Source organism: Apium graveolens, chromosome 9 (genome assembly GCF_009905375.1).
Source record: "Apium graveolens cultivar Ventura chromosome 9, ASM990537v1, whole genome shotgun sequence".
NCBI classification, from domain to species: domain Eukaryota; kingdom Viridiplantae; phylum Streptophyta; class Magnoliopsida; order Apiales; family Apiaceae; genus Apium; species Apium graveolens.
This window is the reverse complement of record NC_133655.1, coordinates 1,708,483-1,850,879: the sequence shown is the minus strand read 5'-3', so window position 1 is coordinate 1,850,879 and position 142,397 is coordinate 1,708,483. Positions and strand designations below refer to the sequence as shown.

The window sequence follows — 142,397 nt, the reverse complement described above, 5'->3', positions numbered from 1 at the left end:
CTGTTTAATACCATCAGCAACATTTCTATGCAACCATGAAACAACAAGGTCATTACAGGTGTCCCATTGAGCCGCTTGAACAACATCAGAAGCATATCTGGGAATAGATCCAGTCAAGAACACTAGCTTGCATTTAGCAGAGAGTTGAATTTCAAACGATCGTTTCCAAGATCTATAGTCTGAAACACATTGTAGCTTGGAGACACTTACAGATAATGTCGTGCCATTCACCATTTTGGGTAAATAAACACTCAAGCTTTCTTAGATCTGAAATAAAAACAGATTAAGAGATGATGAAAGAGTATAACACAAATTAGTTGAATTTAAAAACAAAACCAAATAAGCATAAGTAATGGCTCTGATACCATAAAGACTAATAGAGCAATATACAAATTTGGAAATGAGAAACAACCACAAATGTCAAAATGATAATTATTCAATGCCTTCAATCCATACAGCTTCCTTTATATAGCAATCAACAAACTAGAAATAGAGAAAGACAACCATGTCCTTATACTATCAGAGTACTTAAGCTAACAAGAAGGATAAAGGAGACAATTATGAGAATGTGGTCCTAGAGGTGGTTGTTGAGAGAATAGTGATGTGGCATGCAAGGTGGCACAGCAGCAACGTATGTATGATACCTACGGCTTAAGTATGTATGATACATACGGCTTATGAATCAGTGGAACATTCTTGTTCACAGATATTGTCATATGAATTTGACTACTGCAGCAGAGTTATGAATGGTTGAATACTAGATTTCTTCGGTGAACAGTGTGATAACTTTTATGTAATTTTTACATACAACAAACTCTTTTTCAAATGTCTAACAGTCTAAGCATTTAAAGTGTTTCACTATTTTGAGGAACCTAAATTGAAAGTCACACTAATGAATGTTTCCACATTGCACGGGATTGTAAGACATCCTATAGGATGATCATAGCCAAACTCTTGTTCAGCCCGCCTTAACAACTTTTGGAATGAACGATGTTTTAAATATGATAATGGAACAATGAACTCTTCCTTTCAGTTTTTCCGACATAAACAGCAAAGTGGCATTTTGGTAAATTTTTACTTTTAAGTTCAGCAAAGTGAATTCCCATGATATATATGTATCTTTGATAGAAGGAGGTATAGAAAATTAGAGCTACAATTACTCTCCAGAAATAATTTGCAATCTGATAAATTAATTAAATGAGCCGAGCCGAGTTATTTGTATGTTCGGCTCAAACTCGACTTATTTAGCTCGGAGTCGGCTCGAACTCGGTAACTCGACTTGGCTCGTATAAAATTTTTATATATAACAAATAAAATATTTACTAATCACTTGTATAAAGATTTTAAATTTTTTAATTAAAATTTAATACTTATTTTAAAGTAAAATGATTAATTTAATTAAAATTTAATACATATTTTAATAATAAATATATAATTAATTTAATACATATCACAGGAGCTTGATTATTTTAACAAATAATTTCTAATTAAAGTTAACTGTAAATTTCATCTCACACTTTTATTAGAGGAGTCTATGATAAAATCGACCAAAATTACAATTTCAAAAAAATTAAAATAGTGAGTCATTATAATATTTTTAAGAAAAAAATAAAATAGTTTTTAATAATTATATTTCCCGACCCCTTAAAGGGGCTTGCTTTCTTTATTTTATTTTATATGTCTTTTCTAATTTTAACCAATTTATCTTAAATATCAGAAATTACTATATCTTTGACAATCGACATCTACAATTTAAAAGTAATGTACGATTTCTAAAGTTATGAATGTCTAAATAATTTAAAATAAAATTAATTTTATTCTTAAAACTTGACTTGTGAAATATATTGATAAAATTACACCAATGGATTAAGAATCAAGTCTAGGGTGTGAGTGTGGGTATATAATTGTAAGATGAAACTAGTATTTGCGAACTATACCTTAGGTTGGGTCGATTAAAAAATATATGCGAACTTTTAGTGGACAACTAAACTCGACTCGAGTTCGGCTCGGTTGTTCGTGAGCAAACTCGTGTTCGACTTGGCTTTGCTCGGCTCGTTTATGATGCCTACTGCTTATGAATCAGTGGAACATTCTTGTTCACAGATATTGTCATATGAGTTTCACTAGTGCAGCAGAGTTATGAATGGTTGAATAGATTTCTTCGCTGAACAGTATGATAACTTTTATATAATTTTTACATACAACAAACTCTGTTTCAAATGTCTAAGTGTCTAAGCACTTATAAATGTTTCACTATTTCGAGGAACCTAAATTGAAAGTCACACTAATGAATATTTCCACGTTGCACGAGATTGTAAGATATCCCATAGGATGATCATAGCCAAACTCTCTTCAGCCCGCCTGAACAACTTTTGGAATGAACGATGCTTTAAATATGATAATGGAACTATGAATTTCTTCTATTCTATTGAGTAACCAGCTCATCTAAAATCTTAAGGTGTTAGAGGAAGGCCCCAATAGGATCATATATTTAACACTCCCCCTCACTCGAAAGCCCATTTATGGGTCGAAGAGTGGACCACCGGCTCCCATCTTTGGGGAATAATTGCCTTAATGTCCACAATAAATTGTGAGAATATTGGAGGTGGCTAGGAATTGAACCTTAGTCCTCCCGCTAACCTAAGCTCTGATACCATGTTGAGTAACCAGCTCATCTAAAACCTTAAGGTGTTAGAGGAAGGCCCAGATAGGATCATATATTTAACACTTTCAGTTTCTCCGACATAAACAGCAAAGTTGCCTTTTGGTACATTTCTACTTTTAAGTTCAGCAAAGTGGATTCCCTTGAAGTTAGGGTTGACTGTACTTTCATTTCTGTAAGAAATATTTCAATGAAATATTCTGCAGTTTCATGACATTATATTTTGTCACTGTTTGCATTCTTAAACAACTAACTTTTCCAGACATGTTAAACCTTGAATTTAAATGTTGATGCAGTTATAAGTTTTTTCATTGCCACAGGTTAAAAACGATTAAGCAACCAAATATATCTGTATTGGGACATTTTTTAAATTCAATAGTAAGGATTCTTATAGGATTTTTGGTAATTCTTATCGAATTAAATGGTTGGATTCCTCAGATTTTATACAGAACTAACTGCTCAGTACGGGAGTCTGAGTCACGTGGCCCTCGGAAATTATGACCAAAGTTGTGCACTAAGCCTTGATCAGTTTATCTAGTTAGGTAAGCCATTGACAAGTAAAACCAATTAGAGAGTACTTTAGCAGTACCATAAGGTGAGAAACAAGATTGTCAAGACTTGTCACTGTTGCAAAATGAAATAGAAATTTTAGCTATTAGTGCAAACATAGCCAAGTTGTTCCAGTTTTTAGAATTATGTAACCGACTTTGATGACCAACTCATCAAAAGCCAGCTATTGTATCAGACGAGTAGCTATAAATCCCTACGTATCTCCTTAATGTTGAGTTGCAAAACAGAGCCATGTGAATTCCAATGTACTATTGTTTACCACTAACCCCACAAGTAAGGTACTTGCACCACTCATGTTGTTGTCGAAATATAATCCCCTTACAAAGTGCATCTATATATACACTTGCAATTCATCTGATACTCTCATCAAAACTACCAAGCTCAATTATCTGAGATTTCTTCAATTATCAAGTCCTCAAGAGATCATTATTTCATATTCATTCTTCAGATCTATGGCTATCCGTATGCCTCTTATTAACCAAGCTAAACAAATTCTTCGAAGATCTTCCTTAACTGTCAGGCACACAAGTTCTACAATGTCAGATGTACCAAAGGGTTATTTTGCAGTCTATGTTGGAGAACAAGAAAAGAAGCGATTCATGATCCCATTATCATTCTTAAATAAATCTTCTTTTCAGAACTTGTTGAGTCAAGCAGAGGAAGAATACGGCTTTCATCATCAAAATGCTGGACTTACAATACCATGCAGAGAGGATATATTCCTTGATCTCACTTCTCATTTAGGGGGATTATGAGGCAGGATTGATGCTTCAGTTTTTTTACTGACTGCAACATGTACAGAATTGATCATCATACATTTTTGTAGACATTTTTCTTTGCTTTTTTGCCTTAAAGTAATAACTAGGGTTGGCTGTACTTTCTTTTCTGTAAGAAACTTTTTTTGAAATTTTCAGCAACTTGGTCCATAAGAAAGTGTAATTTGCAGACCTTTCTTTACTGGAAGACATTTACTGTATTTTTAAATAAATGTTTATCCAATTTGGTACTTTAGCATTCATCATTTTATCCGTATAGAAGTCAATGGTATTTAAGCTAACAAGAAGGATAAAAGAGACAATTATGAGAATGTGGTCCTAGAGGTGGTTGTTGAGAGAATAGTGATGTGGCATGCAAGGTGGCACAGCAGCAACGTACATAATCTGCATTACTCCCCTTCAGGCTGATCTGGAGACGCAGGGGAAGCTAAGCTCCAATCTTGTCCAGAAGGTGATAGTGTTGTTTCACTGAGAGTGGCTTTGTTAGTATGTCTGCATGTTGAGACCCAGAAGGCACATGAGAAGTTTTAATATCTCCAGCCTTTACTTTGTCGCGTATGAAGTGACAATCCACTTCAATATGTTTGGTTCTAGCATGCATCACTGGGTTGGCTGCAATAGAGAGTGCTGCCATGTTATCACAATGCAGAACTGTATGTGGCAAGGAGGAGAGGCCCATGTCTTTCAGGAGAGTAAATAACCACGTTATTTCACATGTTGTAAGTGCCATGGAGCGATACTGAACGAGTTACAACTTGTTGTTTCTTTGTTTGCCAACTCACAGGAGAGTCACCCAGAAGCAAACAAAAACCAGATGTTGATCGACGAGTTACCGGACAATTCGCCCAATCACTGTCTGAGTATGCTTGTATCGAGGGGCGGGATGCAGATAACAAGAGAACACCCTGAGACGGATTGCCTCCCAAATATCGAAGTAGTTTCATTGCTGCCTGAAGATGGTTGGCTCAAGATGTGCACAGCAAACACAATATCTGGACGTGTCACTGTCAAGTATATAAGTTTTCCAACGAGTCTTTGATAAGGATGAGGATCTGTGAGTGGCGTGCCACTTGTCGGAGTTAATTTCAGATGTGAGTCCATTGGAAATTTGAGGGATGATGCATTTGTCATGCCGAATTCATGTAGCAAATCCAACGTGTATTTCTTCTGTGAAACGAAGAAGCCAGCTGACGAGCGAGCAATTTCAAGGCCCAGAAAATAGCTCACTACACTCAGATCTTTCATATGAAACTGCTTAGCCAACATTGCTTTGAGGTGCTCAATCTCCGTATTAGTGTTGCCAGATATAAGAAGGTCATCAACGTAAACAAGCACCAATGTAATTTTCTCACCCGAGGTTTTTGTAAACAAGCTGTAGTCAGTTTTTGATTGCTCATAGCCAAGGTTCAGCAATGTTTCAGACAGTTGACTGAACCATTGGCGTGGTGCCTGTCTGAGCCCGTACAATGATTTTAAAAGTTGACCCACCCATTCGCCAGTTGACCAATTTGCAGCATGGGCAGACTCAGCAGTAATTCGCGATCTCATGCCACTGTACCCTTAAGGAAATTTCATATAGATAATTTCATCAAGATCTCCGTTCAGGAATGCGTTAGACACGTCCATTTGTACTGTTAATTTCGCGACTTGAGGGAATGTTTCTGCATAATCAATGCCATAAATCTGTTTGCATCCCAGAACCACGAGCCTTGATTTGTACCTTTCAATCATTCCATCAGGATTGTACTTAGTTTTGAAGAGCCACTTGCATCCAATGGCTTTCTTGCCTGGGGAAGTTTAGTAATTTTCCAAGTGTTGTTCTCTTCCAAGGCTGTTAACTCACTATTCATGGCTTCTCTCCAATTCTCGCTTTGCACAACTTGTTTAAAGCTGGTAGGATCATTGTTAATTGTCAAGTTTGCTGAGAAACACTGAAAATGATCATTTATCACCATGTCAACAATGCTTGCAACATTTGCAGATGTGTGCACACTGTTCACATAATCTCCCAACCAAGCAGGCTTATGAGTGACTCGAGAGGATCTCCTATTCAGGTGGTGATGTGTATGAATCATTGTTTTTTGTCTCATCAGTTGGCTGCCCATCCTCAAACACTATGTCATCATGGCAGTAGGCACTAGGCTGAGGCATCTTCACAGGCTTAGGTTGTATATAAGAATCTGAACTTGCACTATTGAGAGGAAAAATTGACTCATGAAAGATCACGTCACGAGAGATAAATGTCTTCTTGTTTGTAAAATCCAAGGTATAGCCCTTTTGAATAAACGGTTATCCAACAAAGACACACGGGACTCCCCTTGGGCCGAATTTATCACCATTTTGAGATGGGTTCGCAGCAAAGGCAAGGCGCCCATAGGCTTTTACACGATCATAATCCGGTGGTTCGTCAAACATGGTCTCGTATGGTGTTTTATTCTCCAAAACTGGTGTTGGAAGTCGGTTAATCAAATAAACAGCATCAAGGACACACTCACCCCAGTGTTCCAATGGCAGACCAGCTTGAAAATAAAGGCATCTAGCAACTTCAAGCACATATCTATGACGTCGTTCCACACGAGCATTTTGCTGTGATCGATTGACACATAAGGTTTGGTGTAATATTCCATTGTCTGCATAGAACTGTCGACAGTTTTAAATCACTAAACTTTGTTGCATTATCAGACCATATAGTTTGTACATTTCGTTTGAATTGCACACCATCATAGTTGCAAAAGGATTTCATGGTGGCAAGATAATTCTGATATCTGATGTAGGAGATATACCCAAGTAACTCTAGAGTAATCATCAACTATGGTGAGAAAATGTTTATATTTTCCTCTTGTAGCCACTCTATTAGGCCCCCACGTGTCAACATGTATCAGTTGAAACTTATCAGAAGCATGTGAATTACTCAAGTCAAATGAGAGTTTAGCAAACTTAGACATTGGACAAGTGACACATATTTTTTCAACTAGCAAGGGATGGTATCTAAGAAAAGGTATATACCTCAATTTGGTGATGGAAGCATGTCCCAATCATGTGTGCCACAATGCATAGTCTGATATTGGCTGCTTCGAGACAGAGTTAGTAGTGATCACAACAAGCTCATCCTTGAGATAATACAATCCATTTTGAAGTGCACCATTTTCCCGTGTTTGCTTTGTTGCTGCATCAATAGTGAATCCTTCTCGGTAAAAATGGACCACATAGTTGTTGACCTCAGACATCCTATGAATAGACATTAAATTATGTTGAAACTGAGGCAACAAAAAGAACCTTTTTCAAGACAAGACCACTTTTCAGTATTAAGTTTCCAATATGAGTAATCTTTGCACTGGCCCCTGTTGGCAACTTAATAATTACATCAGGAGGAGCTGCTCGAACATTGCTCAGTATATCAATGCTAAAGGTCATGTGGTCTCTTGCACCAGAGTCAACAATCCAGGTTGTGTTATCAGTCGTAGACATATGACAAGACACCATTCCAGAAAAACAATTTTCGAGCTCATCATCAGGAATTGACAAGGAAGCACTATTCGATGCAGCTGACTGAGGTAAAATTTTCAAAAGTTGCTGCAGTTGTTGAGTTGTCAAGGTCACATCAGGAGAAGCGCTCTCTTGTACAGCATGGTTAGCACGCCTAGGCTGCTTGGGAGTAGTAACAATAGACTGAGGTTTTGAGGTGAGGGGTTTATACTTTCGATGCCAACGTGGGTAGCCTATCATAGTCTAACACTTATCCCCACTGTGATTCTTTTGCCCACATGCCTGACAAGTTGGTCCTTTATATTCATTCTGAGATCTGCCATACATAGCAGCAGCATCTTGATTTACTGAACCAAACAAGTCCCTTTGTGATTCTTCTTGTTGTAAAGTGGAAAATGCAACATCAACACTAGGGAGGGGATTTTGCATTAAGAGTTGAGAGCGAAGAGCAACATACATATCATCAAGACCATTCAAGAATTAAAGAAGACGTGACTTAGCTTTATATTTATCAATAGCAGAAATAAAGGCTGTAACGTCTGCAGCAACAGTGGTAATCACTGGGAGTGCTTTCATGGACTCAATATCCTCCCAGAGGCTACTCAAGGTAGTGAAATAGTCATTGAGTTTCATATTGTTTTGTCTAAGTGCATATAGATCACTAGTGGGCTTATATTTTTAAGACCCATTACTTAACAAGAAGCGTTTTTCAAGCTGAGACCATACCTCCGATGCAGAGTTTATGAAGAGGATGGACTGTTTAATACCATCAGCAACATTTCTATGCAACCATGACACAACAAGGTCATTACAGGTGTCCCATTGAGCCGCTTGAACAGCATCAGAAGCATATCTGGGAATAGATCCAGTCAAGAACCCTAATTTGCATTTAGCAGAGAGTTGAATTTCAAACGATCGTTTCCAAGATCTATAGTCTGAAGCACATTGTAGCTTGGAGACACTTACAGATAAAGGACCATACGCCATTTTGGGTAAACAGACACTCAAGCTTTCTTAGATCTGAAATAAAAACAGATAGAGAGATGATGAAAGAGTATGACACAGATTAGTTGAATTTAAAAACAAAACCAAATAAGCATATGTAATGGCTCTGATACCATAAAGACTAATAGAGAATATACAAATCTGGAAATGAGAAACAACCATAAATGTCAAAATGATAATCATTCAATAATGCCTTCAATCCATACAGCTTTCTTTACATATAGCAATCAACAAACTAGGAATAGAGAAGGACAACCATGTTCTTATACTATCAGAGTACTTAAGCTAACTAGAAGGATAAAAAAGACAATTATGAGAATGTGGTCCTAGAGGAGCAACGTACATAATCTGCATTAGCCTTAAGTATGTATGATACCTACGGCCTATGAATCAGTGGAACATTCTTGTTCACAGGTATTGTCATATAAATTTGACTAGTACAGCAGAGTTATGAATGGTTGAATACTAGATTTCTTCGGTGAACAGTGTGATAACTTTTATGTAATTTTTACATACAACAAACTCTTTTTCAAATGTCTAACAGTCTAAGCATTTAAAGTGTTTCACTATTTCGAGAAACCTAAATTGAAAGTCACACTAATGAACGTTTCCACATTGCACGGGATTGTAAGACATCTTATAGGATGATCATAGCCAAACTCTTCTCCAGCCCGCTTTAACAACTTTTGGAATGAACGATGTTTTAAATATGATAATGGAACAATGAATCTCTTCCTTTCAGTTTTTCCGACATAAACAGCAAAGTGGCATTTTGGTAAATTTCTACTTTTAAGTTCAGCAAAGTGAATTCCCATGATATATACGTATCTTTGATAGAAGGATGTATAGAAAATTAGAGCTACAATTACTCTCCCCAAACAATTTGCAATCTGATTAATTAATTAAATGAGCCGAGCCGAGTTATTTGTATGTTCGGCTCGGACTCGACTCGTTTAGTTCGGAGTCGGCTCGAACTCGGTAACTCGACTTGGCTCGTATAAAATTTTATATATAACAAATAATAAATATTTACTAATCACTTGTATAAAATTTTAAATTTTTTAATTAAAATTTAATACTTATTTTAAAGTAAAATGATTAATTTAATTAAAATTTAATACATATTTTAATAATAAATAAAATAATTTAATACATATTACAGGAGCTTGATTATTTTAACAAATAATTTCTAATTAAAGTTAACTGTAAATTTCATCTCACACTTTTATTAGAGGAGTCTATGATAAAATCGACCAAAATTACAATTTCAAAAAAATTATAATAATGAGTTGTTAAAATAAATTATAACATTATAATATTTTTAAGAAAAAAAATAAAATAGTTTTTAATAATTATATTTCTCGACCACTTAAAGGGGCTTACTTTCTTTATTTTATTTTATATGTCTTTTCTAATTTTAACCAATTTAACTGAAATATCAGAAATTACTATATATTTGACAATCGACATCTACAATTTAAAAGTAATGTACGATTTCTAAAGTTATGAATGTCTAAATAATTTAAAATAAAATTAATTTTATTCTTAAAACTTGACTTGTGAAATATATTGATAAAATTATACACCAATGGATTAAGAATTAAGTCTAGGGTGTGAGTGTGGGTATATAATTATAAGATGAAACTAGTATTTGCGAACTATACCTTAAGCTGGGTCGATTAAAAAATATATACGAACTGTTAGTGGACAACTCAACTCGGCTCGAGTTTGGCTCGGCTCGGTTGTTCGTGAGCAAATGGCTTTGCTCGGCTCGTTTATAAACGAGTCGATCGTGAACATTTTATTTTGGCTCAGTTTTTAAACTCGGCTCGGCGCGGCTCGGCGAGGCATAAGTGGAATGCTTGTGTGGCCTAGTGCTAGTGGGAACTCTTATATTTTTCTTTTCTAGTACAAGTTTAATTATTTATATTGATTATTTAATTATTAATATAAAATATATTGAGTAAGGATTATTTTAATCATACTCTGAATATATTTTGTAATATTAATATTAATTAATCAGGATATAATATAAATAATAAGGAAAACCCATTTTGTTTACTTTTTCTGTTTTGTTACTTGGTGTACCACATCAAGTAAAATAGAAGAAGAGCAACTTGAGATGCCTATATGAGAGGTATACTTGAGATTAAAAGGACACAAGTCTCGGTGCCTACATCGCAAACATATATGAGTTGCATAGGTTTTTTGGGCAAACTGAGGTGCGAGTCGCCGTTGATCATTGTTGGTTATGTGGCCAGATTGATCTGTTGCTGTTTTATTCTGGAAGCGATATTGCTGCATTCCATCACAGCTTAAGTGGGGGCAATAATCTCTTCAAGAACAGTCAAGTCCTCTTGAAGGGTTTGGCGACTCAGCTGTTGTGTTCTTCTTCTTATCAGAATTTGGAAAGCGATAAGAGATAAGTTTTCTTTACTTTATTTGTCAATTACAGTCTTTATAGTTTGTTATTGCCTTCGTGTTTTATTTCATTAGTTGGTTATTTTCCATGTTCTTGTTATTATATATATAACTGCCCATTGTTGCTGTGTAGTTAGAATTATACCCAACAATCTTGAAGAGATTATCTGTGTTATATATTAATTAGCAAGATGGTTAACGAAACTGGTGATGTTCCTAAAACTGTTGAGACTGGTTTTGGTTCTGGTGGTACTACTACCATTGACTGGACCACGTATCGTTTTCCCCATCCAATTGATTTATCGGGTATGCCTAATAAATTTAGTGGTGGAGCTTCTTTTTCTCTTTGGCAGAAAAAGACGAAGCTCTAGTTAACGGTTGAGGGTCTATTGTTAGTGGTACAGTATGATCCTCCTGGGTTGGATCAAGAGAAAGCTGAATCTGTTAAGGTTTATGCTTTATGGGCTGAGAAGGATGGGGTGGCTAGGGCAGCCAATTTTGGCATCCTTGGAGAACACCTTGTTCGATGTTTATTCATCAGATGCCTATACTGCTAAAGTCTAATGGGATAAGCTGGACCAAACCCATAATACTGATTCTCAAGGATTTGAGAAGTATTCTATGGCTAGGTTTCTTGATTTTAAGCTGGTGGATGGAAAATCCATGACTGAACAGGTTCATGAGTTTGAGATGTTAGTTCATGATTTGGGTGAGTCCGGTATGGTCTTGCTTGAGAAGTTTCGAGTGATGTCTGTGATTGAAAAGCTCCATAAGGCTTGGGAAGAGTTTGCTCTCTCCCTGAAAAGACAGAAAGGAGAGATCACATGGACTAACTTGATGTTGGACATCTCAGTACGGGAGCAGCACAAGTCCAAATAAGGACATGTGTTGCCTGTGGAACATGGGAGCTCGAAGGTGAATGTAGTGATTGTAGGACAGAAAAGAAAGGTAGTCACTAAGAAGGCTAACACTAAACCTGACAAGAACAAGGCTAAGAAACCAAAGGCGAACAAACCATGTTGGTCTTGTGGACAGGTTGGTCATTGGAGCAAGAACTGTCCAAGTAAGAAAGCTAAGAAAGCTGGAGTGGTAGCTCAAGCAAATATTGTGCTTGGACTTGGAACCACGAATGGGCCAGTAGCTAACATGGTCATTGGTGAGGTTGTTGCCTCTGGAACCGATGACGGGTATGTTACTTACAACCCTGTACTACTTTTCACTTATCTGTCATATGAGTGGTTGATTGATACTGGAGCTAATGTACATATTTGTGCTGATATTAGCTTGTTTGTATCTTGTCAACAGAGTCATGGAGTGACAGTGACGATGGGAATGCTAGTGCTGCACAAGTGCTTGGAATAGGAAACGTAGACCTGAAGTTTGCTTCTGGGCGGATTCTATCTCTCACTAGAGTGTATCATGTTCCCTCTATTCGTAGAAATATTATAAGTGGAAGTTGTTTAGTTAAAAACGGCTTTGAACTTTCTTTGAAGTGTAATAAAGTAGTTATTACTCATACTGGTACATTCTTTGGCAAGGGTTACTTGTCTGATGGTTTGTTTTTAATAAATGTTGAACCCGTTTTGGGTGGTTTTATTAATGATAGTGTTGCACCTTCTATTAATTGTGTAGAATCATCTGATTTGTGGCACTTACGACTTGGTCATTTAAATCTTGGTGCTCTAAAGAATATGTTGAATTTAGAGTTGATTCCAAAATACGCCATTGATAAGAAATCTAAGTGTCAAGTGTGTGTAACTGCTAAACAAACAAGGAAACATTTTTATAATGTTTTTAGGGATTCAGACTTGTTAGATTTAGTGCACTCAGACATATGTGAATTTGGTGGTGTGTTGACCAAGGATCACTGTAGATATTTCATTACCTTTACAGATGATTGTAGTAAATATTGTTATGTTTATTTGCTTAAACATAAGAATGAAGCACTAGATAAATTCATTATGTATAAAAATGAAGCTGAAACACAAATTGGCAAAGTACTTAAACGTTTGAGGTCTGATAGAGGTGGTGAGCATACGAGTACCTTGTTTAATGAATTTTGCGCAAACAATGGTATAGTTCATGAGGTTACTCCACCATACACACCTGAGTCTAATGGGTGGCAGAACGAAAGAACAGAACTTTTAAAGACATGATTAACAATATGCTAATTAATTCTGGGTTGCCTAAGTACATGTGGGGAGATGCTCTGAATACGGCTTGCCATATTCTGAATAGAGTCCCTCTGAAACATATGGACAAGACACCATATGAATTATGAAGAAAGCGTAGGACAAGTTTGAGTTATCTTCGTGTGTGGGGGTGCCTTGCTAAGGTGCTTGTCTCTGAACACAAGAGAAAGAAACTGGGTCCGAAACTGTTGATTGTATCTTTTTGGGCTATCTTGAAACCACAACTGCTATGAGATTTTTAGTATTAAAATCTGACATAGATGGTATTGTGGCGAATACGATAGTTGAGTTTCATGATGAAACTTTCTTTGAGGAAGTATTCCCAATGAAGACTGGTATATCTTTGGGTGGTTCTGAGGATGATCCCACTCACACATCAAGTTCTATTCCTGATCATGTGGAAAAGATGACAAATATGGGGGTGGATCCTGGTAGTAGCTCTACTCCTAACAAAGTAGAGGAACCTAGAAGGAGTAAGCGTTCAAGGCTAGTCAAGGACTTTGGAAGTGATTACATCACTTACAATGTCGAGGACGAACCTTTAACTTTCCGTCAGGCCATGGATTCTTTGGAATCAAGGTACTGGAAAGGCGCTGTGAAGAGTGAGATGGACTCTATTGTTTCTAATGGAACATGGGAGTTAGTCGATCTCCCTCCTGGGTGTTCTACTATAGGATGTAAGTGGATTTTCAAGAGGAAGTTAAACCCTGATGGTTCAATAGATAAGTACAAGGCTAGGCTAGTTGCTAAGGGCTTTAGGCAAAGAGAAGGCATTGATTATTTTGATACATATTCTCCAGTTGCCCGAATGACAACAATCTGAATGCTTATTGCATTGGCTTTTGTACATGGTCTTATCATCCATCAAATGGATGTAAAGACGGCTTTTCTTTATGGTGACCTTGAAGAAGAGATTTATATGGATCATCCTGAGGGATTTGTTGTATCTGGTAATGAGAGGAAAGTATGTAGACTAGTCAAGTCCATCTATGGCCTTAAACAAGCACCTATAGACTGGCAAAAAAAAAGTTTGATGAAACTGTTTTAGACTTCGAGTTTTTAGTTAATGAAAGTGACAAGTGTGTCTACTATAAGGTTAGAGGTAATGATTGTGTGATCGTGTGCTTGTATGTAGATGATATCTTGTTGTTTGGAACCAATATTGAGATTATTAACAAGACAAAGAGTTTCTTGAAGATGCACTTTGAGATGAAAGATATGGGTAAAGCTGGTGTGATTCTTGGGATCAAGTTGACTCAGTCAACTGATGGAATAACTTTGTCACGGTCTCATTATATAGAGAAATCTATACTTGAGATGTATGGTTATTCAAATTGTAGAATCGCTAGTACACCATATGATTCAAAAGTTGTCTTAGTTAAGAATAGTTCAGGAGTTCCTGTGTCTCAGTTAAGGTATTCTTAGATTATTGGGAGTTTGCAATATCTTGCTAATGTGACTAGGCCAGATATTTCTTATTCTGTGTCTAAGTTGGCTAGATATACAAGCTATCAAAATAAGACTCATTGGGAGGCACTGGATAGAGTTCTTTGATATCTGAAGGGAACTATGTCCCTTGGCTTGCATTACCGGAGATTTCCGGGGGTACTCGAGGGGTACAGTGATGCAAGTTGGATAGCTAAGAAATTGGTTCCAATGGAGTGACTGGATATGTGTTTACCCTTGCGGGTGGAGCAGTGTCCTGGAAGTCTTCTAGACAGACTTTGATTACTCGGTCTACTTTTGAGGCTGAGTTGTGTGCACTTGATGCCACGGGGACGGAGGCTGAATGGTTACATGGACTCGTGAGTATGTTACTTGTATTAAGTAAGCCGATTCCTGCCATTTCTGTTCATTGTGATAGCCGTACAACTATCGACAAAGTCAGAAGTGTAAAGTATAATGCTAAAATAAAGAGACACATCACAGTTAGACTAAAGTCTATAAGGGGTCTTGTGTCTGATAGGATTATTGCTATAGAGTTCATAGGAACTCAGGATAATATAGCTAATCCGTTGACTAAAGGGATTGAGCATGCTATAGTCCTTAAGTCGAGGTTGGGGATGGGACTGGTAACCCATCATAATTCATCAACAGCGGGAACCCAATACACCTGAGAGGAGATCCCTCGAAGTGTATTCAATGTGGTAATAACAAGTTGTAAGGATAAATTGGTAGTACCTCTACCATATACATTTAGATACTTATATATCTGAGTCTATTCCCTATAAACCTTAAGAGGTACTTGAACTGCTAGTTAGCAAGAGTTATTTGAACTCTGAATGGGGTCAAGTCGTTTGACGAGATGATAGCAGTACATCTCTGGAGATGCCCAGCTAAGCGAATGTAATTGTGTGGTCGCAATTAGAGGAAAGGGTTATTCCTCGAAACATTCGACGAACAGGATCGAGACATGAACATTAACGTCTCAAAGCCGTAGATTGGCACCATAGCCTTTGACTTGTCGTCGTCTATGGAGTGTGGTTACACCCAACGGATAAAGATTCAAGGTGAAACATTCCATCTGTATCCTGTAGCCATCGAAGTAGAGGACTTAGGAGGGTTCAAACCCGGGAGGGTACCGACTCTGAAAAGCAAGTCATGATAAAATCTGGTATGCAATTTAATTATGGATTTGTGGGGGATTGTTAGAAAATGGAAAGTTTAAGGCATATTTTATATATGTTCTTGATATGATTTCCGGAAACTAACACTTGGAGGTTGTTCCTTGACATGAAGACTTAAACCTTCATATTTGGATCTAAGATATTTTCTTAGTGGAATCCATGAATATATTGAGACAAAGTTGCTTGTTTGAAATGGGTTATGGGGATTTTGTCCCACATTGGTATTGTAAAAGAAAGATATTGAGTTTATATAGCATCTTGTGTTAGTGTTGTTTACAACTACTAGCATAAGTGGAATGCTTGTGTGGCCTAGTGCTAGTGGGAACTCAACCCGATTGGGAGTCAGAGGAAATATACTGAGTAAGGATTATTTTAATCATACTCTGAATATATTTTGTAATATTAATATTAATTAATCAGGATATATAAATAATAAGGAAAACCCATTTTGTTTACTTTTTCTGTTTTGTTACTTGGTGTACCACATCAAGTAAAATAGAAGAAGAGCAACTTGAGATGCCTATATATTGAGAGGTATACTTGAGATTAAAAGGACACAAGTCTCGGTGCCTACCTCGCAAACATATATGAGTTGCATAGGTTTTTTGGGCAAACTGAGGTGCGAGTCGCCGTTGATCATTGTTGGTTTTGTGGTCAGATTGATCTGTTGTTGTTTTATCCTGGAAGCGATATTGCTGCATTCCATCACAGCTTAAGTGGGGGGCAATAATCTCTTCAAGAACAGTCAAGTCCTCTTGAAGGGTTTAGCGACTCAGCTGTTGTGTTCTTCTTCTTATCAGAATTTGGAAAGCGATAAGAGATAAGTTTTCTTTACTTTCTTTGTCAATTACAGTCTTTATAGTTTGTTATTGCCTTCGTGTTTTATTTCGTTAATTGGTTATCTGTCATGTTCTTGTTATTATATATATAACTGCTCATTGTTGCTGTGTAGTTAGAATTATACACAACAATGTGGTCCTAGAGGTCGTTGTTGAGAGAATAGTGATGTGGCATGCAAGATGACACAACAGCAACGTACATAATCTGCATTAGCCTTAAGTATGTATGATACCTACGGCTTATGAATCAGTGGAACATTCTTGTTCACATATATTGTCATATGAATTTGACATAACTGGTTGAATACTAGATTTCTTCGGTGAACAGTGTGATAACTTTTATATAATTTTTACATACAACAAACTCTTTTTCAAATGTCTAACAGTCTAAGCATTTAAAAAGTTTCACTATTTCGAGGAACCTAAATTGAAAATCACCCTAATGAACGTTTCCACATTGCACGGGATTGTAAGACATCCCTTAAGATGATCATAGCCAAACTCTTCCTCAGCCCGCCTCAACAACTTTTGGAATGAACGAGGCTTTAAATATGATAATGGAACTATGAATCTCTTCCTTTCAGTTTCTCCGACATAAACAGCAAAGTGGCATTTTGTAACATTTCTACTTTTAAGTTCAGCAAAGTGGATTCCCATGATATATACGTATCTTTGATAGATAGATGTATAGAAATTAGAGCTACAATTACTCGCCAGAAACAATTTGCAATCTGATAAATTGAATGAGTAAGAGATGAGATGAGTCGTGACGAGGATTGCCTTTGTATAAATAGTTGTGTCTGTAATAATATTACAGGTGAAGTTAAAAAACAGCACGGTGAATCCAAAGGAAATGCATATTTGGGGGACAGTTTCTTAACTTAAGGCAACTAACAGAAGTATGCAGTACTTGAACCTAGGATCTCCCCTAAACGGCCATTTTTGTTGTTTATGGAGGTTGTACAGGAACATAAACCTTCAACAAGTTTCCTTTTCCCTAAATTATTAGAAAAACGATAGCAACAAGTTCATTATGATATTTCCTTTTACTGTCAACTTTATGCTGTTATAGATAGATTCCCGCCACTTATAGGTGTTATTAACTTTCATAACGAACATAAAGACGTATTAATTAATTGTAATGTATATTTATAATGCCAGTAACATAGGATTCACCATCTTGTTTTGATTCCCCTGCAGATATAACAGTCCTCGAATCATCACTGGACCTACTTATAGACTGAATCTTAAAACTCCACTCGATTATTAATATTCAAGCTTTTCTAGCCGGTAGCTGTCTTACATTGTATATCAGCATCAGCTTCCTGATATTTCCTAAAAAAAATCAATAAATTGACCTTGAGGACACTTGTTTTTTCTGTTGGAAAGGCAAATAAAATAGATTAGTTTGTACTTGATTTATCATACTTAAAACTCCATTCTGTTAATTATCTTATGCTCCACTCTTGCACAAAATTGAAAATCTGACAAGCTTTATTATCTTGCTTGGATTACAGGTAATTACCTGTTTATGCTCAATAAGAGTAAAGAAAGAGTTCAAAAACTACCTTTATCATACTTAAAGCACAATGCATTTTCTTGAAAGCCAAAAAGAATTTTAAAGAAATCAAGTTACTCTTAAATAGATCGTTAACATGATGATAAAGAAAATTGCATGGAGTTAAGAAGTTTATAATTTTGTTATTTATAACAAATGCCTCATATGTTGTGATAATATTGTACCTTCTTGAATTTTGAACTCGATATCTTGAGGAAAAGCTATAGGTACTTCATGATCATCACACTCTCAGATTAAATCACAAACACATTTTTATGTGGTCTGATGAAAGCTTGACAGAGCGTTAAATGGATGTACTTGGAAGTGTTAGCGAATTTTAAAATATGAACTTGGCAGATTCTTACTGGCCGCTTATTCTGCTTAGACAGATTCTTGTTCATAAAGAGTTCATAAAGCGTTAAATCATGTATTAGGATTTAGGAATAACTTTTATGTAATCTGTTTTGATTTCATTGATATTAATAAAGACTTATTTTGTTTTTATTACGGACTTTATCTATTTAAGCGTTTAAATAAGATATACCATAGTTTGGAGTAAAGCTTTTTATGGATTATGATGAGATCATAATAGTGAGACCTAAAAAGATGATAACTCTAAACTTAAATAGTTCCTGGTCATAGGATTACTAACTGGTAATTAATAATCCGCAAAGATCGGTACATACTATGCTTGCTTCATTATGAAGGATGTCTGTTCTCATAGACATTTGTGTGGTGACACTATAGCTAGTATGTAGGTGCTTATTATAGAATAAGTTCACTGAACATGACTCGCACAGCTGAACAACTGATGGAGTTCACTCACGTGTCAGCAGTTGTTCACATAGTGATAGTTGTACAAGTTTCCTTAGACTTGAGGTCATCATAGTCATCTTGTGTACACTGAACTATGCTTTGGTTTAGTTCTTAGTCTCCAGGGACAATTATTAGGGCTCTTCTGGGTATAGGAATTTGTACACGAAGATAGTGTATGATCAATAAAGGATTCACCCCTTCCAGTGAAGGAAGCGAATGTTCAAGGCTGATCCACTTATGCTAGTTCAGGAATCTCTGGCTAGAGTAAATGAAATTAGAAAGGAGTTTCTAATTTGCATAGAACTACGCATAGTAAATGGTAAGCAAACTGATTGAATTAGATAGGCTTGACACGAGATCCATGCCTTATATTTAATCGGGACATTGTAGGGTAGAAGGAGTTTATTGTACGGTAACTATTCACTGACAGGTTCTTGGTATTCTAAGCAGTGAATTCATATTATCCGGATAGTCCCGATATGTTGAGAAGCATCACTCACGATGTAGAATAAATGTGATTAGTTAATTAATCATATTTAATAAATTAGAGAATTTATATAAATAATGATAAAATAGTTTTATTATTATTTATTTCTACTACCGGCTTAATATTGAACCTACAGGGTCACACCATAAAAAGAGAATGATTTATTGGTGGAGGAATTAATTAATAATGGCTAATAATTATTTATTTGTGAAATAAATAATTAATTGGCAAATTTAATAATTGATTAAATGAGATTTAATTGATTATAAATTAATTAAGAAAAGTTCTTAATATTATTAATTAAAGGATTTAATTTTTGGAAATTAAATCAAGAGAGAGAATTATTTCTAAAGTGTTTAGAAAAATGATTAATAATTAAAAGGTGTTTTAATTATTAATGAGAATAATAAATGGGAAAATAATAATAATATTTATGGGAACTGAAAATTTTGCCTATAAATACACTATTATAGACCCTATTTTATTCTAACACATCGAACCCGAAAACCCAAAAAGTTTGGAAAACCCAATTCTCTCCACCTTCTTCCTCCTCCTTAGCATCATTTTCTTGGTGGATACCGGTGGAGTGCTTCACACTTGAGGAGCAACTGCTAAGGATCTCTGATCGTTGTTTCCGAATTATTTTAAAAGGTTAGATTCGATCCCTCGAATTTTTATTCACGATTTATATGCTTTTATTTGGATTTTGTATGTGTAAAAGTGTTTTACCATGCCCCTGCTGCGTTTAAAATCCAACATTTTCTAGTTTCTACTGACTCCAACATGTACAGAATTGATCATCACACATTTTTGTAGACATTTTTCATTTAGCCTATGCAGCTATGCTAGATTCCAATACCATGTACTTTAACGGTTTTCTTTAAAATGCATAGTATACATAAATGGCATTTAACTTATTCCATTGTACTTCAAATAGCCGATTGTTTTGATGACCAATCAAAGAACTGTAGCAGTGCTTAAATTAGTTATTTTTGCTTTGCAAAGATTTTGCCATTTCAACATCTAAAAATTGGTTAAAATAAAGTTAGCATACTATAACAAGTCCTATAAGACTTCTTCTGCAGTTGATGGGAGACAGAACCAACTGCAACAAAATGCCACTGAGTCATGGATCATGACACTGAGTCATGATCAGTTTGGGAATAACCTTAAATTGTTTCCTAGTAGCAGCCAGTTTATCTAGTTAGGTAAGCCAGTGACAAGTAAAACCATCTATGCAATAAGTTATGCGTAGAGCTTCAAGTAGCCGATCTTCTTTCTCAATCAGAGAGTGCTTTAGCAGTACCATGAACTATGAACATGGAGGATATAAGTTACATTTAGAGTTAGAGATATATGGATCTATGTAAATGGCCTAAACATAATTTTGGATTAACTTATTAGCATGTACATATATATTTTAATCGGATTGGGTTAGATTGGTTTAAAATTATCGAAAACCATATCCAACCCAATTAAATCGGGTTGACATTTTTTCAACCAAACTATATATCGGGTTGAAAGAAATCGGTTTGGTTCGGCCGAAATAGGGTCGATTCGGTTTGGATTGTTCGGGTTGGCCAAACCGTGTACACCCCTAGAAAAGGAGGTTTTGGATGTTCCAATGGACAGTGAAGTGTCTACTTTTCATGGGATTTGTCCCCCTTAACTATAAGTGGTACATGTTTAAATGGAGAAAAACATTGTTGAATTAATATGAGCATAGGTTGTATGCATATAGATCTGTGGTAAAAATTTCATAATTTTATATGCTTGTATGAATTAATTATGATTTTTACAAGTTATATTATGGATTAATTTTGTCTGATGAGAAATCGTTTCTCAGAATAATTTTGAATGTTGATCTGGGTTCTACAAGTGTTGTAGATCGTCTGGGTATTTTTTCATAATTTTATGATGTATAGATTTTTTATTATGAATTTTTGAAGTTGTATCAATTAAAATTGTAATAAAATATAGATATATATATATAATATGTTGTATATATATATAATCTGTACATCTGCAAAAGTTTGTCTGTTGTTTGTGTGTTGCACGGCTGTCAGTAAAGGACAGAGAAGAATCAGAGTTGTCAGGTGCGCAAACCGAGGAAAAGCGGCGGCTGCTGAAAAAACAAACAAAAAAAAGAGGGGTGTAACGCATTCCGGGAATGCGTTACACACCTGTGGCGCATTCAAGGAATGCGTTACACCCTTTAATGGCTTAAATGGGGTGTAACGCATCACCAGAATGCGTTACAGGGCTTGTAACGCGTTCCTGTAATGCGTTACAGCCCGTCTGTTAATTTTAAAATTGATTTTCTGGGAGTTTCGTAACTCCGTTTTGGGTGTGTAATATACCGTTGGATTCGTTTTTCCGAGACCGATCTAATGGAGTGATCAATTTTAGTTTATATAAAAGTTTTGAACTGTTTATATTTCCATGAAGTTTTTAAAGCTATTTTTGACTGTTTTAGTTGCTTTTAAATGCTTCATGTGATACATAGAGATGTATATTGCTTAGACCAATGTGCTAGATGATGTAACATGCCTACCTTGATGTTTATTCATGTTGATATATGTGATATATGCTTATTTTATCATGCGATGATAGATTTAGGTGAACTTAAATGAACATAAGGTGTTTGTTAGACAACCTAGTATAGTGAAATTATTTCATAACCTTAAAAACAATATTATGAATACAATCATGAGATTCTTATGTTTGTGAAACACATAATTGAATATGAATTTTCGATATGAGAGAAAGGATGATTCTGTCAACAACAGATTTATATCTGTAAGAAAGGGTTATTAAGTGACGCCTCTTGACAATGCTCCACCCGATCTGGGAATCGTCTGATTATTGATTATTGATTTGAAATATTTAATTTAAAAGGAAGAATCTCTTTATAATATGATTATGATTGTAACGTAATATAATCCCTCTAAAATTAAATAATATCAAGTAGTAATTGGCCAATGACACAACGGGCTTGTGTCGGTCATAGCCTTCCAACATGATAGAAAGTAGTTCTTATTTTTGAATCATTGTCGTTTCGTGCCACAGCCGAGGGCTTTGATTTTGAAATAAGAAATACTTGTCTATTACATAGAGATGTGTACATTGAATAAGAATCTAAAGGTCGTTACGTGCCACAGCCGTGGGCCTTTGGGGACTGATTCATTTGTACGGAATGTTGGGTTTGACTTGACTTAGAATATTGAGTTTGTCGTGCCACAGCCGTGACTCAATTATTCAAGAGGCTAAAGTTTGATTAGGGAATAACATAAGATGTAATTGACAAGAGTTGTCTGCCTATTGAACATTACATGGCATTTCGTGCCACAGCCGGGGTTGTGTAATGGAATGTAGAATCCCTATTCCCACTAGCATTATGAATGCTTAATTTTTCACGTAGAGGGTTGAATAAATTAGATAAACTAGTGGGAGCCACTTATGAATAAAGACCCGATTCATATAGTGCTTTAAAATGAAATCGAATATTTGCTAAGTGTTGTTATGTATTTCATTTACAGATTTACTTTGTACGTTATGTCTTCTGCACTATCACTCAGGAGCATACTAGATGCTCACAAATTGACTGGTCCTAATTATGCTGACTGGCTTCGAAACTTGAGAATTGTTCTCAGGATTGAGAAGCTGGAATACGTGATTGACTCACCTAAGCCTACTGAACCTGCTAGTGATGCACATAATGATGAACATGTTGTGTATCGTAAGTGGATAGATGATGCAAATGTTGCTCAATGCATCATGCTAGCTTCCATGAACATTGAGCTACAGAAGCAATATGAGCATATGGATGCTCGCACTATCCTCATGCATCAACAAGAGTTGTATGATGTGGCGGGGAGGACAGCTCGATCTGAGATATCGAAGGAGCTGTTCGGTTGTAGGATGTCTGAGGGATCATCTGTGAATGACCATGTACTTAAGATGATCAATTTGATTGAACGTCTTGGACAACTTGGTTTTGCCATGGATGGGGAGCTGAGCCAAGACTTGGTCTTGCAATCGCTTCCGAGTTCGTTCTCGCAGTTTGTTGTGAACTTTCACATGAATAAGTTGGATGTCAGCCTGCCTGAACTCCACAACATGTTGAAGACTGCGGAATCGAATTTTTCCCCTAAGAAGAGTTCTGTTCTTCTAATTGGTGAAGGTTCCAATCCTAAGAAAAGGAAGAGGAACTCTTCCAAGAAGAAGAAAGTAGGTGAGAAAATGCCGGTTCCACCAAAAGCTGAAGACCCCAAGAGCAAAGTTGTTTGCTTTCACTGTAACAAGGTGGGGCACTGGAAGAGGAACTGCAAGGTTTACCTTGCAGAATTGAAAAGAAGAAGGGTAGTGAGACTACCGCTTCTGATTCAGGTATGTTCATGATAGAAGTGAATATGTCATTTCTACTTGGGTATTAGATACCGCCTGTGGTTCTCATATCTGCAATTTGTTGCAGGGACCAAGGAGAAGTAGGACTCTTGAGGAAGAGGAGGTGATTCTACTGATGGGAAATGGAGCAAGAGTTGCTGCTGAAGATGTAGAATCATTTCATTTACATAGGCCTACGGGCAAGACTATTGTTTGAAATAATTGTTATTTTGTTCCCTCGATTGTGAGGAATATTATTCCCATGTTAGACTTGGATGGATTTTCATTTATTATTGAGAATAATGAATGTTCTATTCTTAGAGATAATATTCTTTATGGACGTGGTACTTTAAATAATGGTCTGTATATATGTGACATAATTTACTTCAGATTGAACAAACTAATAAAAGAAAAGGGATGATGAAAATCTCACTTTATAGTGGCATTACAGTCTCCATTTAGTAGACATGGAGAGAGGGCTGCAAATTTGCTAGGAATGGTACACACAGATGTATGTGGACCAATGTCTACGCAAGCCATGGGTGGATTTTCATACTTCATTACTTTCATAGATGATAGATCTGGATTCGGATATGTGTTTGATGAAACATAAGTCTGAGGCCTTTGAAAAGTTCAAAGAATATAGTATGAAGTGGAGAAACAACCAAACATAGTATTATAACTCTTCGATCAGATCGAGGTGGTGAATACTTTAATGGAGTGTTTCTAGATTATCTCAAAATAAATGGTATAGTCTCCCAGTGGACTCCTCCAGATTGGTATCTGAAAGGAGAAATCGAACTTTGTTAGACATAGTTTGGTCCATGATGAGCTATGCAAATCTTCCAGTATTCCTATGGGGTTATGCATTGGAAACCTCAGCATATTTACTGAATAAGGTGCCTTCTAAATCTGTTCCTCAAACTCCGTATGAGATATGGAAAGTAAGGAAACCGGGTCTTAAACACGTTAAGATTTGGGGATGTCTAGCTTATGTCAAGAATGTTGACCCAGATAAGCTGGAATATCGATCCGTAAAATGTAGTTTTGTGGGATATCCTAAAGAGACTTTAGGGTATTACTTTTACACCGATCATCGGGTGTTTGTCTCCAGACATGCTACCTTCTTGGAAAAGGAGTTTATCCTTGAAGGAAACAGTGGGAGCAAAATTGAACTTGATGAAGTTCAAGAAGCACAAACTACTACGGATCAAGTGCAAACACCTGTTCTGACTGAACAACCTTTTGTGGAACAGCCCATTCATAGGTCAGGGAGAGTGTCTCGCCAACCTGAGAGGTAATATGGCCTTGTCATTGAGAATGACAATGAGTTGTCGATCATTGATGATGACGACCCTGTGACCTATAATGAGGCTAAGAGTAGTGTTGACTCAGAGAAATGGCATAGTGCCATGAAATCCAGAATGGAATCTATGTATACGGTATACAAAAGATAGATTATAGCAGATGGTCAGGTGGAGACCTTTAAGGCCAGGCTTGTGGCAAAAGGATTCAAACAAAGGCAATGGATTGACTTTGATGAAACCTTTTACCTATAGCCCTGTTATAATCAGTTCGGATTTTGCTTGCGATTGCTGCTTACTACGACTATGAGATCTGGCAAATAGCCAGATGGTTTTCTTTCCAAGAGAAATGAAAACCTAGTGTGCAAGATACTGCGAACCATATGGTTTAAAGCAAGCTTCTCGAAAGATGGAACATTCGTTTTGATGAGACAATCAAAGAGTTTGATTTTATCAAAAGCGAAGATGAACCATGCGTCTACAAAAGGGTTAGTGGGAGCGCGGTAACATTTCTTGTATTGTATTGAAATAGAGTTGACACACATACACATAGCAGACCCACTCACAAAGCTACTTTATGAAAGTCACTTTGATCGTCATAAAGACAAGATGGGTATTAGATACCAGAGTGATTGGCTTTAGTACAAGTGGGAGATTGAAAGGAATATGTCCTAAGTCCAATCATGTATTAGGGTTTAGGAATAACTTTTATGTAATCTGTTTTGATTTCATTGATATTAATAAAGACTTGTTTTGTTTTTATTACGCGCTTTATCTATTTAAGTGTTTAAATAAGATATACCATAATTTAGAGTAAAGCTTTTTATGGATTATGATGAGATCATAATAGTGAGACCTAAAAAGATGATAACTCTAAACTTAAATAGTTCCTGGTCATAGGATTACTAACTGGTAATTAATAATCCGCAAAGATCGGTACATACTATGCTTGCTTCATTATGAAGGATGTCTGTTCTCATAGACATTGTGTGGTGACACTATAGCTAGTATGTAGGTGCTTATTATAGAATAAGTTCACTGAACATGACTCGCACAGCTGAACAATTGATGGAGTTCACTCACTGTCACAGTTGTTCACATAGTGATAGTTGTACAAGTATCCTTAGACTTGAGGTCATCATAGTCATCTTGTGGACACTGAACTATGCTTTGGTTTAGTTCTTAGTCTCCAGGGACAATTATTAGGGCTCTTCTGGGTATAGGAATTTGTACACGAAGATAGTGTATGATCAATAAAGATCTACCCCTTCCAGTGAAGGAAGCGAATGTTCAAGGCTGAGTCCACTTATGCTAGTTCAGGAATCTCTGGCCAGAGTAAATGAAATTAGAAAGGAGTTTCTAATTTGCATAGAACTACGCATAGTAAATGGTAAGCAAACTGATTGAATTAGATAGGCTTGACACGAGATCCATGCCTTGTATTAATCGGGACATTGTAGGGTAGAAGGAGTTTATTGTACGGAAACTATTCACTGACAGGTTCTTGGTATTCTAAGCAGTGAATTCATATTATCCGGATAGTCCCGATATGGTTGAGAAGCATCACTCACGATGTAGAATAAATGTGATTAATTAATCATATTTAATAATTAGAGAATTTATATAAATAATGATAAAATAGTTTTTATTATATTATTTCTACTATCGGCTTAATATTGAACCTACAGGGTCACACCATAAAAAGAGAATGATTATTGGTGGAGGAATTAATTATAATGGCTAATAATTATTTATTGTGAAATAAATAATTAATTGGCAAATTTAATAATTGATTAAATGAGATTTAATTGATTATAAATTAATTAAGAAAAGTTCTTAATATTATTAATTAAAGGATTTAATTTTTGGAAATTAAATCAAGAGAGAGATTATTTCTAAAGTGTTTAGAAAAAAGATTAATAATTAAAAGGTGTTTTAATTATTAATGAGAATAATAAATGGGAAAATAATAATAATATTTATGGGAACTGAAAATTTTGCATATAAATACACTATTATAGACCCTATTTTATCTAACACACATCGAACCCGAAAACCCAAAAAGTTTTGGAAAACCCAATTCTCTCCACCTTCTTCCTCCTCCTTAGCATCGTTTTCTTGGTGGATACCGGTGGAGTGTTTCACACTTGAGGAGCAACTGCTAAGGATCTCTGATCGTTGTCTCCGAATTATTTTAAAAGGTTAGATTCGATCCCTCAAATTTTATTCACGATTTATATGTTTTTATTTGGATTTGTATGTGTAAAAGTGTTTTACCATTCCCCTGCTGCGTTAAAATCCAACAGTTTCTAGTTTCTACTGACTCCAACATGTACAGAATTGATCATCACACATTTTGTAGACATTTTTTCATTCAGCCTATGCAGCTATGCTAGATTCCAATACCATGTACTTTAACGGTTTTCTTTAAATGCATAGTATACATAAATGGCATTTAACTTATTCCATTGTACTTCAAATAGCCGATTGTTTTGATGACCAATCAAAGAACTGTAGCAGTGCTTAAATTAGTTATTTTTTCTTTGCAAAGATTTTGCCATTTCAACATCTAAAAATTGGTTAAAATAAGTTAGCATACTATAACAAGTTCCTACAAGACTTCTTCTGCAGTTGATGGGAGACAGAACCAACTGCAACAAAATGCCACAGAGTCATGGATCATGACACTGAGTCATGATCAGTTTGGGAATAACCTTAAATTGTTTCCTAGTGGCAGCCAGTTTATCTAGTTAGGTAAGCCAGTGACAAGTAAAACCATCTATGCAATAAGTTCTGCGTAGAGCTTCAAGTAGCCGATCTTCTTTCTCAATCAGAGAGTGCTTAGCAGTACCATAAGTTAAGAGAAACAAGATTGTCAAGACTTGTCACTGTTGCAAAATGAAATAGAAATGTTCAGCTATTAGTGCAAACATAGGCCAAGTTGTTCCAGTTTTGAGAATTATGTAACCGAATTTAATGAGCAACTCATCAAAAGCCCTACATAATTTCTTATGTTGTTGTTAGGAGGCAGAACCATGTGTAACAAAATGCCAATGTACTATTGTTTACCGCTAACCCCACAAGTAAGGTACCTGCACCACTCATGATCTTGTCGAAATATAATCCCCTTACAAAGTGCATCTATATATACACTTGCAATTCACCTGATACTCTCATCAAAACTACCAAGCTCAATTATCTGAGATTTCTTCAATTATCAAGTCCTCAAGAGATCATTATTTCATATTCATTCTTCAGATCTATGGCTATCCGTATGCCTCTTATTAACCAAGCTAAACAAATGCTTCGAAGATCTTCCTTAACTGCCAGGCACACAAGTTCTACAATGTCAGATGTGCCAAAGGGTTATTTTGCAGTCTATGTTGGAGAACAAGAAAAGAAACGATTCGTGATCCCATTATCATTCTTAAACAAATCATCTTTTCAGAACTTGTTAAGTCAAGCCGAGGAAGAATATGGTTTTCATCATCTAAATGGTGGACTTACAATACCATGCAGAGAGGATATTTTTCTTGATCTCACTTCTCGCTTAGGGGGGTTATGAGTCAGGCCTTTTCTAGTTTCTACTGACTCCAACATGTACAGAATTGATCATCACATATTTTTGTAGACATTTTTTCATTGCTTTATTGCCCTAAAGTAATGACTCGGGTAGGCTGTACTTTCTTTTATATAAGAAATTTTTTTATTGAAATTTTCAGCAACTTGATCTCTAAGAAATTTTTTGCCCTGAAGTAATAACTAGGGTTTCTCTGTAAGAATTTTTCCAGTTGAAACATTCAGCAAAATCTATAAGAAAGTCCCATTTGCAGAGATATGAAATGTGGAAAATAAAGTTTTACGCAGTTGTTTAAAGTTCATTAGTGATATAGAGTAGAGGTAACAAAGAACTGAGCAACCAATGTTAGGATTTTGATAAAACTTCAAATTTTCCAACAAGTCCTAAAATATTTTTTACTTGCAAATTTCAAGCAATGTTGATTCTTTTACACATCAGTGAAACGATCATCCCCGCATGGAAATATCTCTTCAAATACGAAAATCCTTGCAATAAAGAAGGCCTTTTCTTCTGCAGTAAGAATTTTCATGCCTAAGATCAAAATGGCTACTGCAGCAGAGATTTTCAGATTTCTGTATGATAACTTTTACATAATTATAATGAATTTTGTTTCAAATGTCTAAGCATTTACTATGTCTATTTTCACGATTTGAAGGAACTTAAACTACAAGTCACACTGACAAATTTTTCCACAGTCCACGGGATTGTAAGACATCCAATAGGATGATCGTAGCCAAACTCTTTTTCAGCCCCCCTTAATAACTCTTGAAATGAACGATGCTTTAAATATGATAATGGAACTATGAATGTCTTCCTTACAGTTTCTCCGACATAAACAGCAAAACTCTTAACTAATTCCAAAATGTGAACAATATTTCTATAAACAAATGTCTTGTCTTGGGAAGAAAGTACAAGTGTACCTAAAACTAATTCCAAAATGTGAACAATATTTCTATGTTATCCACATCGTTAATTTACAGAACAGAAGTTATAAAAACATCTTGATAATCACCGTAAAAAAGGAACTGTTAATTAGTTACATACATAGTTGTTTACAATGCTAAAGTTGATGTTCCGATACTTGATACTGTGAAAAGAACTCTGAACTAGTTAGAATTTAAAACCTAGGTTTCTCAGTCAGGTACTCATGAATTTTGCATAGTTTATAGAGATTTATAGTTTAGATAAAGAACTAAACCAACTGGAATCAGTAATATAGGAGAGTTCTGGTCTTCCATTTCGTAATAGACAAACATTCAAATTGTACTTTGTTTGAAGTAATCTTATACACAAGTTTTAAATAAAAAAATTTAGTTAGGGGTCCTGATCCCCGGCAAGTGTTTGATATAGCAGACTTACCATGTGTATTAAGCGTGGTAAGACATGTTAAGTGTTTTTTTTGTGAATCCAAGATAAGTCACACTTACCGGACAAGGATGTTTAGTGTATTTTGTCTTACTACGCTAAATATTGTCTTACTGCGCTAAATACCACAATAAGTTCGCTACAGAAAACGTTTGTTCTAGATTTTTTGCCTTTAATTATTCACATGTGTTTATCCGCAAATTTAATGTCCTGTTAATAATCAAATATTACTTTTTATGTCTTTGTACCCTCATACTGATGTGAAATATTTGTAATGTTTAAAAACTGCTTTTAAGTTTTATCCGATTTATACAATTTTAGTTTTATCTATGCAATAAGTTTTGCATACAGCAACAAGTAGCCGATCTTCTTTCTCAGTTAAGAGAGTACTTTAGCAATACCATAAGATAAGAGAAACAAGAATTGCTTTGTCAAGACTTGTCACTGTTGCAAAATGAACTAAAAATATTCAGCTATCAACGCGAATATAACCAAGTTGATTACCAGTTGTTAGAATTATATATGTAACCGCCTTTGATGACCAACTCATCAGAAGCCCTACATAATTTCTTATGTTGTTTTTAGGAGGCAGAACCATGTGTAACAAAATTCCAATGTATCTTCTTAAATTGACTGTTTCAATACCCTCTCCACATTAGCAGTTGGATGCATATTGCCCCAGTAATTACATAAATAGATGTCTACGTCGTATATTTTCATATCTTATATGTCTGAAACATGTTCCTGAACAGTCTTAATAAGCAGCAAATCAACCACAGAATACAGATACGGATTTTGAATATAGAGATCCAACAGTATTTTTATTTACATCTGCTTTTTCATTTCAGTCTAATGGCTATAAATCCCCATATTATCTTCTCGATGCTGAGTTGCAAAACAGAGCCATGTGCAGTCCATGAACTATTGTTTATCACTAACCCCACGTAAGGTACCTGCACCACTCATGTTCTTGTCGAGATATATTCCACTTACAAACTGCATCTATATATACACTTGCAATTCTTCAGATACTCATCAAAACAATTAAGCTCAACTATCTAAGGTTCTTCAATTATCAAGTCATCAAGAAATTATTATTTTTCATTCATTCTTGACAGCCATGGCTATTCGTATGCCTCTTATTAATCAAGCTAAACAAATTCTTCGACGATCTTCCTTCAGTGCCAGGCACACAGGTTCTAAATGGTCAGATGTACCAAAAGGTTATTGTGCAGTCTATGTTGGAGAACAAGAGAAAAAGCGATTCGTGATTCCATTATCATTCTTAAACATATCTTCTTTTCAGAACTTGTTAAGTCAAGCCGAGGAAGAATATGGTTTTAATCATCCAAATGGTGGACTTACAATACCATGCAGAGAGGATATATTCCTTGATCTCACTTCTCGTTTACGGGGATTATGAGGCAGGATTGATGCTTCAGCCTTTTTACTGACTGCAACATGTACAGAATTGATCATCATACATTTTTGTAGACATTTTTTCTTTGCTTTTTTGCCTTAAAGTAATAACTAGGGTTGGCTGTACTTTCTTTTCTATAAGAAAGTCCAATTTGCAGACATTTCTTTACTGGAAGACATTTACTGTATTTTTAAATAAATGTTATATCCAATTTGGTACTTTAGCATTCATCATTTTCTCCGTATAGAAGTCAATGGTAGGATTTTTAAAGAACTTAATTTTTTTTGCGGAAATGATCTCCAACCTTTCAATTTAATTTCATTTTAATTAGATTGTGTCAGATAATTGAGGATCAGATAGAATTTCATGTCTGGCATCATCTTTTCATTCATACCTTAATTTTTATGTTTGGGCTTCATTTTTTAATACCTACGGCTTATGAATCAGTGGAACATTCTTTTTCACAGATATTGTCATATGAGTTTGACTAGTGCAGCAGAGTTATGAATGGTTGAATACTAGATTTCTTCGGTGAACAGTGTGTTAACTTTTATATAATTTTTACATACAACAAACTCTGTTTCAAATGTCTAACAGTCTAAGCATTTAAAGTGTTTCACTATTTCGAGGAACCTAAATTGAAAGTCACACTAATGAACGTTTCCACATTGCACGGGATTGTAAGACATCCCATAGGATGATCATAGCCAAACTCTTCTTCAGCCCGCCTTAACAACTTTTGGAATGAACGATGCTTTAAATATGATAATGGGACTATGAATCTCTTCCTTTCAGTTTCTCCGACATAAACAGCAAAGTGGCCTTTTGGTACATTTCTACCTTTAAGTTCAGCAAAGTGGAGTCCCGTGATATATACTTATGCAGAAAGATGTATAGAAATTTAGAGCTGCAATTACTCGCCAGAAACAATTTGCAATCTGATAAATTGAATGAGTAAGAGATGAGATGAGTCGTGACGAGGATTAAAAAACAGAATAGTTGAATGAGATGAGATGAGATGAATAGTAGAACTGGATTATGAGCAATCGAAATGGCAGCTTTATTATCACAGTAGATTTTTATAGGAATTGAAATGGAAATTCTCAACTCATACAGTAACCTTTTTATCCATATTGCTTCACAAATTCCATTTGCAAGAGATCTTAATTCAGCCTCGGCACTACTTCGAGCTACAACACTTTGTTTTTTGCTTCTCCAGGTGACAAGATTTCCTCCAATAAAGGTGCAGTACCCTGATGTTGACCGTGCATCGGCACTTCCTGCCCAATCAGCATCAGTGTATACCTCAATCTGTAAATTACCACGCCTTTTAAACATAAGACCTTTTCCAGGCGTTCCCTTCAAGTATCTTAATATTCGGTAGGCTGCGGTGAAGTGTTCTTGTCCAGGTGAGTGCATAAATTGACTCACCATACTCACAGCAAAAGCTATATCAGGACGAGTATGTGATAGATAGATAAGCCTGCCTACAAGACGCTGATATTGTTCTCTGTTGATTACATCTGCAGGCTTAGCAGGTGTAAGTTTTATATTAGTTTCAACTGGAGTCTCAGCAGCTTTGCAACCTAGTAGTCCTGTCCCCTTGAGTAAATCAAGAATGTATTTTCTTTGATTGACAAAGATGCCTTCCCTCGACCTTGCAAACTCCATGCCAAGGAAATATTTTAGCTCTCCTAGGTCCTTTATCTCAAAGTCTTGTGATAATCGTTTCTTTAAACATGTTATTCCTTCAAGATCATCACCTGTTATAATTATGTCATCCACATAAACAATTAAAATAGAAATTTTACCATCCCTAGACCGTTTATAGAACAGTGTATGGTCAGCTTGGCTTTGAAAGTAACCATAGCCCTTTACGACCTTAGTAAAGCGCTTAAACCATGTACACGATTGTTTAAGGCCATACAAGGACTTTTTTAATCTTAATACCTTATCATGACCCAATACCTGTTCAAATCCAGGAGGTAACCGCATGAACACCTTTTCTTCTAATTCTCCGTTAAGAAAGGTGTTCTTGACGTCTAACTGATGTAAAGGCCAATTGAAATTAGCTGCTAGAGACAATAGTATTCGGATAGAGTTTATTTTAGCGACCGGAGCAAAAGTCTCTTGATAGTCTACTCCATATGTTTGAGTAAACCCTTTTGCAACCAATCTTACCTTGTATCTCTCTATACTTCCGTCTGCTTTACATTTTACCGTAAACACCCATTTACATCCAAATATTTTATGATCTTTAGGTGGATCAACAATTTCCCAAGTCCCACTTTTTCTTAGAGCATTCATTTCTTCCATCACTGCCGGTCTACAATTTGGATCATTAAGTGCTTCCTGAATGTTTCTGGGCACAAACAGATTAGAAATTTTTGATGTAAAAGAACTATGTTTTTTTGAGAGTTTACCGTACGACATATATTTGGACAAAGGATGATTAGTACATGAACGCTTTCCTTTCCTGATTGCTATAGGAATATTATGATCATCAGAAGCAATATTTGGATCAGACAAATTATTAGAAGTTGGAGAAAGGCTAGCTGGACTGTTAACAACACTAGGTAAAGGCATATGTGAAGTACCTGTATTTTCAGATTCAATGTCCGGGATTGTTGAATGGACTAGTGCAGAAGGGATATCTGGTTCTCTACTTTTTTGATAATTTTTCCTCCTTGTATAAACCAGAAGCTCTGTACTCCGTTCCATAGGAACCTTAGATAGTATTTCTCCCCCTGTTAAAGAATCAGTTATACTTGGAATATCAATGCAAGGATTTCCAGTTTTACCAGTAGTGAGAGGCATAACAAGATCCTCTTTATATGATAATATGTCATTATCCACAATTTTAGGTAAAGGAGTGGGCATCATATCCCAAAAATTTTCTTTTGTTTGCTCTTGTTCCTCTCCCTGAAGTAAACCCTTTTTAAAAAACGGTTGATGTTCGAGAAAAATGACATCCATAGATATTGTGGTTTTTCTCGATTTTCGGTTAAAGCACTTATATCCTCTTTTATTTGGGGCATAACCAATAAAAACACATTTTTCAGCCCTAGGATCAAGTTTTGACCTTTCTTTATTGGATATGTAAACATAGACAGTGCACCCGAATGTTTTAAGAGGAATGCCTGACAAAATACGTGACTCGGGAAAATACTTTTTGAAATGTTCAAGAGGAGTAACATAGTTTAAAACACGTGTAGGCATACGATTAATTAAGTAAGATGCAGTTAAAATTGCTTCTCCCCATAGATATTTAGGAACGTGCATAGAAAACATAATTGCACGTGCAACTTCAAGTAAATGCTTATTTTTTCGCTCTGCGATGCCATTTTGTTGAGGCGTATCAACACAAGTAGATTGATGTTGAATGCCTTTTTCTTTCAAAAAACTTGTAAGAACTCTTTTAAAATACTCGGTTCCATTATCAGTACGAAGAATTCCAATTTTAGTTTGAAATTGGGTTTCCACCATTGAGTAAAAATTCGTGAACAAGTCTGCAACTTCAGATTTTTCACTCATCAAATAAATCCAACATAAACGAGTATGATCATCAGTAAATGTGACAAACCACCTCCTACCGGTATAAGTTTTAATTCTAGAGGGACCCCAAACATCACTATGTATTAAGTAGAATGGTTTAGAGGCTTGATAGGGTCTGGAAGGATAAAGAGTTTTATGATTTTTAGATAATATGCAGCTTTCGCAAAAGAACTTAGAGCAATCAAATCTCTTAAACTAGGGTGTCCTGGTCGGTAATGCCAAAGCATAATCTGATCTTTATTAGGGATAGAATTGATACTACTGAAACCTCGAGCTTCTTTATTCTTGAAGGCATCTTCAAAATAGTAGAGACCATCTATCAACTTAGCACTGCCAATCATCTTCCCCGAACTCTGCTCCTGAAATATACAGTGAGTTTCACAAAATATAACACGGCAATTAGAATCTCTGAATAACTTACTAACTGACAAGAGATTACATGCAAGTTTTGGGACATGAAGAACAGATTTAAGGGAAATGGTTTTAGATAGATTAATCAAACCTTTACCAGCTATTGCAGAATATGAGCCATCTGCGATACGAATTTTTCATGACCAGAACAAGGATTATAAGTATGAAATAAGTAAGAAGAACTGGTCATGTGATCTGAAGCCCCCGAGTCAATGATCCAAGGGGTAGAATGATGAGGAAAATAAGAAGATAAGGCTTTTATTTCATTACCTGTTTGCGCAACAGAAGCATTGGGAGCAGTTAATAAGCCTAGATTAGAGTTTAACAGCTTTAAAAGATTAGTGACATGCTCTTCATTAAGTGTAACAGATTTTGCCTCGTGTGCAGCGGGAGAACGGTTGAATCGGCCTTCATGAGAACCCTTCCAATTTGTTGGTTTTCCATGAATCTTCCAACAAGTTTCACGTGTATGACGTGGTTTGTTGCAATGATCACACCAAATACGAGGCTTCTCATCAGTCCTTTTAGAATCAACTCGTCCAATATTAGTATCAAGTGCAAGAGCAGAATTCTCAACTGTACTTATGAGATTCCTTTTTCCAAGCATTACTAGGCGACGACTTTCCTAGCAGTTATCCTGCCTTCATCAAACTCAACATTAAGACCAATGAGAAACTTAAAAATACGATTATCCTCCACCGTTTTCTTATAGTGATTACAATCCTCTGGAGATTTCCACTCATAATTATTGTATAGATCTAAATCTTGCCAAAGACGTTTTAAGGAATTAAAATACTTAGTAACATTATCCTCACCTTGGCGGATTTCTCCAAGCTTCAAAGTCAGCTCATACACTTGAGACTGATTTTCTAAATCAGAGTACATCTGATTGACGTTATCCCAAAGCTCCTTTGCTGTGTGGTAGCACATATAGTTGGAACTTATATCCTCCTCCATTGAATTCACCAGCCAAGTCATAACCATAGAATTCTCTGCATCCCACGTTGAATAGGTGGCATCTTTTGCATCAGGCTCTTTCTTATCCCCTGTCAAGTAACCAATTTTACCCCTGCCACGGATGTACATGCGAACAGACTGAGACCAGCGTAGGAAGTTTTCTCCATTCAGTCGTATAGTAGTGATCTGAATGGAGTGAGATTCTGTTGTAGGGTTTTGAGTTTTAGGGGTCCTTGTGGACTGCTCAATGATACTTGCGGAATCAGAAATATGAGTCAGGCCTTTTCTAGTTTCTATTGACTCCAACATGCACAGAATTGATCATCACACATTTTTGTAGACATTTTTTCATTGCTTTATTGCCCTAAAGTAATGACTAGGGTTGGCTGTACTTTCTTTCATATAAGAAATTTTTTTGGTAAAATTTTCAGCAACTTGATCTATAAGAAATTTTTTGTTGAAATTTTTTGCCCTAAAGTAATAACTAGGGTTTCTCTGTAAGAATTTTTCCAGTTGAAACATTCAGCAAAATCTATAAGAAAGTCCCATTTGCAGAGATGTGAAATCCGGAAAATATAGTTTTACACAGTTGTTAAAAGTTCATTAGTGATAAAGAATAGAGGTAACAAAGAACTGAGCAACCAAATGTTAGGAGTTTGACAAAACTTCAAATTTTCCAACAAGTCGTAAAATATCTTTTACTTGCGAATTTTGAGCAATGTCGATTCTTTTACACATCAGTAAAACGATCATCCCCAAATGAAAATATATCTGCAAATACAAAAATCCTTGCACTAAAGAAGGCCTTTTATTCTGCAGTAAGAATTTTCATGCCCAAGATCAAAAAGGCTAGTGCAGCAGAGATTTTCCGATTTCTATATGATAACTTTTACATAATTACAATGAACTTTGTTTCAAATGTCTAAGCATTTACAAAGTCTATTTTCATTCATTCTTGACAGCCATGGCTATTCGTATGCCTCTTATTAATCAAGCTAAACAAATTATTCGACGATCTTCCTTCAGTGCCAGGCACACAGGTTCTAAAGGGTCAGATGTACCAAAAGGTTATTGTGAAGTCTATGTTGGAGAACAAGAAAAGAAGCGATTCGTGATCCCATTATCATTCTTAAATAAATCTTCTTTTCAGAACTTATTGAGTCAAGCAGAGGAAGAATATGGTTTTCATCATCCAAATGGTGGACTTACAATACCATGCAGAGAGGATATATTCCTTGATCTCACTTCTCGTTTAGGGGGATTATGAGGCAGGATTGATGCTTTAGCCTTTTTACTGACTGCAACATGTACAGAATTGATCATCGTACATTTTTGTAGACATTTTTTCTTTGTTTTTTTGCCTTAAAGTAATAAAGTTTTTTGTTGAAATTTTCAGCAACTTGATCTATAAGAAAGTCCAATTTGCAGACATTTCTTTACTGGAAGACATTTACTGTATTTTTAAATTAATGTTATATCCAATTTTGTACTTTAGCATTCATCGTTTTATCCGTATAGAAGTCAATGATAGGATTTTTAAATAACTTAAATTTTTTTACGGAAATTACTAAAATAATCTCCAACCTTTCAATTTAATTTCATTTTAATTAGATTGTGTTAGATAATTGAGGATCAGATAGAAAATTTCATATCTGGCATCATCTTTTCATTCATGCCTTAATTTTTATGTTTGGGCTTCATTTTTTAATACATGCCTTAACGTCAAAATTATGATCATTCAATAATGCCTTTAATCCATACATCTTCCTTTACATATAGCAACCAACAAACTAGGAATAGAGAAAGACAACCATGTCCTTATACTATCAGAGTACTTAAGCTAACAAGAAGGATAAAAGAGACAATTACGAGAATGTGGTCCTAGAGGTGGTTTTTGAGAGAATAGTGATGTGGCATGCAAGGTGGCACAGCAGCAACGTACATAATCTCCATTACTCCCCTTCAGGCTAAGCTGGAGACGCAGGGGTAGAGGTCACTGAGAGTGGCTTTGTTAGTATGTCTGCATGTTGAGACCCAGAAGGCACATGAGAAGTTTTAATATCGCATGCCTTTACTTTGTCGCGTATGAAGTGACAATCCACTTCAATGTGTTTGTTTCTAGCATGCATCACTGGGTTGGCTGTAATAGTGAGTGCTGCCATGTTATCACAATGTAGAACTGCAGATGGTAAGGAGGAGAGGCCCATGTCTTTCAGGAGAGTAGATAACCACGTTTTTTCAGATGCTGTAAGTGCCATGGAGCGATACCGAACGAGCTACAACTTGTTGTTTCTTTGTTTGCCAAGGCTGGAATATCATAAAGAGAAAGGGGTTGTATCCTTTCTGATGATCTTTTGCATCTTTCACTTCAAAGGAGGGATTCCCCAAAGGCGGGATTGCCCTGAGTCATCCAAAAGCAAACAAAAACCAGATGTTGATCGACGAGTTACCGGACAATCCGCCCAATCACTGTCTGAGTATGCTTGTATTGAGGGGCGAGATGCAGATGACAAGAGAACACCTTCAATGTGTTTGTTTCTAGCATGCATCACTGGGTTGGCTGTAATAGTGAGTGCTGCCATGTTATCACAATGCAGAACTGCAGATGGTAAGGAGGAGAGGCCCATGTCTTTCAGGAGAGTAGATAACCACGTTTTTTCAGATGCTGTAAGTGCCATGGAGCGATACCGAACGAGCTACAACTTGTTGTTTCTTTGTTTGCCAAGGCTGGAATATCATAAAGAGAAAGGGGTTGTATCCTTTCTGATGATCTTTTGCATCTTTCACTTCAAAGGAGGGATTCCCCAAAGGCGGGATTGCCCTGAGTCATCCAAAAGCAAACAAAAACCAGATGTTGATCAACGAGTTACCGGACAATCCGCCCAATCACTGTCTGAGTATGCTTGTATTGAGGGGCGAGATGCAGATGACAAGAGAACACCTTCAATGTGTTTGTTTCTAGCATGCATCACTGGGTTGGCTGTAATAGTGAGTGCTGCCATGTTATCACAATGCAGAACTGCAGATGGTAAGGAGGAGAGGCCCATGTCTTTCAGGAGAGTAGATAACCACGTTTTTTCAGATGCTGTAAGTGCCATGGAGCGATACCGAACGAGCTACAACTTGTTGTTTCTTTGTTTGCCAAGGCTGGAATATCATAAAGAGAAAGGGGTTGTATCCTTTCTGATGATCTTTTGCATCTTTCACTTCAAAGGAGGGATTCCCCAAAGGCGGGATTGCCCTGAGTCATCCAAAAGCAAACAAAAACCAGATGTTGATCGACGAGTTACCGGACAATCCGCCCAATCACTGTCTGAGTATGCTTGTATTGAGGGGCGAGATGCAGATGACAAGAGAACACCTTGAGACGGATTGTCTCCCAAATATCGAAGTAATTTCATTGTTGCCTGAAGATGGTTGGCTCAAGATGTGCACAGCAAACACAATATCTGGACGTGTCACTGTCAAGTATATAAGTTTTCCAACGAGTCTTTGATAAGGATGAGGATTTGTGAGTGGCGTGCCACTTGTCTGACTCACCCATTCGCCAGTTGACACACCCATTCGCCAGTTGACCAATTTGCAGTATGGACAGACTCAGCAATAATTCGCAATCCCATGCCACTGTACCCTTAGGGAAATTTCATATAGAAAATTTCATTAAGATCTCCGTTCAGGAATGCGTTAGACACGTCCATTTGCACTGTTGCCTAGCCTTGTATTGCAGCCATAGCTAAGAGAGCATGAACTGTTGTTAATTTCGCCACTGGTGTGCGAATGTCTCTGCATAATCAATGCCACAAATCAGTTTACATCCCAGAACCACGAGCCTTGATTTGTATCTTTCAATCGTTCCATCAGGATTGTACTTAGTTTTGAAGAGCCACTTGCATCCAATGGCTTTCCTGCCTGGGGGATGTTTAGTAATTTTCCAAGTGTTGTTCTCTTCCAAGGCTGTTAACTCACTATTCATGGTTCTCTCCAATTCTCGCTTTGCACAGCTTGTTTAAAACTGGTAGGATCATTGTTAATTGTCAAGTTTGCTGAGAAACACTGGAAATGATCATTTATCACCATGTCAACAACGCTTACAGCATTTGCAGTTGTGTGCACACTGTTCACATAATCTCCCAACCAAGCAGGCTTATGAAAGACTCGAGAGGATCTCCTATTCGGGTGGTGATGTGTATGAATCATTGTTTTTTGTCTCATCAGTTGGCTGCACATCCTCAAACACTATATCATCATGGCAGTAGGCACTAGGCTGAGGCATCTTCACAGGCGTAGGTTGTATATAAGAATCTGAACTTGCACTATTGAGAGGAAAAATCGACTCATGAAAGATCACGTCACGAGAGACAAATGTCTTCTTGGTTGTCAAATCCAACAGAGTATAGCCCTTTTGATTAAACGGGTATCCAACAAAGACACACAGGACTCCCCTTGGGCCGAATTTATCACCATTTTGAGATGGGTTCGCAGCAAAGAAAAGGCACCCATAGGCTTTTACACGATCATAATCCGGTGGTTCGTCAAACAAGGTCTCTTATGGTGTTTTATTCTCCAAAACTGGTGTTGGAAGTCGATTAATCAAATAAACAGCAGCAAGGACACACTCACCCCAGTGTTCCAATGGCAGACCAGCTTGAAAACGAAGGCATCTAGCAACTTCAAGCACATATCTATGACGTCGTTCCACACGAGCATTTTGCTATGGTTGATTGACACATGAGGTTTGGTGTATTATTCCATTGTCTGCATAGAACTGTCGACAGTTGACATTACCAAACTTTGCTACATTATAAAACCGTATGGTTTGTACATTCCGTTTGAAGTGCATACCAACATAGTTGCAAAAGGATTTCATGGTGGCAAGATAATCTGATTTCTGATGTAGGAGATATACCCAAGTAACTCTAGAGTAATCATCAACTATGGTGAGAAAATGTTTATATTTTCCTCTTGTAGCCACTCTATAAGGCCCCCACGTGTCAACATGTATCAGTTGAAACTTATCAGAAGCATGTGAATTACTCAAGTCAAATGAGAGTTTAGCAAACTTAGACATTAGACAAGTGACACATATTTTATCAACTGGCAAGGGATGGTGTCTAAGAAAAGGTATATACCTCAATTTGGTGATGGAAGCATGTCCCAATCATGTGTGCCACAATGCATAGTCTGATATTGGCTTCTTCGAGACAGAGTTAGCAGTGATCACAACAAGCTCATCCTTGAGATAATACAATCCATTTCGAAATGCACCATTTGCCCGTGTTCGCTTTGTTGCTGCATCAATAATGGAGCATCCTTCTGGGTGAAAATGGACCACACAGTTGTCCTTAGACAGCCTGTGAATAGACATTAAATTATGTTGAAACTGAGGCACATAAAGAACCTTTTTCAAGACAAGACCACTTTTCAATATTAAGTTGCCAATATGAGTAATCTTTGCACTGGCCCCTGTTGGCAACTTAATAATTATAGACAAAGGACCATCTGAGGGATAAATCAATAGTGAATCTCATGCCATTCGCCATTTTGGGTAAACAGACACTCAAGCTTTCTTAGATCTGAAATAAAAACTGATTGAGAGATGATGAAAGAGTATGATACAGATTAGTTGAATTTAAAAACAAAACCAAATAAGCATATGTAACGGCTCTGATACCATAAAGACTAATAGGGCAATATACAAATCTGAAAATGAGAAACAACCACAAATGTCAAAATGATAATCATTCAATAATGCCTTTGAATCCATACAGCTTCCTTTACATATAGCAAGCAACAAACTAGGAATAGAGAAAGACAACCATGTCCATATACTATCAGAGTACTTAAGCTAACAAGAAGGATAAAAGAGACAATTACGAGAATGTGGTCCTAGAGGTCGTTGTTGAGAGAATAGTGATGTGGCATGCAAGATGGCATAGCAGCAACGTACATAATCTGCATTAGCCTTAAGTATGTATGATACCTACGGCTTATGAATCAGTGGAACATTCTTGTCCACAGATATTGTCATATGAATTTGACTAGTGCAGAAGAGTTATGAATGGTTGAATACTAGATTTCTTCGGTGAATGGTGTGATAACTTTTATGTAATTTTTACATACAACAAACTATTTTTCAAATGTCTAACAGTCTAAGCATTTAAAGTGTTTCACTATTTCGAGGAACCTAAATTGAAAGTCACACTAATGAACGTTTCCACGTTGCACGGGATTGTAAGACATCCTATAGGATAATCATAGCCAAACTCTTCATCAGCCCGCCTTAACAACTTTTGGAATGAACGATGTTTTAAATATGATAATGGAACAATGAATCTCTTCCTTTCAGTTTTTCCGACATAAACAGCAAAGTGGCATTTTGGTAAATTTCTACTTTTAAGTTCAGCAAAGTAATCCCATGATGTATACTATCTTTGATAGAAGGATGTATAGAAAATTTGAGCTACAATTACTCTCCAGAAACAATTTACAATCTGATAAATTAATTAAATGAGCTGAGCCGAGTTATTTGTATGTTCGGCTCGGACTCGACTCGTTCAGCTCGGAGTCGGCTCGAACTCGGTAACTCGACTTGGCTCGTATGAAATTTTTATATATAACAAATAATAAATATTTACTATTCACTTGTATAAAGATTTTAAATTTTTTAATTAAAATTTAATACTTATTTTAAAGTAAAATGATTAATTTAATTAAAATTTAATACATGTTTTAATAATAAATAAAATAATTAATTTAATACATATTACAGGAGCTTGATTATTTTAACAAATAATTTCTAATTAAAGTTAACTCTAAATTTCATCTCACACTTTTATTAGAGGAGTCTATGATAAAATCGACCAAAATTACAATTTCAAAAAAATTAAAATAATGAGTTGTTAAAATAAATTATAACATTATAATATTTTTAAGAAAAAAAATAAAATAGTTTTTAATAATTATATTTCTCGACCACTTAAAGGGGCTTGCTTTCTTTATTTTATTTTATATGTCTAGTCTAATTTTAACCAATTTAACTGAAATATCAGAAATTACTATATCTTTGACAATCGACATCTACAATTTAAAAGTAATGTACGATTTCTAAAGTTATGAATGTCTAAATAATTTAAAATAAAATTAATTTTATTCTTAAAACTTGACTTGTGAAATATATTGATAAAATTATACACCAATGGATTAAGAATCAAGTCTAGGGTGTGAGTGTGGGTATATAATTGTAAGATGAAACTAGTATTTGCGAACTATACCTTAAGCTGGTCGATTAAAAAATATATGCGAACTGTTAGTGTACAACTCAACTCGGCTCGAGTTCGGCTCGGCTCGGTTGTTCGTGAGCAAACTCGTGTTCGGCTTGGCTTTGCTCAGCTCGTTTATAAACGAGTCGATCGTGAACATTTTGTTTCGGCTCAGTTTTTAAACTCGGCTCGGCGCGGCTCGGCTCGGCTAGTTTAAAAAAAAATTATGCTCGGCTCGGCTCGGTTCTGTTTGTTTGCAGCTTTAGCTTTAACTGACAGCTTTCTTCGGGCAGGAGGAAATTATTGGGGAAATAACTCAATTGGTAGAGCAAAATGCATTTATATATCCTTAGTGAAAATGTAGTTTCTCGATGAAACAAGGTTCGAGGTTCAATTTTTCCCATTTTTCATTCCTACTTGTTCGATATTAAAGAGTTCGAGATGATGGTGTTAAAAGTGATAGAAGTGCCAGAAAAGTAATTAAAAATTATTGGGGAAGTAGCTGAATTGGTAGAGCAAAATGCATTTTATTATATCCTTGGTGATGGCGAAAATTAGGGCTGTAATTCGAGCCGAGCGAGCCGAGTTTCGAGCCGGGCATAATTCGAACTCGACTCGAGCCTAAACCCTAAACCATTACCCGAACTCGACTCGTTTAATTTCACGAGTCGAGTCGAGTCGGCTCGTTTAGCTAAACGAGCCGGTATTAACGAGTCGGGCGAGCCGGCTCGTTTAATTTTACACTTAATCGAGCCAAAAACTCCACCCGAACTCGGCTCGTTTAATTTCACGAGTCGAGTCGAGCCGGCTCGGGTAATTAAACGAGTCGCAACTTCTGTCCGAACTCGGCTCGTTTAACTAAACGAGCCGAGTCGAGCCCACTTAAACGAGTTCGAGCCGGGCAAGCTCGCGAGCCGCCCGACTCGAATTACAGCCCTAGCGAAAATGTCGTTTCTTGATGAAACAAGGTTCGAGATTCAATTCCTCGCTTCTTCATTATATTTTTCCCATTTTTCAGTCCTGCTTTTTCGATGCTAAAGAGTTCGAGAGGATGGTGTTAAAAGTGATAGAAGAGCCAGAAAAGTAAGACTTGTCATATAGCCAAGTAGATATAGAAACATCCAGCTATCATTGCAAAACTGCAAATACAGCCAAGTTGATTGCCAGTGTTAGAAATATGTAACAGACTTCGATGACCAACTCATAAGAAGCCCTACATAGTGTGCCTAAGTGCCAATGTGTTGTTATTCTGTTGTTTCTTATGTTGTCGTTAGGAGGCAGAACCATGTGTGCCTAAATGCCAATGCATTTATTGTCTACTAACCACACAAGTAAGGTACTTGCACCACTCATGTTCTTGTCGAAATGTAATCCACTTACAAAGTGCATCTATATATACACTTGCAATTCATCTGATACTCATCAAAACTACTAAGCTCAACTATCTGAGATTTCTTCAATCATCAAGTCCTCAAGAGATCATTATTTCATATTCATTCTTCAGATCTATGGCTATCCGTATGCCTCTTATTAACCAAGCTAAACAAATTCTTCGAAGATCTTCCTTAACTGCCAGGCACACAAGTTCTACAATGTCAGATGTACCAAAGGGTTATTTTGCAGTCTATGTTGGAGAACAAGAAAAGAAGCGATTCGTGATCCCTTTATCATTCTTAAATAAATCTTCTTTTCAGAACTTGTTGAGTCAAGCAGAGGAAAAATATGGCTTTCATCATCCAAATGGTGGGCTTACAATACCATGCAGAGAGGATATTTTTCTTGATCTCACTTCTCGCCTAGGGGGATTATGAGTCAGGCCTTTTCTAGTTTCTACTGACTCCAACATGTACAGAATTGATCATCACACATTTTTGTAGACATTTTTTCATTGCTTTATTTCCCTAAAGTAATTACTAGGGTTGGCTATACTTTCTTTTATATAAGAAATTTTTTTGTTGAAATTTTCAGCAACTTGATCTATAAGAAATTTTTTGTTGAAATTATTGCCTGAAGTAATAACTAGGGTTTCTCTGTAAGAATTTTTCCAGTTGAAACATTAGCAAAATCTATAAGAAAGTCCCATTTGCAGAGATGTGAAATCTGGAAAATATAGTTTTACGCAGTTGTTAAAAGTTCATTAGTGATATAGAGTAGAGGTAACAAAGAACTGAGCAACCAAATGTTAGGATTTTGACAAAACTTCAAATTTTCCAACAAGTCGTAAAATATCTTTTACTTGTGAATTTCAAGCAATGTCGATTCTTTTACACATCAGTAAAATGATCATCCCCACATGAAAATCTCTGTGCAAATACGAAAATCCTTGCACTAAAGAAGGCCTTTTATTCTGCAGCAAGAATTTTCATGCCCAAGATCAAAATGGCTACTGCAGCAGAGATTTTCAGAGTTCTATATGATAACTTTTACATAATTACAATGAACTTTGTTTCAAATGTCTAAGCATTTACAAAGTGTATTTTTACGATTTGAAGGAACTTAAACTGCAAGTCACACTGACGAATTTTTCCACAATAAGTCACACTTACCGCACAAGGATTTTCAGTGTTGCAGACACTCTAACTTTGTGAGTTAATAAGTTTTGCCTACAGCAACAAATAGATGATCTTCTTTTTCAGCAAAGAGAGTACTTTAGCAGTACCATAAGATAAGAGAAACAAGAATTGCTGATTTCTTATGTTGTTTTTAGGAGGCAGAACCATGTGTAACAAAATTCCAATGTATCTTCCTAAATTGACGGTTTCATTCTCCACATTAGCAGTTCAATGCATATTGCCACAATAATTACATAAATAGATGTCTGAAACATGTTCCTGAACAGTCTTAATAAGCAGCTAATCAACCACAGAATTAAGATACTGATTTTGAATATAGAGATCCAACTGAGTAGTATTTTTATTTACAACTGCTTTTTCATTTCAGACTAATGGCTATAAATCCCCATATTATCTTCTCGATGCTGAGTTGCAAAACAGAGCCATGTGCAGTCCATGAACTATTGTTTATCACTAACCCCACGTAAGGTACCTGCACCACTCATGTTCTTGTCGAGATATATTCCACTTACAAACTGCATCTATATATACACTTGCAATTCTTCAGATACTCATCAAAACAATTAAGCTCAACTATCTAAGGTTCTTCAATTATCAAGTCATCAAGAAATTATTATTTTTCATTCATTTTTGACAGCCATGGCTATTCGTATGCCTCTTATTAATCAAGCTAAACAAATTCTTCGACGATCTTCCTTCAGTGCCAGGCACACAGATTCTAAAGGGTCAGATGTGCCAAAAGGTTATTGTGCAGTCTATGTTGGAGAACAAGAAAAAAAGCGATTTGTGATTCCATTATCATTCTTAAACATTTCTTCTTTTCAGAACTTGTTAAGTCAAGCCGAGGAAGAATATGGTTTTCATCATCCAAATGGTGGACTTACAATACCATGCAGAGAGGATATATTCCTTGATCTCACTTCTCGTTTAGGGGGATTATGAGGCAGGATTGATGCTTCAGCCTTTTTACTGACTGCAACATGTACAGAATTGATCATCACACATTTTTGTAGACATTTTCTTTAAGAAAGTTTTTTGTTGAAATTTTCAGCAACTTGATCTATAAGAAAGTCCAATTTGCAGACATTTCTTTACTGGAAGACATTTACTGTATTTTTAAATAAATGTTATATCCAATTTGGTACTTTAGCATTCATAGTTTTCTCCGTATGGAAGTCAATGGTAGGATTTTTAAAGAAGTTAAATTTTTTTGCGGAAATTACCAAAATGATCTCCAACCTTTCAATTTAATTTCATTTTAATTAGATTGTGTCAGATAATTGAGGATCAGATAGAATTTCATGTCTGGCATCATCTTTTCATTCATACCTAAATTTTTATGATTGGGCTTCATTTTTCAATACATGCCTTAAGTATGTATGATACCTACTGCTGATGAATCAGTGGAACAATCTTGTTCACAGATATTTGCAATCTGATAAATAATAAATTGAATGAGTACGAGATGAGATGAGTCGTGACGAGGATTGCCTTTCTGTATAAATAGTTTTGTCTGGAAAAATATTACAGGTGAAGTTAAAAAACAGCACGGTGAATCCAAAGGAAATGCATATTCGGGGGACAGTTTCTTAACTTAAGGCAACTAACAGAACCTAGGATCTCCCGGTTACTAAATGGCCATTTTTGTTGTTTATGGAGGTTATACAGGAACATAAATTATTAGAAAAACGACAGCAAAAGTTAATTATGATATTTCCTTTTACTGTCAACTTTATGCTGTTATAGAATCCCGCCACTCATAGGTATTATTAACATTCATAACGAACATAAAGACGTATTAATAAATTGTAATGTATATTTATAATGCCAGTAACATAGGATTTACCATCTTGTTTTGATTCCCCTGCAGATATAACAGTCCTCGAATCATCACTGGACCTACTTATAGACTGAATCTTAAAACTCCACTTGATTATTAATTGTATTAATATTCAAGCTTTTCTAGCCGGTAGCTGTCTTACATTGTATATCAGCATCAGCTTCCTGATATTTCCTAAAAAAAATCAATAAATTGATTAGTTTGTTCCTGATTTATCATACTTAAAACTCCATTCTGTTAATTATCTTATGCTCCTCTCTTGCACAAAATTGAAAATCTGACAAGCTTCCAAGAGAATCTGAAATCATAAACCATAGAAATTTCATTAGCCTAACCTTGCAATCTGCAACCCATAGAAAGAAATGTGTATAATGCAGCAAGTTCATCTTGTTAGAAAACCCATCTGAATAAATTGATATTTTTAGGAATCAATTTACTGAATAATAAGGAAAGAAGGAAGCTTTTCTAGCCGGTAGATACCCTAGTTTATACCCCATTATCACGCTTGGACGTCATGTTCTTAAGATTTCTCCAAATTATTTACTAGAACTCGATGTACCTTCCGTAGTTTGTACCCCATTATCTTGCTTGGATTACAGGTAATCACCTGTTTATGCTCCATAAGAGTAAAGAAAGAGTTCAAAAATTACCTTTTTCATACTTAAAGCACACTGCATTTTCTTGAAAGCCAAAAAGAAGTTTAAAAAAATCAAGTTACTCTTATATTGATCATTAACATGATGGTAAAGAAAATTGCATGGTGTTAAGAAGTTTATAATATTGTTATTTATAACAAATGCCTCATTTGTTGTAATAATATTGTGCCTTTTTGAATTTTGAAATCGATATCTTAAGGAAAAGCAATAGATACTTCATGATCATCACACTCTCAGATTAAATCACAAACACATATGTATGTGCTTTGATGAAAGCTTGACAGAGCGTTAAATGGATGTACTTGGAAGTGTTAGCGAATTTTAAAATATGAACTTGGCTCAATCATTTTCGTTCTTAACAAATGCACTGAAAGATGACTTACTGGCCGCTCATTCTGCTTAGACAGATTCTTGTTCATTAAGAGTTGCATATATAGTAACGTAGTGACTAAACAGCTGATTTAGCAGTTATATAACATGAATAAAGATCTGATTTATTTACCAATTTTACAGTAACTTTAAACGTTTAACAAAATTGATTTTTAAAGGCTGAATCTAAGGATTTACACTATAATCTATAGCCTCGTGATTTGTGGGATCTCAAACTGCAGGTCACATTGATGAAAGTCTCCTCATTGCAAGGAATTGTAAGGCACCCCATTGGATGATCATAGCCAAACTCTTCTTCCGCTCGCCCTAACAATTTCTGGAACGCATGATGCCTCAGATATGATAATGGGACTATAAATTTCTTCCTTTCATTTTCTCCCACGTAAACAGCAAAGTGGCCTTTTGGTACATCTCTACTTTTAAACCCTGGAAGGCGGATTGCCATGATATATGTATCTTACTTAGGTATGTAAATAAACGGAAGCTAGGCACGTACTTTCCGATAACTACTCTTCAATATGATGTAGGGATCAACTTAGACTGAGTAAATGAGTTATTGGAGGTGTATCTGCTTGTGTGTGCAAATATATACAGTTGAGTGGCCATCAAGTCTAGACAATTAATCTGAAGGAATGCAAATGAGTATTTACAAAAAAGAATGATGGATCCAAGGAAAATGTAAGAAAAAACAAATGTCTTGTCTTGGGAAGAAAGTACAAGAGTACCTAAAACTAATTCCAGAAAGTGACCTATATATCTATGTTATCCACATCGTTAATTTACAAAACAGAATTTATAAAAACATCTTGATAATCACCGTAAAAAGAAACTGTTAATCAGTTATATACATAGTTGTTTAAAATGCCAAAGTTGAAGTTTCAGTGCTTGATACTGTGAAAGGAATTCTGAACTATTTAGAATTTAAAACCTAGGTTTCTCTGTTAGGTACAGCGTGAATTTTGCATAGTTTGTAGAGATATATAGTTTAGATCAAGAATTAAACTGTATTGTCACTAGATTACAACTTTTATCGTTATAAACCAACCAACCATGTATTCGTCACCTATGAAAAATTCAAATTGCAGTGTGTTGGCAGGCGCAAAAACAAACAGCCTATGCAGCTATGCTAGATTCCAATACCATGTGCTTTAACAGTTTCCTTTAAAATGCATAGTATACATAACTGGCGTTTAACTTATTCCATTGTACTTCAAATAGCCAATTTTTTTGATGATCATTCAAAGAACTGTAGCAGTGCTTAAATTAGTTATTTTTGCTTCGCAAAGATTCTGCCATGTCCACATCTAAAGATTGGTATAACAAGCCCTACAAGACTTCTTCTGCAGTTGATAGGAGACAGAACCAAGTGCAGAAAGATGCCTTTGTTTCTTCTCAAATTGAAAACTTCATGAATCATGACATTGAGTCATGCAGGGATCCGGTCCTGTCAGCTCACAGTTGCCCAGTTCTTAATATTATCTTCTTGATGTTGTACATTCCATATGGTATTGCTTACCACTGGGCCCTTGAAAAAGACACTCTAACCACTTCTACTTTTGTTCAAAAAACTTAACTGACAAAGTGCATCTATATATTCAATCGCAGAGTTGCAGTTCATTTAAAAGTATCCGCAAATATCAAGCTCTACTGTCTGCGGTTTCTTCAATCCTCAAGTCTTAAGTGCCATCCTCCAGGTCCATGGCCATCCGTATGCCTCTTATCAATCATGCTAAACAAATACTTCGAAGATCATCCTATACTGCCAAGAATGCACCTAGAGAAGTCTTAGATGTACCAAAGGGTCACATTGCAGTATATGTGGGAATAAAAGAGAAGAAGAGGTTCATGATTCCAGTTTCATTCTTAAGCAAATCGTTTTTTCAAGACTTGTTAAGTCAAGCTGAGGAAGAATACGGCTATAATCATCCTACAGGTGGACTTACAATACCTTGCAGTGAAGATATGTTCTTGGACCTCACTTCGCGCTTATGGACATTATGAATAGGATTGACGCTCCAAAATTTAATGCTAACTACAATTAGTACAGAAGCTATGGTCGCACATTTTTTCTTATACTATTTTTCCCCTTATAGTTAGGGTTGACTGTACTTTCATTTCTGTAAGAAATATTTCAATGAAATATTCTGCAGTTTCATGACATTATATTTTGTCACTGTTTGCATTCTTAAACAACAAACTTTTTCAGATATGTTAAACATTGAATTTAAATGTTGATGCAGTTAATAAGTTTTATCATTGCCACAGGTTAAAAACGACTAAGCAACCAAATATATCTGTATTGGGACATTTTTAAAATTCAATGGTTGAAGCTTATTTGGTAATTCTTATCGAATCCAATGGTTGGATTCCTCAGATTTTAATACAGAACTAAATGCTCAGTACGGGAGTCTGAGTCACATGACCCTCGAAAATTTTGACCAAAGTTGTGCACTAAGCCTTGATCAGTTTGGGAATAACCTTAAGTTGTTTCCTAGTGGCAGCCAGTTTATCTAGTTAGGTAAGCCAGTGACAAGTAAAACCATCTATGCAATAAGTTCTGCATACAGCTTCAAGTAGCCGATCTTCTTTTTCAATCAGAGTTTAGCAGTAAGAGAAACAAGAAGACTTGTAACAAAAACCCTACATAATTTCTTATGACCAGTTTTTAGAATTATGTAACCGAATTTAATGACCAACTCATCAAAAACCCTACATAATTTATTATGTTGTTGTTAGGAGGCAGAACCATGTGTAACAAAATGCCAATGTATCTTCTTAAATTGACTGTTTCAATACCCTCTCCACATTAGCAGTTGGATGCATATTGCCCCAGTAACTACATTAATTGATAGCTGTCTACGCCAACTACATCTATCGGATATATTCATATCTTAAATGTCTGAAACATGTTCTTGAACAGTCCTAATAAGCCATCTAATGAACCACAGAATCAGACTAATGGCTATAAATCCCTACGTAATGTCCTTAATGTTGAGTTGCAAAACAGAGTCATGTGTGCCATGTACTATTGTTTATCACTAACCCCATAAGTAAGGTACTTGCACCACTCATGTTCTTGTCGAAATGTAATCAACTTACAAAGTGCATCTATATATACACTTGCAATTCATCTGATACTCATCAAAACTACTAAGCTCAACTATCTGAGATTTCTTCAATTATCAGGTCCTCAAGAGATCATAATTTCATATTCATTCTTCAGATCTATGGCTATCCGTATGCCTCTTATTAACCAAGCTAAACAAATTCTACGAAGATCTTCCTTAACTGCCAGGTACACAAGTTCTACAATGTCAAATGTACCAAAGGGTTATTTTTCAGTCTATGTTGGAGAACAAGAAAAGAAGCGATTCGTGATCCCATTATCATTCTTAAATAAATCTTCTTTTCAGAACTTATTGAGTCAAGCAGAGGAAGAATATGGCTTTCATCATCCAAATGGTGGACTTACAATACCATGCAGAGAGGATATTTTTCTTGATCTCACTTCTCGCTTAGGGGGGTTATGAGTCAGGCCTTTTCTAGTTTCTACTGACTCCAACATGTACAGAATTGATCATCACATATTTTTGTAGACATTTTTTCATTGCTTTATTGCCCTAAAGTAATGACTCGGGTTGGCTGTACTTTCTTTTATATAAGAAATTTTTTTATTGAAATTTTCAGCAACTTGATCTCTAAGAAATTTTTTGCCCTGAAGTAATAACTAGGGTTTCTCTGTAAGAATTTTTCCAGTTGAAACATTCAGCAAAATCTATAAGAAAGTCCCATTTGCAGAGATATGAAATGTGGAAAATAAAGTTTTACGCAGTTGTTAAAAGTTCATTAGTGATATAGAGTAGAGGTAACAAAGAACTGAGCAACCAATGTTAGGATTTTGATAAAACTTCAAATTTTCCAACAAGTCCTAAAATATTTTTTACTTGCAAATTTCAAGCAATGTTGATTCTTTTACACATCAGTGAAACGATCATCCCCGCATGGAAATATCTCTTCAAATACGAAAATCCTTGCAATAAAGAAGGCCTTTTCTTCTGCAGTAAGAATTTTCATGCCTAAGATCAAAATGGCTACTGCAGCAGAGATTTTCAGATTTCTGTATGATAACTTTTACATAATTACAATGAATTTTGTTTCAAATGTCTAAGCATTTACTATGTCTATTTTCACGATTTGAAGGAACTTAAACTACAAGTCACACTGACAAATTTTTCCACAGTCCACGGGATTGTAAGACATCCAATAGGATGATCGTAGCCAAACTCTTTTTCAGCCCCCCTTAATAACTCTTGAAATGAACGATGCTTTAAATATGATAATGGAACTATGAATGTCTTCCTTACAGTTTCTCCGACATAAACAGCAAAACTCTTAACTAATTCCAAAATGTGAACAATATTTCTATAAACAAATGTCTTGTCTTGGGAAGAAAGTACAAGTGTACCTAAAACTAATTCCAAAATGTGAACAATATTTCTATGTTATCCACATCGTTAATTTACAGAACAGAAGTTATAAAAACATCTTGATAATCACCGTAAAAAAGGAACTGTTAATTAGTTACATACATAGTTGTTTACAATGCTAAAGTTGATGTTCCGATACTTGATACTGTGAAAAGAACTCTGAACTAGTTAGAATTTAAAACCTAGGTTTCTCAGTCAGGTACTCATGAATTTTGCATAGTTTATAGAGATTTATAGTTTAGATAAAGAACTAAACCAACTGGAATCAGTAACATAGGAGAGTTCTGGTCTTCCATTTCGTAATAGACAAACATTCAAATTGTACTTTGTTTGAAGTAATCTTATACACAAGTTTTAAATAAAAAAATTTAGTTAGGGGTCCTGATCCCCGGCAAGTGTTTGATATAGCAGACTTACCATGTGTATTAAGCGTGGTAAGACATGTTAAGTGTTTTTTTTGTGAATCCAAGATAAGTCACACTTACCGGACAAGGATGTTTAGTGTATTTTGTCTTACTACGCTAAATATTGTCTTACTGCGCTAAATACCACAATAAGTTCGCTACAGAAAACGTTTGTTCTAGATTTTTTGCCTTTAATTATTCACATGTGTTTATCCGCAAATTTAATGTCCTGTTAATAATCAAATATTACTTTTTATGTCTTTGTACCCTCATACTGATGTGAAATATTTGTAATGTTTAAAAACTGCTTTTAAGTTTTATCCGATTTATACAATTTTAGTTTTATCTATGCAATAAGTTTTGCATACAGCAACAAGTAGCCGATCTTCTTTCTCAGTTAAGAGAGTACTTTAGCAATACCATAAGATAAGAGAAACAAGAATTGCTTTGTCAAGACTTGTCACTGTTGCAAAATGAACTAAAAATATTCAGCTATCAACGCGAATATAACCAAGTTGATTACCAGTTGTTAGAATTATATATGTAACCGCCTTTGATGACCAACTCATCAGAAGCCCTACATAATTTCTTATGTTGTTTTTAGGAGGCAGAACCATGTGTAACAAAATTCCAATGTATCTTCTTAAATTGACTGTTTCAATACCCTCTCCACATTAGCAGTTGGATGCATATTGCCCCAGTAATTACATAAATAGATGTCTACGTCGTATATTTTCATATCTTATATGTCTGAAACATGTTCCTGAACAGTCTTAATAAGCAGCAAATCAACCACAGAATACAGATACGGATTTTGAATATAGAGATCCAACAGTATTTTTATCCACATCGTTAATTTACAAAACAGAATTTATAAAAACATCTTGATAATCACCGTAAAAAGAAACTGTTAATCAGTTATTACAACTTGTATCGTTATAAACCAACCAACCATGTATTCATCATCTATGGAATGAGCATCTTAGGAGAGTTCCAGTCTTCCATTTCGTAATAGACAAAAATTCAAATTGCAGTGTGTTGGCAGGCGCAAAAACAAACAGCCTATGCAGCTATGCTAGGTTCCAATACCATGTGCTTTAACAGTTTCCTTTAAAATGCATAGTATACATAACTGGCGTTTAACTTATTCCATTGTACTTCAAATAGCCGATTTTTTTGATGATCATTCAAAGAACTGTAGCAGTGCTTAAATTAGTTATTTTTGCTTCGCAAAGATTTTGCCATGTCCACATCTAAAGATTGGTATAACAAGCCCTACAAGACTTCTTCTGCAGTTGATAGGAGACAGAACCAAGTGCAGCAAGATGCCTTTGTTTCTTCTCAAATTGAAAACTTCATGAATCATGACATTGAGTCATGCAGGGATCCGGTCCTGTCAGCTCACAGTTGCCCAGTTCTTAATATTATCTTCTTGATGTTGTACATTCCATATGATATTGCTTACCACTGGGCCCTTGAAAAAGACACTCTAACCACTTCTACTTTTGTTCAAAAAACTTAACTGACAAAGTGCATCTATATATTCAATCGCAGAGTTGCAGTTCATTTAAAAGTATGCGCAAATATCAAGCTCTACTGTCTGCGGTTTCTTCAATCCTCAAGTCTTAAGTGCCATCCTCCAGGTCCATGGCCATCCGTATGCCTCTTATCAATCATGCTAAACAAATACTTCGAAGATCATCCTATTCTGCCAAGAATGCACCTAGAGATGTCTTAGATGTACCAAAGGGTCACATTGCAGTATATGTGGGAATAAAAGAGAAGAAGAGGTTCATGATTCCAGTTTCATTCTTAAGCAAATCATTTTTTCAAGACTTGTTAAGTCAAGCTGAGGAAGAATACGGCTATAATCATCCTACAGGTGGACTTACAATACCTTGCAGTGAAGATATGTTCTTGGACCTCACTTCGCGCTTATGGACATTATGAATTAGGATTGACGCTCCAAAATTTAATGCTAACTACAATTAGTACAGAAGCGATGGTCGCACATTTTTTCTTATACTATTTTTCCCCTTGTAGTTAGGGTTGACTGTACTTTCATTTCTGTAAGAAATATTTCAATGAAATATTCTGCAGTTTCATGACATTATATCTTGTCACTGTTTGCATTCTTAAACAACAAACTTTTTCAGATATGTTAAACCTTGAATTTAAATGTTGATGCAGTTAATAAGTTTTATCATTGCCACAGGTTAAAAACGACAAAGCAACCAAATATATCTGTATTGGGACATTTTTAAAATTCAATGGTTGAATCTTATTTGGTAATTCTTATCGAATCCAATGGTTGGATTCCTCAGATTTGAATACAGAACTAAATGCTCAGTACGGGAGTCTGAGTCACATGACCCTCGAAAATTTTGACCAAAGTTGTGCACTAAGCCTTGATCAGTTTGGGAATAACCTTAAGTTGTTTCCTAGTGGCAGCCAGTTTATCTAGTTAGGTAAGCCAGTGACAAGTAAAACCATCTATGCAATAAGTTCTGCATACAGCTTCAAGTAGCCGATCTTCTTTTTCAATCAGAGTTTAGCAGTAAGAGAAACAAGAAGACTTGTAACAAAAGCCCTACATAATTTCTTATGTTGTTGTTAGGAGGCAGAACCATGTGTAACAAAATGCCAATGTATCTTCTTAAATTGACTGTTTCAATACCCTCTCCACATTAGCAGTTGGATGCCTATTGCCACAGTTATTACATGTAGTCTACGCCAACTACATCTGTCAGATATATTCATATCTTAAACGTCTGAAACATGTTCTTGAACAGTCCTAATAAGCCATCTAATGAACCACAGAATAAGACTAATGGCTATAAATCCCTACGTAATCTCCTTAAGGTTGAGTTGCAAAACAGAGTCATGTGTGCCATGTACTATAGTTTATCACTAACCCCACAAGTAAGGTACTTGCACCACTCATGTTCTTGTCGAAATTTAATCAACTTACAAAGTGCATCTATATATACACTTGCAATTCATCTGATACTCATCAAAACTACTAAGCTCAACTATCTGAGATTTCTTCAATTATCAAGTCCTCAAGAGATCATTATTTCATATTCATTCTTCAGATCTATGGCTATCCGTATGCCTCTTATTAACCAAGCTAAACAAATTCTTCGACGGTCTTCCTTCACTGCCAGGCACACAAGTTCTACAATGTCAGATGTACCAAAGGGTTATTTTGCAGTCTATGTTGGAGAACAAGAAAGGAAGCGATTTGTGATCCCCTTATCATTCTTAAATAAATCTTCTTTTCAGAACTTGTTGAGTCAAGCAGAAGAAGAATACGGATTTCATCATCCAAATGGCGGACTTACAATACCATGCAGAGAGGATATTTTTCTTGATCTCACTTCTCGCCTAGGGGGATTCTGAGTCAGGCCTTTTCTAGTTTCTACTGACTCCAACATGTACAGAATTGATCATCACACATTTTTGTAGACATTTTTTCATTGCTTTATTGCCCTAAAGTAATGACTAGGGTTGGCTGTACTTTCTTTTATATAAGAAATTTTTTGTTGAAATTTTTTGCCCTGAAGTAATAACTAGGGTTTCTCTGTAAGAATTTTTCCAGTTGAAACATTCAGCAAAATCTATAAGAAAGTCCCATTTGCAGAGATGTGAAATCTGGAAAATATAGTTTTACGCAGTTGTTAAAAGTTCATTAGTGATATATAGAGGTAACAAAGAACTGAGCAACCAAATGTTAGGATTTTGACAAAACATCAAATTTTCCAACAAGTCGTAAAATATCTTTTACTTGCGAAATTCAAGCAATGTCGATTCTTTTACACATCAGTAAAACGATCATCCCCGCATGAAAATCTCTCTGCAAATACGAAAATCCTTGCACTGAAGAAGGCCTTTTATTCTGCAGTAAGAATTTTCATGCCCAAGATCAAAATGGCTACTGCAGCAGAGATTTTCAGATTTCTATATGATAACTTTTACATAATTACAATGAACTTTGTTTCAAATGTCTAAGCATTTACAAAGTCTATTTTCACGATTGAAAGAACTTAAACTGCAAGTCACACTGACGATTTTTTCAATCAGAGTTTAGCAGTACCATAAGGTAAGAGAAACAAGATTGTCAAGACTTGTCACTGTTGCAAAATGAAATAGAAACAAAAACCCTACATAATTTATTGTGTTGTTGTTAGGAGGCAGAACCATGTGTAACAAAATGCCAATGTATCTTCTTAAATTGACTGTTTCAATACCCTCTCCACATTAGCAGTTGGATGCATATTGCCCCAGTAATTACATAAATAGCTGTCTACGCCAACTACATCTGTTGGATATATTCATATCTTAAATGTCTGAAACATGTTCTTCAACAGTCCTAATAAGCCAGCTAATCAACCACTGAATCAGACTAATGGCTATAAATCCCTACGTAATCGCTTTAATGTTGAGTTGTAAAACAGAGCCATGTGCTTCATGTACTATTGTTCATCACTAACCCCACAAGTAAGGTACTTGCACCACTCATGTTCATTATCAAAACTATATATACACTTGCAATTCATCTGATACTCATCAAAACTACTAAGCTCAACTATCTGAGATTTCTTCAATCATCAAGTCCTCAAGAGATCATTATTTCATATTCATTCTTCAGATCTATGGCTATCCGTATGCCTCTTATTAACCAAGCTAAACAAATTCTTCGAAGATCGTCCTTAACTGCCAGTCACACAAGTTCTACAATGTCAGATGTGCCAAAGGGTTATTTTGCAGTCTATGTTGGAGAACAAGAAAAGAAGCGATTCGTGATCCCATTATCATTCTTAAATAAATCTTCTTTTCAGAACTTGTTGAGTCAAGCAGAGGAAGAATATGGCTTTCATCATCCAAATGATGGACTTACAATACCATGCAGAGAGGATATTTTTCTTGATCTCACTTCTCGTTTAGGGGGATTATGAGTCAGGCCTTTTCTAGTTTCTACTGACTCCAACATGTACAGAATTGATCATCACACATTTTTGTAGACAATTTTTCATTGTTTTATTGCCCTAAAGTAATGACTAGGGTTGGCTGTACTTTCTTTTATATAAGAAATTTTTTGTTGAAATTTTTTGCCCTGAAGTAATAACTAGGGTTTCTCTGTAAGAATTTTTCCAGTTGAAACATTCAGCAAAATCTATAAGAAAGTCCCATTTGCAGAGATGTGAAATCTGGAAAATATAGTTTTACGCAGTTGTTAAAAGTTCATTAGTGATATATAGAGGTAACAAAGAACTGAGCAACCAAATGTTAGGATTTTGACAAAACATCAAATTTTCCTTCAAGTCGTAAAATATCTTTTACTTGCGAAATTCAAGCAATGTCGATTCTTTTACACATCAGTAAAACGATCATCCCCACATGAAAATCTCTCTGCAAATACGAAAATCCTTGCACTAAAGAAGGCCTTTTATTCTGCAGTAAGAATTTTCATGCCCAAGATCAAAATGGCTACTGCAGCAGAGATTTTCAGATTTCTATATGATAACTTTTACATAATTACAATGAACTTTGTTTCAAATGTCTAAGCATTTACAAAGTCTATTTTCACGATTGAAAGAACTTAAACTGCAAGTCACACTGACGATTTTTTCAATCAGAGTTTAGCAGTACCATAAGGTAAGAGAAACAAGATTGTCAAGACTTGTCACTGTTGCAAAATGAAATAGAAACAAAAACCCTACATAATTTATTGTGTTGTTGTTAGGAGGCAGAACCATGTGTAACAAAATGCCAATGTATCTTCTTAAATTGACTGTTTCAATACCCTCTCCACATTAGCAGTTGGATGCATATTGCCCCAGTAATTACATAAATAGCTGTCTACGCCAACTACATCTGTTGGATATATTCATATCTTAAATGTCTGAAACATTTTCTTGAACAGTCCTAATAAGCCATCTAATGAACCACGGAATCAGACTAATGGCTATAAATCCCTACGTAATCTCCTAAATGTTGAGTTGCAAAACAGAGTCATGTATGCCATGTACTATTGTTTATCACTAACCCCACAAGTAAGGTACTTGCACCACTCATGTTCTTGTCGAAATGTAATCAACTTACAAAGTGCATCTATATATACACTTGCAATTCATCTGATACTCATCAAAACTACTAAGCTCAACTATCTGAGATTTCTTCAATTATCAGGTCCTCAAGAGATCATAATTTCATATTCATTCTTCAGATCTATGGCTATCCGTATGCCTCTTATTAACCAAGCTAAACAAATTCTACGAAGATCTTCCTTAACTGCCAGGTACACAAGTTCTACAATGTCAGATGTACCAAAGGGTTATTTTGCAGTCTATGTTGGAGAACAAGAAAAGAAGCGATTCGTGATCCCATTATCATTCTTAAATAAATCTTCTTTTCAGAACTTATTGAGTCAAGCAGAGGAAGAATATGGCTTTCATCATCCAAATGGTGGACTTACAATACCATGCAGAGAGGATATTTTTCTTGATCTCACTTCTCGCTTAGGGGGGTTATGAGTCAGGCCTTTTCTAGTTTCTACTGACTCCAACATGTACAGAATTGATCATCACACATTTTTGTAGACATTTTTTCATTGCTTTATTGCCCTAAAGTAATGACTCGGGTTGGCTGTACTTTCTTTTATATAAGAAATTTTTTTATTGAAATTTTCAGCAACTTGATCTCTAAGAAATTTTTTGCCCTGAAGTAATAACTAGGGTTTCTCTGTAAGAATTTTTCCAGTTGAAACATTCAGCAAAATCTATAAGAAAGTCCCATTTGCAGAGATATGAAATGTGGAAAATAAAGTTTTACGCAGTTGTTAAAAGTTCATTAGTGATATAGAGTAGAGGTAACAAAGAACTGAGCAACCAATGTTAGGATTTTGATAAAACTTCAAATTTTCCAACAAGTCCTAAAATATTTTTTACTTGCAAATTTCAAGCAATGTTGATTCTTTTACACATCAGTGAAACGATCATCCCCGCATGGAAATCTCTCTTCAAATACGAAAATCCTTGCAATAAAGAAGGCCTTTTCTTCTGCAGTAAGAATTTTCATGCCTAAGATCAAAATGGCTACTGCAGCAGAGATTTTCAGATTTCTGTATGATAACTTTTACATAATTACAATGAATTTTGTTTCAAATGTCTAAGCATTTACTATGTCTATTTTCACGATTTGAAGGAACTTAAACTACAAGTCACACTGACAAATTTTTCCACAGTCCACGGGATTGTAAGACATCCAATAGGATGATCGTAGCCAAACTCTTTTTCAGCCCCCCTTAATAACTCTTGAAATGAACGATGCTTTAAATATGATAATGGAACTATGAATGTCTTCCTTACAGTTTCTCGACATAAACAGCAAAACTCTTAACTAATTCCAAAATGTGAACAATATTTCTATAAACAAATGTCTTGTCTTGGGAAGAAAGTACAAGTGTACCTAAAACTAATTCCAAAATGTGAACAATATTTCTATGTTATCCACATCGTTAATTTACAGAACAGAAGTTATAAAAACATCTTGATAATCACCGTAAAAAAGGAACTGTTAATTAGTTACATACATAGTTGTTTACAATGCTAAAGTTGATGTTCCGATACTTGATACTGTGAAAAGAACTCTGAACTAGTTAGAATTTAAAACCTAGGTTTCTCAGTCAGGTACTCATGAATTTTGCATAGTTTATAGAGATTTATAGTTTAGATAAAGAACTAAACCAACTGGAATCAGTAACATAGGAGAGTTCTGGTCCCCGGCAAGTGTTTGATATAGCAGACTTACCATGTGTATTAAGCGTGGTAAGACATGTTAAGTGTTTTTTTTGTGAATCCAAGATAAGTCACACTTACCGGACAAGGATGTTTAGTGTATTTTGTCTTATTGCGCTAAATATTGTCTTACTGCGCTAAATACCACAATAAGTTCGCTACAGAAAACGTTTGTTCTAGATTTTTTGCCTTTAATTATTCACATGTGTTTATCCGCAAATTTAATGTCCTGTTAATAATCAAATATTACTTTTTATGTCTTTGTACCCTCATACTGATGTGAAATATTTGTAATGTTTAAAAACTGCTTTTAAGTTTTATCCGATTTATACAATTTTAGTTTTATCTATGCAATAAGTTTTGCATACAGCAACAAGTAGCCGATCTTCTTTCTCAGTTAAGAGAGTACTTTAGCAATACCATAAGATAAGAGAAACAAGAATTGCTTTGTCAAGACTTGTCACTGTTGCAAAATGAACTAAAAATATTCAGCTATCAACGCGAATATAACCAAGTTGATTACCAGTTGTTAGAATTATATATGTAACCGCCTTTGATGACCAACTCATCAGAAGCCCTACATAATTTCTTATGTTGTTTTTAGGAGGCAGAACCATGTGTAACAAAATTCCAATGTATCTTCTTAAATTGACTGTTTCAATACCCTCTCCACATTAGCAGTTGGATGCATATTGCCCCAGTAATTACATAAATAGATGTCTACGTCGTATATTTTCATATCTTATATGTCTGAAACATGTTCCTGAACAGTCTTAATAAGCAGCAAATCAACCACAGAATACAGATACGGATTTTGAATATAGAGATCCAACAGTATTTTTATTTACATCTGCTTTTTCATTTCAGTCTAATGGCTATAAATCCCCATGTTATCTTCTTGATGCTGAGTTGCAAAACAGAGCCATGTGCAGTCCATGAACTATTGTTTATCACTAACCCCACGTAAGGTACCTGCACCACTCATGTTCTTGTCGAGATATATTCCACTTACAAACTGCATCTATATATACACTTGCAATTCTTCGGATACTCATCAAAACAATTAAGCTCAACTATCTAAGGTTCTTCAATTATCAAGTCATCAAGAAATTATTATTTTTCATTCATTCTTGACAGCCATGGCTATTCGTATGCCTCTTATTAATCAAGCTAAACAAATTCTTCGACGATCTTCCTTCAGTGCCAGGCACACAGGTTCTAAAGGGTCAGATGTACCAAAAGGTTATTGTGCAGTCTATGTTGGAGAACAAGAGAAAAAGCGATTCGTGATTCCATTATCATTCTTAAACATATCTTCTTTTCAGAACTTGTTAAGTCAAGCGAGGAAGAATATGGTTTTAATCATCCAAATGGTGGACTTACAATACCATGCAGAGAGGATATATTCCTTGATCTCACTTCTCGTTTACGGGGATTATGAGGCAGGATTGATGCTTCAGCCTTTTTACTGACTGCAACATGTACAGAATTGATCATCATACATTTTTGTAGACATTTTTTCTTTGCTTTTTTGCCTTAAAGTAATAACTAGGGTTGGCTGTACTCTCTTTTCTGTAAGAAATTTTTTTGTTGAAATTTTCAGCAACTTGATCTATAAGAAAGTCCAATTTTGCAGACATTTCTTTACTGGAAGACATTTACTGTATTTTTAAATAAATGTTATATCCAATTTGGTACTTTAGCAGTCATCATTTTATCTGTATAGAAGTCAATGGTAGAATTTTGTCTAACAGTCTAAGCATTTAAAGTGTTTCACTATTTCGAGGAACCTAAATTGAAAGTCACACTAATGAATGTTTCCACATTGCACGGGATTGTAAGACATCCCATAGGATGATCATAGCCAAACTCTTCTTCAGCCCGCCTTAACAACTTTTGGAATGAACGATGCTTTAAATATGATAATGGGACTATGAATCTCTTCCTTTCAGTTTCTCCGACATAAACAGCAAAGTGGCATTTTGGTACATTTCTACCTTTAAGTTCAGCAAAGTGGAGTCCCGTGATATATACTTATGCAGAAAGATGTATAGAAATTTAGAGCTGCAATTACTCGCCAGAAACAATTTGCAATCTGATAAATTAAATGAGTAAGAGATGAGATGAGTCGTGACGAGGATTAAAAAACAGAATAGTTGAATGAGATGAGATGAGATGAATAGTAGAACTGGATTATGAGCAATCGAAATGGCAGCTTTATTATCACAGTAGATTTTTATAGGAATTGAAATGGAAATTCTCAACTCATACAGTAACCTTTTTATCCATATTGCTTCACAAATTCCATTTGCAAGAGATCTTAATTCAGCCTCGGCACTACTTCGAGCTACAACACTTTGTTTTTTGCTTCTCCAGGTGACAAGATTTCCTCCAATAAAGGTGCAGTACCCTGATGTTGACCGTGCATCGGCACTTCCTGCCCAATCAGCATCAGTGTATACCTCAATCTGTAAATTACCACGCCTTTTAAACATAAGACCTTTTCCAGGCGTTCCCTTCAAGTATCTTAATATTCGGTAGGCTGCGGTGAAGTGTTCTTGTCCAGGTGAGTGCATAAATTGATTCACCATACTCACAGCAAAAGCTATATCAGGACGAGTATGTGATAGATAGATAAGCCTGCCTACAAGACGCTGATATTGTTCTCTGTTGATTATATCTTCAGGCTTAGCAGGTGTAAGTTTTATATTAGTTTCAACTGGAGTCTCAGCAGCTTTGCAACCTAGTAGTCCTGTCTCCTTGAGTAAATCAAGAATGTATTTTCTTTGATTGACAAAGATGCCTTCCCTCGACCTTGCAAACTCCATGCCAAGGAAATATTTTAGCTCTCCTAGGTCCTTTATCTCAAAGTCTTGTGATAATCATTTCTTTAAACATGTTATTCCTTCAAGATCATCACCTGTTATAATTATGTCATCCACATAAACAATTAAAATAGAAATTTTACCATCCCTAGACCGTTTATAGAACAGTGTATGGTCAGCTTGGCTTTGAAAGTAGCCATAGCCCTTTACGACCTTAGTAAAGCGCTTAAACCATGTACACGATTGTTTAAGGCCATACAAGGACTTTTTTAATCTTAATACCTTATCATGACCCAATACCTGTTCAAATCCAGGAGGTAACCGCATGAACACCTTTTCTTCTAATTCTCCTTTAAGAAAGGTGTTCTTGACGTCTAACTGATGTAAAGGCCAATTGAAATTAGCTGCTAGAGACAATAATATTCGGATAGAGTTTATTTTAGCGACCGGAGCAAAAGTCTCTTGATAGTCTACTCCATATATTTGAGTAAACCCTTTTGCAACCAATCTTACCTTGTATCTCTCTATACTTCCGTCTGCTTTACATTTTACCGTAAACACCCATTTACATCCAAATATTTTATGATCTTTAGGTGGATCAACAATTTCCCAAGTCCCACTTTTTCTTAGAGCATTCATTTCTTCCATCACTGCCGGTCTACAATTTGGATCATTAAGTGCTTCCTGAATGTTTCTGGGCACAAACAGATTAGAAATTTTTGATGTAAAAGAACTATGTTTTTTTGAGAGTTTACCGTATGACATATATTTGGACAAAGGATGATTAGTACATGAACGCTTTCCTTTCCTGATTGCTATAGGAATATTATGATCATCAGAAGCAATATTTGGATCAGACAAATTATTAGAAGTTGGAGAAAGGCTAGCTGGACTGTTAACAACACTAGGTAAAGGCATATGTGAAGTACCTGTATTTTCAGATTCAATGTCCGGGATTGTTGAATGGACTTGTGCAGAAGGGATATCTGGTTCTCTACTTTTTTGATAATTTTTCCTCCTTGTATAAACCAGAAGCTCTGTACTCCGTTCCATAGGAACCTTAGATAGTATTTCTCCCCCTGTTAAAGAATCAGTTATACTTGGAATATCAATGCAAGGATTTCCAGTTTTACCAGTAGTGAGAGGCATAACAACATCCTCTTTATATGATAATATGTCATTATCCACAATTTTAGGTAAAGGAGTGGGCATCATATCCCAAAAATTTTCTTTTGTTTGCTCTTGTTCCTCTCCCTGAAGTAAACCCTTTTTAAAAAACGGTTGATGTTCGAGAAAAATGACATCCATAGATATTGTGGTTTTTCTCGATTTTCGGTTAAAGCACTTATATCCTCTTTTATTTGGGGCATAACCAATAAAAACACATTTTTCAGCCCTAGGATCAAGTTTTGACCTTTCTTTATTGGATAAGTAAACATAGACAGTGCACCCGAATGTTTTAAGAGGAATGCCTGACAAAATACGTGACTCGGGAAAATACTTTTTGAAATGTTCAAGAGGAGTAACATAGTTTAAAACACGTGTAGGCATACGATTAATTAAGTAAGATGCAGTTAAAATTGCTTCTCCCCATAGATATTTAGGAACGTGCATAGAAAACATAATTGCACGTGCAACTTCAAGTAAATGCTTATTTTTTCGCTCTGCGATGCCATTTTGTTGAGGCATATCAACACAAGTAGATTGATGTTGAATGCCTTTTTCTTTCAAAAAACTTGTAAGAACTCTTTTAAAATACTCGGTTCCATTATCAGTACGAAGAATTCCAATTTTAGTTTGAAATTGGGTTTCCACCATTGAGTAAAAATTCGTGAACAAGTCTGCAACTTCAGATTTTTCACTCATCAAATAAATCCAACATAAACGAGTATGATCATCAGTAAATGTGACAAACCACCTCCTACCGGTATAAGTTTTAATTCTAGAGGGACCCCAAACATCACTATGTATTAAGTAGAATGGTTTAGAGGCTTGATAGGGTCTGGAAGGATAAAGAGTTTTATGATTTTTAGATAATATGCAGCTTTCGCAAAAGAACTTAGAGCAATCAAATCTCTTAAACTAGGGTGTCCTAGTCGGTAATGCCAAAGCATAATCTGATCTTTATTAGGGATAGAATTGATACTACTGAAACCTCGAGCTTCTTTATTCTTGAAGGCATCTTCAAAATAGTAGAGACCATCTATCAACTTAGCACTGCCAATCATCTTCCCCGAACTCTGCTCCTGAAATATACAGTGAGTTTCACAAAATATAACACGGCAATTAGAATCTCTGGATAACTTACTAACTGACAAGAGATTACATGCAAGTTTTGGGACATGAAGAACAGATTTAAGGGAAATGGTTTTAGATAGATTAATCAAACCTTTACCAGCTATTGCAGAATATGAGCCATCTGCGATACGAATTTTTCATGACCAGAACAAGGATTATAAGTATGAAATAAGTAAGAAGAACTGGTCATGTGATCTGAAACCCCCGAGTCAATGATCCAAGGGGTAGAATGATGAGGAAAATAAGAAGATAAGGCTTTTATTTCATTACCTGTTTGCGCAACAGAAGCATTGGGAGCAGTTAATAAGCCTGGATTAGAGTTTAACAGCTTTAAAAGATTAGTGACATGCTCTTCATTAAGTGTAACAGATTTTGCCTCGTGTGCAGCGGGAGAACGGTTGAATCGGCCTTCATGAGAACCCTTCCAATTTGTTGGTTTTCCATGAATCTTCCAACAAGTTTCACGTGTATGACGTGGTTTGTTGCAATGATCACACCAAATACGAGGCTTCTCATCAGTCCTTTTAGAATCAACTCGTCCAATATTAGTACCAAGTGCAAGAGCAGAATTCTCAACTGTACTTATGAGATTCCTTTTTCCAAGCATTACTAGGCGACGACTTTCCTAGCAGTTATCCTGCCTTCATCAAACTCAACATTAAGACCAATGAGAAATTTAAAAATACGATTATCCTCCACCGTTTTCTTATAGTGATTACAATACTCTGGAGATTTCCACTCATAATTATTGTATAGATCTAAATCTTGCCAAAGACGTTTTAAGGAATTAAAATACTTAGTAACATTATCCTCACCTTGGCGGATTTCTCCAAGCTTCAAAGTCAGCTCATACACTTGAGACTGATTTTCTAAATCAGAGTACATCTGATTGACGTTATCCCAAAGCTCCTTTGCTGTGTGGTAGCACATATGGTTGGAACTTATATCATCCTCCATTGAATTCACCAGCCAAGTCATAACCATAGAATTCTCTGCATCCCACGTTGAATAGGTGGCATCTTTTGCATCAGGCTCTTTCTTATCCCCTGTCAAGTAACCAATTTTACCCCTGCCACGGATGTACATGCGAACAGACTGAGACCAGCGTAGGAAGTTTTCTCCATTCAGTCGTATAGTAGTGATCTGAATGGAGTGAGATTCTGTTGTAGGGTTTTGAGTTTTAGGGGTCCTTGTGGACTGCTCAATGATACTTGGGGATTATGAGTCAGGCCTTTTCTAGTTTCTATTGACTCCAACATGTACAGAATTGATCATCACACATTTTTGTAGACATTTTTTCATTGCTTTATTGCCCTAAAGTAATGACTAGGGTTGGCTTTACTTTCTTTCATATAAGAAATTTTTTTGGTAAAATTTTCAGCAACTTGATCTATAAAAAATTTTTTGTTGAAATTTTTTGCCCTAAAGTAATAACTAGGGTTTCTCTGTAAGAATTTTTCCAGTTGAAACATTCAGCAAAATCTATAAGAAAGTCCCATTTGCAGAGATGTGAAATCCGGAAAATATAGTTTTACACAGTTGTTAAAAGTTCATTAGTGATAAAGAATAGAGGTAACAAAGAACTGAGCAACCAAATGTTAGGAGTTTGACAAAACTTCAAATTTTCCAACAAGTCGTAAAATATCTTTTACTTGCGAATTTCGAGCAATGTCGATTCTTTTACACATCAGTAAAACGATCATCCCCAAATGAAAATATATCTGCAAATACGAAAATCCTTGCACTAAAGAAGGCCTTTTATTCTGCAGTAAGAATTTTCATGCCCAAGATCAAAAAGGCTAGTGCAGCAGAGATTTTCCGATTTCTATATGATAACTTTTACATAATTACAATGAACTTTGTTTCAAATGTCTAAGCATTTACAAAGCCTATTTTCATTCATTCTTGACAGCCATGGCTATTCGTATGCCTCTTATTAATCAAGCTAAACAAATTATTCGACGATCTTCCTTCAGTGCCAGGCACACAGGTTCTAAAGGGTCAGATGTACCAAAAGGTTATTGTGAAGTCTATGTTGGAGAACAAGAAAAGAAGCGATTCGTGATCCCATTATCATTCTTAAATAAATCTTCTTTTCAGAACTTGTTGAGTCAAGCAGAGGAAGAATATGGTTTTCATCATCCAAATGGTGGACTTACAATACCATGCAGAGAGGATATATTCCTTGATCTCACTTCTCGTTTAGGGGGATTATGAGGCAGGATTGATGCTTCAGCCTTTTTACTGACTGCAACATGTACAGAATTGATCATCGTACATTTTTGTAGACATTTTTTCTTTGTTTTTTTGCCTTAAAGTAATAAAGTTTTTTGTTTAAATTTTCAGCAACTTGATCTATAAGAAAGTCCAATTTGCAGACATTTCTTTACTGGAAGACATTTACTGTATTTTTAAATTAATGTTATATCCAATTTTGTACTTTAGCATTCATCGTTTTATCCGTATAGAAGTCAATGATAGGATTTTTAAATAACTTAAATTTTTTTGCGGAAATTACCAAAATAATCTCCAACCTTTCAATTTAATTTCATTTTAATTAGATTGTGTCAGATAATTGAGGATCAGATAGCAAATTTAATATCTGGCATCATCTTTTTATTCATGCCTTAATTTTTATGTTTGGGCTTCATTTTTTAATACATGCCTTAACGTCAAAATTATGATCATTCAATAATGCCTTTAATCCATACATCTTCCTTTACATATAGCAACCAACAAATTATGAATAGAGAAAGACAACCATGTCCTTATACTATCAGAGTACTTAAGCTAACAAGAAGGATAAAAGAGACAATTACGAGAATGTGGTCCTAGAGGTGGTTTTTGAGAGAATAGTGATGTGGCATGCAAGGTGGCACAGCAGCAACGTACATAATCTCCATTACTCCCCTTCAGGCTAAGCTGGAGACGCAGGGGTAGAGGTCACTGAGAGTGGCTTTGTTAGTATGTCTGCATGTTGAGACCCAGAAGGCACATGAGAAGTTTTAATATCGCCAGCCTTTACTTTGTCGCGTATGAAGTGACAATCCACTTCAATGTGTTTGTTTCTAGCATGCATCACTGGGTTGGCTGTAATAGTGAGTGCTGCCATGTTATCACAATGCAGAACTGCAGGTGGTAAGGAGAAGAGGCTCATGTCTTTCAGGAGAGTAGATAACCATGTTTTTTCACATGCTGTAAGTGCCATGGAGCGATACCGAACGAGCTACAACTTGTTGTTTCTTTGTTTGCCAAGGCTGGAATATCATAAAGAGAAAGGGGTTGTATCCTTTCTGATGATCTTTTGCATCTTTCACTTCAAAGGAGGGATTCCCCAAAGGCGGGATTGCCCTGAGTCATCCAAAAGCAAACAAAAACCAGATGTTGATCGACGAGTTACCGGACAATCCGCCCAATCACTGTCTGAGTATGCTTGTATTGAGGGGCGAGATGCAGATGACAAGAGAACACCTTGAGACGGATTGTCTCCCAAATATCGAAGTAATTTCATTGTTGCCTGAAGATGGTTGGCTCAAGATGTGCACAGCAAACACAATATCTGGACGTGTCACTGTCAAGTATATAAGTTTTCCAACGAGTCTTTGATAAGGATGAGGATTTGTGAGTGGCGTGCCACTTGTCTCACTCACCCATTCGCCAGTTGACACACCTATTCGCCAGTTGACCAATTTGCAGCATGGACAGACTCAGCAATAATTCGCGATCCCATGCCACTGTACCCTTAGGGAAATTTCATATAGAAAATTTCATTAAGATCTCCGTTCAGGAATGCGTTAGACACGTCCATTTGCACTGTTGCCCAGCCTTGTATTGCAGCCATAGCTAAGAGAGCACGAACTGTTATTAATTTCGCCACTGGTGTGCGAATGTTTCTGCATAATCAATGCCACAAATCAGTTTGCATCCCAGAACCACGAGCCTTGATTTGTATCTTTCAATCGTTCCATCAGGATTGTACTTAGTTTTGAAGAGCCACTTGCATCCAATGGCTTTCCTGCCTGGGGGAAGTTTAGTAATTTTCCAAGTGTTGTTCTCTTCCAAGGCTGTTAACTCACTATTCATGGTTCTCTCCAATTCTCGCTTTGCACAGCTTGTTTAAAACTGGTAGGATCATTGTTAATTGTCAAGTTTGCTGAGAAACACTGGAAATGATCATTTATCACCATGTCAACAACGCTTACAGCATTTGCAGTTGTGTGCACACTGTTCACATAATCTCCCAACCAAGCAGGCTTATGAAAGACTCGAGAGGATCTCCTATTCGGGTGGTGATGTGTATGAATCATTGTTTTTTGTCTCATCAGTTGGCTGCACATCCTCAAACACTATATCATCATGGCAGTAGGCACTAGGCTGAGGCATCTTCACAGGCGTAGGTTGTATATAAGAATCTGAACTTGCACTATTGAGAGGAAAAATCGACTCATGAAAGATCACGTCACGAGAGACAAATGTCTTCTTGGTTGTCAAATCCAACAGAGTATAGCCCTTTTGATTAAACGGGTATCCAACAAAGACACACGGGACTCCCCTTGGGCCGAATTTATCACCATTTTGAGATGGGTTCGCAGCAAAGAAAAGGCACCCATAGGCTTTTACACGATCATAATCCGGTGGTTCGTCAAACAAGGTCTCTTATGGTGTTTTATTCTCCAAAACTGGTGTTGGAAGTCGATTAATCAAATAAACAGCAGCAAGGACACACTCACCCCAGTGTTCCAATGGCAGACCAGCTTGAAAACGAAGGCATCTAGCAACTTCAAGCACATATCTATGACGTCGTTCCACACGAGCATTTTGCTATGGTTGATTGACACATGAGGTTTGGTGTATTATTCCATTGTCTGCATAGAACTGTCGACAGTTGACATTACCAAACTTTGCTACATTATCAAACCATATGGTTTGTACATTCCGTTTGAAGTGCACACCAACATAGTTGCAAAAGGATTTCATGGTGGCAAGATAATCTGATTTCTGATGTAGGAGATATACCCAAGTAACTTTAGAGTAATCATCAACTATGGTGAGAAAATGTTTATATTTTCCTCTTGTAGCCACTCTATAAGGCCCCCACGTGTCAACATGTATCAGTTGAAACTTATCAGAAGCATGTGAATTACTCAAGTCAAATGAGAGTTTAGCAAACTTAGACATTAGACAAGTGACACATATTTTATCAACTGGCAAGGGATGGTGTCTAAGAAAAGGTATATACCTCAATTTGGTGATGGAAGCATGTCCCAATCGTGTGTGCCACAATGCATAGTCTGATATTGGCTTCTTCGAGACAGAGTTAGCAGTGATCACAACAAGCTCACCCTTGAGATAATACAATCCATTTCGAAATGCACCATTTGCCCGTGTTCGCTTTGTTGCTGCATCAATAATGGAGCATCCTTCTGGGTGAAAATGGACCACACAGTTGTCCTTAGACAGCCTGTGAATAGACATTAAATTATGTTGAAACTGAGGCACATAAAGAACCTTTTTCAAGACAAGACCACTTTTCAATATTAAGTTGCCAATATGAGTAATCTTTGCACTGGCCCCTGTTGGCAACTTAATAATTACAGACAAAGGACCATCTGAGGGATAAATCAATAGTGAATCTCGTGCCATTCGCCATTTTGGGTAAACAGACACTCAAGCTTTCTTAGATCTGAAATAAAAACAGATTGAGAGATGATGAAAGAGTATGATACAGATTAGTTGAATTTAAAAACAAAACCAAATAAGCATATGTAACGGCTCTGATACCATAAAGACTAATAGGGCAATATACAAATCTGAAAATGAGAAACAACCACAAATGTCAAAATGATAATCATTCAATAATGCCTTTGAATCCATACAGCTTCCTTTACATATAGCAAGCAACAAACTAGGAATAGAGAAAAACAACCATGTCCATATACTATCAGAGTACTTAAGCTAACAAGAAGGATAAAAGAGACAATTACGAGAATGTGGTCCTAGAGGTCGTTGTTGAGAGAATAGTGATGTGGCAGGCAAGATGGCATAGCAGCAACGTACATAATCTGCATTAGCCTTAAGTATGTATGATACCTACGGCTTATGAATCAGTGGAACATTCTTGTCCACAGATATTGTCATATGAATTTGACTAGTGCAGAAGAGTTATGAATGGTTGAATACTAGATTTCTTCGGTGAATGGTGTGATAACTTTTATGTAATTTTTACATACAATAAACTATTTTTCAAATGTCTAACAGTCTAAGCATTTAAAGTGTTTCACTATTTCGAGGAACCTAAATTGAAAGTCACACTAATGAACGTTTCCACGTTGCACGGGATTGTAAGACATCCTATAGGATGATCATAGCCAAACTCTTCATCAGCCCGCCTTAACAACTTTTGGAATGAACGATGTTTTAAATATGATAATGGAACAATGAATCTCTTCCTTTCAGTTTTTCCGACATAAACAGCAAAATGGCATTTTGGTAAATTTCTACTTTTAAGTTCAGCAAAGTAATCCCATGATGTATACTATCTTTGATAGAAGGATTTATAGAAAATTAGAGCTACAATTACTCTCCAGAAACAATTTGCAATTTGATAAATTAATTAAATGAGCTGAGCCGAGTTATTTGTATGTTCGGCTCGGACTCGACTCGTTCAGCTCGGAGTCGGCTCGAACTCGGTAACTCGACTTGGCTCGTATGAAATTTTTATATATAACAAATAATAAATATTTACTATTCACTTGTATAAAGATTTTAAATTTTTTAATTAAAATTTAATACTTATTTTAAAGTAAAATGATTAATTTAATTAAAATTTAATACATGTTTTAATAATAAATAAAATAATTAATTTAATACATATTACAGGAGCTTGATTATTTTAACAAATAATTTCTAATTAAAGTTAACTGTAAATTTCATCTCACACTTTTATTAGAGGAGTCTATGATAAAATCGACCAAAATTACAATTTCAAAAAATTAAAATAATGAGTTGTTAAAATAAATTATAACATTATAATATTTTTAAGAAAAAAAATAAAATAGTTTTTAATAATTATATTTCTCGACCACTTAAAGGGGCTTGCTTTCTTTATTTTATTTTATATGTCTAGTCTAATTTTAACCAATTTAACTGAAATATCAGAAATTACTATATCTTTGACAATCGACATCTACAATTTAAAAGTAATGTACGATTTCTAAAGTTATGAATGTCTAAATAATTTAAAATAAAATTAATTTTATTCTTAAAACTTGACTTGTGAAATATATTGATAAAATTATACACCAATGGATTAAGAATCAAGTCTAGGGTGTGAGTGTGGGTATATAATTGTAAGATGAAACTAGTATTTGCGAACTATACCTTAAGCTGGTCGATTAAAAAATATATGCGAACTGTTAGTGCACAACTCAACTCGGCTCGAGTTCGGCTCGGCTCGGTTGTTCGTGAGCAAACTCGTGTTCGGCTTGGCTTTGCTCAGCTCGTTTATAAACGAGTCGATCGTGAACATTTTGTTTCGGCTCAGTTTTCAAACTCGGCGCGGCTCGGCTCGGCTAGTTTAAAAAAAAATTATGCTCGGCTCGGCTCGGTTCTGTTTGTTTGCAGCTTTAGCTTTAACTGACAGCTTTCTTCGGGCAGGAGGAAATTATTGGGGAAATAACTCAATTGGTAGAGCAAAATGCATTTATATATCCTTAGTGAAAATGTAGTTTCTCGATGAAACAAGGTTCGAGGTTCAATTTTTCCCATTTTTCATTCCTACTTGTTCGATATTAAAGAGTTCGAGATGATGGTGTTAAAAGTGATAGAAGTGCCAGAAAAGTAATTAAAAATTATTGGGGAAGTAGCTGAATTGGTAGAGCAAAATGCATTTTATTATATCCTTGGTGATGGCGAAAATTAGGGCTGTAATTCGAGCCGAGCGAGCCGAGTTTCGAGCCGGGCATAATTCGAACTCGACTCGAGCCTAAACCCTAAACCATTACCCGAACTCGACTCGTTTAATTTCACGAGTCGAGTCGAGCCGGCTCGTTTAGCTAAACGAGCCGGTATTAACGAGTCGGGCGAGCCGGCTCGTTTAATTATACACTTAATCGAGCCAAAAACTCCACCCGAACTCGGCTCGTTTAATTTCACGAGTCGAGTCGAGCCGGCTCGGGTAATTAAACGAGTCGCAACTTCTGTCCGAACTCGGCTCGTTTAACTAAACGAGCCGAGTCGAGCCCACTTAAACGAGTTCGAGCCGGGCAAGCTCGCGAGCCGCCCGACTCGAATTACAGCCCTAGCGAAAATGTCGTTTCTTGATGAAACAAGGTTCGAGATTCAATTCCTCGCTTCTTCATTATATTTTTCCCATTTTTCAGTCCTGCTTTTTCGATGCTAAAGAGTTCGAGAGGATGGTGTTAAAAGTGATAGAAGAGCCAGAAAAGTAAAACCTTTCATATAGCCAAGTAGATATAGAAACATCCAGCTATCATTGCAAAACTGCAAATACAGCCAAGTTGATTGCCAGTGTTAGAAATATGTAACAGACTTTGATGACCAACTCATAAGAAGCCCTACATAGTGTGCCTAAGTGCCAATGTGTTGTTATTCTGTTGTTTCTTATGTTGTCGTTAGGAGGCAGAACCATGTGTGCCTAAATGCCAATGCATTTACTGTCTACTAACCACACAAGTAAGGTACTTGCACCGCTCATGTTCTTGTCGAAATGTAATCCACTTACAAAGTGCATCTATATATACACTTGCAATTCATCTGATACTCATCAAAACTACTAAGCTCAACTATCTGAGATTTCTTCAATTATCAAGTCCTCAAGAGATCATTATTTTATATTCATTCTTCAGATCTATGGCTATCCGTATGCCTCTTATTAACCAAGCTAAACAAATTCTTCGAAGATCTTCCTTAACTGCCAGGCACACAAGTTCTACAATGTCAGATGTACCAAAGGGTTATTTTGCAGTCTATGTTGGAGAACAAGAAAAGAAGCGATTCGTGATCCCTTTATCATTCTTAAATAAATCTTCTTTTCAGAACTTGTTGAGTCAAGCAGAGGAAGAATATGGCTTTCATCATCCAAATGGTGGACTTACAATACCATGCAGAGAGGATATTTTTCTTGATCTGACGTCTCGCTTGGGGGAATTATGAGTCTGGCCTTTTCTAGTTTCTACTGACTCCAACATGTACAGAATTGATCATCACACATTTTTGTAGACATTTTTTCATTGTTTTATTACCCTAAAGTAATGACTAGGGTTGGCTGTACTTTCTTTTGTATAAGAAATTTTTTTGGTAAAATTTTCAGCAACTTGATCTATAAGAAATTTTTTGTTGAAATTTTTGCCTGAAGTAATAACTAGGGTTTCCCTGTAAGAATTTTTCCAGTTGAAACATTCAGCAAAATCTATAAGAAATGCCCATTTGCAGAGATGTGAAATCTGGAAAATATAGTTTTACGCAGTTATTAAAAAGTTCATTAGTGATATAGAGTAGAGGTAACAAAGAACTGAGCAACCAAATGTTAGGATTTTTACAAAACTTCAAATTTTCCAACAAGTCGTAAAATATATTTTACTTGTGAATTTCAAGCAATGTCGATTCTTTTACACATCAGTAAAACGATCATCCCCACATGAAAATCTCTGTGCAAATACGAAAATCCTTGCACTAAAGAAGGCCTTTTATTCTGCAGCAAGAATTTTCATGCCCGAGATCAAAATGGCTACTGCAGCAGAGATTTTCAGATTTCTATATGATAACTTTTACATAATTACAATGAACTTTGTTTCAAATGTCTAAGCATTTACAAAGTCTAATATTACGATTTGAAGGAACTTAAACTGCAAGTCACACTGACGAATTTTTCCACAATAAGTCACACTTACCGCACAAGAATTTTCAGTGTTGCAGACACTCTAACTTTGTGAGTTAATAAGTTTTGCCTACAGCAACAAGTAGATGATCTTCTTTTTCAGCAAAGAGAGTACTTTAGCAGTACCATAAGATAAGAGAAACAAGAATCGCTGTGTCAAGACTTGCCACTGTTGCAAAATGAACTAAAAATATTCAGCTATCAACGCGAATATAACCAAGTTAATTACCAGTTGTTAGAATTATGTAACCGACTTTGATGACCAACTCATCAGAAGCCCTACATAATTTCTTATGTTGTTTTTAGGAGGCAGAACCATGTGTAACAAAATTCCAATGTATCTTCCTAAATTGACGGTTTCATTCTCCACATTAGCAGTTCAATATATATTGCCACAATAATTACATAAATAGATGTCTACATCGTATATTTTCATATCTTATATGTCTGAAACATGTTCCTGAACAGTCTTAATAAGCAGCTTTATTATCACAGTAGATTTTTATAGGAATTGAAATGGAAATTCTCAACTCATACAGTAACCTTTTTATCCATATTGCTTCACAAATTCCATTTGCAAGAGATCTTAATTCAGCCTCGGCACTACTTCGAGCTACAACACTTTGTTTTTTGCTTCTCCAGGTGACAAGATTTCCTCCAATAAAGGTGCAGTACCCTGATGTTGACCGTGCATCGGCACTTCCTGCCCAATCAGCATCAGTGTATACCTCAATCTGTAAATTACCACGCCTTTTAAACATAAGACCTTTTCCAGGCGTTCCCTTCAAGTATCTTAATATTCGGTAGGCTGCGGTGAAGTGTTCTTGTCCAGGTGAGTGCATAAATTGACTCACCATACTCACAGCAAAAGCTATATCAGGACGAGTATGTGATAGATAGATAAGCCTGCCTACAAGATGCTGATATTGTTCTCTGTTGATTATATCTTCAGGCTTAGCAGGTGTAAGTTTTATATTAGTTTCAACTGGAGTCTCAGCAGCTTTGCAACCTAGTAGTCCTGTCTCCTTGAGTAAATCAAGAATGTATTTTCTTTGATTGACAAAGATGCCTTCCCTCGACCTTGCAAACTCCATGCCAAGGAAATATTTTAGCTCTCCTAGGTCCTTTATCTCAAAGTCTTGTGATAATCATTTCTTTAAACATGTTATTCCTTCAAGATCATCACCTGTTATAATTATGTCATCCACATAAACAATTAAAATAGAAATTTTACCATCCCTAGACCGTTTATAGAACAGTGTATGGTCAGCTTGGCTTTGAAAGTAACCATAGCCCTTTACGACCTTAGTAAAGCGCTTAAACCATGTACACGATTGTTTAAGGCCATACAAGGACTTTTTTAATCTTAATACCTTATCATGACCCAATACCTGTTCAAATCCAGGAGGTAACCGCATGAACACCTTTTCTTCTAATTCTCCTTTAAGAAAGGTGTTCTTGACGTCTAACTGATGTAAAGGCCAATTGAAATTAGCTGCTAGAGACAATAATATTCGGATAGAGTTTATTTTAGCGACCGGAGCAAAAGTCTCTTGATAGTCTACTCCATATATTTGAGTAAACCCTTTTGCAACCAATCTTACCTTGTATCTCTCTATACTTCCGTCTGCTTTACATTTTACCGTAAACACCCATTTACATCCAAATATTTTATGATCTTTAGGTGGATCAACAATTTCCCAAGTCTCACTTTTTCTTAGAGCATTCATTTCTTCCATCACTGCCGGTCTACAATTTGGATCATTAAGTGCTTCCTGAATGTTTCTGGGCACAAACAGATTAGAAATTTTTGATGTAAAAGAACTATGTTTTTTTGAGAGTTTACCGTAGGACATATATTTGGACAAAGGATGATTAGTACATGAACGCTTTCCTTTCCTGATTGCTATAGGAATATTATGATCATCAGAAGCAATATTTGGATCAGACAAATTATTAGAAGTTGGAGAAAGGCTAGCTGGACTGTTAACAACACTAGGTAAAGGCATATGTGAAGTACCTGTATTTTCAGATTCAATGTCCGGGATTGTTGAATGGACTTGTGCAGAAGGGATATCTGGTTCTCTACTTTTTTGATAATTTTTCCTCCTTGTATAAACCAGAAGCTCTGTACTCCGTTCCATAGGAACCTTAGATAGTATTTCTCCCCCTGTTAAAGAATCAGTTATACTTGGAATATCAATGCAAGGATTTCCAGTTTTACCAGTAGTGAGAGGCATAACAACATCCTCTTTATATGATAATATGTCATTATCCACAATTTTAGGTAAAGGAGTGGGCATCATATCCCAAAAATTTTCTTTTGTTTGCTCTTGTTCCTCTCCCTGAAGTAAACCCTTTTTAAAAAACGGTTGATGTTCGAGAAAAATGACATCCATAGATATTGTGGTTTTTCTCAATTTTCGGTTAAAGCACTTATATCCTCTTTTATTTGGGGCATAACCAATAAAAACACATTTTTCAGCCCTAGGATCAAGTTTTGACCTTTCTTTATTGGATAAGTAAACATAGACAGTGCACCCGAATGTTTTAAGAGGAATGCCTGACAAAATACGTGACTCGGGAAAATACTTTTTGAAATGTTCAAGAGGAGTAACATAGTTTAAAACACGTGTAGGCATACGATTAATTAAGTAAGATGCAGTTAAAATTGCTTCTCCCCATAGATATTTAGGAACGTGCATAGAAAACATAATTGCACGTGCAACTTCAAGTAAATGCTTATTTTTTCGCTCTGCGATGCCATTTTGTTGAGGCATATCAACACAAGTAGATTGATGTTGAATGCCTTTTTCTTTCAAAAAACTTGTAAGAACTCTTTTAAAATACTCGGTTCCATTATCAGTACGAAGAATTCCAATTTTAGTTTGAAATTGGGTTTCCACCATTGAGTAAAAATTCGTGAACAAGTCTGCAACTTCAGATTTTTCACTCATCAAATAAATCCAACATAAACGAGTATGATCATCAGTAAATGTGACAAACCACCTCCTACCGGTATAAGTTTTAATTCTAGAGGGACCCCAAACATCACTATGTATTAAGTAGAATGGTTTAGAGGCTTGATAGGGTCTGGAAGGATAAAGAGTTTTATGATTTTTAGATAATATGCAGCTTTCGCAAAAGAACTTAGAGCAATCAAATCTCTTAAACTAGGGTGTCCTAGTCGGTAATGCCAAAGCATAATCTGATCTTTATTAGGGATAGAATTGATACTACTGAAACCTCGAGCTTCTTTATTCTTGAAGGCATCTTCAAAATAGTAGAGACCATCTATCAACTTAGCACTGCCAATCATCTTCCCCGAACTCTGCTCCTGAAATATACAGTGAGTTTCACAAAATATAACACGGCAATTAGAATCTCTGGATAACTTACTAACTGACAAGAGATTACATGCAAGTTTTGGGACATGAAGAACAGATTTAAGGGAAATGGTTTTAGATAGATTAATCAAACCTTTACCAGCTATTGCAGAATATGAGCCATCTGCGATACGAATTTTTCATGACCAGAACAAGGATTATAAGTATGAAATAAGTAAGAAGAACTGGTCATGTGATCTGAAACCCCCGAGTCAATGATCCAAGGGGTAGAATGATGAGGAAAATAAGAAGATAAGGCTTTTATTTCATTACCTGTTTGCGCAACAGAAGCATTGGGAGCAGTTAATAAGCCTGGATTAGAGTTTAACAGCTTTAAAAGATTAGTGACATGCTCTTCATTAAGTGTAACAGATTTTGCCTCGTGTGCAGCGGGAGAACGGTTGAATCGGCCTTCATGAGAACCCTTCCAATTTGTTGGTTTTCCATGAATCTTCCAACAAGTTTCACGTGTATGACGTGGTTTGTTGCAATGATCACACCAAATACGAGGCTTCTCATCAGTCCTTTTAGAATCAACTCGTCCAATATTAGTACCAAGTGCAAGAGCAGAATTCTCAACTGTACTTATGAGATTCCTTTTTCCAAGCATTACTAGGTGACGACTTTCCTAGCAGTTATCCTGCCTTCATCAAACTCAACATTAAGACCAATGAGAAATTTAAAAATACGATTATCCTCCACCGTTTTCTTATAGTGATTACAATACTCTGGAGATTTCCACTCATAATTATTGTATAGATCTAAATCTTGCCAAAGACGTTTTAAGGAATTAAAATACTTAGTAACATTATCCTCACCTTGGCGGATTTCTCCAAGCTTCAAAGTCAGCTCATACACTTGAGACTGATTTTCTAAATCAGAGTACATCTGATTGACGTTATCCCAAAGCTCCTTTGCTGTGTGGTAGCACATATAGTTGGAACTTATATCCTCCTCCATTGAATTCACCAGCCAAGTCATAACCATAGAATTCTCTGCATCCCACATTGAATAGGTGGCATCTTTTGCATCAGGCTCTTTCTTATCCCCTGTCAAGTAACCAATTTTACCCCTGCCATGGATGTACATGCGAACAGACTGAGACCAGCGTAGAAAGTTTTCTCCATTCAGTCGTATAGTAGTGATCTGAATGGAGTGAGATTCTGTTGTAGGGTTTTGAGTTTTAGGGGTCCTTGTGGACTGCTCAATGATACTTGGGGATTATGAGTCAAGCCTTTTCTAGTTTCTATTGACTCCAACATGTACAGAATTGATCATCACACATTTTTGTAGACATTTTTTCATTGCTTTATTGCCCTAAAGTAATGACTAGGGTTGGCTTTACTTTCTTTCATATAAGAAATTTTTTTGGTAAAATTTTCAGCAACTTGATCTATAAAAAATTTTTTGTTGAAATTTTTTGCCCTAAAGTAATAACTAGGGTTTCTCTGTAAGAATTTTTCCAGTTGAAACATTCAGCAAAATCTATAAGAAAGTCCCATTTGCAGAGATGTGAAATCCGGAAAATATAGTTTTACACAGTTGTTAAAAGTTCATTAGTGATAAAGAATAGAGGTAACAAAGAACTGAGCAACCAAATGTTAGGAGTTTGACAAAACTTCAAATTTTCCAACAAGTCGTAAAATATCTTTTACTTGCGAATTTCGAGCAATGTCGATTCTTTTACACATCAGTAAAACGATCATCCCCAAATGAAAATATATCTGCAAATACGAAAATCCTTGCACTAAAGAAGGCCTTTTATTCTGCAGTAAGAATTTTCATGCCCAAGATCAAAAAGGCTAGTGCAGCAGAGATTTTCCGATTTCTATATGATAACTTTTACATAATTACAATGAACTTTGTTTCAAATGTCTAAGCATTTACAAAGCCTATTTTCATTCATTCTTGACAGCCATGGCTATTCGTATGCCTCTTATTAATCAAGCTAAACAAATTATTCGACGATCTTCCTTCAGTGCCAGGCACACAGGTTCTAAAGGGTCAGATGTACCAAAAGGTTATTGTGAAGTCTATGTTGGAGAACAAGAAAAGAAGCGATTCGTGATCCCATTATCATTCTTAAATAAATCTTCTTTTCAGAACTTGTTGAGTCAAGCAGAGGAAGAATATGGTTTTCATCATCCAAATGGTGGACTTACAATACCATGCAGAGAGGATATATTCCTTGATCTCACTTCTCGTTTAGGGGGATTATGAGGCAGGATTGATGCTTCAGCCTTTTTACTGACTGCAACATGTACAGAATTGATCATCGTACATTTTTGTAGACATTTTTTCTTTGCTTTTTTGCCTTAAAGTAATAAAGTTTTTTGTTTAAATTTTCAGCAACTTGATCTATAAGAAAGTCCAATTTGCAGACATTTCTTTACTGGAAGACATTTACTGTATTTTTAAATTAATGTTATATCCAATTTTGTACTTTAGCATTCATCGTTTTATCCGTATAGAAGTCAATGATAGGATTTTTAAATAACTTAAATTTTTTTGCGGAAATTACCAAAATAATCTCCAACCTTTCAATTTAATTTCATTTTAATTAGATTGTGTCAGATAATTGAGGATCAGATAGCAAATTTAATATCTGGCATCATCTTTTTATTCATGCCTTAATTTTTATGTTTGGGCTTCATTTTTTAATACATGCCTTAACGTCAAAATTATGATCATTCAATAATGCCTTTAATCCATACATCTTCCTTTACATATAGCAACCAACAAATTAGGAATAGAGAAAGACAACCATGTCCTTATACTATCAGAGTACTTAAGCTAACAAGAAGGATAAAAGAGACAATTACGAGAATGTGGTCCTAGAGGTGGTTTTTGAGAGAATAGTGATGTGGCATGCAAGGTGGCACAGCAGCAACGTACATAATCTCCATTACTCCCCTTCAGGCTAAGCTGGAGACGCAGGGGTAGAGGTCACTGATAGTGGCTTTGTTAGTATGTCTGCATGTTGAGACCCAGAAGGCACATGAGAAGTTTTAATATCGCCAGCCTTTACTTTGTCGCATATGAAGTGACAATCCACTTCAATGTGTTTGTTTCTAGCATGCATCACTGGGTTGGCAGCAATAGTGAGTGCTGCCATGTTATCACAATGCAGAACTGCAGGTGGTAAGGAGAAGAGGCCCATGTCTTTCAGGAGAGTAGATAACCACGTTTTTTCACATGCTGTAAGTGCCATGGAGCGATACCGAACGAGCTACAACTTGTTGTTTCTTTGTTTGCCAAGGCTGGAATATCATAAAGAGAAAGGGGTTGTATCCTTTCTGATGATCTTTTGCATCTTTCACTTCAAAGGAGGGATTCCCCAAAGGCGGGATTGCCCTGAGTCATCCAAAAGCAAACAAAAACCAGATGTTGATCGACGAGTTACCGGACAATCCGCCCAATCACTGTCTGAGTATGCTTGTATTGAGGGGCGAGATGCAGATGATAAGAGAACACCTTGAGACGGATTGTCTCCCAAATATCGAAGTAATTTCATTGTTGCCTGAAGATGGTTGGCTCAAGATGTGCACAGCAAACACAATATCTGGACGTGTCACTGTCAAGTATATAAGTTTTCCAACGAGTCTTTGATAAGGATGAGGATTTGTGAGTGGTGTGCCACTTGTCTCACTCACCCATTCGCCAGTTGACACACCTATTCGCCAGTTGACCAATTTGCAGCATGGACAGACTCAGCAATAATTTGCGATCCCATGCCACTGTACCCTTAGGGAAATTTCATATAGAAAATTTCATTAAGATCTCCGTTCAGGAATGCGTTAGACACGTCCATTTGCACTGTTGCCCAGCCTTGTATTGCAGCCATAGCTAAGAGAGCACGAACTGTTATTAATTTCGCCACTGGTGTGCGAATGTTTCTGCATAATCAATGCCACAAATCAGTTTGCATCCCAGAACCACGAGCCTTGATTTGTATCTTTCAATCGTTCCATCAGGATTGTACTTAGTTTTGAAGAGCCACTTGCATCCAATGGCTTTCCTGCCTGGGGGAAGTTTAGTAATTTTCCAAGTGTTGTTCTCTTCCAAGGCTGTTAACTCACTATTCATGGTTCTCTCCAATTCTCGCTTTGCACAGCTTGTTTAAAACTGGTAGGATCATTGTTAATTGTCAAGTTTGCTGAGAAACACTGGAAATGATCATTTATCACCATGTCAACAACGCTTACAGCATTTGCAGTTGTGTGCACACTGTTCACATAATCTCCCAACCAAGCAGGCTTATGAAAGACTCGAGAGGATCTCCTATTCGGGTGGTGATGTGTATGAATCATTGTTTTTTGTCTCATCAGTTGGCTGCACATCCTCAAACACTATATCATCATGGCAGTAGGCACTAGGCTGAGGCATCTTCACAGGCGTAGGTTGTATATAAGAATCTGAACTTGCACTATTGAGAGGAAAAATCGACTCATGAAAGATCACGTCACGAGAGACAAATGTCTTCTTGGTTGTCAAATCCAACAGAGTATAGCCCTTTTGATTAAACGGGTATCCAACAAAGACACACGGGACTCCCCTTGGGCCGAATTTATCACCATTTTGAGATGGGTTCGCAGCAAAGAAAAGGCACCCATAGGCTTTTACACGATCATAATCCGGTGGTTCGTCAAACAAGGTCTCTTATGGTGTTTTATTCTCCAAAACTGGTGTTGGAAGTCGATTAATCAAATAAACAGCAGCAAGGACACACTCACCCCAGTGTTCCAATGGCAGACCAGCTTGAAAATGAAGGCATCTAGCAACTTCAAGCACATATCTATGACGTCGTTCCACACGAGCATTTTGCTATGGTTGATTGACACATGAGGTTTGGTGTATTATTCCATTGTCTGCATAGAACTGTCGACAGTTGACATTACCAAACTTTGCTACATTATCAAACCATATGGTTTGTACATTCCGTTTGAAGTGCACACCAACATAGTTGCAAAAGGATTTCATGGTGGCAAGATAATCTGATTTCTGATGTAGGAGATATACCCAAGTAACTCTAGAGTAATCATCAACTATGGTGAGAAAATGTTTATATTTTCCTCTTGTAGCCACTCTATAAGGCCCCCACGTGTCAACATGTATCAGTTGAAACTTATCAGAAGCATGTGAATTACTCAAGTCAAATGAGAGTTTAGCAAACTTAGACATTAGACAAGTGACACATATTTTATCAACTGGCAAGGGATGGTGTCTAAGAAAAGGTATATACCTCAATTTGGTGATGGAAGCATGTCCCAATCGTGTGTGCCACAATGCATAGTCTGATATTGGCTTCTTCGAGACAGAGTTAGCAGTGATCACAACAAGCTCATCCTTGAGATAATACAATCCATTTCGAAATGCACCATTTGCCCGTGTTCGCTTTGTTGCTGCATCAATAATGGAGCATCCTTCTGGGTGAAAATGGACCACACAGTTGTCCTTAGACAGCCTGTGAATAGACATTAAATTATGTTGAAACTGAGGCACATAAAGAACCTTTTTCAAGACAAGACCACTTTTCAATATTAAGTTGCCAATATGAGTAATCTTTGCACTGGCCCCTGTTGGCAACTTAATAATTACAGACAAAGGACCATCTAAGGGATAAATCAATAGTGAATCTCGTGCCATTCGCCATTTTGGGTAAACAGACACTCAAGCTTTCTTAGATCTGAAATAAAAACAGATTGAGAGATGATGAAAGAGTATGATACAGATTAGTTGAATTTAAAAACAAAACCAAATAAGCATATGTAACGGCTCTGATACCATAAAGACTAATAGGGCAATATACAAATCTGAAAATGAGAAACAACCACAAATGTCAAAATGATAATCATTCAATAATACCTTTGAATCCATACAGCTTCCTTTACATATAGCAAGCAACAAACTAGGAATAGAGAAAAACAACCATGTCCATATACTATCAGAGTACTTAAGCTAACAAGAAGGATAAAAGAGACAATTATGAGAATGTGGTCCTAGAGGTCGTTGTTGAGAGAATAGTGATGTGGCAGGCAAGATGGCATAGCAGCAACGTACATAATCTGCATTAGCCTTAAGTATGTATGATACCTACGGCTTATGAATCAGTGGAACATTCTTGTCCACAGATATTGTCATATGAATTTGACTAGTGCAGAAGAGTTATGAATGGTTGAATACTAGATTTCTTCGGTGAATGGTGTGATAACTTTTATGTAATTTTTACATACAATAAACTATTTTTCAAATGTCTAACAGTCTAAGCATTTAAAGTGTTTCACTATTTCGAGGAACCTAAATTGAAAGTCACACTAATGAACGTTTCCACGTTGCACGGGATTGTAAGACATCCTATAGGATGATCATAGCCAAACTCTTCATCAGCCCGCCTTAACAACTTTTGGAATGAACGATGTTTTAAATATGATAATGGAACAATGAATCTCTTCCTTTCAGTTTTTCCGACATAAACAGCAAAGTGGCATTTTGGTAAATTTCTACTTTTAAGTTCAGCAAAGTAATCCCATGATGTATACTATCTTTGATAGAAGGATTTATAGAAAATTAGAGCTACAATTACTCTCCAGAAACAATTTGCAATCTGATAAATTAATTAAATGAGCTGAGCCGAGTTATTTGTATGTTCGGCTCGGACTCGGCTCGTTCAGCTCGGAGTCGGCTCGAACTCGGTAACTCGACTTGGCTCGTATGAAATTTTTATATATAACAAATAATAAATATTTACTATTCACTTGTATAAAGATTTTAAATTTTTTAATTAAAATTTAATACTTATTTTAAAGTAAAATGATTAATTTAATTAAAATTTAATACATGTTTTAATAATAAATAAAATAATTAATTTAATACATATTACAGGAGCTTGATTATTTTAACAAATAATTTCTAATTAAAGTTAACTGTAAATTTCATCTCACACTTTTATTAGAGGAGTCTATGATAAAATCGACCAAAATTACAATTTCAAAAAAATTAAAATAATGAGTTGTTAAAATAAATTATAACATTATAATATTTTTAAGAAAAAAAATAAAATAGTTTTTAATAATTATATTTCTCGACCACTTAAAGGGGCTTGCTTTCTTTATTTTATTTTATATGTTTAGTCTAATTTTAACCAATTTAACTGAAATATCAGAAATTACTATATCTTTGACAATCGACATCTACAATTTAAAAGTAATGTACGATTTCTAAAGTTATGAATGTCTAAATAATTTAAAATAAAATTAATTTTATTCTTAAAACTTGACTTGTGAAATATATTGATAAAATTATACACCAATGGATTAAGAATCAAGTCTAGGGTGTGAGTGTGGGTATATAATTGTAAGATGAAACTAGTATTTGCGAACTATACCTTAAGCTGGTCGATTAAAAAATATATGCGAACTGTTAGTGCACAACTCAACTCGGCTCGAGTTCGGCTCGGCTCGGTTGTTCGTGAGCAAACTCGTGTTCGGCTTGGCTTTGCTCAGCTCGTTTATAAACGAGTCGATCGTGAACATTTTGTTTCGGCTCAGTTTTCAAACTCGGCGCGGCTCGGCTCGGCTAGTTTAAAAAAAAATTATGCTCGGCTCGGCTCGGTTCTGTTTGTTTGCAGCTTTAGCTTTAACTGACAGCTTTCTTCGGGCAGGAGGAAATTATTGGGGAAATAACTCAATTGGTAGAGCAAAATGCATTTATATATCCTTAGTGAAAATGTAGTTTCTCGATGAAACAAGGTTCGAGGTTCAATTTTTCCCATTTTTCATTCCTACTTGTTCGATATTAAAGAGTTCGAGATGATGGTGTTAAAAGTGATAGAAGTGCCAGAAAAGTAATTAAAAATTATTGGGGAAGTAGCTGAATTGGTAGAGCAAAATGCATTTTATTATATCCTTGGTGATGGCGAAAATTAGGGCTGTAATTCGAGCCGAGCGAGCCGAGTTTCGAGCCGGGCATAATTCGAACTCGACTCGAGCCTAAACCCTAAACCATTACCCGAACTCGACTCGTTTAATTTCACGAGTCGAGTCGAGCCGGCTCGTTTAGCTAAACGAGCCGGTATTAACGAGTCGGGCGAGCCGGCTCGTTTAATTATACACTTAATCGAGCCAAAAACTCCACCCGAACTCGGCTCGTTTAATTTCACGAGTCGAGTCGAGCCGGCTCGGGTAATTAAACGAGTCGCAACTTCTGTCCGAACTCGGCTCGTTTAACTAAACGAGCCGAGTCGAGCCCACTTAAACGAGTTCGAGCCGGGCAAGCTCGCGAGCCGCCCGACTCGAATTACAGCCCTAGCGAAAATGTCGTTTCTTGATGAAACAAGGTTCGAGATTCAATTCCTCGCTTCTTCATTATATTTTTCCCATTTTTCAGTCCTGCTTTTTCGATGCTAAAGAGTTCGAGAGGATGGTGTTAAAAGTGATAGAAGAGCCAGAAAAGTAAAACCTTTCATATAGCCAAGTAGATATAGAAACATCCAGCTATCATTGCAAAACTGCAAATACAGCCAAGTTGATTGCCAGTGTTAGAAATATGTAACAGACTTTGATGACCAACTCATAAGAAGCCCTACATAGTGTGCCTAAGTGCCAATGTGTTGTTATTCTGTTGTTTCTTATGTTGTCGTTAGGAGGCAGAACCATGTGTGCCTAAATGCCAATGCATTTATTGTCTACTAACCACACAAGTAAGGTACTTGCACCGCTCATGTTCTTGTCGAAATGTAATCCACTTACAAAGTGCATCTATATATACACTTGCAATTCATCTGATACTCATCAAAACTACTAAGCTCAACTATCTGAGATTTCTTCAATTATCAAGTCCTCAAGAGATCATTATTTCATATTCATTCTTCAGATCTATGGCTATCCGTATGCCTCTTATTAACCAAGCTAAACAAATTCTTCGAAGATCTTCCTTAACTGCCAGGCACACAAGTTCTACAATGTCAGATGTACCAAAGGGTTATTTTGCAGTCTATGTTGGAGAACAAGAAAAGAAGCGATTCGTGATCCCTTTATCATTCTTAAATAAATCTTCTTTTCAGAACTTGTTGAGTCAAGCAGAGGAAGAATATGGCTTTCATCATCCAAATGGTGGACTTACAATACCATGCAGAGAGGATATTTTTCTTGATCTGACGTCTCGCTTGGGGGAATTATGAGTCTGGCCTTTTCTAGTTTCTACTGACTCCAACATGTACAGAATTGATCATCACACATTTTTGTAGACATTTTTTCATTGTTTTATTACCCTAAAGTAATGACTAGGGTTGGCTGTACTTTCTTTTGTATAAGAAATTTTTTTGGTAAAATTTTCAGCAACTTGATCTATAAGAAATTTTTTGTTGAAATTTTTGCCTGAAGTAATAACTAGGGTTTCCCTGTAAGAATTTTTCCAGTTGAAACATTCAGCAAAATCTATAAGAAATTCCCATTTGCAGAGATGTGAAATCTGGAAAATATAGTTTTACGCAGTTATTAAAAAGTTCATTAGTGATATAGAGTAGAGGTAACAAAGAACTGAGCAACCAAATGTTAGGATTTTTACAAAACTTCAAATTTTCCAACAAGTCGTAAAATATATTTTACTTGTGAATTTCAAGCAATGTCGATTCTTTTACACATCAGTAAAACGATCATCCCCACATGAAAATCTCTGTGCAAATACGAAAATCCTTGCACTAAAGAAGGCCTTTTATTCTGCAGCAAGAATTTTCATTCCCGAGATCAAAATGGCTACTGCAGCAGAGATTTTCAGATTTCTATATGATAACTTTTACATAATTACAATGAACTTTGTTTCAAATGTCTAAGCATTTACAAAGTCTAATATTACGATTTGAAGGAACTTAAACTGCAAGTCACACTGACGAATTTTTCCACAATAAGTCACACTTACCGCACAAGAATTTTCAGTGTTGCAGACACTCTAACTTTGTGAGTTAATAAGTTTTGCCTACAGCAACAAGTAGATGATCTTCTTTTTCAGCAAAGAGAGTACTTTAGCAGTACCATAAGATAAGAGAAACAAGAATTGCTGTGTCAAGACTTGCCACTGTTGCAAAATGAACTAAAAATATTCAGCTATCAACGCGAATATAACCAAGTTGATTACCAGTTGTTAGAATTATGTAACCGACTTTGATGACCAACTCATCAGAAGCCCTACATAATTTCTTATGTTGTTTTTAGGAGGCAGAACCATGTGTAACAAAATTCCAATGTATCTTCCTAAGTTGACGGTTTCATTCTCCACATTAGCAGTTCAATATATATTGCCACAATAATTACATAAATAGATGTCTACATCGTATATTTTCATATCTTATATGTCTGAAACATGTTCCTGAACAGTCTTAATAAGCAGCTAATCAACCACAGAATTAAGATACTGATTTTGAATATAGAGATCCAACTGAGTAGTATTTTTATTTACAACTGTTTTTTCATTTCAGACTAATGGCTATAAATCCCCATGTTATCTTCTTGATGCTGAGTTGCAAAACAGAGCCATGTGCAGTCCATGAACTATTGTTTATCACTAACCCCACGTAAGGTACCTGCACCACTCATGTTCTTGTCGAGATATATTCCACTTACAAACTGCATCTATATATACACTTGCAATTCTTCAGATACTCATCAAAACAATTAAGCTCAACTATCTAAGGTTCTTCAATTATCAAGTCATCAAGAAATTATTATTTTTCATTCATTCTTGACAGCCATGGCTATTCGTATGCCTCTTATTAATCAAGCTAAACAAATTCTTCGACGATCTTCCTTCAGTGCCAGGCACACAGATTCTAAAGGGTCAGATGTGCCAAAAGGTTATTGTGCAGTCTATGTTGGAGAACAAGAAAAAAAGCGATTTGTGATTCCATTATCATTCTTAAACATTTCTTCTTTTCAGAACTTGTTAAGTCAAGCCGAGGAAGAATATGGTTTTCATCATCCAAATGGTGGACTTACAATACCATGCAGAGAGGATATATTCCTTGATCTCACTTCTCGTTTAGGGGGATTATGAGGCAGGATTGATGCTTCAGCCTTTTTACTGACTGCAACATGTACAGAATTGATCATCACACATTTTTGTAGACATTTTCTTTAAGAAAGTTTTTTGTTGAAATTTTCAGCAACTTGATCTATAAGAAAGTCCAATTTGCAGACATTTCTTTACTGGAAGACATTTACTGTATTTTTAAATAAATGTTATATCCAATTTGGTACTTTAGCATTCATAGTTTTCTCCGTATGGAAGTCAATGGTAGGATTTTTAAAGAAGTTAAATTTTTTTGCGGAAATTACCAAAATGATCTCCAACCTTTCAATTTAATTTCATTTTAATTAGATTGTGTCAGATAATTGAGGATCAGATAGAATTTCATGTCTGGCATCATCTTTTCATTCATACCTAAATTTTTATGATTGGGCTTCATTTTTCAATACATGCCTTAAGTATGTATGATACCTACTGCTGATGAATTAGTGGAACAATCTTGTTCACAGATATTTGCAATCTGATAAATAATAAATTGAATGAGTACGAGATGAGATGAGTCGTGACGAGGATTGCCTTTCTGTATAAATAGTTTTGTCTGGAAAAATATTACAGGTGAAGTTAAAAAACAGCACGGTGAATCCAAAGGAAATGCATATTCGGGGGACAGTTTCTTAACTTAAGGCAACTAACAGAACCTAGGATCTCCCGGTTACTAAACGGCCATTTTTGTTGTTTATGGAGGTTATACAGGAACATAAATTATTAGAAAAACGACAGCAAAAGTTAATTATGATATTTCCTTTTACTGTCAACTTTATGCTGTTATAGAATCCCGCCACTCATAGGTATTATTAACATTCATAACGAACATAAAGACGTATTAATAAATTGTAATGTATATTTATAATGCCAGTAACATAGGATTTACCATCTTGTTTTGATTCCCCTGCAGATATAACAGTCCTCGAATCATCACTGGACCTACTTATAGACTGAATCTTAAAACTCCACTTGATTATTAATTGTATTAATATTCAAGCTTTTCTAGCCGGTAGCTGTCTTACATTGTATATCAGCATCAGCTTCCTGATATTTCCTAAAAAAAATCAATAAATTGATTAGTTTGTTCCTGATTTATCATACTTAAAACTCCATTCTGTTAATTATCTTATGCTCCTCTCTTGCACAAAATTGAAAATCTGACAAGCTTCCAAGAGAATCTGAAATCATAAACCATAGAAATTTCATTAGCCTAACCTTGCAATCTGCAACCCATAGAAAGAAATGTGTATAATGCAGCAAGTTCATCTTGTTAGAAAACCCATCTGAATAAATTGATATTTTTAGGAATCAATTTACTGAATAATAAGGAAAGAAGGAAGCTTTTCTAGCCGGTAGATACCCTAGTTTATACCCCATTATCACGCTTGGACGTCATGTTCTTAAGATTTCTCCAAATTATTTACTAGAACTCGATGTACCTTCCGTAGTTTGTACCCCATTATCTTGCTTGGATTACAGGTAATCACCTGTTTATGCTCCATAAGAGTAAAGAAAGAGTTCAAAAATTACCTTTTTCATACTTAAAGCACACTGCATTTTCTTGAAAGCCAAAAAGAAGTTTAAAAAAATCAAGTTACTCTTATATTGATCATTAACATGATGGTAAAGAAAATTGCATGGTGTTAAGAAGTTTATAATATTGTTATTTATAACAAATGCCTCATTTGTTGTAATAATATTGTGCCTTTTTGAATTTTGAAATCGATATCTTAAGGAAAAGCAATAGATACTTCATGATCATCACACTCTCAGATTAAATCACAAACACATATGTATGTGCTTTGATGAAAGCTTGACAGAGCGTTAAATGGATGTACTTGGAAGTGTTAGCGAATTTTAAAATATGAACTTGGCTCAATCATTTTCGTTCTTAACAAATGCACTGAAAGATGACTTACTGGCCGCTCATTCTGCTTAGACAGATTCTTGTTCATTAAGAGTTGCATATATAGTAACGTAGTGACTAAACAGCTGATTTAGCAGTTATATAACATGAATAAAGATCTGATTTATTTACCAATTTTACAGTAACTTTAAACGTTTAACAAAATTGATTTTTAAAGGCTGAATCTAAGGATTTACACTATAATCTATAGCCTCGTGATTTGTGGGATCTCAAACTGCAGGTCACATTGATGAAAGTCTCCTCATTGCAAGGAATTGTAAGGCACCCCATTGGATGATCATAGCCAAACTCTTCTTCCGCTCGCCCTAACAATTTCTGGAACGCATGATGCCTCAGATATGATAATGGGACTATAAATTTCTTCCTTTCATTTTCTCCCACGTAAACAGCAAAGTGGCCTTTTGGTACATCTCTACTTTTAAACCCTGGAAGGCGGATTGCCATGATATATGTATCTTACTTAGGTATGTAAATAAACGGAAGCTAGGCACGTACTTTCCGATAACTACTCTTCAATATGATGTAGGGATCAACTTAGACTGAGTAAATGAGTTATTGGAGGTGTATCTGCTTGTGTGTGCAAATATATACAGTTGAGTGGCCATCAAGTCTAGACAATTAATCTGAAGGAATGCAAATGAGTATTTACAAAAAAGAATGATGGATCCAAGGAAAATGTAAGAAAAAACAAATGTCTTGTCTTGGGAAGAAAGTACAAGAGTACCTAAAACTAATTCCAGAAAGTGACCTATATATCTATGTTATCCACATCGTTAATTTACAAAACAGAATTTATAAAAACATCTTGATAATCACCGTAAAAAGAAACTGTTAATCAGTTATATACATAGTTGTTTAAAATGCCAAAGTTGAAGTTTCAGTGCTTGATACTGTGAAAGGAATTCTGAACTATTTAGAATTTAAAACCTAGGTTTCTCTGTTAGGTACAGCGTGAATTTTGCATAGTTTGTAGAGATATATAGTTTAGATCAAGAATTAAACTGTATTGTCACTAGATTACAACTTTTATCGTTATAAACCAACCAACCATGTATTCGTCACCTATGAAAAATTCAAATTGCAGTGTGTTGGCAGGCGCAAAAACAAACAGCCTATGCAGCTATGCTAGATTCCAATACCATGTGCTTTAACAGTTTCCTTTAAAATGCATAGTATACATAACTGGCGTTTAACTTATTCCATTGTACTTCAAATAGCCAATTTTTTTGATGATCATTCAAAGAACTGTAGCAGTGCTTAAATTAGTTATTTTTGCTTCGCAAAGATTCTGCCATGTCCACATCTAAAGATTGGTATAACAAGCCCTACAAGACTTCTTCTGCAGTTGATAGGAGACAGAACCAAGTGCAGAAAGATGCCTTTGTTTCTTCTCAAATTGAAAACTTCATGAATCATGACATTGAGTCATGCAGGGATCCGGTCCTGTCAGCTCACAGTTGCCCAGTTCTTAATATTATCTTCTTGATGTTGTACATTCCATATGGTATTGCTTACCACTGGGCCCTTGAAAAAGACACTCTAACCACTTCTACTTTTGTTCAAAAAACTTAACTGACAAAGTGCATCTATATATTCAATCGCAGAGTTGCAGTTCATTTAAAAGTATCCGCAAATATCAAGCTCTACTGTCTGCGGTTTCTTCAATCCTCAAGTCTTAAGTGCCATCCTCCAGGTCCATGGCCATCCGTATGCCTCTTATCAATCATGCTAAACAAATACTTCGAAGATCATCCTATTCTGCCAAGAATGCACCTAGAGATGTCTTAGATGTACCAAAGGGTCACATTGCAGTATATGTGGGAATAAAAGAGAAGAAGAGGTTCATGATTCCAGTTTCATTCTTAAGCAAATCATTTTTTCAAGACTTGTTAAGTCAAGCTGAGGAAGAATACGGCTATAATCATCCTACAGGTGGACTTACAATACCTTGCAGTGAAGATATGTTCTTGGACCTCACTTCGCGCTTATGGACATTATGAATTAGGATTGACGCTCCAAAATTTAATGCTAACTACAATTAGTACAGAAGCGATGGTCGCACATTTTTTCTTATACTATTTTTCCCCTTGTAGTTAGGGTTGACTGTACTTTCATTTCTGTAAGAAATATTTCAATGAAATATTCTGCAGTTTCATGACATTATATCTTGTCACTGTTTGCATTCTTAAACAACAAACTTTTTCAGATATGTTAAACCTTGAATTTAAATGTTGATGCAGTTAATAAGTTTTATCATTGCCACAGGTTAAAAACGACAAAGCAACCAAATATATCTGTATTGGGACATTTTTAAAATTCAATGGTTGAATCTTATTTGGTAATTCTTATCGAATCCAATGGTTGGATTCCTCAGATTTGAATACAGAACTAAATGCTCAGTACGGGAGTCTGAGTCACATGACCCTCGAAAATTTTGACCAAAGTTGTGCACTAAGCCTTGATCAGTTTGGGAATAACCTTAAGTTGTTTCCTAGTGGCAGCCAGTTTATCTAGTTAGGTAAGCCAGTGACAAGTAAAACCATCTATGCAATAAGTTCTGCATACAGCTTCAAGTAGCCGATCTTCTTTTTCAATCAGAGTTTAGCAGTAAGAGAAACAAGAAGACTTGTAACAAAAGCCCTACATAATTTCTTATGTTGTTGTTAGGAGGCAGAACCATGTGTAACAAAATGCCAATGTATCTTCTTAAATTGACTGTTTCAATACCCTCTCCACATTAGCAGTTGGATGCCTATTGCCACAGTTATTACATGTAGTCTACGCCAACTACATCTGTCAGATATATTCATATCTTAAATGTCTGAAACATTTTCTTGAACAGTCCTAATAAGCCATCTAATGAACCACAGAATAAGACTAATGGCTATAAATCCCTACGTAATCTCCTTAAGGTTGAGTTGCAAAACAGAGTCATGTGTGCCATGTACTATTGTTTATCACTAACCCCACAAGTAAGGTACTTGCACCACTCATGTTCTTGTCGAAATTTAATCAACTTACAAAGTGCATCTATATATACACTTGCAATTCATCTGATACTCATCAAAACTACTAAGCTCAACTATCTGAGATTTCTTCAATTATCAAGTCCTCAAGAGATCATTATTTCATATTCATTCTTCAGATCTATGGCTATCCGTATGCCTCTTATTAACCAAGCTAAACAAATTCTTCGACGGTCTTCCTTCACTGCCAGGTACACAAGTTCTACAATGTCAGATGTACCAAAGGGTTATTTTGCAGTCTATGTTGGAGAACAAGAAAGGAAGCGATTTGTGATCCCCTTATCATTCTTAAATAAATCTTCTTTTCAGAACTTGTTGAGTCAAGCAGAAGAAGAATACGGATTTCATCATCCAAATGGCGGACTTACAATACCATGCAGAGAGGATATTTTTCTTGATCTCACTTCTCGCCTAGGGGGATTCTGAGTCAGGCCTTTTCTAGTTTCTACTGACTCCAACATGTACAGAATTGATCATCACACATTTTTGTAGACATTTTTTCATTGCTTTATTGCCCTAAAGTAATGACTAGGGTTGGCTGTACTTTCTTTTATATAAGAAATTTTTTGTTGAAATTTTTTGCCCTGAAGTAATAACTAGGGTTTCTCTGTAAGAATTTTTCCAGTTGAAACATTCAGCAAAATCTATAAGAAAGTCCCATTTGCAGAGATGTGAAATCTGGAAAATATAGTTTTACGCAGTTGTTAAAAGTTCATTAGTGATATATAGAGGTAACAAAGAACTGAGCAACCAAATGTTAGGATTTTGACAAAACATCAAATTTTCCAACAAGTCGTAAAATATCTTTTACTTGCGAAATTCAAGCAATGTCGATTCTTTTACACATCAGTAAAACGATCATCCCCGCATGAAAATCTCTCTGCAAATACGAAAATCCTTGCACTGAAGAAGGCCTTTTATTCTGCAGTAAGAATTTTCATGCCCAAGATCAAAATGGCTACTGCAGCAGAGATTTTCAGATTTCTATATGATAACTTTTACATAATTACAATGAACTTTGTTTCAAATGTCTAAGCATTTACAAAGTCTATTTTCACGATTGAAAGAACTTAAACTGCAAGTCACACTGACGATTTTTTCAATCAGCGTTTAGCAGTACCATAAGGTAAGAGAAACAAGATTGTCAAGACTTGTCACTGTTGCAAAATGAAATAGAAACAAAAACCCTACATAATTTATTGTGTTGTTGTTAGGAGGCAGAACCATGTGTAACAAAATGCCAATGTATCTTCTTAAATTGACTGTTTCAATACCCTCTCCACATTAGCAGTTGGATGCATATTGCCCCAGTAATTACATAAATAGCTGTCTACGCCAACTACATCTGTTGGATATATTCATATCTTAAATGTCTGAAACATGTTCTTCAACAGTCCTAATAAGCCAGCTAATCAACCACTGAATCAGACTAATGGCTATAAATCCCTACGTAATCGCTTTAATGTTGAGTTGTAAAACAGAGCCATGTGCTTCATGTACTATTGTTCATCACTAACCCCACAAGTAAGGTACTTGCACCACTCATGTTCATTATCAAAACTATATATACACTTGCAATTCATCTGATACTCATCAAAACTACTAAGCTCAACTATCTGAGATTTCTTCAATCATCAAGTCCTCAAGAGATCATTATTTCATATTCATTCTTCAGATCTATGGCTATCCGTATGCCTCTTATTAACCAAGCTAAACAAATTCTTCGAAGATCGTCCTTAACTGCCAGTCACACAAGTTCTACAATGTCAGATGTGCCAAAGGGTTATTTTGCAGTCTATGTTGGAGAACAAGAAAAGAAGCGATTCGTGATCCCATTATCATTCTTAAATAAATCTTCTTTTCAGAACTTGTTGAGTCAAGCAGAGGAAGAATATGGCTTTCATCATCCAAATGATGGACTTACAATACCATGCAGAGAGGATATTTTTCTTGATCTCACTTCTCGTTTAGGGGGATTATGAGTCAGGCCTTTTCTAGTTTCTACTGACTCCAACATGTACAGAATTGATCATCACACATTTTTGTAGACAATTTTTCATTGTTTTATTGCCCTAAAGTAATGACTAGGGTTGGCTGTACTTTCTTTTATATAAAAAATTTTTTGTTGAAATTTTTTGCCCTAAAGTAATAACTAGGGTTTCTCTGTAAGAATTTTTCCAGTTGAAACATTCAGCAAAATCTATAAGAAAGTCCCATTTGCAGAGATGTGAAATCCGGAAAATATAGTTTTACACAGTTGTTAAAAGTTCATTAGTGATAAAGAATAGAGGTAACAAAGAACTGAGCAACCAAATGTTAGGAGTTTGACAAAACTTCAAATTTTCCAACAAGTCGTAAAATATCTTTTACTTGCGAATTTCGAGCAATGTCGATTCTTTTACACATCAGTAAAACGATCATCCCCAAATGAAAATATATCTGCAAATACGAAAATCCTTGCACTAAAGAAGGCCTTTTATTCTGCAGTAAGAATTTTCATGCCCAAGATCAAAAAGGCTAGTGCAGCAGAGATTTTCCGATTTCTATATGATAACTTTTACATAATTACAATGAACTTTGTTTCAAATGTCTAAGCATTTACAAAGCCTATTTTCATTCATTCTTGACAGCCATGGCTATTCGTATGCCTCTTATTAATCAAGCTAAACAAATTATTCGACGATCTTCCTTCAGTGCCAGGCACACAGGTTCTAAAGGGTCAGATGTACCAAAAGGTTATTGTGAAGTCTATGTTGGAGAACAAGAAAAGAAGTGATTCGTGATCCCATTATCATTCTTAAATAAATCTTCTTTTCAGAACTTGTTGAGTCAAGCAGATGAAGAATATGGTTTTCATCATCCAAATGGTGGACTTACAATACCATGCAGAGAGGATATATTCCTTGATCTCACTTCTCGTTTAGGGGGATTATGAGGCAGGATTGATGCTTCAGCCTTTTTACTGACTGCAACATGTACAGAATTGATCATCGTACATTTTTGTAGACATTTTTTCTTTGCTTTTTTGCCTTAAAGTAATAAAGTTTTTTGTTTAAATTTTCAGCAACTTGATCTATAAGAAAGTCCAATTTGCAGACATTTCTTTACTGGAAGACATTTACTGTATTTTTAAATTAATGTTATATCCAATTTTGTACTTTAACATTCATCGTTTTATCCGTATAGAAGTCAATGATAGGATTTTTAAATAACTTAAATTTTTTTACGGAAATTACCAAAATAATCTCCAACCTTTCAATTTAATTTCATTTTAATTAGATTGTGTCAGATAATTGAGGATCAGATAGCAAATTTAATATCTGGCATCATCTTTTTATTCATGCCTTAATTTTTATGTTTGGGCTTCATTTTTTAATACATGCCTTAACGTCAAAATTATGATCATTCAATAATGCCTTTAATCCATACATCTTCCTTTACATATAGCAACCAACAAATTAGGAATAGAGAAAGACAACCATGTCCTTATACTATCAGAGTACTTAAGCTAACAAGAAGGATAAAAGAGACAATTACGAGAATGTGGTCCTAGAGGTGGTTTTTGAGAGAATAGTGATGTGGCATGCAAGGTGGCACAGCAGCAACGTACATAATCTCCATTACTCCCCTTCAGGCTAAGCTGGAGACGCAGGGGTAGAGGTCACTGAGAGTGGCTTTGTTAGTATGTCTGCATGTTGAGACCCAGAAGGCACATGAGAAGTTTTAATATCGCCAGCCTTTACTTTGTCGCGTATGAAGTGACAATCCACTTCAATGTGTTTGTTTCTAGCATGCATCACTGGGTTGGCTGTAATAGTGAGTGCTGCCATGTTATCACAATGCAGAACTGCAGGTGGTAAGGAGAAGAGGCCCATGTCTTTCAGGAGAGTAGATAACCACGTTTTTTCACATGCTGTAAGTGCCATGGAGTGATACCGAACGAGCTACAACTTGTTGTTTCTTTGTTTGCCAAGGCTGGAATATTATAAAGAGAAAGGGGTTGTATCCTTTCTGATGATCTTTTGCATCTTTCACTTCAAAGGAGGGATTCCCCAAAGGCGGGATTGCCCTGAGTCATCCAAAAGCAAACAAAAACCAGATGTTGATCGACGAGTTACCGGACAATCCGCCCAATCACTGTCTGAGTATGCTTGTATTGAGGGGCGAGATGCAGATGATAAGAGAACACCTTGAGACGGATTGTCTCCCAAATATCGAAGTAATTTCATTGTTGCCTGAAGATGGTTGGCTCAAGATGTGCACAGCAAACACAATATCTGGACGTGTCACTGTCAAGTATATAAGTTTTCCAACGAGTCTTTGATAAGGATGAGGATTTGTGAGTGGCGTGCCACTTGTCTCACTCACCCATTCGCCAGTTGACACACCTATTCGCCAGTTGACCAATTTGCAGCATGGACAGACTCAGCAATAATTCGCGATCCCATGCCACTGTACCCTTAGGGAAATTTCATATAGAAAATTTCATTAAGATCTCCGTTCAGGAATGCGTTAGACACGTCCATTTGCACTGTTGCCCAGCCTTGTATTGCAGCCATAGCTAAGAGAGCACGAACTGTTATTAATTTCGCCACTGGTGTGCGAATGTTTCTGCATAATCAATGCCACAAATCAGTTTGCATCCCAGAACCACGAGCCTTGATTTGTATCTTTCAATCGTTCCATCAGGATTGTACTTAGTTTTGAAGAGCCACTTGCATCCAATGGCTTTCCTGCCTGGGGGAAGTTTAGTAATTTTCCAAGTGTTGTTCTCTTCCAAGGCTGTTAACTCACTATTCATGGTTCTCTCCAATTCTCGCTTTGCACAGCTTGTTTAAAACTGGTAGGATCATTGTTAATTGTCAAGTTTGCTGAGAAACACTGGAAATGATCATTTATCACCATGTCAACAACGCTTACAGCATTTGCAGTTGTGTGCACACTGTTCACATAATCTCCCAACCAAGCAGGCTTATGAAAGACTCGAGAGGATCTCCTATTCGGGTGGTGATGTGTATGAATCATTGTTTTTTGTCTCATCAGTTGGCTGCACATCCTCAAACACTATATCATCATGGCAGTAGGCACTAGGCTGAGGCATCTTCACAGGCGTAGGTTGTATATAAGAATCTGAACTTGCACTATTGAGAGGAAAAATCGACTCATGAAAGATCACGTCATGAGAGACAAATGTCTTCTTGGTTGTCAAATCCAACAGAGTATAGCCCTTTTGATTAAACGGGTATCCAACAAAGACACACGGGACTCCCCTTGGGCCGAATTTATCACCATTTTGAGATGGGTTCGCAGCAAAGAAAAGGCACCCATAGGCTTTTACACGATCATAATCCGGTGGTTCGTCAAACAAGGTCTCTTATGGTGTTTTATTCTCCAAAACTGGTGTTGGAAGTCGATTAATCAAATAAACAGCAGCAAGGACACACTCACCCCAGTGTTCCAATGGCAGACCAGCTTGAAAACGAAGGCATCCAGCAACTTCAAGCACATATCTATGACGTCGTTCCACACGAGCATTTTGCTATGGTTGATTGACACATGAGGTTTGGTGTATTATTCCATTGTCTGCATAGAACTGTCGACAGTTGACATTACCAAACTTTGCTACATTATCAAACCATATGGTTTGTACATTCCGTTTGAAGTGCACACCAACATAGTTGCAAAAGGATTTCATGGTGGCAAGATAATCTGATTTCTGATGTAGGAGATATACCCAAGTAACTCTAGAGTAATCATCAACTATGGTGAGAAAATGTTTATATTTTCCTCTTGTAGCCACTCTATAAGGCCCCCACGTGTCAACATGTATCAGTTGAAACTTATCAGAAGCATGTGAATTACTCAAGTCAAATGAGAGTTTAGCAAACTTAGACATTAGACAAGTGACACATATTTTATCAACTGGCAAGGGATGGTGTCTAAGAAAAGGTATATACCTCAATTTGGTGATGGAAGCATGTCCCAATCGTGTGTGCCACAATGCATAGTCTGATATTGGCTTCTTCGAGACAGAGTTAGCAGTGATCACAACAAGCTCATCCTTGAGATAATACAATCCATTTCGAAATGCACCATTTGCCCGTGTTCGCTTTGTTGCTGCATCAATAATGGAGCATCCTTCTGGGTGAAAATGGACCACACAGTTGTCCTTAGACAGCCTGTGAATAGACATTAAATTATGTTGAAACTGAGGCACATAAAGAACCTTTTTCAAGACAAGACCACTTTTCAATATTAAGTTGCCAATATGAGTAATCTTTGCACTGGCCCCTGTTGGCAACTTAATAATTACAGACAAAGGACCATCTGAGGGATAAATCAATAGTGAATCTCGTGCCATTCGCCATTTTGGGTAAACAGACACTCAAGCTTTCTTAGATCTGAAATAAAAACAGATTGAGAGATGATGAAAGAGTATGATACAGATTAGTTGAATTTAAAAACAAAACCAAATAAGCATATGTAACGGCTCTGATACCATAAAGACTAATAGGGCAATATACAAATCTGAAAATGAGAAACAACCACAAATGTCAAAATGATAATCATTCAATAATGCCTTTGAATCCATACAGCTTCCTTTACATATAGCAAGCAACAAACTAGGAATAGAGAAAAACAACCATGTCCATATACTATCAGAGTACTTAAGCTAACAAGAAGGATAAAAGAGACAATTATGAGAATGTGGTCCTAGAGGTCGTTGTTGAGAGAATAGTGATGTGGCAGGCAAGATGGCATAGCAGCAACGTACATAATCTGCATTAGCCTTAAGTATGTATGATACCTACGGCTTATGAATCAGTGGAACATTCTTGTCCACAGATATTGTCATATGAATTTGACTAGTGCAGAAGAGTTATGAATGGTTGAATACTAGATTTCTTCGGTGAATGGTGTGATAACTTTTATGTAATTTTTACATACAATAAACTATTTTTCAAATGTCTAACAGTCTAAGCATTTAAAGTGTTTCACTATTTCGAGGAACCTAAATTGAAAGTCACACTAATGAACGTTTCCACGTTGCACGGGATTGTAAGACATCCTATAGGATGATCATAGCCAAACTCTTCATCAGCCCGCCTTAACAACTTTTGGAATGAACGATGTTTTAAATATGATAATGGAACAATGAATCTCTTCCTTTCAGTTTTTCCGACATAAACAGCAAAGTGGCATTTTGGTAAATTTCTACTTTTAAGTTCAGCAAAGTAATCCCATGATGTATAATATCTTTGATAGAAGGATTTATAGAAAATTAGAGCTACAATTACTCTCCAGAAACAATTTGCAATCTGATAAATTAATTAAATGAGCTGAGCCGAGTTATTTGTATGTTCGGCTCGGACTCGACTCCTTCAGCTCGGAGTCGGCTCGAACTCGGTAACTCGACTTGGCTCGTATGAAATTTTTATATATAACAAATAATAAATATTTACTATTCACTTGTATAAAGATTTTAAATTTTTTAATTAAAATTTAATACTTATTTTAAAGTAAAATGATTAATTTAATTAAAATTTAATACATGTTTTAATAATAAATAAAATAATTAATTTAATACATATTACAGGAGCTTGATTATTTTAACAAATAATTTCTAATTAAAGTTAACTGTAAATTTCATCTCACACTTTTATTAGAGGAGTCTATGATAAAATCGACCAAAATTACAATTTCAAAAAAATTAAAATAATGAGTTGTTAAAATAAATTATAACATTATAATATTTTTAAGAAAAAAAATAAAATAGTTTTTAATAATTATATTTCTCGACCACTTAAAGGGGCTTGCTTTCTTTATTTTATTTTATATGTCTAGTCTAATTTTAACCAATTTAACTGAAATATCAGAAATTACTATATCTTTGACAATCGACATCTACAATTTAAAAGTAATGTACGATTTCTAAAGTTATGAATGTCTAAATAATTTAAAATAAAATTAATTTTATTCTTAAAACTTGACTTGTGAAATATATTGATAAAATTATACACCAATGGATTAAGAATCAAGTCTAGGGTGTGAGTGTGGGTATATAATTGTAAGATGAAACTAGTATTTGCGAACTATACCTTAAGCTGGTCGATTAAAAAATATATGCGAACTGTTAGTGCACAACTCAACTCGGCTCGAGTTCGGCTCGGCTCGGTTGTTCGTGAGCAAACTCGTGTTCGGCTTGGCTTTGCAGCTCGTTTATAAACGAGTCGATCGTGAACATTTTGTTTCGGCTCAGTTTTCAAACTCGGCTCGGCACGGCTCGGCTCGGCTAGTTTAAAAAAAATTATGCTCGGCTCGGCTCGGTTCTGTTTGTTTGCAGCTTTAGCTTTAACTGACAGCTTTCTTCGGGCAGGAGGAAATTATTGGGGAAATAACTCAATTGGTAGAGCAAAATGCATTTATATATCCTTAGTGAAAATGTAGTTTCTCGATGAAACAAGGTTCGAGGTTCAATTTTTCCCATTTTTCATTCCTACTTGTTCGATATTAAAGAGTTCGAGATGATGGTGTTAAAAGTGATAGAAGTGCCAGAAAAGTAATTAAAAATTATTGGGGAAGTAGCTGAATTGGTAGAGCAAAATGCATTTTATTATATCCTTGGTGATGGCGAAAATTAGGGCTGTAATTCGAGCCGAGCGAGCCGAGTTTCGAGCCGGGCATAATTCGAACTCGACTCGAGCCTAAACCCTAAACCATTACCCGAACTCGACTCGTTTAATTTCACGAGTCGAGTCGAACCGGCTCAAACGAGCCGGTATTAACGAGTCGGGCGAGCCGGCTCGTTTAATTATACACTTAATCGAGCCAAAAACTCCACCCGAACTCGGCTCGTTTAATTTCACGAGTCGAGTCGAGCCGGCTCGGGTAATTAAACGAGTCGCAACTTCTGTCCGAACTCGGCTCGTTTAACTAAACGAGCCGAGTCGAGCCCACTTAAACGAGTTCGAGCCGGGCAAGCTCGCGAGCCGCCCGACTCGAATTACAGCCCTAGCGAAAATGTCGTTTCTTGATGAAACAAGGTTCGAGATTCAATTCCTCGCTTCTTCATTATATTTTTCCCATTTTTCAGTCCTGCTTTTTCGATGCTAAAGAGTTCGAGAGGATGGTGTTAAAAGTGATAGAAGAGCCAGAAAAGTAAAACCTTTCATATAGCCAAGTAGATATAGAAACATCCAGCTATCATTGCAAAACTGCAAATACAGCCAAGTTGATTGCCAGTGTTAGAAATATGTAACAGACTTTGATGACCAACTCATAAGAAGCCCTACATAGTGTGCCTAAGTGCCAATGTGTTGTTATTCTGTTGTTTCTTATGTTGTCGTTAGGAGGCAGAACCATGTGTGCCTAAATGCCAATGCATTTATTGTCTACTAACCACACAAGTAAGGTACTTGCACCGCTCATGTTCTTGTCGAAATGTAATCCACTTACAAAGTGCATCTATATATACACTTGCAATTCATCTGATACTCATCAAAACTACTAAGCTCAACTATCTGAGATTTCTTCAATTATCAAGTCCTCAAGAGATCATTATTTCATATTCATTCTTCAGATCTATGGCTATCCGTATGCCTCTTATTAACCAAGCTAAACAAATTCTTCGAAGATCTTCCTTAACTGTCAGGCACACAAGTTCTACAATGTCAGATGTACCAAAGGGTTATTTTGCAGTCTATGTTGGAGAACAAGAAAAGAAGCGATTCGTGATCCCTTTATCATTCTTAAATAAATCTTCTTTTCAGAACTTGTTGAGTCAAGCAGAGGAAGAATATGGCTTTCATCATCCAAATGGTGGACTTACAATACCATGCAGAGAGGATATTTTTCTTGATCTGACGTCTCGCTTGGGGGAATTATGAGTCTGGCCTTTTCTAGTTTCTACTGACTCCAACATGTACAGAATTGATCATCACACATTTTTGTAGACATTTTTTCATTGTTTTATTACCCTAAAGTAATGACTAGGGTTGGCTGTACTTTCTTTTGTATAAGAAATTTTTTTGGTAAAATTTTCAGCAACTTGATCTATAAGAAATTTTTTGTTGAAATTTTTGCCTGAAGTAATAACTAGGGTTTCCCTGTAAGAATTTTTCCAGTTGAAACATTCAGCAAAATCTATAAGAAATTCCCATTTGCAGAGATGTGAAATCTGGAAAATATAGTTTTACGCAGTTATTAAAAAGTTCATTAGTGATATAGAGTAGAGGTAACAAAGAACTGAGCAACCAAATGTTAGGATTTTTACAAAACTTCAAATTTTCCAACAAGTCGTAAAATATATTTTACTTGTGAATTTCAAGCAATGTCGATTCTTTTACACATCAGTAAAACGATCATCCCCACATGAAAATCTCTGTGCAAATACGAAAATCCTTGCACTAAAGAAGGCCTTTTATTCTGCAGCAAGAATTTTCATGCCCGAGATCAAAATGGCTACTGCAGCAGAGATTTTCAGATTTCTATATGATAACTTTTACATAATTACAATGAACTTTGTTTCAAATGTCTAAGCATTTACAAAGTCTAATATTACGATTTGAAGGAACTTAAACTGCAAGTCACACTAACGAATTTTTCCACAATAAGTCACACTTACCGCACAAGAATTTTCAGTGTTGCAGACACTCTAACTTTGTGAGTTAATAAGTTTTGCCTACAGCAACAAGTAGATGATCTTCTTTTTCAGCAAAGAGAGTACTTTAGCAGTACCATAAGATAAGAGAAACAAGAATTGCTGTGTCAAGACTTGCCACTGTTGCAAAATGAACTAAAAATATTCAGCTATCAACGCGAATATAACCAAGTTGATTACCAGTTGTTAGAATTATGTAACCGACTTTGATGACCAACTCATCAGAAGCCCTACATAATTTCTTATGTTGTTTTTAGGAGGCAGAACCATGTGTAACAAAATTCCAATGTATCTTCCTAAATTGACGGTTTCATTCTCCACATTAGCAGTTCAATATATATTGCCACAATAATTACATAAATAGATGTCTACATCGTATATTTTCATATCTTATATGTCTGAAACATGTTCCTGAACAGTCTTAATAAGCAGCTAATCAACCACAGATGTAAGATACTGATTTTGAATATAGAGATCCAACTGAGTAGTATTTTTATTTACAACTGTTTTTTCATTTCAGACTAATGGCTATAAATCCCCATGTTATCTTCTTGATGCTGAGTTGCAAAACAGAGCCATGTGCAGTCCATGAACTATTGTTTATCACTAACCCCACGTAAGGTACCTGCACCACTCATGTTCTTGTCGAGATATATTCCACTTACAAACTGCATCTATATATACACTTGCAATTCTTCAGATACTCATCAAAACAATTAAGCTCAACTATCTAAGGTTCTTCAATTATCAAGTCATCAAGAAATTATTATTTTTCATTCATTCTTGACAGCCATGGCTATTCGTATGCCTCTTATTAATCAAGCTAAACAAATTCTTCGACGATCTTCCTTCAGTGCCAGGCACACAGGTTCTAAAGGGTCAGATGTACCAAAAGGTTATTGTGCAGTCTATGTTGGAGAACAAGAGAAAAAGCGATTCGTGATTCCATTATCATTCTTAAACATATCTTCTTTTCAGAACTTGTTAAGTCAAGCGAGGAAGAATATGGTTTTAATCATCCAAATGGTGGACTTACAATACCATGCAGAGAGGATATATTCCTTGATCTCACTTCTCGTTTACGGGGATTATGAGGCAGGATTGATGCTTCAGCCTTTTTACTGACTGCAACATGTACAGAATTGATCATCATACATTTTTGTAGACATTTTTTCTTTGATTTTTTGCCTTAAAGTAATAACTAGGGTTGGCTGTACTCTCTTTTCTGTAAGAAATTTTTTTGTTGAAATTTTCAGCAACTTGATCTATAAGAAAGTCCAATTTTGCAGACATTTCTTTACTGGAAGACATTTACTGTATTTTTAAATAAATGTTATATCCAATTTGGTACTTTAGCAGTCATCATTTTATCTGTATAGAAGTCAATGGTAGAATTTTGTCTAACAGTCTAAGCATTTAAAGTGTTTCACTATTTCGAGGAACCTAAATTGAAAGTCACACTAATGAATGTTTCCACATTGCACGGGATTGTAAGACATCCCATAGGATGATCATAGCCAAACTCTTCTTCAGCCCGCCTTAACAACTTTTGGAATGAACGATGCTTTAAATATGATAATGGGACTATGAATCTCTTCCTTTCAGTTTCTCCGACATAAACAGCAAAGTGGCCTTTTGGTACATTTCTACTTTTAAGTTCAGCAAAGTGGAGTCCCGTGATATATACTTATGCAGAAAGATGTATAGAAAATTAGAGCTGCAATTACTCGCCAGAAACAATTTGCAATCTGATAAATTGAATGAGTAAGAGATGAGATGAGTCGTGACGAGGATTAAAAAACAGAATAGTTGAATGAGATGAGATGAGATGAATAGTAGAACTGGATTATGAGCAATCGAAATGGCAGCTTTATTATCACAGTAGATTTTTATAGGAATTGAAATGGAAATTCTCAACTCATACAGTAACCTTTTTATCCATATTGCTTCACAAATTCCATTTGCAAGAGATCTTAATTCAGCCTCGGCACTACTTCGAGCTACAACACTTTGTTTTTTGCTTCTCCAGGTGACAAGATTTCCTCCAATAAAGGTGCAGTACCCTGATGTTGACCGTGCATCGGCACTTCCTGCCCAATCAGCATCAGTGTATACCTCAATCTGTAAATTACCACGCCTTTTAAACATAAGACCTTTTCCAGGCGTTCCCTTCAAGTATCTTAATATTCGGTAGGCTGCGGTGAAGTGTTCTTGTCCAGGTGAGTGCATAAATTGACTCACCATACTCACAGCAAAAGCTATATCAGGACGAGTATGTGATAGATAGATAAGCCTGCCTACAAGACGCTGATATTGTTCTCTGTTGATTACATATTCAGGCTTAGCAGGTGTAAGTTTTATATTAGTTTCAACTGGAGTCTCAGCAGCTTTGCAACCTAGTAGTCCTGTCTCCTTGAGTAAATCAAGAATGTATTTTCTTTGATTGACAAAGATGCCTTCCCTCGACCTTGCAAACTTCATGCCAAGGAAATATTTTAGCTCTCCTAGGTCCTTTATCTCAAAGTCTTGTGATAATCGTTTCTTTAAACATGTTATTCCTTCAAGATCATCACCTGTTATAATTATGTCATCCACATAAACAATTAAAATAGAAATTTTACCATCCCTAGACCGTTTATAGAACAGTGTATGGTCAGCTTGGCTTTGAAAGTAACCATAGCCCTTTACGACCTTAGTAAAGCGCTTAAACCATGTACACGATTGTTTAAGGCCATACAAGGACTTTTTTAATCTTAATACCTTATCATGACCCAATACCTGTTCAAATCCAGGAGGTAACCGCATGAACACCTTTTCTTCTAATTCTCCTTTAAGAAAGGTGTTCTTGACGTCTAACTGATGTAAAGGCCAATTGAAATTAGCTGCTAGAGACAATAGTATTCGGATAGAGTTTATTTTAGCGACCGGAGCAAAAGTCTCTTGATAGTCTACTCCATATGTTTGAGTAAACCCTTTTGCAACCAATCTTACCTTGTATCTCTCTATACTTCCGTCTGCTTTACATTTTACCGTAAACACCCATTTACATCCAAATATTTTATGATCTTTAGGTGGATCAACAATTTCCCAAGTCCCACTTTTTCTTAGAGCATTCATTTCTTCCATCACTGCCGGTCTACAATTTGGATCATTAAGTGCTTCCTGAATGTTTCTGGGCACAAACAGATTAGAAATTTTTGATGTAAAAGAACTATGTTTTTTTGAGAGTTTACCGTAGGACATATATTTGGACAAAGGATGATTAGTACATGAACGCTTTCCTTTCCTGATTGCTATAGGAATATTATGATCATCAGAAGCAATATTTGGATCAGACAAATTATTAGAAGTTGGAGAAAGGCTAGCTGGACTGTTAACAACACTAGGTAAAGGCATATGTGAAGTACCTGTATTTTCAGATTCAATGTCCGGGATTGTTGAATGGACTTGTGCAGAAGGGATATCTGGTTCTCTACTTTTTTGATAATTTTTCCTCCTTGTATAAACCAGAAGCTCTGTACTCCGTTCCATAGGAACCTTAGATAGTATTTCTCCCCCTGTTAAAGAATCAGTTATACTTGGAATATCAATGCAAGGATTTCCAGTTTTACCAGTAGTGAGAGGCATAACAACATCCTCTTTATATGATAATATGTCATTATCCACAATTTTAGGTAAAGGAGTGGGCATCATATCCCAAAAAATTTCTTTTGTTTGCTCTTGTTCCTCTCCCTGAAGTAAACCCTTTTTAAAAAACGGTTGATGTTCGAGAAAAATGACATCCATAGATATTGTGGTTTTTCTCGATTTTCGGTTAAAGCACTTATATCCTCTTTTATTTGGGGCATAACCAATAAAAACACATTTTTCAGCCCTAGGATCAAGTTTTGACCTTTCTTTATTGGATAAGTAAACATAGACAGTGCACCCGAATGTTTTAAGAGGAATGCCTGACAAAATACGTGACTCGGGAAAATACTTTTTGAAATGTTCAAGAGGAGTAACATAGTTTAAAACACGTGTAGGCATACGATTAATTAAGTAAGATGCAGTTAAAATTGCTTCTCCCCATAGATATTTAGGAACGTGCATAGAAAACATAATTGCACGTGCAACTTCAAGTAAATGCTTATTTTTTCGCTCTGTGATGCCATTTTGTTGAGGCATATCAACACAAGTAGATTGATGTTGAATGCCTTTTTCTTTCAAAAAACTTGTAAGAACTCTTTTAAAATACTCGGTTCCATTATCAGTACGAAGAATTCCAATTTTAGTTTGAAATTGGGTTTCCACCATTGAGTAAAAATTCGTGAACAAGTCTGCAACTTCAGATTTTTCACTCATCAAATAAATCCAACATAAACGAGTATGATCATCAGTAAATGTGACAAACCACCTCCTACCGGTATAAGTTTTAATTCTAGAGGGACCCCAAACATCACTATGTATTAAGTAGAATGGTTTAGAGGCTTGATAGGGTCTGGAAGGATAAAGAGTTTTATGATTTTTAGATAATATGCAGCTTTCGCAAAAGAACTTAGAGCAATCAAATCTCTTAAACTAGGGTGTCCTAGTCGGTAATGCCAAAGCATAATCTGATCTTTATTAGGGATAGAATTGATACTACTGAAACCTCGAGCTTCTTTATTCTTGAAGGCATCTTCAAAATAGTAGAGACCATCTATCAACTTAGCACTGCCAATCATCTTCCCCGAACTCTGCTCCTGAAATATACAGTGAGTTTCACAAAATATAACACGGCAATTAGAATCTCTGGATAACTTACTAACTGACAAGAGATTACATGCAAGTTTTGGGACATGAAGAACAGATTTAAGGGAAATGGTTTTAGATAGATTAATCAAACCTTTACCAGCTATTGCAGAATATGAGCCATCTGCGATACGAATTTTTCATGACCAGAACAAGGATTATAAGTATGAAATAAGTAAGAAGAACTGGTCATGTGATTTGAAACCCCCGAGTCAATGATCCAAGGGGTAGAATGATGAGGAAAATAAGAAGATAAGGCTTTTATTTCATTACCTGTTTGCGCAACAGAAGCATTGGGAGCAGTTAATAAGCCTGGATTAGAGTTTAACAGCTTTAAAAGATTAGTGACATGCTCTTCATTAAGTGTAACAGATTTTGCCTCGTGTGCAGCGGGAGAACGGTTGAATCGGCCTTCATGAGAACCCTTCCAATTTGTTGGTTTTCCATGAATCTTCCAACAAGTTTCACGTGTATGACGTGGTTTGTTGCAATGATCACACCAAATACGAGGCTTCTCATCAGTCCTTTTAGAATCAACTCGTCCAATATTAGTACCAAGTGCAAGAGCAGAATTCTCAACTGTACTTATGAGATTCCTTTTTCCAAGCATTACTAGGCGACGACTTTCCTAGCAGTTATCCTGCCTTCATCAAACTCAACATTAAGACCAATGAGAAATTTAAAAATACGATTATCCTCCACCGTTTTCTTATAGTGATTACAATACTCTGGAGATTTCCACTCATAATTATTGTATAGATCTAAATCTTGCCAAAGACGTTTTAAGGAATTAAAATACTTAGTAACATTATCCTCACCTTGGCGGATTTCTCCAAGCTTCAAAGTCAGCTCATACACTTGAGACTGATTTTCTAAATCAGAGTACATCTGATTGACGTTATCCCAAAGCTCCTTTGCTGTGTGGTAGCACATATAGTTGGAACTTATATCCTCCTCCATTGAATTCACCAGCCAAGTCATAACCATAGAATTCTCTGCATCCCACGTTGAATAGGTGGCATCTTTTGCATCAGGCTCTTTCTTATCCCCTGTCAAGTAACCAATTTTACCCCTGCCACGGATGTACATGCGAACAGACTGAGACCAGCGTAGGAAGTTTTCTCCATTCAGTCGTATAGTAGTGATCTGAATGGAGTGAGATTCTGTTGTAGGGTTTTGAGTTTTATGGGTCCTTGTGGACTGCTCAATGATACTTGGGGATTATGAGTCAGGCCTTTTCTAGTTTCTATTGACTCCAACATGTACAGAATTGATCATCACACATTTTTGTAGACATTTTTTCATTGCTTTATTGCCCTAAAGTAATGACTAGGGTTGGCTTTACTTTCTTTCATATAAGAAATTTTTTTGGTAAAATTTTCAGCAACTTGATCTATAAAAAAATTTTTGTTGAAATTTTTTGCCCTAAAGTAATAACTAGGGTTTCTCTGTAAGAATTTTTCCAGTTGAAACATTCAGCAAAATCTATAAGAAAGTCCCATTTGCAGAGATGTGAAATCCGGAAAATATAGTTTTACACAGTTGTTAAAAGTTCATTAGTGATAAAGAATAGAGGTAACAAAGAACTGAGCAACCAAATGTTAGGAGTTTGACAAAACTTCAAATTTTCCAACAAGTCGTAAAATATCTTTTACTTGCGAATTTCGAGCAATGTCGATTCTTTTACACATCAGTAAAACGATCATCCCCAAATGAAAATATATCTGCAAATACGAAAATCCTTGCACTAAAGAAGGCCTTTTATTCTGCAGTAAGAATTTTCATGCCCAAGATCAAAAAGGCTAGTGCAGCAGAGATTTTCCGATTTCTATATGATAACTTTTACATAATTACAATGAACTTTGTTTCAAATGTCTAAGCATTTACAAAGCCTATTTTCATTCATTCTTGACAGCCATGGCTATTCGTATGCCTCTTATTAATCAAGCTAAACAAATTATTCGACGATCTTCCTTCAGTGCCAGGCACACAGGTTCTAAAGGGTCAGATGTACCAAAAGGTTATTGTGAAGTCTATGTTGGAGAACAAGAAAAGAAGCGATTCGTGATCCCATTATCATTCTTAAATAAATCTTCTTTTCAGAACTTGTTGAGTCAAGCAGAGGAAGAATATGGTTTTCATCATCCAAATGGTGGACTTACAATACCATGCAGAGAGGATATATTCCTTGATCTCACTTCTCGTTTAGGGGGATTATGAGGCAGGATTGATGCTTCAGCCTTTTTACTGACTGCAACATGTACAGAATTGATCATCGTACATTTTTGTAGACATTTTTTCTTTGCTTTTTTGCCTTAAAGTAATAAAGTTTTTTGTTTAAATTTTCAGCAACTTGATCTATAAGAAAGTCCAATTTGCAGACATTTCTTTACTGGAAGACATTTACTGTATTTTTAAATTAATGTTATATCCAATTTTGTACTTTAGCATTCATCGTTTTATCCGTATAGAAGTCAATGATAGGATTTTTAAATAACTTAAATTTTTTTGCGGAAATTACCAAAATAATCTCCAACCTTTCAATTTAATTTCATTTTAATTAGATTGTGTCAGATAATTGAGGATCAGATAGCAAATTTAATATCTGGCATCATCTTTTTATTCATGCCTTAATTTTTATGTTTGGGCTTCATTTTTTAATACATGCCTTAACGTCAAAATTATGATCATTCAATAATGCCTTTAATCCATACATCTTCCTTTACATATAGCAACCAACAAATTAGGAATAGAGAAAGACAACCATGTCCTTATACTATCAGAGTACTTAAGCTAACAAGAAGGATAAAAGAGACAATTACGAGAATGTGGTCCTAGAGGTGGTTTTTGAGAGAATAGTGATGTGGCATGCAAGGTGGCACAGCAGCAACGTACATAATCTCCATTACTCCCCTTCAGGCTAAGCTGGAGACGCAGGGGTAGAGGTCACTGAGAGTGGCTTTGTTAGTATGTCTGCATGTTGAGACCCAGAAGGCACATGAGAAGTTTTAATATCGCCAGCCTTTACTTTGTCGCGTATGAAGTGACAATCCACTTCAATGTGTTTGTTTCTAGCATGCATCACTGGGTTGGCTGTAATAGTGAGTGCTGCCATGTTATCACAATGCAGAACTGCAGGTGGTAAGGAGAAGAGGCCCATGTCTTTCAGGAGAGTAGATAACCACGTTTTTTCACATGCTGTAAGTGCCATGGAGCGATACCGAACGAGCTATAACTTGTTGTTTCTTTGTTTGCCAAGGCTGGAATATCATAAAGAGAAAGGGGTTGTATCCTTTCTGATGATCTTTTGCATCTTTCACTTCAAAGGAGGGATTCCCCAAAGGTGGGATTGCCCTGAGTCATCCAAAAGCAAACAAAAACCAGATGTTGATCGACGAGTTACCGGACAATCCGCCCAATCACTGTCTGAGTATGCTTGTATTGAGGGGCGAGATGCAGATGATAAGAGAACACCTTGAGACGGATTGTCTCCCAAATATCGAAGTAATTTCATTGTTGCCTGAAGATGGTTGGCTCAAGATGTGCACAGCAAACACAATATCTGGACGTGTCACTGTCAAGTATATAAGTTTTCCAACGAGTCTTTGATAAGGATGAGGATTTGTGAGTGGCGTGCCACTTGTCTCACTCACCCATTCGCCAGTTGACACACCTATTCGCCAGTTGACCAATTTGCAGCATGGACAGACTCAGCAATAATTCGCGATCCCATGCCACTGTACCCTTAGGGAAATTTCATATAGAAAATTTCATTAAGATCTCCGTTCAGGAATGCGTTAGACACGTCCATTTGCACTGTTGCCCAGCCTTGTATTGCAGCCATAGCTAAGAGAGCACGAACTGTTATTAATTTCGCCACTGGTGTGCGAATGTTTCTGCATAATCAATGCCACAAATCAGTTTGCATCCCAGAACCACGAGCCTTGATTTGTATCTTTCAATCGTTCCATCAGGATTGTACTTAGTTTTGAAGAGCCACTTGCATCCAATGGCTTTCCTGCCTGGGGGAAGTTTAGTAATTTTCCAAGTGTTGTTCTCTTCCAAGGCTGTTAACTCACTATTCATGGTTCTCTCCAATTCTCGCTTTGCACAGCTTGTTTAAAACTGGTAGGATCATTGTTAATTGTCAAGTTTGCTGAGAAACACTGGAAATGATCATTTATCACCATGTCAACAACGCTTACAGCATTTGCAGTTGTGTGCACACTGTTCACATAATCTCCCAACCAAGCAGGCTTATGAAAGACTCGAGAGGATCTCCTATTCGGGTGGTGATGTGTATGAATCATTGTTTTTTATCTCATCAGTTGGCTGCACATCCTCAAACACTATATCATCATGGCAGTAGGCACTAGGCTGAGGCATCTTCACAGGCGTAGGTTGTATATAAGAATCTGAACTTGCACTATTGAGAGGAAAAATCGACTCATGAAAGATCACGTCACGAGAGACAAATGTCTTCTTGGTTGTCAAATCCAACAGAGTATAGCCCTTTTGATTAAACGGGTATCCAACAAAGACACACGGGACTCCCCTTGGGCCGAATTTATCACCATTTTGAGATGGGTTCGCAGCAAAGAAAAGGCACCCATAGGCTTTTACACGAACATAATCCGGTGGTTCGTCAAACAAGGTCTCTTATGGTGTTTTATTCTCCAAAACTGGTGTTGGAAGTCGATTAATCAAATAAACAGCAGCAAGGACACACTCACCCCAGTGTTCCAATGGCAGACCAGCTTGAAAACGAAGGCATCTAGCAACTTCAAGCACATATCTATGACGTCGTTCCACACGAGCATTTTGCTATGGTTGATTGACACATGAGGTTTGGTGTATTATTCCATTGTCTGCATAGAACTGTCGACAGTTGACATTACCAAACTTTGCTACATTATCAAACCATATGGTTTGTACATTCCGTTTGAAGTGCACACCAACATAGTTGCAAAAGGATTTCATGGTGGCAAGATAATCTGATTTCTGATGTAGGAGATATACCCAAGTAACTCTAGAGTAATCATCAACTATGGTGAGAAAATGTTTATATTTTCCTCTTGTAGCCACTCTATAAGGCCCCCACGTGTCAACATGTATCAGTTGAAACTTATCAGAAGCATGTGAATTACTCAAGTCAAATGAGAGTTTAGCAAACTTAGACATTAGACAAGTGACACATATTTTATCAACTGGCAAGGGATGGTGTCTAAGAAAAGGTATATACCTCAATTTGGTGATGGAAGCATGTCCCAATCGTGTGTGCCACAATGCATAGTCTGATATTGGCTTCTTCGAGACAGAGTTAGCAGTGATCACAACAAGCTCATCCTTGAGATAATACAATCCATTTCGAAATGCACCATTTGCCCGTGTTCGCTTTGTTGCTGCATCAATAATGGAGCATCCTTCTGGGTGAAAATGGACCACACAGTTGTCCTTAGACAGCCTATGAATAGACATTAAATTATGTTGAAACTGAGGCACATAAAGAACCTTTTTCAAGACAAGACCACTTTTCAATATTAAGTTGCCAATATGAGTAATCTTTGCACTGGCCCCTGTTGGCAACTTAATAATTACAGACAAAGGACCATCTGAGGGATAAATCAATAGTGAATCTCGTGCCATTCGCCATTTTGGGTAAACAGACACTCAAGCTTTCTTAGATCTGAAATAAAAACAGATTGAGAGATGATGAAAGAGTATGATACAGATTAGTTGAATTTAAAAACAAAACCAAATAAGCATATGTAACGGCTCTGATACCATAAAGACTAATAGGGCAATATACAAATCTGAAAATGAGAAACAACCACAAATGTCAAAATGATAATCATTCAATAATACCTTTGAATCCATACAGCTTCCTTTACATATAGCAAGCAACAAACTAGGAATAGAGAAAAACAACCATGTCCATATACTATCAGAGTACTTAAGCTAACAAGAAGGATAAAAGAGACAATTATGAGAATGTGGTCCTAGAGGTCGTTGTTGAGAGAATAGTGATATGGCAGGCAAGATGGCATAGCAGCAACGTACATAATCTGCATTAGCCTTAAGTATGTATGATACCTACGGCTTATGAATCAGTGGAACATTCTTGTCCACAGATATTGTCATATGAATTTGACTAGTGCAGAAGAGTTATGAATGGTTGAATACTAGATTTCTTCGGTGAATGGTGTGATAACTTTTATGTAATTTTTACATACAATAAACTATTTTTCAAATGTCTAACAGTCTAAGCATTTAAAGTGTTTCACTATTTCGAGGAACCTAAATTGAAAGTCACACTAATGAACGTTTCCACGTTGCACGGGATTGTAAGACATCCTATAGGATGATCATAGCCAAACTCTTCATCAGCCCGCCTTAACAACTTTTGGAATGAACGATGTTTTAAATATGATAATGGAACAATGAATCTCTTCCTTTCAGTTTTTCCGACATAAACAGCAAAGTGGCATTTTGGTAAATTTCTACTTTTAAGTTCAGCAAAGTAATCCCATGATGTATACTATCTTTGATAGAAGGATTTATAGAAAATTAGAGCTACAATTACTCTCCAGAAACAATTTGCAATCTGATAAATTAATTAAATGAGTTGAGCCGAGTTATTTGTATGTTCGGCTCGGACTCGACTCGTTCAGCTCGGAGTCGGCTCGAACTCGGTAACTCGACTTGGCTCGTATGAAATTTTTATATATAACAAATAATAAATATTTACTATTCACTTGTATAAAGATTTTAAATTTTTTAATTAAAATTTAATACTTATTTTAAAGTAAAATGATTAATTTAATTAAAATTTAATACATGTTTTAATAATAAATAAAATAATTAATTTAATACATATTACAGGAGCTTGATTATTTTAACAAATAATTTCTAATTAAAGTTAACTGTAAATTTCATCTCACACTTTTATTAGAGGAGTCTATGATAAAATCGACCAAAATTACAATTTCAAAAAAATTAAAATAATGAGTTGTTAAAATAAATTATAACATTATAATATTTTTAAGAAAAAAAATAAAATAGTTTTTAATAATTATATTTCTCGACCACTTAAAGGGGCTTGCTTTCTTTATTTTATTTTATATGTCTAGTCTAATTTTAACCAATTTAACTGAAATATCAGAAATTACTATATCTTTGACAATCGACATCTACAATTTAAAAGTAATGTACGATTTCTAAAGTTATGAATGTCTAAATAATTTAAAATAAAATTAATTTTATTCTTAAAACTTGACTTGTGAAATATATTGATAAAATTATACACCAATGGATTAAGAATCAAGTCTAGGGTGTGAGTGTGGGTATATAATTGTAAGATGAAACTAGTATTTGCGAACTATACCTTAAGCTGGTCGATTAAAAAATATATGCGAACTGTTAGTGCACAACTCAACTCGGCTCGAGTTCGGCTCGGCTCGGTTGTTCGTGAGCAAACTCGTGTTCGGCTTGGCTTTGCTCAGCTCGTTTATAAACGAGTCGATCGTGAACATTTTGTTTCGGCTCAGTTTTCAAACTCGGCTCGGCGCGGCTCGGCTCGGCTAGTTTAAAAAAAAATTATGCTCGGCTCGGCTCGGTTCTGTTTGTTTGCAGCTTTAGCTTTAACTGACAGCTTTCTTCGGGCAGGAGGAAATTATTGGGGAAATAACTCAATTGGTAGAGCAAAATGCATTTATATATCCTTAGTGAAAATGTAGTTTCTCGATGAAACAAGGTTCGAGGTTCAATTTTTCCCATTTTTCATTCCTACTTGTTCGATATTAAAGAGTTCGAGATGATGGTGTTAAAAGTGATAGAAGTGCCAGAAAAGTAATTAAAAATTATTGGGGAAGTAGCTGAATTGGTAGAGCAAAATGCATTTTATTATATCCTTGGTGATGGCGAAAATTAGGGCTGTAATTCGAGCCGAGCGAGCCGAGTTTCGAGCCGGGCATAATTCGAACTCGACTCGAGCCTAAACCCTAAACCATTACCCGAACTCGACTCGTTTAATTTCACGAGTCGAGTCGAACCGGCTCAAACGAGCCGGTATTAACGAGTCGGGCGAGCCGGCTCGTTTAATTATACACTTAATCGAGCCAAAAACTCCACCCGAACTCGGCTCGTTTAATTTCACGAGTCGAGTCGAGCCGGCTCGGGTAATTAAACGAGTCGCAACTTCTGTCCGAACTCGGCTCGTTTAACTAAACGAGCCGAGTCGAGCCCACTTAAACGAGTTCGAGCCGGGCAAGCTCGCGAGCCGCCCGACTCGAATTACAGCCCTAGCGAAAATGTCGTTTCTTGATGAAACAAGGTTCGAGATTCAATTCCTCGCTTCTTCATTATATTTTTCCCATTTTTCAGTCCTGCTTTTTCGATGCTAAAGAGTTCGAGAGGATGGTGTTAAAAGTGATAGAAGAGCCAGAAAAGTAAAACCTTTCATATAGCCAAGTAGATATAGAAACATCCAGCTATCATTGCAAAACTGCAAATACAGCCAAGTTGATTGCCAGTGTTAGAAATATGTAACAGACTTTGATGACCAACTCATAAGAAGCCCTACATAGTGTGCCTAAGTGCCAATGTGTTGTTATTCTGTTGTTTCTTATGTTGTCGTTAGGAGGCAGAACCATGTGTGCCTAAATGCCAATGCATTTATTGTCTACTAACCACACAAGTAAGGTACTTGCACCGCTCATGTTCTTGTCGAAATGTAATCCACTTACAAAGTGCATCTATATATACACTTGCAATTCATCTGATACTCATCAAAACTACTAAGCTCAACTATCTGAGATTTCTTCAATTATCAAGTCCTCAAGAGATCATTATTTCATATTCATTCTTCAGATCTATGGCTATCCGTATGCCTCTTATTAACCAAGCTAAACAAATTCTTCGAAGATCTTCCTTAACTGCCAGGCACACAAGTTCTACAATGTCAGATGTACCAAAGGGTTATTTTGCAGTCTATGTTGGAGAACAAGAAAAGAAGCGATTCGTGATCCCTTTATCATTCTTAAATAAATCTTCTTTTCAGAACTTGTTGAGTCAAGCAGAGGAAGAATATGGCTTTCATCATCCAAATGGTGGACTTACAATACCATGCAGAGAGGATATTTTTCTTGATCTGACGTCTCGCTTGGGGGAATTATGAGTCTGGCCTTTTCTAGTTTCTACTGACTCCAACATGTACAGAATTGATCATCACACATTTTTGTAGACATTTTTTCATTGTTTTATTACCCTAAAGTAATGACTAGGGTTGGCTGTACTTTCTTTTGTATAAGAAATTTTTTTGGTAAAATTTTCAGCAACTTGATCTATAAGAAATTTTTTGTTGAAATTTTTGCCTGAAGTAATAACTAGGGTTTCCCTGTAAGAATTTTTCCAGTTGAAACATTCAGCAAAATCTATAAGAAATTCCCATTTGCAGAGATGTGAAATCTGGAAAATATAGTTTTACGCAGTTATTAAAAAGTTCATTAGTGATATAGAGTAGAGGTAACAAAGAACTGAGCAACCAAATGTTAGGATTTTTACAAAACTTCAAATTTTCCAACAAGTCGTAAAATATATTTTACTTGTGAATTTCAAGCAATGTCGATTCTTTTACACATCAGTAAAACGATCATCCCCACATGAAAATCTCTGTGCAAATACGAAAATCCTTGCACTAAAGAAGGCCTTTTATTCTGCAGCAAGAATTTTCATTCCCGAGATCAAAATGGCTACTGCAGCAGAGATTTTCAGATTTCTATATGATAACTTTTACATAATTACAATGAACTTTGTTTCAAATGTCTAAGCATTTACAAAGTCTAATATTACGATTTGAAGGAACTTAAACTGCAAGTCACACTGACGAATTTTTCCACAATAAGTCACACTTACCGCACAAGAATTTTCAGTGTTGCAGACACTCTAACTTTGTGAGTTAATAAGTTTTGCCTGCAGCAACAAGTAGATGATCTTCTTTTTCAGCAAAGAGAGTACTTTAGCAGTACCATAAGATAAGAGAAACAAGAATTGCTGTGTCAAGACTTGCCACTGTTGCAAAATGAACTAAAAATATTCAGCTATCAACGCGAATATAACCAAGTTGATTACCAGTTGTTAGAATTATATATGTAACCGCCTTTGATGACCAACTCATCAGAAGCCCTACATAATTTCTTATGTTGTTTTTAGGAGGCAGAACCATGTGTAACAAAATTCCAATGTATCTTCTTAAATTGACTGTTTCAATACCCTCTCCACATTAGCAGTTGGATGCATATTGCCCCAGTAATTACATAAATAGATGTCTACGTCGTATATTTTCATATCTTATATGTCTGAAACATGTTCCTGAACAGTCTTAATAAGCAGCAAATCAACCACAGAATACAGATACGGATTTTGAATATAGAGATCCAACAGTATTTTTATTTACATCTGCTTTTTCATTTCAGTCTAATGGCTATAAATCCCCATGTTATCTTCTTGATGCTGAGTTGCAAAACAGAGCCATGTGCAGTCCATGAACTATTGTTTATCACTAACCCCACGTAAGGTACCTGCACCACTCATGTTCTTGTCGAGATATATTCCACTTACAAACTGCATCTATATATACACTTGCAATTCTTCAGATACTCATCAAAACAATTAAGCTCAACTATCTAAGGTTCTTCAATTATCAAGTCATCAAGAAATTATTATTTTTCATTCATTCTTGACAGCCATGGCTATTCGTATGCCTCTTATTAATCAAGCTAAACAAATTCTTCGACGATCTTCCTTCAGTGCCAGGCACACAGGTTCTACAATGTCAGATGTACCAAAGGGTTATTTTGCAGTCTATGTTGGAGAACAAGAAAAGAAGCGATTCGTGATCCCATTATCATTCTTAAATAAATCTTCTTTTCAGAACTTGTTGAGTCAAGCAGAGGAAGAATATGGCTTTCATCATCCAAATGGCGGACTTACAATACCATGCAGAGAGGATATTTTTCTTGATCTCACATCTCGCCTAGGGGGATTATAAGTTAGGATTGATGCTTCAGCTTTTCTACTGACTCCAACATGTACAGAAGTGAAAATCACACATTTTTTCATTTATTTTTTGCCCTAAAGTATTAACTAGGGTTGGCTGCGCTAGTTTCTTTTCTGTAAGAAAAATTCTGTTGAAATTTTCAGCAGTTTTCTTGCATGTAACATTTTTGTAATCATTCATATTTAACTTGATCTAAATCAATCAAAATCCAATATGCTGCTAGTTTGATGCAGTTGTTAAAATTTTGTTTGTGCTATAGATAACAAATAACTGAGCAACCAAATTATTAACGATGAGCGTTTCCTGTATATTTTGTTTGATCCAATTTGGTACGTTTAGCGTTCATCTAAATATTATTCCTAAAAAAACATCAATGTTAGAATTTTGACAAATACTTTTAATTTATTCAACAAAGACTAAATGATCTTCAGCTTGCGAATTTCATGCAATGTTATTCTTTTACTCATCAGTAAGAAAATTACTCCAACATTAAAAATCTTTCTGCAAAAAAAAAAATTCCTGCACACTCTTTAAGAAAAGACCTATCTTCTGCAGCGACAATTTTTATGCCCAAGATCAATATTACAATTCAAAACACCAAGAAACGTGCCTACTTATTTGCTGTAGTTTTAATGTATGGAATCTGTGGACTAAGTAGAGAAGTCTAGGCAAGTTTTTTTGGTATGGTAAGATATCAGACCAGATGAAGCCGCACTCTTTACTGTTCAATGAACTCGCGGTTGCTCATTAGTAGCTCTGGTTTAGCCATCAGAATGTTGGAAATTTTAGTTCTGTTCACGAAAATGTATGCTAGGCATCATATGCGGAAAGAAATTGATGCACGAAGGGACTTGCTCAAGTTTGGTATTTTATTTTTTTGATAATATTCTTCTAGGCATTGAACTGTGGGATTTCAAATTTATTGTCACGTCAACAAAAACAGCTGATTACATGCCATAATGCAGATGGAATTGATGTGCAAGTAATAACATAACAAGTTGAGGTAGAACCAACTTTGTTGTAGATAATCAAGTTGCAATGGAATGTCATCTGGAGCATGGAATTTTAGGATCGATGTTAGTCACAGCTTGTTTATGTTATTACTGGATTCTTGGAGCAGTGAGACTTGAAATGGACAACAAAGTAGTCTATTTAAGTACTTCTGGATTTCAGAATGGTATGATCATTTAGTGCTTAATGCATTTTTAACTTATAAGTCACGGAACTGTCATCATGATTAACCTGGACTCGCCTCTGGTATAATCGAACTATCCCACCTAGAACAAAAACGACACACTTGATCAGAATATTTTTAACAAGCTGATATGTGGTTTACAATTGTTCCTCCTGATGACATCATAGAGAATTGCATGGTTTCTTATGTCATATGAAATATTAATACAAGAGAAGTATATTGTCAAAGAACTGAACCAGTTGCTTACTGTTCTTGTTTAGAAAGGCTAATTAGCTATTATTAATTCCGCTGCATCCTCTAAATTTTTTCAATAACAACAAGTTTTGCATCTGATATGAATACACATTCAGTATCATGTGCTTGTCATACAATAATTACTGTGTTGTTCAGTACAATGTGATATGGCATGTATACTGATTCTTACTACATACAAATCATTATACGAGAGTTCCAGAAGTTGGAGATCTGCAAGTTGCAAGTGTTGTATAGTAAAAATTAAGCAGATCAAGCTGCTTATATCTTAACTCTTAACTAGTGCAGTTGCTTAAATGTCTTTTATCGAAGAGTGAGTTGTTTTCCCTCGTCATTTTCTTAAAGTTTCGAAACCTTTTCTCTCTCAGAATGTAAAACACTATCGTATCTGAGCACTTGTAAACCAGTATTCCAACGCCAGACCCTTGTAAATTAGTAACCGGGCCTCAGAACATGCATTTACATGTTTCTAGTACAATGTGATGCTCCTTTGAAGCCCCTTCTTAGTAAGATTATAACTTTAAAATAAAATAAAAATGTTTCGTTTCTATTAAACAGATCAAAACACAAAAAATGTCTTCATCTAATAACTTAGCTTTGAACTACATATAGTAACTATTTCCATCTAGTCCTAATGCAAAACCGCAAATGCCAAGTAGCTAAGATGTTGATGCATCATGCATATATGGACCAAAATCCATGAATATCTAGATAGATTTAAGTGTATCTGCCTGTTTGTGTTTGTCTTGGAAGTATGAATATGTAAGAGTGCAGTAGGAAAATCAGTTTAAAGGTGCATATGGAGTCAAACCAGTGCTACTCAAGAATCAGTATTTAATAGATATGCACATGGCCTCTAATTCACTGTAAAAAAAGTGCCTCTCTTATTTAACTCCACCATCTCATCAGACACTAGAATCTCAGAATCACAAGCCTAGCAGCTAAGCAAACTCACAATCACAACCATCACAACTACCAATATATATAGGCAGCACATTAACAGCTCCCCCTGCCACTCACTCTTTCATATGTATATAGTTACTCTACTACCAATAAATTATAGGTTTTCCTAAACTTGTATAAAATATATTTAAATATACTTTTAATAAATACATTGTTGAAAAAAATTGGTATATACAATTGTATATGTTGTTGTGGTGTCACATTGTCAGTTAAGTAGCATTTCATCTAGGTAGCATCTCAAAGTAGTAATTACTATAATTTTTCAGTTGTGACAGAATGTTGGGAATTGACATTGTTGGAGTATGTGGGAAAGTGTGGTGTTGATACCTAACAAAAATATACATCCATTACTAACAATTCACATTTTAAAGTGATGATTATATATGAGAAAAAATGGATAGTAATATTTTGCACAAAACTCTTATGACCCTTGTGTTTCTAGTTGTTTTAATTGTAAGATGTGTTGTTTAGTCTTAATATGTTCACTTATCCAAAAAAAGGGTTTAAAATATACTAGTAAAATTAACAAGAAAGTAGATTAGTTGTGTAGTGAGTACATAATTTTAATTCTATTACTATATGAAGAGGTTTACTAACACAAAGCCTATTGAGTTGCCCACATTCTACCACACATGCCCCCAGAATGCTTGTCCTTCATTTTTCACACTCCTCCCCCTCATGACATTGTTTCTTGATCATCTTATTGTTATTACTAGCCTTCAAAATATTTACTATCTTTCTTCATAAATGTTATTCACAACCTTCTCAAGTTCTCATCACCACCTCCAACCTCTACTACCATTTTCTCTATATATTCCTTGATTCGTTTGGTTGAAGATATAAACCCTCTATTTTCATCCCATAAACAAACTTGACAAGCTAAATGGCCATAAGAAAAGCACACTCGCAAGCTACTGTTATCAAACAGATTTTGAAAAGATGTTCTAGCTTAGGAAGAAAACGTAGTGTATATGACACCGAACCTCAACTCCCCCTTGATGTACCAAGAGGTCACTTTGTTGTTTATGTGGGCGAAAAAAGAATCAGACATGTAGTTCCTCTTGCATTCTTGAGCTGTCCTGAGTTCCAAGGTCTCCTTCAACGCGCAGAAGAAGAGTTTGGATTCGATCATAATATGGGACTCACTATTCCATGTAATGAGGAAGTTTTCCGGTCACTTATTTCCATGTTAAGAAAATAATACATATGTGAGTTTTATGAGATTAACAATGTTCTAAAGTTTAGGACAAAGTTCCAACCAAAGTCATGAAGCTTTGGATCAGGTGGTTCTATGTATAAATAATGTAAGTTAATATTAATGCAGTTTTCATGAATATGAGCTCCATAATATGCACTCATCATTATTATATTACTCGAGACATATTCTTATCAAAAAATATTTACAGGATATGTTGTATTTGATAAAAAGTTTTAATATAACACAAATGTTAATTTTGTGTTAAATAATATGTGGACATCAAATCATACATACATGAGAGTGTAAATACAAATTTCCCTATCAATCACTTTTTTTGCTCTCCCTTTTACTTATCACTTTTCCCATGCAATCTTAACTACAAACAACTACACTAATTACAAAAGGACATCCCTAAGCTTCCCCACCAAGATTGAGCAAATTTTGATTAATTACAATAATCTTCTTAATCACTATTCTAAATCTTCATAACCAATCTAAAATAGTGTGTTAAAGTCAGATCACAGACAAAGACAAGTGAATGATAGAATTATTCACTTAAGATAATAGTACCTTCTCTTTTGTTGTTTAGTAGGTTGTAATCTTTTGTTTTTCGTCAGAAAGAAAATGGTCGTGTGACAATGAAAACTTAACGAAGGTTGAGAGTTAGGAGTTGCGATAGTTCCAGTAAGATTCAAAACCGTGAAAGCTATGTTGCACTTGGTAGAGCAGAGCTTTAAAACCGTAAGTAAGATTCTGTTACTGTTAGATCGGTATGTGATAAAATGCTTAAAAACAATCTGCATGTCTTTCAATAAAAGATCGTTAATGTCTGCTCAAAAATTGCATAGAATTGCATACGTTGCATTTCATTTCAAAGGGAGGAAGACCAAGCCCAAGCGATCAGTGGCGAAGCTACTGAAAAATGAATTTATTTGGAAAACCTGCAGGTTAATTAAACCAATAGTTTATTATAATGATTGTAAATTGATACCGCTAAACAGTTTCTGTTAATGATTGTTAAAGTGATAGCCCCCTCCTTGATTATGCCAATTATTACTAAAAGCTTCTGATTAACGATCTCAAATCTTTCTACATATCTTCACTGTAGTTTTAAGGTGTCATGATCAAGGAAATCATTGTTACCATTGCTATTTGTGATACGAAAACCAAAATCAGAATGAGGTTAGATGTTGAGTTGTATCTAATAATCGCAGAAAATTGGCAAAAGACTAAAATAATTGCAATAGTAAAATATTTTATGAGTTCGGGTTCGATTACCAATAAAAACAACACTTGTGCGGAACTAGTCCCTCTAAGACGCCCAACTTCACCCAAAAATATGCGATAAAACCGTAAATGTAGCACTTGCTTATTCCGCGAGGGTGAAGGTTTTATAAACCCTCCCAAAGTGAGTGGCACAAGGACGTACCCCTCACATAGGAGGCGTTAGTACAGATGTTCATCATGACTTTGGAATTGTTGGAGGTTGTTCGGTGGTGTTAAACCTCAATCCGCCCCTGCTTATACTTGTGCATGTACCAAGGATCAAATATAGCGTCAACTATGGCGAAGAAAGGTGCAAGTGCATTGGTTTTGTCACATAGATGCTCCGTGTTCGTCTGTAAGAACAATGCTAGATTTCGGGGCCTCAGAGTCTTAGACTAATTCTTGAACGGGGAACGGTTTGTTGTAGACCAGTTCATAACAAACAGTTTCTGAGCCGTGGGATGGGGATTGGGCGGCTGGGATTAGGGGCGGACTGCGGAAAATTTTCGCGGTTGAATGGGACGGGCCGCTGAAATTTTCCACGATTGGGAGGGTTGCTCCCTTATTCCCAGCAATCCAACATCCTCCCATTCACCACACAAACCAACAAAAATCCCCAACAAAATTTCTACTTGGAGAGTGATCAATTTAGGCGAATTTTGGGCATTTTCATCAAGAATATCAAGTACTTTTATCAATTCAAGGTATATTTCTTGTCTTCAATTTCACATTTTCATGGTGGATAAATTATTTGCTTGTATGTTTAGTCGTAAACGTCAAAATTAAAAAAAAAAAAAACTATTGATCATAGTTTACATCTTGATGATTTAAATACTAGTGAATAACCTAAAACCCTTGTATATGTTGAAGATGATGATTTTGTAGATAGAAATGAGGAATGTATTAATTTAGATGACGATTTGGTTGATGTTGAAGATGAAAATGAGGTTGAAAATGATAGTGATAATGTTGAGGGTGAGGATGAAAATGATAGTGTAGAGGATGCAAATATGTATGAAAATGTTGATAGGGGGAGTTCCATATTTAAATCAAATTTTTCAAAGTGTGGATGAGGCCGGTCATTTTTTTAGGGCTTATTGTTTACGAAATGGATTTGCTATTAAAATTCAAGCGAGCCGTCGTAATAAAGATAACGAGATATATGGTCGTTTATATGTTTGTAGGCTTTATGAAAAAAGTGTCGTCGCGAGAGTAGTCAAAATAAACGGCGTAGAGAGGTTCTTCCTAAAAGTGAGTGCAAGGTGAGGATGTATGTCAATTATCAAAAGAAAAAACGTCTTTGGGAGGTAACTAGCTGAATTGATACACAACCACGGTCTTGTTTCCCCTAGTAGGATGAATTTGGTACAACGCGAAAGACATGTCAACACCGCGACCCGTAGTTTGATTAAAACGCTTTATGGTTCGGGGGTTCGTAATTGTCAAGTGATGAATGTGATTGGTAACATTCATGGAGGTAATGATAAAGTTGGTTTCAATGTTCAACATGTTACGAATGTGTTAAGAGACGAGAGGAAGAAAAGGTTTGAGATTAGTGGCGCCCAAGCGGGGTTGGACTTGTTGCATAGGTTGAATGAAGAAAGTGGTTCTAAATATTTTATTAGGACCGAAGTTGATGAAGAGAATCGTTTGAAATGTCTAGTATGTATTGATCTGAGATGTATAATGGCCTACCAAAATTTTGGCGATGTTGTGGCTTTTGATACCACTTATCAGACAAATAGGTATGCAATGTCATTTGAAATGTTATTGATTTTGATGATGATGGTAATAGCATCAAGTTTTTAGCTTGACATTAGTTATCTAAGCATTTTACTTTGTACTTGATGAAATAGATTTGGTAATACTCCCTCCGTCCCAAATTGTTTTTCCCATTTTGACTTTTTATACTATTCATGGTAAGGAATTGGCTACTAATTTACGTCTAATCTATAACATCAAACATAGTCATTAATGATTTTGTTGGATTTGTATTTATGATTATTTTAATACAATGAAGTTTTTATATTTAATACTAATACAAAAATAAAGATATTAACAATCAAAAGTATGCATTAGTAAACATGTCCAACACAAAGAGGAAACGTTTTTAGAGACAGAGGGAAAATTAAAAATTTACATTAATTAGTTAAATCTACTTTTTACGAACTTTTTTTGTCAGGGTTTACATACTCTCCATTGTAGACGAGGTGGAGGTCATCGTGTCCCAACCTAAGCTAATTGTGTGATACGAACGGAGACTAAACATGGATAACAAACTCAAGGAATGTTGTGCTCTAGAACTTCTGCATTTTGTGGCGGGGTTACAGGGTTTAATATCAAAGTGGTCACTCAACTGAAGGTCATATATCAGTTTAATTATCAAAGTTAACGGGGTATCATTTGAATCACTAAAGTCGTAATAAATATCATAAATATACCTCAAAATATGTGCTCGAGAATTAAAATTTATTTTATGGAGTTCTATATATTTTTCTTGAATCCTATTACAACCAAATGAAAATGTATGAATTCTAGTATTTTCTATAATATAATAAGATTTTTTAAAATTTATCTACTATTTATTTTTAATTTTGTAGTCATTTGCTTTATTTAAATAAAAATAATTAGTAGATAAATTTTTAAAAATCTCAAAAAAGCATCTAAAGTACTATGAATTCATAACTTTTCATTTGGTTGTAATAAGATTTAAAAAAATGTTTGGAACCTCATAAAATAAATTTTAATTCTCGAGCACATATTTTGAGGTATCTATTTGATATTTATTAATACTTTAGTGATCCAAATGATATCCCGTTAGGTGTAATGATTAAACTGATATATGGCCTTGAGTTGAGTGAGCCCTCAATATTTAACCCTTTTGGCGTCCGTGTTTGCGGTTGTAACAAATTTGAATTATTTTGAATTCATTCTGGCCACACACAGATGGTAGATGATAGCCTTTACTTCCTCAGTTCCTCCAAGTACAATAAGAAAAAAAATTGAATGTGCAGGATACTCCATACCAGCCCGCATAACACGCTTGGTCACTATACTGCTCCCTCGGTCCCTAAAAACGTTTCTTATTTATATTGGACACGTTTATCAATGCACACTTTTGATTGTTAATGTCTTTAATTTTGTATTAGTATTAAATATAAAAACTTCATTATATTAAAGTACTCATAAATACGAATGTAACAAAATCACTCATAACTATGTTTGATATTATAGATTAAATGTAAATTAGTAGTCAATCACTTATCCTGAACAGTAAAAAAATCAAAATGGGAAACGTTTAACGGAACGGATGGAGTATTATGATAGCTAGAAGGTATAAATTATAAGGACAGTGTGTCGGGGTAATCGATTGTTACATCATATCGTAGTGTGATGAAAATAATGACCGGGCTTTTAGGTTTTGCTCTCGATTTTTTTAATAAATAAGTGATTGGTGGGTAAAATACTTCTATCAATTTTTTGAAGTGAAAGTTTTAGAGTTAAAATATATCAAATTTGCATTTATCATCATCATCTACTTTCATTACTTTTTAAAACTCGAGAACACAAATATGAATGAAAGTGAAAGTGAAAGTATTTCAATTAACTTAAACTTGCTTTCCTTCAATTCGGTGAACACGAATATCACGGCCGACTAATCCTTCCTGTTAATTCCCGATTCTCCGACTAATCCTAACTCAGTGTACCTTAACTGATCTCTTCCTATTACCGATTTTTATAATATTGTGAAATACTCATATTGAAATGTAGAAGTAAAAAATGAGAAAAGGGAATGTAGAGTACAAGTACAAGTGAGCAACATGAAACATGATGAGAAACATGCAACTTTAAGTCTTTAACACACACACTGACACAGAGCAATGGAAAACAGGGGGGCACCGGGGAAGGTAATATGCAGAATAAGGAGGAGCATAGGTCTACACAAATTGATTGAAAATGTCCTTTGCTTTTTCCACATGCCTCCCTAATCTCTCCTGCTCCTCCTTTCACCCCAAACCCAGAATATACACACTGTAGGAGCAAATTTAATAGTGCTTTAAATTGTTGTCCTAAACTATAATTTGAGACATTTTAATTAATTAGATACTGCAACAATATCCTAGTGGTGGCTTAAAACACTAGGATATCCATCGCATGCCTCATTTTTAAGGCACTCTAATAGTGATGCCTTATTTCAATTTTTTCAATAAAAAATTTGTTTTCCTCTTTTTCTTACACATATCTTCTCTGTCATCTTTTCTATTCCTTCCAAATATAATTCAAATATAATATTATTTTAATGATAAGACACAATTATAAGTCACTATTTTAGGAGTACATACATGAATATTGTCCTAAATTACTAGGACATCATATTTTATAATATTTTTAAGTACTTGCTCTAAGGACATACTGTAGCAGTTTTTTAAAGAGAAAGAAATACTAATACGAGTTAATTTCACTTTACATTTCTTTAGTTTCAGCATAATTTAGATTGGGTCAAGAACTTTAATTATATGCAATATGCATCACTTAGGTTTTCATACCATTACAATACCCACCTTTCTACTGATTTTCATTAATTTTGACCGTTAAATAACAGTTAATTAGGGGTAAAATGGAGATATTAAGTATAAAATATATTAAAAATTCGAAAAACTACAAAATAAAATGTAAAAAATATAGTTAATTTTTTTATAGTGCGACTATGTATATAAAAAAAATTATAATGTGCGTAATAATTATAAATATATAAAAAAATATTATTTAACTTGAATATTTTAAAGATGAAATAAGAAAAATAAGAAAAAATATTTTTTTAAAAGGCTTAAATCGGTTTAACACCTGATTAAAATTTTTTTAATCATTATATTTTTTACTAATTTTTCCAATATTTTAAATTTATTAATGTTTTATTCAAATATTTTATATGTGTTATCTCTGTTTTACCCCTACTCAACCGAAATTAATTGTCAAAATTGACAGAAAATTTGCTAAAGGGTGATTATTGTAAGAGTATAGAAACCTAAGGAATGCATATTGCATATAATTAAAGTTCTTAATCCAATTTGCATTAAGCTGAAATCGAAGGGATGCAAAATAAAACTAACTCTACTAACATATGGTTACTTCTTCCTTAATTTCCAATATTTTAATTCTTGTTAAAACATATCCAACTGTGTTAATTAGAATGGTTGACTAAAATAATATAAAATAATAATTATATAAAATTTGTTGAATCTGTAAGGTGGTGTACTCCGCTGCAGGTTGGCTATAATGCTAAATTTGTATTTAGAGTTTTGTTATATTTTTGAAAAGTTTTGACAAATTTAGCCAACATTACTAGATTGGTTAGAATTTTAGCTAAGGGGTTTTGCATGGTTGGAGTTTTTAAAAATATACAAATTATGAATTTTTGCTAAGGTTTTATTCCATCAGAGATACTCTTAATATACAAATAAGAGTTAATCCCAGACAACACTCATGTGTTCCCCGAGTTTAAATTTGGAGAGAAAGGAAAAGATTTGAATTTGTTTATTTTCTCTATTGTGTTCCCGGATTTAAATTTGGAGAGAAAGGAAAAAATTTGTTCATAATTTCCTGAATTTCAGAAATGAAAACTAATTATTGAATTACTGGTTCACAAATTCATGATTTATCAAATCCATCATTTATCCGCGGCTTCTAAAAAATCGGCCGATCTTTACTTCCGCACTTGAATTTGAATGTGTTGATTATAGAAAGAAAACTAGTCCCTCCCTCCCTCACGGCCAATTCTTTAAATTTGATTTGGGCCCGAAAATTGAAAAATATGTATAAAATATTGAAAAAGAAAAAAAAAAGTAAAGTAAGTGATGAGACACATTAATTTTTAATGTATAAAAAGTTTCACTTTCACTGTTTTACCGTCCTATCCGACCAACCGTACTCATTGTACAACCAAAAGAGCACCACACATGACTGTACGAGCCGAACATATTATTTTTAATGTTATTAAATTTAATCACCTCGAACATTTATTCAATAAAGAATATACACAACGGAACAGAAAATATAATATTTTTTTAAATTTATATATAATATTAAATCCGGTTGTTACAACTCTAACTCGGGATGACTCAGTGGAGCTAAAAACTTACAACTCCATCTTCGCCGTTCTCCAAAGCAAAAATACAAGAAAATAAAACTTCACTCGCTCACTGACTCACTTCACTCCCATACATTTACCCTAGAAAAACAAAGGGTTACATGTCATTATGTCAATGTAGTAAAATTCTAGTTAGTCTAAAAAAATTCGTAACTCGCCCGAGTCAACTCACCAACTCGCCGACTAATCACATTATTTACCCAAGAAGCAACGGCCGAGATTCACACCAAATGTCCCTACTCTTCCTGACGCCGAGTCGGACCGAGTTAGTCGACTCAGTTCGAGTCACAACTCGGAGAAGCTCCAAGAAAACAGACTCTTCACAAGGAATGGATAATGGGCCTTGATTAACAAACCCGTACTCTTCTTCAGCTTGGGCCAGGAGGGTTTTGAACACGGGGTGGTTCAGGTACGTAGCCCTCATAATAAATCTGGTGTGCCCGCTTCCTACACTGATGGCCACGTGTCCTGCTGGTACATCGGACGGTGTGAAACGAGTGTGGGAGGATGATGTGGCGGTCTTGCGCCAGCGCCGGAGCATTTGTCGGATTCTCACGATTTGACGGATTTGGTTGCATTTTCCCATTGTTGCCGGGGAGAGAGAGAGAATGCGAGAGAGAGAGAGAGATTTGAAAATTAAAATGTGGAGAGAGTGGAGAGAGAGAGAGGGAGAGAGAGAGATTTGAAAATTGAAATGCGGAGAGAGTGGAGAGTGAGAGTGGGAGAGAGAGTACTGGTAATGTATGTGAAATGAACTTGTACTTTATAGAAGTAGAGGAGGTAAAGGACTAAAGTACCGATACGGTTTCAAAGCGTTACACGAATTTCCATGCCCTAAATTTTTATTTTTATTTTTTTTCTCATATATCTAAAAAAGAAATTTCACTTTATTAAGCACTAAGTTTTATTAATTTAGAGTGTTTTTGTCCATCAACATTTATAATTGAAAGGATAATCAAAATTTAACCCATGAATTCTTATTGTATGTCATGGCTATACCACAAAAAATCCGTTCTTTAAATTACTAATAAATGGATAAAGAAAGTATATAAAAGTGTACGAGATAAGCGGGTAATAAACTGTGCATCAATATTTATTTTTTATGCTCAATTTAATAACAAGAATTCCTTTTTTTAAGAAATAAAAGGTGACGGTATAGATCAGCCGGAAACTAATCTCGTAAATATCATAAGAGCTGAACAACAATGACTAATCAGTCGATATAATTATTATCATTTAAATTATATGTAAGAGAGTGTCACCTACATTTTTGACAATTCGGATAATCGGTTTGATTTATTTTATTTTTATAAAATTTAAGGGGTAAAAACAAAGAAGTAGCTTCATAATTCATAGATGCCCAAGTGCCAACTAAAGACACTTAAAGATTTCATGCACAAATGATAACATTGTCTCCGAAGTATCTCTAAAACTAAAACATTGCAATATTTGATTAACTTAACTAATATGATTTGGGGAATATATTGTTGGCTCATGTTTTTTTGGAACTAATCACTTGAGATTAGTTACACTAAAATGGATCCAGTTGCGATATTATACTTAAAAATACTTGGATTAAGAATCTTTCTAAGTGATTAGGTAGTCAACAATAATTCATATTTTTTCACCTTGCAAAATTTTATATTGCATTTCTTCTCCATTTAACTATATATTAGTATATATTAGTTCCGAGCAGATGTCCGATTTTCTGGAAAATTATTTTAAAATAGCTTAATTTGAATATATAATAATACAATATTTTTAATACATAATAATGATAATAGAATTAAAAATTAATGATAAAAAATGTAAAATTTAATTTTGTGGAGACACGCGTCCCCGGTGTTTTTTACTAGATTCTCCCCAAAGATATCGAATTTCATGATATTTAGGTTTTAATTAAAAAAATGAAAAGTAAACTATAAACCAAACTCACCAAAGTACACCGTATGTGATTTGAGTCTTGAGTCATTGAGTGCATAATAATGGCTACATGATAGGAAAGTAATATATTACATGATTAAAATAATCAAAACATGATTAAAATATATTTACTAAATAAAACAAAAATAGAGACATGGCCTAATGGTCAAAATAGTAAAGAAGTTGAGAGGGGGAGCTGTTGTTGGTAGTGTCGTCGGAGAGGGGCAGGGGTGTAATCAGAGCCCTGCCGAGTCGAATACTGTCCGGCTCGGATCGAGCTCGATTAAAATAGTTCGGCCTCGAACTCGAGCTCGATTTTGACCGAGTTTTTAATTATAAATTCGAAACTCAGCTTGTAAAAGGCTCGGTAGGCTCGAGTTCGGCTCGAAAACTCAAATTAATTCACTAAATATTAACAAAAAAATGAAATATGATTGGTTTGACTCAAGTTCGGTTCAAGTTCAGCTAAAGTTCGACTCGATAATAAATAAATAATGTATAATAAATATTAAATATTTACATAAAAATATATTTATAATAAAAAAAAATTAAAAATAATAGAGGCTCGATAAATAGAGGCTCGATAAGGCTCGCGAACCTTATGAGCCGAATAATTTGAAGCTCGAGCTCGGCTCGGTTAAAAATTCGAAAAGCTCGAGCTTGAGTTCGGCTCGATTATTTTCGAGCCAAATTCGAATTTTTTACGAACTGAACTCGACTAGTTCACGAACAGTTTGGCTCGTTTACACCCTAGTTAAGGTTTTTATTATGTAACATGGTGTCCTATTAACTCTTCGAATGTACACATGATAATGTAAGCACCCCATTAAATCGGTCGATTTTTAGAATGTTTTCGATAATTTATTGATAAATCGTTCCAAAATATTTAATTATTTTATTAAAGGGTTGATAAATTATCAATAAATCATCTAATTTTTTAAAAAACATCAGATAAATTATAAATCCGTTTATCAGCCAATTAATTTCGATTTTCGAAATATGTAATCGATCACCGGTGTAAACATCAACCCCAGTTCACCAATACTTGTACCACTAGTACTGTATTCTATATCATACCAACGTCCATTCGAATATATTTTATGTTTATATTGTTTTTAATTATCGTTCGAGGGTGATGTATTAGCACCTAACCTTGATTCAAACACTTTTTTTTTACCAAAACCGAAGAAGCACAACAACCCAACCTACCAACAGGATATATTCCGCTTATTGCATTAACTCGTTGGGCAGACTAAAATATACGCAGTCTTACCGTTATAAAAAAAAGCTTGTTTTGAAAAAGAAAATCCTGACTTTGGATATTGATGTGAACAATTAATAGTAATTTCAATAATATTTATGAAGACTCAAATTTTAAATAATATTTTAAACAATTTTTACTAAAAAGTAAAAAATTGACCATAAAAAATATTTTTCTCTTTTTAATTTAGTCCTTCATTCTCACATAACCATAAATCAAAAATTAACCATAAAACTCTCATTAGTTCATATACATATTCCAAATCATCCATGGGCCAACTCAAGCAAAAAGCCCAATCAATCTTCTTGCCTTTTATATTTTTTCATTTTGCTAATCAGCCCAATCAATTTTATTATCCATGAACTGTGATTATAATCCAGAAAAAATAATGATAGAGGTCCGAAATTGGTGCAAACTGCAAACGGACCTCAAACAGACTCCGAAATTGAGGCAAACTGCAAACGGACATCAAATAGACATAAATTTTACCAATAAACTCATTCCAAATCGCTAAGTCATCCATATCACGTCATTTGAAAACAAATTTTGGTAACATAACATTAAATCGATTAGACTTACCGTTTAACCCACAAAAAACGACTAAAACACAGGTCCGTTTTCTTCATTCGATTAGGAGCATAATCCTCTCAGTAAAGATCGCTAAAGCTCTTTACCAGGCTAGCAGGGCACAATGCCAACTAAACACGAAAGATGAAAGTTCCAGGGTTGTAAATGAACTTGCCACTTCTGTTGTCCACAAGTTGCGTCTAAAAATAAAATGAAAAAACTGCTTTATTGACACTAGTTGCTTCTTCCGATAACAGTTATATGACACATTAATTATTACAAACTCACAGTTCAATCAAAATTATCAGTCTACAGCGTATGCTTCTCTATTTAAACACGTCTACGAAAGTCCTGCTTAGCATTAGTTGCAATCTGGATCATCCGCACATTTGGCGATTCTCCCTGCATAAGATCTGAAAACTACACATGGAACTACTCGTGTGCACACCTTTTGTACTGGCCTTCATCGTAGCTCAACAGCAGGAAAGAAATTGATAGTGCAATAAGGATTTGCAGCCGTATGCATTCAACAGTTTCCTAAACCCTTCATCTTTTAGTATGATTGTGAAGTAACTGATACAAAAGTTATTTTGGAAAATTATGCCCAACATGCATTTTTGCATTAACAGGCCACTGGTATTTCTAATTGTGGTTGCATGTCATCTGAGCTGGGCAGCAGTGGACTCTTCTGAAACTCATTTCTTAGTTGTCCGCAAGCTGCATTTGCATCTAGACCTCGGGTCTGACGTACACTGGTAGTTATTTTTCGGGATTCTAGTATAGCTGTGAATGCGAGCACCTGCCAAATTAATAGGAAATAAGACTTCTTATTGTAGGAAAGCTAAAAAATATACAATACATGATTGAAACCGATAATATCGTGGTAATTACACATATTTATACACATGTGCGTACGATACTCTAGTAAAAGTGAGGATATATACTAGGAAATGGTTCTATCCCTCTATCCCCAAGATCCTTGTGAAGGATTTGAGAGAAGACATTAGAACGACGCTCAGACTCATTAAAGCTCACTTTATCAATGTTAAAGGATGTTTCAGAACTTTATCAATTTTAAATAATGTTTCAGAACTTTAGCAGTATACTGAATATTGGAAACATTTTAACATTATGACAAAATACAGAACTAATTTATAATAAGATCATGGTCAAGTTACACTCTGAGCAGAAGTCAGAATGTTTAAGTGTATTGTATAATTTTAAAGTCAACCCTTGCAGAATGTTTAAGTGTATTGTATACTTTTAAAGTCAAACCTTGCAGACTGGTAATATTGCCATGCAAATGCATTAAGGTCGCATGAGCTGTGCAAATTCTGACACTAAAAGGGCATATGAACTTTTTTGTGAGGACTATCCAGAAATGAAAAGGAAAACAGAGACACTAAGGTCAGAATCGACAATGACAAGGGTCACAAGTATGAAGATTGATGCAGGACAAGTGATTAAAACGATATATACGAATTCCCGAGAACAATGAATATTAATATTTTCAAGAAAAGTATATAATCAAAGCTTAAGTTAAATGTGGGGGATTACAAAGCTTATATAGGGAACAGAAACCCTAATAAGATAACCTAATGGACTAAGGACCATAAACAATTGGACTTCATTATAAATAAACTACTTAGTTAATAAACTCGTGTCCCCACATATAAAACATATAGATAAATACATTATTTATCTCTATACTAAACAAATATAAACCAATTAAAAACATATTATTAATTCTTTATTCTCGTTCCTCATCAAAAATAAACCACAGTTAACTCAAATAAAGCTTCAACTCACTATTTGTTTAAGCATTCCTGGCCAAGTAGTGAGGGTGGGATAATTTTCTAATCTAGTTCGTAATTGATACTAAGTATAGATTGTCATGAAAGGACAAGGGGAAAGTGTCTATCTTATAACTTATGCATAAGAAGAGGAATAGAGTAGCTTACGGCTTTTCTGTATGGGCGTCGATACTCAGTGCCTTCTACTGGATTGAAAGGAATTAAGTTTACGTGATGACCACGACCCCATTCATTGAGTAGCTCTGCTAGTTCCTTCGCGTGCTCCACTGCATCATTAACCCCGGCTGTATAATAATAACTCAATACTATCATACAAGGTCAGACCGAATACTGAGGAAATGAAGACAGTGTGTGCAGGAAAAGGTACAATACCTAGAAGCGTGTACTCAAACGAAACCCTTCGACTTGTTTCCAAAAAGTAATCTCTGCAATCCTTCATGATTGCATTCAAAGGATACGACTTGGCACTAGGCACAATCTGTTCTCTTAGTTTCTGGTTTGGAGCATGAAGGCTGATGTCCAAAAGAAAGCAGAGGTGAAGAAACGTCAAAACAGGGAGACATCGAAACCCATGACAAACTTGAAACATTCACAACTATGGAAACCAATATAACTTAAAAAAAATAATAAGCATATAAATAGCTAGTGGATAAAATAACAGCTCTTACGGCATCTCCAATGCTAATTTTAAATTGGGTACAGTTATTGCAATATTTTGACACCAAAAAGTAACTTTTGATGCTAATATAAACTTTCACTCCGATGCTTGATTCTAAATTTACAAACTAGCTTTAAATGAACTAATTTGTTATCCAGAATAGTAATGTGCAAGGATAACTATATTCTATACTCTATAGCTTTAATTGGTGCTATTGCTAAAATACAGAACTAAATTTACAAAATGATCAACCCAATGCATATTTATTATTGAACCCACAAATAGATATTCATTAGATTAGTCATTTTTTAATTTTAATTCTATATTTTTTGTATAACACCGAGTATAGCTACGCATTGGACTTGCTTTTAGGACTGTTGAGACATAATGCAGGATAATAAGGAGCACTTGAAGATGTAATTAAGAATGATAGCACATCACTTGCATTCATATATTCCATTTCCAACTTTTGTCATATATTCACTCCCAATTTTTTATTAAGAAAGTACAATTTTTAACAGTATATCAGCTATGTGGTACTAAATTAAATATAAAAAAATGCAGCGATTTCATCAAAATTTTGATGTTGAAATATCTTTCATCCAAATGATAGTCGATAATAACAACAAGACTGTACTTCAAATCGTCAATAACAACAATATACCTCAGAGCTAATGTAGACTGAAGCTTATGAGAAGCCAGCTTTTTTATAGTGTTTGGAACCCCGACCGTAGAAATTGTCATCATCCTTTGGCCTATTAGGACATCCTACAGACAATAAGATTACAAGTAATATAAGGGAAATTATCAGGAGGTAAGTTCCAACTTCTACTTTTTTATTTTGCAACAGGAACGAGTTCAGCTAAACAATGTCAAGGAAATCATTCTATTAGTATCTTCAAGATGTTCAAACTCTTAACGATGTCAAGGAAATCAGAAACAAATCAGTTAGCAGCACTTATGTCACCCCCTCGCCCTCCTTTTCACATTTGTTTCTGCCAAGTTGTTACAAGAAATAGAAATGCTCACCACAAGCCTAAACTACACGTGAACCCACGACCTCTTACCAAGCGGGAACGGGTGACTGCTTGGCTATAATCCAAGAGTTAACCTCCACCCTCTATTTCAAATCACTTCACTGATATATTCTGTTCCAAATTATATGCGTCAAATGAAACTTGAAGACAAGGGTAATCGGACTCTTTGGTTTTGGGTGCACTACTAAGTCGGATCCTTGGATACTCGGACATGACACTTATTCAGTATCAGATACTTAAATGGAAATTTGCAAACTTTGGCCAATTGAAAAACCACATATGAGATGTAACTTGGGACACAAAAAGGAAATCAAAGGAAAAAAAAAAGATTCCGCCTCAATATTGTTGTGAAGACGTGTCCCTACATAGGATCTATAAATTCATAATTATTTGGTTTGACACTCTATCTGTGTCCCGAGACTCCTGTCTGAATTCCAATCTTAAATCCAAGTAACATACTTAAATTAACATATTACTTTATTAGCTTTTTATCGTGTAAGTCATCAACTTATAAAGAAAAACACAATCCTCCGCATTTATTTCCAAGGGAAATTAGATAATTTTATGAGCACAGACACTATTTTAAAAAGCTATTAACATGAATGATGCATGTTAGTATTTATTTTATATTATTAATTAGGAATATATTTAAATATATTTGGTTAAGTATAATATTATATATAGTAGGTAAGAATTATTAGGTAATAGTTATCTATTAGAGATTGTTTGCTATTTTTTAGGATCTTACTTGTTCACCAAGTTTTAGGATTTTTATATAATCTCATGTAATCTTCGTTATGGAATAGAATTGATTGATTATCATTGAGTTGAGAATTGTTTCTCTTGGGTAGCGATCGTTACAAACTTCTCTAGTGCGGTTGAGAAATCCTAGAGGTAATGATTCTTCTTCGGTTGGGTCACCTTAGGCGTGGGTTTTCTGCGGTTAATTCACAAATATTTATCCTTTTAACCCTTGTCCTACATCGATGAACCACTTCTGTAAAGACTGGTTTTGATTGATTTAATATAAATGGAAAGGTGATGCAAATGGGAGGGTTGACATATAGAAGCAACTTAGTTAATCTTTTTTAAAAATGGTTATGCCACTGAGCAGAAAAGGTAAAAGAGTAAAAAGTTAATGTTTGCTAACAAAGTGTGAGGATAGTAGAGTATTAGCATAGTCTGTGTATACTGTGTTAGTATCTGTGCTGTTATTCTCAGTAATGTTAGTTACTTAACAGTGTAGGCCTATAAATACTTGTAATGTTTGTGTGTTCATGTTATGTTAAATATCAGATATTGGAATCATTTCCACCAATTCTCCATCTCTCTCTATAAAAACTTTCTCTCTCTACGGTTTCCTGCTCCTGCTCTGAA

The 142,397-nt window shown here is 35.5% G+C and overlaps 26 protein-coding genes across 27 annotated transcripts in view; 16 read left to right on the top strand and 10 right to left on the bottom strand.

The window, feature by feature from the left end:
- The window catches only part of LOC141683642 (uncharacterized), a 1,431-nt gene extending 1,197 nt beyond the window's left edge, over positions 1 to 234 (bottom strand). Inside the window, exon 1 of the mRNA XM_074488387.1 lies at positions 1 to 234. This exon is cut by the window's left edge and continues 27 nt beyond it. Coding sequence (XP_074344488.1) covers positions 1 to 234 — 234 coding nt within the window.
- Positions 235 to 7,974: 7,740 nt separating this feature from the next.
- Positions 7,975 to 8,481, bottom strand: LOC141683634 (uncharacterized). The gene is made up of 2 exons (XM_074488369.1): positions 8,221 to 8,481; positions 7,975 to 8,163 (listed from the first exon to the last, which is right to left on the bottom strand). Exons 1-2 carry the CDS (start codon positions 8,479 to 8,481, stop codon positions 7,975 to 7,977), a joined length of 450 nt encoding a protein of 149 aa, XP_074344470.1.
- A 22,450-nt stretch (positions 8,482 to 30,931) lies between these two features.
- LOC141683008 (auxin-induced protein 6B-like) lies at positions 30,932 to 31,724 on the top strand. Its single transcript, XM_074487697.1, has one exon. It carries the CDS (start codon positions 31,195 to 31,197, stop codon positions 31,495 to 31,497), a length of 303 nt encoding a protein of 100 aa, XP_074343798.1. The 5' UTR covers positions 30,932 to 31,194; the 3' UTR covers positions 31,498 to 31,724.
- A 4,345-nt stretch (positions 31,725 to 36,069) lies between these two features.
- On the bottom strand, positions 36,070 to 36,726 carry LOC141683632 (uncharacterized). Its single transcript, XM_074488368.1, has one exon. The coding sequence runs from the start codon at positions 36,724 to 36,726 to the stop codon at positions 36,070 to 36,072; it is 657 nt and encodes a 218-aa protein (XP_074344469.1).
- Positions 36,727 to 45,090: 8,364 nt separating this feature from the next.
- On the top strand, positions 45,091 to 45,572 carry LOC141682510 (auxin-induced protein 6B-like). The gene has a single exon (XM_074487204.1). The coding sequence runs from the start codon at positions 45,185 to 45,187 to the stop codon at positions 45,485 to 45,487; it is 303 nt and encodes a 100-aa protein (XP_074343305.1). The 5' UTR covers positions 45,091 to 45,184; the 3' UTR covers positions 45,488 to 45,572.
- Positions 45,573 to 46,888: 1,316 nt separating this feature from the next.
- On the top strand, positions 46,889 to 47,191 carry LOC141683631 (auxin-induced protein 6B-like). Its single transcript, XM_074488367.1, has one exon. The coding sequence runs from the start codon at positions 46,889 to 46,891 to the stop codon at positions 47,189 to 47,191; it is 303 nt and encodes a 100-aa protein (XP_074344468.1).
- A 4,937-nt stretch (positions 47,192 to 52,128) lies between these two features.
- Positions 52,129 to 52,948, top strand: LOC141683494 (auxin-induced protein 6B-like). The gene has a single exon (XM_074488232.1). The coding sequence runs from the start codon at positions 52,363 to 52,365 to the stop codon at positions 52,663 to 52,665; it is 303 nt and encodes a 100-aa protein (XP_074344333.1). The 5' UTR covers positions 52,129 to 52,362; the 3' UTR covers positions 52,666 to 52,948.
- A 3,930-nt stretch (positions 52,949 to 56,878) lies between these two features.
- LOC141683492 (uncharacterized) lies at positions 56,879 to 58,029 on the top strand. The gene has a single exon (XM_074488230.1). The coding sequence runs from the start codon at positions 56,910 to 56,912 to the stop codon at positions 57,426 to 57,428; it is 519 nt and encodes a 172-aa protein (XP_074344331.1). The 5' UTR covers positions 56,879 to 56,909; the 3' UTR covers positions 57,429 to 58,029.
- A 478-nt stretch (positions 58,030 to 58,507) lies between these two features.
- On the top strand, positions 58,508 to 59,260 carry LOC141683493 (auxin-induced protein 6B-like). The gene has a single exon (XM_074488231.1). The coding sequence runs from the start codon at positions 58,547 to 58,549 to the stop codon at positions 58,982 to 58,984; it is 438 nt and encodes a 145-aa protein (XP_074344332.1). The 5' UTR covers positions 58,508 to 58,546; the 3' UTR covers positions 58,985 to 59,260.
- Positions 59,261 to 59,954: 694 nt separating this feature from the next.
- Positions 59,955 to 60,847, top strand: LOC141683491 (auxin-induced protein 10A5-like). Its single transcript, XM_074488229.1, has one exon. It carries the CDS (start codon positions 60,044 to 60,046, stop codon positions 60,560 to 60,562), a length of 519 nt encoding a protein of 172 aa, XP_074344330.1. The 5' UTR covers positions 59,955 to 60,043; the 3' UTR covers positions 60,563 to 60,847.
- Positions 60,848 to 61,004: 157 nt separating this feature from the next.
- LOC141683630 (secreted RxLR effector protein 161-like) lies at positions 61,005 to 64,653 on the bottom strand. Its single transcript, XM_074488366.1, has 2 exons — positions 64,103 to 64,653; positions 61,005 to 61,149 (listed from the first exon to the last, which is right to left on the bottom strand). The coding sequence occupies exons 1-2, from the start codon at positions 64,651 to 64,653 to the stop codon at positions 61,005 to 61,007; spliced, it is 696 nt and encodes a 231-aa protein (XP_074344467.1).
- A 2,904-nt stretch (positions 64,654 to 67,557) lies between these two features.
- Positions 67,558 to 68,034, bottom strand: LOC141683627 (uncharacterized). Its single transcript, XM_074488360.1, has one exon. The coding sequence runs from the start codon at positions 68,032 to 68,034 to the stop codon at positions 67,558 to 67,560; it is 477 nt and encodes a 158-aa protein (XP_074344461.1).
- A 7,747-nt stretch (positions 68,035 to 75,781) lies between these two features.
- Positions 75,782 to 76,368, top strand: LOC141684493 (auxin-induced protein 6B-like). Its single transcript, XM_074489501.1, has one exon. The coding sequence runs from the start codon at positions 75,820 to 75,822 to the stop codon at positions 76,120 to 76,122; it is 303 nt and encodes a 100-aa protein (XP_074345602.1). The 5' UTR covers positions 75,782 to 75,819; the 3' UTR covers positions 76,123 to 76,368.
- Positions 76,369 to 77,316: 948 nt separating this feature from the next.
- LOC141683625 (secreted RxLR effector protein 161-like) lies at positions 77,317 to 77,940 on the bottom strand. Its single transcript, XM_074488357.1, has one exon. It carries the CDS (start codon positions 77,938 to 77,940, stop codon positions 77,317 to 77,319), a length of 624 nt encoding a protein of 207 aa, XP_074344458.1.
- A 2,904-nt stretch (positions 77,941 to 80,844) lies between these two features.
- LOC141683621 (uncharacterized) lies at positions 80,845 to 81,321 on the bottom strand. Its single transcript, XM_074488354.1, has one exon. It carries the CDS (start codon positions 81,319 to 81,321, stop codon positions 80,845 to 80,847), a length of 477 nt encoding a protein of 158 aa, XP_074344455.1.
- Positions 81,322 to 88,933: 7,612 nt separating this feature from the next.
- On the top strand, positions 88,934 to 89,690 carry LOC141682797 (auxin-induced protein 6B-like). The gene has a single exon (XM_074487492.1). It carries the CDS (start codon positions 89,108 to 89,110, stop codon positions 89,408 to 89,410), a length of 303 nt encoding a protein of 100 aa, XP_074343593.1. The 5' UTR covers positions 88,934 to 89,107; the 3' UTR covers positions 89,411 to 89,690.
- Positions 89,691 to 90,975: 1,285 nt separating this feature from the next.
- LOC141683620 (auxin-induced protein 6B-like) lies at positions 90,976 to 91,278 on the top strand. Its single transcript, XM_074488353.1, has one exon. The coding sequence runs from the start codon at positions 90,976 to 90,978 to the stop codon at positions 91,276 to 91,278; it is 303 nt and encodes a 100-aa protein (XP_074344454.1).
- A 4,909-nt stretch (positions 91,279 to 96,187) lies between these two features.
- LOC141682907 (auxin-induced protein 6B-like) lies at positions 96,188 to 97,318 on the top strand. The gene has a single exon (XM_074487592.1). The coding sequence runs from the start codon at positions 96,373 to 96,375 to the stop codon at positions 96,673 to 96,675; it is 303 nt and encodes a 100-aa protein (XP_074343693.1). The 5' UTR covers positions 96,188 to 96,372; the 3' UTR covers positions 96,676 to 97,318.
- A 436-nt stretch (positions 97,319 to 97,754) lies between these two features.
- LOC141684767 (auxin-induced protein 6B-like) lies at positions 97,755 to 98,473 on the top strand. Its single transcript, XM_074489885.1, has one exon. It carries the CDS (start codon positions 97,794 to 97,796, stop codon positions 98,229 to 98,231), a length of 438 nt encoding a protein of 145 aa, XP_074345986.1. The 5' UTR covers positions 97,755 to 97,793; the 3' UTR covers positions 98,232 to 98,473.
- Positions 98,474 to 105,626: 7,153 nt separating this feature from the next.
- Positions 105,627 to 106,416, top strand: LOC141684593 (auxin-induced protein 6B-like). Its single transcript, XM_074489644.1, has one exon. The coding sequence runs from the start codon at positions 105,834 to 105,836 to the stop codon at positions 106,134 to 106,136; it is 303 nt and encodes a 100-aa protein (XP_074345745.1). The 5' UTR covers positions 105,627 to 105,833; the 3' UTR covers positions 106,137 to 106,416.
- Positions 106,417 to 112,294: 5,878 nt separating this feature from the next.
- LOC141683619 (uncharacterized) lies at positions 112,295 to 112,771 on the bottom strand. The gene has a single exon (XM_074488352.1). It carries the CDS (start codon positions 112,769 to 112,771, stop codon positions 112,295 to 112,297), a length of 477 nt encoding a protein of 158 aa, XP_074344453.1.
- Positions 112,772 to 120,381: 7,610 nt separating this feature from the next.
- Positions 120,382 to 121,137, top strand: LOC141687136 (auxin-induced protein 6B-like). Its single transcript, XM_074492303.1, has one exon. The coding sequence runs from the start codon at positions 120,555 to 120,557 to the stop codon at positions 120,855 to 120,857; it is 303 nt and encodes a 100-aa protein (XP_074348404.1). The 5' UTR covers positions 120,382 to 120,554; the 3' UTR covers positions 120,858 to 121,137.
- Positions 121,138 to 122,041: 904 nt separating this feature from the next.
- LOC141687137 (auxin-induced protein 6B-like) lies at positions 122,042 to 122,980 on the top strand. The gene has a single exon (XM_074492304.1). It carries the CDS (start codon positions 122,427 to 122,429, stop codon positions 122,727 to 122,729), a length of 303 nt encoding a protein of 100 aa, XP_074348405.1. The 5' UTR covers positions 122,042 to 122,426; the 3' UTR covers positions 122,730 to 122,980.
- Positions 122,981 to 125,719: 2,739 nt separating this feature from the next.
- LOC141687087 (protein SMALL AUXIN UP-REGULATED RNA 51-like) lies at positions 125,720 to 126,426 on the top strand. The gene has a single exon (XM_074492244.1). The coding sequence runs from the start codon at positions 126,032 to 126,034 to the stop codon at positions 126,347 to 126,349; it is 318 nt and encodes a 105-aa protein (XP_074348345.1). The 5' UTR covers positions 125,720 to 126,031; the 3' UTR covers positions 126,350 to 126,426.
- Positions 126,427 to 133,660: 7,234 nt separating this feature from the next.
- LOC141684560 (protein SMALL AUXIN UP-REGULATED RNA 12-like) lies at positions 133,661 to 134,490 on the bottom strand. The gene is made up of 2 exons (XM_074489594.1): positions 133,933 to 134,490; positions 133,661 to 133,841 (listed from the first exon to the last, which is right to left on the bottom strand). The coding sequence occupies exon 1, from the start codon at positions 134,344 to 134,346 to the stop codon at positions 133,957 to 133,959; it is 390 nt and encodes a 129-aa protein (XP_074345695.1). The 5' UTR covers positions 134,347 to 134,490; the 3' UTR covers positions 133,661 to 133,841; positions 133,933 to 133,956.
- A 3,222-nt stretch (positions 134,491 to 137,712) lies between these two features.
- The window catches only part of LOC141686771 (uncharacterized), an 8,535-nt gene continuing 3,850 nt past the window's right edge, over positions 137,713 to 142,397 (bottom strand). Inside the window, exons 7-10 of one of the 2 annotated variants that reach the window (XM_074491831.1) lie at positions 140,648 to 140,751; positions 139,698 to 139,837; positions 139,473 to 139,591; positions 137,713 to 138,310 (exon numbers count right to left, since the gene is read on the bottom strand). In XM_074491831.1, the coding sequence (XP_074347932.1) occupies positions 138,134 to 138,310; positions 139,473 to 139,591; positions 139,698 to 139,837; positions 140,648 to 140,751 (540 nt within the window). In that variant the 3' untranslated portion in view covers positions 137,713 to 138,133. Of the gene's footprint in view, positions 138,311 to 139,472; positions 139,610 to 139,697; positions 139,838 to 140,647; positions 140,752 to 142,397 lie in introns of both variants that reach the window. The other variant, XM_074491830.1, reaches the window with a different exon arrangement.

What these genes read in the sequence shown, in the direction of transcription:
- LOC141684560 (XM_074489594.1), bottom strand. Translation starts at nt 134,346, where the DNA reads ATGGGAAAATGCAACCAAATCCGTCAAATCGTGAGAATCCGACAAATG.
- LOC141682797 (XM_074487492.1), top strand. Translation starts at nt 89,108, where the DNA reads ATGGCTATCCGTATGCCTCTTATTAACCAAGCTAAACAAATTCTTCGA.
- LOC141683627 (XM_074488360.1), bottom strand. Translation starts at nt 68,034, where the DNA reads ATGTACATCCGTGGCAGGGGTAAAATTGGTTACTTGACAGGGGATAAG.
- LOC141683491 (XM_074488229.1), top strand. Translation starts at nt 60,044, where the DNA reads ATGTATGCCATGTACTATTGTTTATCACTAACCCCACAAGTAAGGTAC.
- LOC141683620 (XM_074488353.1), top strand. Translation starts at nt 90,976, where the DNA reads ATGGCTATTCGTATGCCTCTTATTAATCAAGCTAAACAAATTCTTCGA.
- LOC141683494 (XM_074488232.1), top strand. Translation starts at nt 52,363, where the DNA reads ATGGCTATCCGTATGCCTCTTATTAACCAAGCTAAACAAATTCTACGA.
- LOC141682907 (XM_074487592.1), top strand. Translation starts at nt 96,373, where the DNA reads ATGGCTATCCGTATGCCTCTTATTAACCAAGCTAAACAAATTCTTCGA.
- LOC141683632 (XM_074488368.1), bottom strand. Translation starts at nt 36,726, where the DNA reads ATGTTGGAGTCAATAGAAACTAGAAAAGGCCTGACTCATATTTCTGAT.
- LOC141684767 (XM_074489885.1), top strand. Translation starts at nt 97,794, where the DNA reads ATGTTCATTATCAAAACTATATATACACTTGCAATTCATCTGATACTC.
- LOC141683492 (XM_074488230.1), top strand. Translation starts at nt 56,910, where the DNA reads ATGTGTGCCATGTACTATAGTTTATCACTAACCCCACAAGTAAGGTAC.
- LOC141683630 (XM_074488366.1), bottom strand. Translation starts at nt 64,653, where the DNA reads ATGGAGTTTGCAAGGTCGAGGGAAGGCATCTTTGTCAATCAAAGAAAA. An exon ending in GAAGCAATATGGATAAAAAG is followed by an intron (nt 61,150 to 64,102) that starts GTTACTGTATGA and finishes GTTATCATACAG; the next exon opens with AAATCTGAAAATCTCTGCTG.
- LOC141683621 (XM_074488354.1), bottom strand. Translation starts at nt 81,321, where the DNA reads ATGTACATCCATGGCAGGGGTAAAATTGGTTACTTGACAGGGGATAAG.
- LOC141683008 (XM_074487697.1), top strand. Translation starts at nt 31,195, where the DNA reads ATGGCTATTCGTATGCCTCTTATTAATCAAGCTAAACAAATTCTTCGA.
- LOC141683634 (XM_074488369.1), bottom strand. Translation starts at nt 8,481, where the DNA reads ATGGCGTATGGTCCTTTATCTGTAAGTGTCTCCAAGCTACAATGTGCT. An exon ending in TCATAAACTCTGCATCGGAG is followed by an intron (nt 8,164 to 8,220) that starts GTATGGTCTCAG and finishes TAAAAATATAAG; the next exon opens with CCCACTAGTGATCTATATGC.
- LOC141687137 (XM_074492304.1), top strand. Translation starts at nt 122,427, where the DNA reads ATGGCTATTCGTATGCCTCTTATTAATCAAGCTAAACAAATTCTTCGA.
- LOC141683493 (XM_074488231.1), top strand. Translation starts at nt 58,547, where the DNA reads ATGTTCATTATCAAAACTATATATACACTTGCAATTCATCTGATACTC.
- LOC141684493 (XM_074489501.1), top strand. Translation starts at nt 75,820, where the DNA reads ATGGCTATCCGTATGCCTCTTATTAACCAAGCTAAACAAATTCTTCGA.
- LOC141687136 (XM_074492303.1), top strand. Translation starts at nt 120,555, where the DNA reads ATGGCTATCCGTATGCCTCTTATTAACCAAGCTAAACAAATTCTTCGA.
- LOC141687087 (XM_074492244.1), top strand. Translation starts at nt 126,032, where the DNA reads ATGGCCATAAGAAAAGCACACTCGCAAGCTACTGTTATCAAACAGATT.
- LOC141683631 (XM_074488367.1), top strand. Translation starts at nt 46,889, where the DNA reads ATGGCTATTCGTATGCCTCTTATTAATCAAGCTAAACAAATTCTTCGA.
- LOC141683625 (XM_074488357.1), bottom strand. Translation starts at nt 77,940, where the DNA reads ATGGAGTTTGCAAGGTCGAGGGAAGGCATCTTTGTCAATCAAAGAAAA.
- LOC141684593 (XM_074489644.1), top strand. Translation starts at nt 105,834, where the DNA reads ATGGCTATCCGTATGCCTCTTATTAACCAAGCTAAACAAATTCTTCGA.
- LOC141683619 (XM_074488352.1), bottom strand. Translation starts at nt 112,771, where the DNA reads ATGTACATCCGTGGCAGGGGTAAAATTGGTTACTTGACAGGGGATAAG.
- LOC141682510 (XM_074487204.1), top strand. Translation starts at nt 45,185, where the DNA reads ATGGCTATCCGTATGCCTCTTATTAACCAAGCTAAACAAATTCTTCGA.